General features: G+C 43.1%; 9 protein-coding genes across 21 annotated transcripts in view; 3 read left to right on the forward strand and 6 right to left on the reverse strand.

Moving 5' to 3' along the window:
- Window positions 1-13741: 13741 nt before the first annotated feature.
- On the reverse strand, window positions 13742-14688 carry LOC129187560 (ADP-ribosylation factor-like protein 4C). Its single transcript, XM_054787012.1, has one exon. It carries the CDS (start codon window positions 14494-14496, stop codon window positions 13924-13926), a length of 573 nt encoding a protein of 190 aa, XP_054642987.1. The 5' UTR covers window positions 14497-14688; the 3' UTR covers window positions 13742-13923.
- Window positions 14689-17302: 2614 nt separating this feature from the next.
- Window positions 17303-41865, reverse strand: LOC129187169 (SH3 domain-binding protein 4). Of its 2 annotated transcripts, XM_054786026.1 has the most exons (5): window positions 41235-41641; window positions 31655-31877; window positions 29013-31363; window positions 20471-20659; window positions 17303-18881 (listed from the first exon to the last, which is right to left on the reverse strand). In XM_054786026.1, exons 2-5 carry the CDS (start codon window positions 31776-31778, stop codon window positions 18657-18659), a joined length of 2889 nt encoding a protein of 962 aa, XP_054642001.1. In that variant the 5' UTR covers window positions 31779-31877; window positions 41235-41641; the 3' UTR covers window positions 17303-18656. The 2 variants fall into 2 exon arrangements, with proteins under 2 accessions (XP_054642001.1, XP_054642002.1); XM_054786027.1 differs by lacking the exon at window positions 20471-20659 and having other exon boundaries at window positions 41235-41865.
- Window positions 41866-44012: 2147 nt separating this feature from the next.
- Window positions 44013-63606, reverse strand: pde1a (phosphodiesterase 1A, calmodulin-dependent). Of its 3 annotated transcripts, XM_054786030.1 has the most exons (18): window positions 63419-63606; window positions 58351-58474; window positions 54669-54695; window positions 52626-52739; window positions 52366-52548; window positions 51835-51901; window positions 51142-51258; window positions 50898-51038; window positions 50680-50780; window positions 50467-50592; window positions 50286-50387; window positions 50058-50178; window positions 47795-47876; window positions 46839-46959; window positions 46336-46520; window positions 46157-46258; window positions 45322-46083; window positions 44013-45203 (listed from the first exon to the last, which is right to left on the reverse strand). In XM_054786030.1, the coding sequence occupies exons 1-17, from the start codon at window positions 63510-63512 to the stop codon at window positions 46031-46033; spliced, it is 1860 nt and encodes a 619-aa protein (XP_054642005.1). In that variant the 5' UTR covers window positions 63513-63606; the 3' UTR covers window positions 44013-45203; window positions 45322-46030. The 3 variants fall into 3 exon arrangements, with proteins under 3 accessions (XP_054642005.1, XP_054642003.1, XP_054642004.1); XM_054786028.1 differs by lacking the exons at window positions 58351-58474; window positions 63419-63606 and adding an exon at window positions 56541-58055 and having other exon boundaries at window positions 44015-45203; XM_054786029.1 differs by lacking the exons at window positions 44013-45203; window positions 45322-46083; window positions 46157-46258; ... (1 more) ...; window positions 58351-58474; window positions 63419-63606 and adding an exon at window positions 56541-58062 and having other exon boundaries at window positions 46377-46520.
- Window positions 63607-63653: 47 nt separating this feature from the next.
- On the reverse strand, window positions 63654-85185 carry dusp19a (dual specificity phosphatase 19a). Of its 4 annotated transcripts, XM_054786038.1 has the most exons (11): window positions 84957-85185; window positions 80393-83473; window positions 79058-79116; window positions 78778-78955; window positions 76074-76166; window positions 74561-74601; window positions 69202-69375; window positions 68525-68810; window positions 68354-68400; window positions 68116-68268; window positions 63654-64559 (listed from the first exon to the last, which is right to left on the reverse strand). In XM_054786038.1, exons 8-11 carry the CDS (start codon window positions 68745-68747, stop codon window positions 64353-64355), a joined length of 630 nt encoding a protein of 209 aa, XP_054642013.1. In that variant the 5' UTR covers window positions 68748-68810; window positions 69202-69375; window positions 74561-74601; window positions 76074-76166; window positions 78778-78955; window positions 79058-79116; window positions 80393-83473; window positions 84957-85185; the 3' UTR covers window positions 63654-64352. The 4 variants fall into 4 exon arrangements, with proteins under 4 accessions (XP_054642013.1, XP_054642016.1, XP_054642015.1 ...); XM_054786041.1 differs by lacking the exons at window positions 80393-83473; window positions 84957-85185 and having other exon boundaries at window positions 78778-78950; window positions 79058-80381; XM_054786040.1 differs by lacking the exons at window positions 80393-83473; window positions 84957-85185 and having other exon boundaries at window positions 79058-80381.
- frzb (frizzled related protein) lies at window positions 75440-83996 on the forward strand. Its single transcript, XM_054786035.1, has 8 exons — window positions 75440-75858; window positions 80409-80657; window positions 80865-80900; window positions 80996-81049; window positions 81174-81239; window positions 82240-82444; window positions 82524-82587; window positions 83082-83996. The coding sequence occupies exons 1-8, from the start codon at window positions 75651-75653 to the stop codon at window positions 83139-83141; spliced, it is 942 nt and encodes a 313-aa protein (XP_054642010.1). The 5' UTR covers window positions 75440-75650; the 3' UTR covers window positions 83142-83996.
- Window positions 85186-87415: 2230 nt separating the features above from the next.
- On the reverse strand, window positions 87416-113534 carry dnajc10 (DnaJ (Hsp40) homolog, subfamily C, member 10). Of its 4 annotated transcripts, XM_054786034.1 has the most exons (26): window positions 113328-113534; window positions 101354-112687; window positions 98302-98545; window positions 95893-96055; window positions 95765-95815; window positions 95562-95644; window positions 95257-95388; window positions 93724-93817; window positions 93561-93638; window positions 92819-92862; window positions 92069-92134; window positions 90807-90872; window positions 90629-90718; window positions 90451-90561; window positions 90278-90392; window positions 90036-90163; window positions 89832-89948; window positions 89626-89727; window positions 89322-89382; window positions 89123-89217; window positions 88914-89047; window positions 88512-88565; window positions 88281-88428; window positions 88075-88197; window positions 87814-87921; window positions 87417-87724 (listed from the first exon to the last, which is right to left on the reverse strand). In XM_054786034.1, the coding sequence occupies exons 3-26, from the start codon at window positions 98524-98526 to the stop codon at window positions 87713-87715; spliced, it is 2400 nt and encodes a 799-aa protein (XP_054642009.1). In that variant the 5' UTR covers window positions 98527-98545; window positions 101354-112687; window positions 113328-113534; the 3' UTR covers window positions 87417-87712. The 4 variants fall into 4 exon arrangements, with proteins under 4 accessions (XP_054642006.1, XP_054642009.1, XP_054642008.1 ...); XM_054786031.1 differs by lacking the exons at window positions 101354-112687; window positions 113328-113534 and adding an exon at window positions 99294-99627 and having other exon boundaries at window positions 87416-87724; XM_054786033.1 differs by having other exon boundaries at window positions 101354-113534.
- nup35 (nucleoporin 35) lies at window positions 99724-108020 on the forward strand. Its single transcript, XM_054786036.1, has 9 exons — window positions 99724-100159; window positions 101096-101263; window positions 101317-101480; window positions 101551-101602; window positions 101785-101893; window positions 101981-102050; window positions 105238-105366; window positions 105440-105562; window positions 105647-108020. Exons 1-9 carry the CDS (start codon window positions 100147-100149, stop codon window positions 105722-105724), a joined length of 906 nt encoding a protein of 301 aa, XP_054642011.1. The 5' UTR covers window positions 99724-100146; the 3' UTR covers window positions 105725-108020.
- A 4841-nt stretch (window positions 113535-118375) lies between the features above and the next one.
- itga4 (integrin alpha 4) lies at window positions 118376-134752 on the forward strand. Of its 2 annotated transcripts, none has more exons than XM_054786865.1 (29): window positions 118376-118612; window positions 119964-120146; window positions 120272-120393; window positions 121152-121261; window positions 121437-121569; window positions 121909-121976; window positions 122089-122221; window positions 124184-124269; window positions 124355-124417; window positions 124537-124677; window positions 124804-124912; window positions 125896-125990; window positions 126076-126166; window positions 126229-126274; window positions 126362-126516; window positions 126584-126738; window positions 126822-126974; window positions 127888-127913; window positions 128728-128869; window positions 128962-129063; window positions 129170-129246; window positions 129380-129469; window positions 131732-131819; window positions 131918-132025; window positions 132192-132317; window positions 132473-132598; window positions 132841-132939; window positions 133125-133244; window positions 133317-134752. In XM_054786865.1, exons 2-29 carry the CDS (start codon window positions 119977-119979, stop codon window positions 133422-133424), a joined length of 3042 nt encoding a protein of 1013 aa, XP_054642840.1. In that variant the 5' UTR covers window positions 118376-118612; window positions 119964-119976; the 3' UTR covers window positions 133425-134752. The 2 variants fall into 2 exon arrangements, with proteins under 2 accessions (XP_054642840.1, XP_054642839.1); XM_054786864.1 differs by having other exon boundaries at window positions 118377-118612; window positions 127837-127913.
- The window catches only part of cerkl (ceramide kinase-like), an 18744-nt gene continuing 10276 nt past the window's right edge, over window positions 134477-142944 (reverse strand). The window contains exons 4-14 of one of the 3 annotated variants that reach the window (XM_054786867.1): window positions 140904-141035; window positions 140434-140497; window positions 139686-139816; window positions 139526-139600; window positions 138810-138939; window positions 138632-138694; window positions 138481-138518; window positions 138280-138388; window positions 137864-137960; window positions 136979-137172; window positions 134477-136901 (exon numbers count right to left, since the gene is read on the reverse strand). In XM_054786867.1, the coding sequence (XP_054642842.1) occupies window positions 136823-136901; window positions 136979-137172; window positions 137864-137960; window positions 138280-138388; window positions 138481-138518; window positions 138632-138694; window positions 138810-138939; window positions 139526-139600; window positions 139686-139816; window positions 140434-140497; window positions 140904-141035 (1112 nt within the window). In that variant the 3' untranslated portion in view covers window positions 134477-136822. Of the gene's footprint in view, window positions 136902-136978; window positions 137173-137863; window positions 137961-138245; window positions 138389-138480; window positions 138519-138631; window positions 138695-138772; window positions 138951-139525; window positions 139601-139685; window positions 139817-140433; window positions 140498-140903; window positions 141036-142944 lie in introns of those variants that run through there. The other 2 variants (XM_054786866.1, XR_008572426.1) reach the window with 2 other exon arrangements.

The raw sequence follows: 142944 nt of genomic DNA on the forward strand, positions 1-142944 counted from the left end.
GTATGCTAAAATTTTGCCTTGGTGTGCGTTCACCCGCCTGGTTAGCGCGTAACAAACTGTTGTGTTTGTGCTTGGTTTGTTTACATAGCCATCCTGGATCACACGCCCAAGATGAAATCTCGCGATACTTCGCTCACACTCTTAACTACGGCAGCCTTTAAGGCCCATCAATGTAAGGCATCCGGAATCAAGTGCAAACAATGAACCCTCACCTTTGATGACACGAAATCTACGCTGCTATGAGTCCAAAGAAGGTTGCAAGTGACAACAACATTCCAAAGTGGACGAAGACCACTATTGAATTCAAGAAAGAAGTCATCGTAAAGTTCAAAGATGGCGTCTGTGTTGCCGAGCTCACCGTGTACTGGAACCCCTCATCAACAGTCAGTGCCATCCTGAAGAACAACGACGTAATCAAGTGAGCGAATGTTGCCAAAGGAGTAACAGTGTTAGCAAAACGGAGACCACAAACCACCAAGATGTAGGGAAGCGGTTGCTGGCGGCAGCTATGGGGAGCAAAGAAAGATCTAGCAAAGAAAACACCTGCAACGAGCGAGTCTGTTGACGAATTTAAGGTACGCAGACGCTGGTTTGAATATTGTAAAAAAAAGAACAGGCATACACAGCGTTGTTAGGCACGACGAGTTTGCAAATGCAGACAAACCTGCCTCCAAACTCCTCCATCCGTCCTTTTTCTGGTGGTTGAGTGCCAAGGGTGTCCACTACAGGTAAAATGGGCTATTCCAGATGGTTATTTATGTACAAATATATATTACTCAAGGTATGTGGGTTTTCTCCGGGTACTCCGGTTTCCTCCCACATTCCAAAAACATGCATGTTAGGTTAATTGGCGACTCTAAATTGTCCATAGGTATGAATGTGAGAGTGAATGCTTGTTTGTCTATATGTGCCCTGCAATTGGCTGGCAACCAGTCCAGGGTGTACCCCGCCTCTCGCCCAAAGTCAGCTGGGATAGGCTCCAGCATAACCCCGCGACCTTAGTAAGGACAAGCGGCGTAGAAAATGGATAGATGGATGGATATTGCTCAAAGCTGAGGTCAGAAAAAGACGTTCCGACACACGTGAAAGCGCTCAAATGGAACAAATGTCTTGCTAAGATGAAGAATGAAGATGGAGGGACATCTGAGGACTCTTGTCCAACCTCTCATTGATTCATTCATTGATTAAAATGGTGTTGCGTCCTTTAACTTTTCTCTGCATGTTAAAATAAAGTAAATATTCTCTCTGTGGGGGGGGGGTCCATCCAACATGTGTGTTGATCCCAGAGAAGCAGACCCTGATGCACTTAGCTTCACCAGTCAGTCATGCCTACTGGACCAAAGCGAAGACATTGATGTACAGTCCAAAGTCAAAGAGCCTCAGGGGGGAGGACGTGATGGCTGACCTTAAAAAGTAGAAGCTCTGCGTGGTTGTGTGACGCTACAAGGTCACCACTCCATGTGTGGAAGCATGAGGAGATGTCAGGTTATCATCATGACCAATCAGCTTGGACTTTGTTCTTGTTTGAAGAGGAGATGCGTCGTGCATTTCTCCAGATGGTACAGCAAATAATACATCTCGTTCATATTTTTAACATTTTTTGTAGAATATGCAGGGGACCAATAAAAAAAACAAGCTGTGGGTCGAAAACAGTCCCCCCTGCCTTCGTTCAATAGCGAGTTACCATTTAGCACAAGTGAAGGTAACATAAAAATGTAACATTTCTCTAATATTAGAACGGGGCGGCATGGCTCAGGTGTGGTCGTCTCCCAACCTGAAGCCTGTGGGTTCGATCCTCCGTCCTCCTGTGATGGTTTCGAAGTGTCCTTGGGCAAGATGCTGAACCCCCAGTTGCTCCTGATGCTGCGTCATCAGTAAGGTAAGGTAAATGTGCTAGCAGTGTCAAAGCGCTTCGAGTGCCTTGGAGGCGGAAAACCATGACCATAACGCAAGATGGTCACATGACTGGTGGTCACATGGTGCTTGAGCTTGTCGTGTGTGTCACGTTTAGAACAAAAAGTGCGTACATGTTTCAAGCGTGTTTCCAGGAGGTTGTGGAAGTAACGAACAACAAGTGACATCACTTCCACTTTCACTCGTCATTATCGATTCGCCAGGACCGCAGGGACTTGGTCCCGGAGCCTCCGCTTACAGGAAACGTCCTCTCGGAGTCAGTATCACTTCGGGCGCTGTAGATGCTCACCATGGACAAACAGAACCTTCTCGTCTGCGTCAGGTGACAAAATGAATAGCTTGTGATCTTTGTGGGGACAAAACAGATCTGCCAAAGACACGTGGATCAAGCGGTGTGGTCCAACCAGCAGATCCTCCTGATCCTTGAGACCGCTAAATATTTAATGACCTCTGCTTTTGGGAACACAGTGACGCCATGACATCATCGTTATTGACTTTGCTCCACTGTGAGCCGGTTCTTGTCACTGGCCACACTTCTCAACCCATCCTACAGGTTCTGGATGTCCCTCAAGGTCCAGTCCACACTGATGGACCACACAGGACGACTCAAAGCAACTGTGTCTCAAATGGAATCATTCGATCAGCACACTTCAGTAAGTATACTGTAGTAAGTATACTGTGTACACTGTGCACTTAGTTCCTGAGTTTGTAGGTTTTTACAGTCTATTGCTGTCCTAAATCCATTGCTGTCGTTTTTACCGGCACTGACCGCAAATGACAATCCCAATATTCACCCGCTTATTCTTCTCCTTTCCACAGCCACAGGTTACACTCCAGCCGCCATCATTCCACGTTAGTCCTTCCCCTTCCGCTACGCAGCCAAGATGGCGACTACTGACTGTGGCAAGTGTTCATCACTGCACACTCACCGTCTTGACCGTTGTGAGTGCAACATCCGGGTACTGACAGGGCACCGCATTTTGCCGCACCCCTCACTTTTGCACTCAAAAGGCAAAGTGCGCAAAAAGGGTCAAGAGGCACATGTGATGTATGTTCTTCCGAAAGCAGGACCAGCACGGACAAGACTTTGGACGTACAGTATAGTGGTACAAGAAGAAGAGAAACCCACACTGCTTGACGCTCGGCTGTCTTGTTTAGAGGTGCAAACATCTCCGTTCAACATTCCCACTCCTTCAAATAGACTGCACTGGGAATTCTGCCAGGACACAAAAAGAGACAAGCACATAAACACACACACACACACACACACACTGCTGAGAGATTAACGCTCATGTCTGCTCCCCCTCAAACGTGCACAAATGTGCATCTTGTGCAGGATTAGCGCAATGTTGAGGGACCAGACACGGTTGCCTGGCAACGCCGTCTGCACGTGAGCGAGCGAGCTAGACGCACAGAGAGAGAGAAAAGAGACGGGGAATCCTCAGTCCATTTTGGCTGCAGATCAGAGGACAGCTTGTCATGAAGACCACTGGAGGATTAGCAGTGTATCAACATGTCGCTGTGGCGACGTCTCACGGCTTCATCCTCATGTCTGCATGTGCGCGAACGCTCCGTGTTCATGTTTTATTCTCTATCGATTCATACTCACATCAAAACACACTGACAGGCTTTGAAGTGCACGCCGGAGAAGCAGGTTGCGCAATAGCGCCGAACTGTGAGAGCGTTTGAGCCAATCAGAAGCGCGTTCAGACTGAGATGTACGGCAAAGGGCAGTGTCAGGCACTGTCAGGTTGCTGCACAACCGTGAAAATGAATATTTGTTAATGAAATCAATAATTTTGTTCATGAAATAAGTACATAAAAATAATAATACAGAATTAAATAATGTTAAAATGATCAAAATGGTGAGTACGCGTTGACGGATCGCCTTCCATAGTCACCATCTTGGCTGTGCAGCGGAAGGGGCGGGACTACCAAACAAAATAACAACGTAATCTTCCTCATTTCAAGCACACAAGCAAGAAAACGTCACAAATTCATTTTTAATTGTTGTACAATCGAGAAGTGGGGAATGAAACTGAAAGATGTTTTATTGGGCAATCCAAATGTTGGCGACAAGTGGTTGCAATTCACCATTAAAAAGGAGAGAAGAAGAAAAAGCGGGTAAATATTACGATCATCCAAATTGGTGCAGTCAGGAAAATAAGTGCACAGCGTACGCAGTGTACTTATTGAAGTGTACTGATGGAAGTATTCCATTTGGGACACAGCCACATGAACAATAGAGGAAACGTGGTGTGAAAGCTCCATTTCACACTTGAAGTTAAGTGGTTCACAGATATTAGACTTAAAACACAACAAACTTTGACGTCCTCCCCAAAAAAATATTTTTTTTTCTTTCTAGTTTGTGGCCTGAATGTTAAAAACAGCCCTTTAATTTACAGTCAAAACAAACAATGGTGCAGTACAGTGTTGTAGTATTTGTGTGTGTACGTTTACTACTACACAGTCACGTGACTTCCATCCATCACATCATTATGCTAGTTGTAATCGCGTTTCTTCACAAAGCGAGGTTGGCAGTGTATGTACGATAAATGTCTAATTTTTCTGTAAAGTCTACCCTCAGTCATGTAAAACATCCGAGCATAGCAACAGAAAAAAAATGCAAAAACATTCACCGCTTCATTAAAAATGATGAGCCCTCAGAGAGAGGTGCACCTTTGTTTCGGCAGCGATGTTGGCCGCCATCAGCCGAGATGGCCTGGAATGACTTCCTGTGCATGGAACAGCTTCACACGTTAATGCCGCTAATACAAAGCAAACAAAAGGCGAGTTAATGGAAAGCCGGAGAAAAACAACAGCTATTGTTGTGCTAATGGGGGATGGCGGCTACGTTTAGTGAGCTTATAGCTGTGATAAAAAGAGGAACTCCTGCTGTGTTTGTTACCCCTAAGCCAGCAAACAAACACCAAACTCATCCTCCCCCTCCGCTGCCGCCACCACAGTTGACAACCCCCAGCTGGAAGGACTGAAAGGAGAAATCGAGGCCTGCAGACACTCGGAACCGCGTGGCTGTTATTTGCAGTCTGCTGGCGGAAGTGTTTTTCCTCGTGCTCAGCAAATTCAAATTATAACAAACACTCTCTGCTGCTTTGCCCCGAAGAATCCTGATTTCAAAACACACTGACTTGCTTTTTTTACTTACTTACAAAAACAGCCATACTTGAAATGATATTAAAATGAGACAACTTTTCTTATTTCAAGCAAGAACAAAAAAAACTGCCATTGGGGTAAGCGAAATTTGCTTGGCTAGAATTCTTGAACTTGATGTTGCTTTGTTACTTTGAAAGTAACGGTGCACACCTGTGCACTAATCATGGTGTCTCATCAGCACACCTGTGAGGTGGGACGGATTATCTCTCTAGCAAAGGAGAAGTGCTCGCTATCGCAGATTTAGACAGCTTTGGGAACAATATTTACTTACCTTCTTACTTATTTCTACTTTCTTACTTACGTTCTGTACTTACCTGAACAAGACAAAGATTTTTCAATGAGATTAGAGGTGTGTGTTCCAGGAGAAGCAACACTGTATGCAGCAAACAGGACAGTGATAGCAATAGCAGCACAGCACCACAGCAGGGATTAAATAGAATAATAAAGTAAGAATAAAAACAGCTATGGAAATGCAATTTAAATTTACCTGAGGCAAAAGCCAGATGATTGCACATTGACCAGTTTACAAATATTCACTCCAATCCACTTCATTCATTTAGCACGTTTTATAAACACGATTTCCAAAGTGCTGCACAAACTAGTAAAGCAATAAATAATAAGAAGTAAAAGTACACATTAATTACATCCGTTTTCTATGCCGCTTACCCTAATTAGGGTCGCCTATCCCAGCTGACTTCGGGCAACAGGCGGGGTACACCCTGGACTGGTTGCCAGCCAATGGCAGGGCACATATAGACAAACAACCATTCACACTCACATTCATACCTATGGACAATTTAGAGTCGCCAATTAATGTTTTAGGAATGTGGGAGGAAACCGGAGTACCCGGAGAAAACCCACGAACGCACGGGGAGAACATGCAAACTCCACACAGAAATGCCCAGCGGAGACTCAAACCCACGTCTTCCCGATCTCCAGATGGTGTTGCCTGTGTGCTAACCACTCATCCACCGTGCGGCCCCACATTAATACAGGAAAACTAATAAAACAAATAAGAACAAAAACATTTAAGACATTTAAAACAACAATAAAAAGAATACAATAAAAACAAAACAAATTAAAACCAGGATCAGTAAAACCAGTCAAAATAAAAAAAACAAAACAATAAAAGACACAGAGGACAAAGCATTTGTAAAATGAACAGGCAGCCAGTGCAGGCTAGAATTGGGGTGAAATGCTTTTTTTAAATCCTTTTTTTGGTTCCTTAACTGTAAGCGAGCAAAGTGCATTGCAGTAGTCCAGACGTGATGAAATAAAAGTAATAAATTTAAAAAATGAATAAAATGATTTCGTTTTAGATGAAAGCCGAAGATGATAAAAGCCGGATTTTACAATGATTTGTTTATGAAGCTTAAGATCACTGTCAAATATGACGCCAAGGCTGGTGGCTGTGGGGCGCACGTGTCACGTAATTAGTAATAAAAGCCAGCGACACGTTCAAACTGATAAAAAAACTTTAGAGCACTCTGTCAATGTGGCCAAATTGGGGGGGGGTGGGTATATTGGCTCGAATAGATGCTTCAAATAGGCTTGAATATTCAGTATCCTTTACCTTTGTTCACCTGGTCACACCAACGTGTTCTGACTCGCTCACGGCCACATTCTAAAAGCCAACGCCAGACGTGACACGTGCTCAAGCCGAAGAGCGCCTATTCCAGACAGCTGCTGCTGCTGCTGCTGCTGCTGGGCGTCCCCAAGAGACAGGATTTGATCCGACCCCCCCCCCCTCCGCCTGACCGTATGACCTCTGCTGTCCCTGCCCTTTACTGTAAACAAGCGATGGAATCAGGTTACCATGGCGATTACTTACTTTCGTGTTACTTTAAGACGTTTATGACTCACCGTCACTCTGTGAGGAGAAAACTGCTATTTCAAGAGGAGGCTTGGCTTTGCGGTGGTTTCTTCCCATAAAGCGCAAGCGTCAGACAGGAAGTGATGAGCTGGTGATAAATAAGGTGAATTTCTCAACACTTCAAGTCGCTCTTTCACTTCTTCTTTGCAACACTCTGCCCTGACGTCAAGCAGCCGTAAAAAGTCGCCAACAGAGCTCAGGCGGGTCCACGCTCGTGGACTCCTGTGCAGACGCCCCTGCAGAGTGCTGACGCGTCGCACGGCTGTGCAGCGTGCGCGAGCTTGTTGCAACATCGCAATACGCACGTCAACTTTTTAGACGTGTTGTAACTTCTCAGGGTTTTCTGGAATGTTCCGCGCGAAAGAACATTAATTCCTCCTCATGACGCTGGGAACAAGAATCCAAGACTTCATTTGGAACTTTTTATTGCTGGAATATCATTTATTTCTGTACTTCTCATCAAAATGATTGAAACAATAATAATCATAATTATGTTTTGATTGTAATGAGTATGATTATATGATATAGGCTCTAATAAAGATAAATATGGTTATCGTTGTTGTTATTGTTGTTATGATCCATCCATCTATTTTCTATGCTGGAGCCTATCCCAGCTGACTTCGGCCGACAGGCGGGGTACACCCTGGACTGGTCGCCAGCCAATGGCAGGGCACATATAGACAAACAAGCATTCACTCTCACATGCATACCTATGGAATATTTAGAGTTGTTCTGATTATTATTCATAATATTAATTACAATAATGAACACATTTTTTTGTTTCAGATAAAAGAACGCAACATACTCTAAGGTCATTTAATAATTGTAATACCTCCAAATCACTGAATAGTATACAGGAGTTTAACGTAAACAACAAAATAGAATATAAAAGAATCATTTTAAAAATTGTAATTCCTCTTTAAGACAACAGCCTACAAATCATGCTGATGCAACACTGACTGGATTAGTAATAATAAATAGGATTTATGTCTCCATGCAGCCATAATGATGTTTTGTATTATATAATAGTGTAAATGCCCTGCGATGGACTGGCCACCAGTCCAGGGTGGTGTACCCCACCTCTCGCCCAAAGTCAGCTGGGATGGGCTCCAGCATACCCTAATGAGGATTAAGCGGCACAGAAAATGATTGAGTGAATGAATAATTGATTGCACTACACTGCCGACGGGGGTGCCACACAACTTCCCAACTATCCCTTTAATGCTTTTAATGTTTGCATTTCATTCATTCACCCTTTCCTACGCTTTCACGTCCTCCAGCTGGAGACCCCGCCCCGCTTCCCCCTCCCGTCCCTCCCCCCAGTGCCCTGCTGACCCAGCACAAAAGGAGACGAGGGGGCCAGGGGCAGCGTGGTTGGGGGGTGGTCAGTATTAGCGCTGTGGTGGGAATGGTGGTCTTCAGTGGGAAAGGACAAGCAAAGCTTTATGTTGGACTTCTACCCCATCAGCCGCCCCCCCTCCCCTTCCCCCGCGCCCCCCCAGTATCATGTCAGGCCTCGTGGGACCACCACCCCTTTTCGCTTTCATTCTTTTCACTCCATCCTCCACCTGTAGGAACATCTACACAAGTCAACATCCACAAGTCACGTCATGTTACTTCTGCTACAAAGTCAGCTTGCCAGGGACCCACGAGCGCTGGTGCTGGTACTGACTGGTACTGACTGGTACTGACTGGTACTGGATGGTACTTGCTTTGTCACCGGTTTTAGCTCTAATGTAACTCCTGACCTTTGACTGACTGACCCATTTGGAGAGGGGGGCAGGGGTCCCAGCATTCCTACAGCCGCGGACAGCTGGACGGGAACCAGCTGACCCGTTGTCATGGGAACGCCTCTCTTGGCTTTCAAGACAAAACAATGGAAGGCGAGCGCTTTAATCCCCTTTGCTGACGGAGCTTTAAGTGTTCTCGCCAGAGGACCTGAAGAACCCTCTGGAAGCATTCAGTCTGGACCTGGACTCTCTGTTGGACAACTCATGTGTCACATGACCTGATGGTGACATCAGGGAGGTGTAGAGTTCACAGTCCAACGTTTTTCACACTCATTTTTGGTCTGTCGCCGCTCGTTACCACGGCAACAACCATCGGCACAGACAAGGCGAGACGTGAGACGTTTGCGTTTGCTTACATCATAACGGTTGCATGCTTTGCTGCGAGCATGTGATGGACGCGTCCTCACGTCCGGTCGCCGTCCTCGTGAACGTGTGTCCCTCTCGATGTTTGACATGTCCATTAAATGATCTTATTGCTAACACGGGGGTGTCCAAGTGCCACCCAGGGACCGTATTCGGGCCCACACCTCCTTTTTTTTATCAGCCCTCGGCAGATTCTAAAAATAAAACTAATTCATTATTAATGCAACCAAAATTTTAAGACCAGTTGAAAAATGTTAAGAATTTACATTTTGCACTAATAAGGTTCGAAGTAGAGCTTCAAAATGCAAAAAGAAGAAACGGAAATGGGACAAAAACAATTGGAGGAAGCAATTTATTGCAAAAAAAACACATTAAAGTGAAATATGCTCTTCATCAGCTGCACTTGGCACCAATGACAACAATCATTTGGCTCCGGGATGGTCCCGTGTCTTGACGGACAGCCAATCGGATCCTCCGGCTCAGTGCCGTGGCGATTTTTTGGGTCTGCCACTTGACTTTTTTTGTCCCATGACCCTGAGCATCCTAGAAAAAGTTGCAAATGACTGTCTCACTGCGTCCAACGTCGGCAGCAAAGGTGCGATGCGAGAGGCCTAGCGTAGGCAGCTCAACAATCCGACCGCGTTCAAAAATGTCTTTGCCATCAAGAGATCCCTGACAGAAAATGACAATGAATCCACGTTTTTGCCAAGATTTTGCCTTCCAAAGGCTGTGCTCTTAAACTTTTAATCAGCTGATGAAAAGCAAGTTGTTTGCAATAAATTGCTTACTCAGAAAATGTTCTGTCTCTCTCCCATTTCTTCTTTTTGCATTTTGGAGCGCTACATAGAACCTCCGTAAGATCCAACAGTGCAACATAGAAATTCTTCTCGGTCTTAAAATTGTGACCAGAACTGTATTATAGATATGACACCAATATCACCTAAAAGCTAAGATCATTTGGACAAATACGCCAGTAGTTAACTTCTTTTTGTACTTGTATGTCACCTAAGAATGTAAAAATGTGACTTAAAACATCGCCTGTACACTCATCAAAGCTTTCATCATGGCCACGGCTTGACGCTGGAACAGACTATTTATACATGCGGTACAAGACTGATGGCGCAGACTTCAGAGTTTCTAGCGTAATAACTTTTTGATTCTGTTTTTATGTTGTTGGAACTCTGTGAGGCCAGACTCTTTCATCCCTCACCGGGCTGTTTCCAACTTCACAGCTGTCTTTGAAGGCAACATGAGGTCAGATCACACAAACGCTGTGGAGAGTCATGAAGAGCTTGTGAAAATCTTCTTTCACGTCATGTGGTTGTGTGCGTGTGTGCGTGTGTGTGTGTGCTGACAACCCCCACCTGCCACACACACGCACACACTGCTCAAACGTTTCACAGCTAAACTGTTGAACGTCCTGAAAGCCATCTACTGGAGTGTACACTTGGCAGGCTAAGAGTGTGTTATTGTGCATCTATAGGAGTACTTTATTGTATAAGAGTGTGTTATTGTGTATCTATAGGAGTACTTTATTGTATAAGAGTGTGTTATTGTGTATCTATAGGAGTACTTTATTGTATAAGAGTGTGGTGTCTCAGTCTGGCCACTAAGGGCACTAGTATGCACAAGGACTATAACGAAGGAAAAATATGCGAAGAAGAAGAAAGTAGAGTTTGGCGGCTGTGAAAGAAAGAAACACGTCACTCGGTCATGGTTTTTCTATAAACTAATTAATAAATCACTGCTGGTTTTTGGTTGAATACGACCTAGTATTAGTCCAAAATATGCATATTTAAGCACATTTTACATGTTTTTTTTGCCTAAATTAAGAATTTTCAAGCCTAAAAATGGCCTAATTAACTAAAATAGACATATAAAGCATTCAGAAGATGCATTCAAGGACATTGTGAGGATATGTAATCTTCTACATTGGTTACTAGGTGTCAGTAATGTTACACTACACTGTTGAGACAACAGCCACCACATGAAGTACTGTACACAAACGGAAAGTTGAAAAAAAAGAACAAGAAGAAGGAATTTTCCCAATGCTAACATGTGTGAGTCTATATTATGTCTTATTTTGTCTTATGTGTACTATATTGGGCAATATGAGTGTAAAGGTGTTATTTTATGTCTAGAGGGCTATGATAATGTTAAAACCGGTATTTAGAAGGTCGTAAGCAGGTTTTCTGTACAAATATTTGATTTATAAATAAGGACACCTACTTCACGGAAATTCACTTATCACCGTCGGGGCTGGAACCAATTAACCGCGATAAACTGCATATGGTTTTTGAGGCACATGGTTGCCAACTGTACAATAATTATAATTTGATCTTCTGTACAAAGTAGGATCAATAATTCCAAAAATGTACTATAATTTGGCTCCGTCAATACATGGCAATTAGCAAACACAAACAGAACACATCCTGCACTGTGCCTGATGTTTCCTTAGCACTTTCTTTACGGCCAGAGGCGGCGCTGTTCTGCCAGAGGTAGCTTTTTTCCAACAGTGCTGTTAGTTTATTGAAAGGTAAAACTGAGTGCATTATAACTTATAATGTGTATATTATAAGCTATACTATGCACTGTCTGTGGTAATGTTTTACCGTAGCAGATGGTCTCGAAAATATGATAATTTTAAGCTTGTGTTCTCATAATTAGTCATTTGTCATCTCAAAACACTGAATCACAAGTAAAGCAGACACCACTGGAGCGGTCAGCGATTTTTGTCTACGTCTTTGAGAAGCACCATAACCACAAGAACCAAAGCAGATGTCATTTAAACTTGTTAAAATGTTAGCGACCCAACGTTAAGAGCTGTAGAAAGCTGTGTTGTCCATTTGACCGGCTAAGACGTCTAAAAGATGCCTCATAATGTCAACGTGCACACCTTGATGAATAATGTTGACGTTCTTAGGCCTCCTTCACCACACCGCCACATCAGCAGGTATACGTAAACATTGTCTTAATGCAGTCTGTTCTGGTTCAGAGGTTCTGCGTGGCAAAGGGAGGTCGTGTTTCATTTCCTGGAACCTTTCTAAAAGACGTTCAGGGAAGTCACGGAGGTCGATGATGACAAAGCAGCCAACAAAGCACGTCGTAAAGAACACGCCTGCACAGGTAAAGTGTTTGGAAGGACCGGACCAGGTGGACTATGTGTGTGTGTGTGTGTGTGTGCGCCAAAATAACATGAATTACTCACTCAGCAAGTACTACTTAGTTGCTGTGTCTCAAATGCAATACTTCCGTACACGTCAGTAAGTATACTGTGTACACTGTTTACTTAGTCGCTGACTTTTGACAGTGCAGTGCTGTTCCTAATCCATCACTGTTGTTGCACACTTACCGGAAATGACAATCACAATATTTACCTGCTTCTTGCACTGCACCACTGCCCTCGCAGATGACTATGGTGCATGTGCTGAAGCCATCACCATTGTGACCTGCAGTACCCGAGAGGATTTATTTTTTATATTAAAGTTAATGTACGGGAAATTCCTGGGAAACTACATTATTTAAACGGGAGGGAGATGGGGAAAGCAGGGCAAAATGATTCCGTAGTCTCTCCTTTCTAAAGGTGAATCGCAACCACTCGAGTTAGCGCCTCCACTTCTACGATGTAGCCAAGATGGCGACTATCGAGTGCGGTACTGCCAGTGCACTGCGTGCTGCTTCTCAGTGGGAAGGCACTTATACACTCAGAAGGTTCAGTCGAAGCATGGAAGCGCGCCAGTTGACACCCAGCCCTACTTCCTGTTCCCATCCTTTTTTTTATGAGTCAGTGGATGCTAAAAGTGTGGTCACATGACATGATGATGGCCACTTTATTAGGTACACCATCGAATGACATCCGATACAAAAAGTCAAACCTTAACAAAGATGAACATGATGGACTCTGTCATTTACGTGTTGAGAGCTGTTGCTAATATTTAGACCACCTTCTGTGGCTTCATAAAAGTCAAAACATTAGGAACCGTTGTTTCATTGTTAAGTGTGTGTGTGGTCTTGAGTCGTTGCCCATATTGAGACATGTTAGTTCTCCCAGACTAAACTGCAGCAGCAGGACGACACATTCATCAGTGCTCTGTTAAACACATCAAACGCACACACACACACACATGCTGACGTCTTCATCTGTGTGAAGGAACGTTAGCAGGTTAGCATATTTGCACTCATGCGCTCTAACCTCATATTAGCGATGGCTGAGCAATGTTTAAACACTGATTCCCATCGGAAATAACGGAATTAATGTGTTCCAGTGTCAAACTCTGGCCGTCATACAAGCTTTAAGTGTACAGGCCATGTTTGAAGTCACATTTCTTTAGTGTCATACAAGTGCAAGAAGCGGTGAAACACTATCCATGTTAAAGATTGTCATATCGTGTAAGACGAGTCCTGCCGTCCTCCCTTGTTGTGCTTCACTTTTTTTTTCTACACTTGCAAGACTTTGAAAATGTGACTTGAAACATTGCTTTGTACACTTAAGAAGCTTTTATAATGGGAGGTTTGACCCTGGAACAGACTATTTCCAACAAATCAGAGGCCAGCCAGCGTCCTCCATGTAGTCTTTGATGTCCCAGAGAATTTGTCATATTTATAAACAAACAAAGTCAGTGAGATGCTGCTTTGAAATATTTAATAGCCCCCCCCCAAAAAAAGAAAAGTTCAAAAGTCCACATAAAAAGTGCAAAGTTGGACATCACGTCCCTGCTGAGTGTCCAGAGCATCCACACTGTCTCTGCCAGGTGAGCGTCCAGCAGGTAAACAGGCCCGCCTGTTGGGTGTCCTCAAGGGTTGCTGACGTCACCGCTTCTTTTTCGCCTTGAGGCTCTTCCTCCTCTTGACGATCATCTCGTGCAGCTTGTCCATGCCCTCGTGCAGACCCTCGCCGATGATGGCGCAGGCGGGCTGCACGTGGTAGCAGGTGGCGGGGGCCAGTTCGTGCAGGGCCAGCTGCTTCTCGATGGCGTCCACCGGAAGTGACCTGGGCAGGTCCTGCTTGTTGGCGATGACCAGCAGCGGCGTCCCCTGGTTCTCCGCAAACTTGGTCACCTTGTGCAGCTCGGTCCGGGCCTCCTCGAGCCGGTCCACGTCCACAGAGTCCACCACGTACACGATGCCGTCCGTGCAGCGACTGTACGACTTCCAGAGAGGGCGCAGCTTCTCCTGCCCCCCCACGTCCCAGAAGTGGCAGCTGATGCCCTTGGCGCTGCTCAGCTTGATCTTCTCCGTGTTGAAGCCGATGGTTGGCACTGTGTTGACGAATTCGTTGAACTTGAGCCGGTAGAGGACGGTGGTCTTGCCGGCCGAGTCCAGACCCAGCATGACGATGTGAAGAGACTGGAAGGCAGACACGTTGGACAAACTGTTGCCCATCTCGGCGAGGCGGCGGGCTCGTCCACCTCCCTGGGGCTCAGATGGCGATCATCCAGTCGTCCCAGTCTAGACTGGATCTTGATCTGGATCTCAGTATTCCTCAGACGTCCATCGGTGCGTTTCCTACACATACGTCCTCCATGAACTCTTCTCCGCTACTAACAACAAAACCCGCATAGAGGAGGAGGCCCCGCCAAACTCCGCCCCTCGGAACGAGAGCCAATCAGAGGACGAGATGACCAGCAGCTCGGAACCGGAAGCCTGAAAGAAACGAAAAAAGACAAAGAAAAATGAACCATCATGATAAATGATACCTTAATAAATAATAAGAATAAATAACCTACATTTATCTTGTATAGTCATTACTGTAAATCCACTGTTATGTTACAGCGGCATAAAGTACACGAGACTTGCGACACCTTCTGGTCGACACTGGCAAGACAAAATGCAAGTAGTTAGGTCAAACTACAGTTACATTCTCTTATTATATTTCAAACTACATAGTTACTGCCGACTATTATAGCCACTATTAGTTTGAAACTATTTTATTCTTGATTATTTTTAAATCTAGCTCTCTCAATGTCAGCTATCCACGTATTAGTGGTCTCAAAAAACAAAAAACACAACTTTGGCGCCCCTTGCAGGCCATCAGGCAGCAGTAGAATTGTTTGTATGTCACATTTTTTAGAAATGGAACATAATCCGATGTTTCACCTCTGATTTGTTCTTTTTAGGAAACAACCCTTCCCACTGGACACAATTTAAATAGAAATAATCGGTTCCAGCGTCCAACAGTGGCCATCTTAGAAGTTTTATTAACTGCTCAAAAGTTCAAAGATGGCAATGACATTATCTAACTTCATGAACGAAAAGAATGAAGTGTTTATGTTGTATATGTTTCATAACTCAAGTCACGAAAGACAAGAAACAATATAATTTCTTCCTGCCACTAGAGGGAGACATCGTAGAACATTTGTTCTGTTGCACTGCTCTTGAAGTTGAGGTTTAGTCTTTGTAAGGTAAAAATAAAAATACTGGTAATTACACTGGTAATATCTCTACCCAAAAATATTCATGTGTTGTCGTAATAGTAAAAAAATGCTATTCTAAATGAAGTAATATATTACAACTTTTTGTTTTAAAAAATGACTTCATGTAATGGTAATTTTTTTGGGGAAGAATTCACGCAGTTTTTGGGGGAAAAGACATAGTCATCTCTCGTTTATCACGGTTAATTGATGAAGCGAATTTCGACGGAATAGGACTGAATATTAATAAATGGAATATTTCCATAGTTACAGCATAGAAAGCCTGTTTGACTTTGTAAATATGGTTTTATATTATTAGTGTCCTGCAGACATGAAACAACACCCCTATAGTCACCTTGAGGACTGCAGATGGAAATTAGCTCTGAGCTAAATCTGGTGCAGACATCTTTTTAATGAAACTGCACATTGTCCTTAATAAATTAAACTAAAGTAAACTAAACTAAACTTTACTCTCATATTATTCTTTGTTTGCGCAGGGTACGAGACCATTGCAGGGACATAAAAGACGGACGCCGCAAATAGCAAGCTACCAAGCTAACTAGTTAACCTCTCCAATTTATTTATTCTAAACTTTAAAAAGTGTTGGATGTGGTGAAGAAGGAGAGAGAGAAGCCAAAAACTTACCACTTCCACATGGAATGGGAGGAGAATTTTTTTTCACTCTATCATATCGGACATGCCATGGCTGACTCCATGCAGTGTTAAGGTAATGTAATCTAATGTCAGGTCTCATCAATGTAACATCACTGGTAATAGTTTTTGCTCACGACATTATGATTTTAATCTACTATTTTTCTTTTCAGCATGTCTTTTTAGCCTACGAAGGGTTAAATTGTCTCAAAAAGCCTTAGTGATACAGCCGAGGCCTCGCTGTGCAATCCCATTTAACATCTCCATGTCGTGCACGACTGAACACACTTAAATCAGTGTTCTTGCAGGGGAAAAAAACACGGGTGGGGTGGGTCTGTGATGTGATGGACGACAAGTATCCCCACCCTTGTGGCTGGTTGCGGTAGATGCAGGTCAACGGTCATCATGCACAATCATCGTTAACATACAAACTTAATCAGTTCCCACGAGGTCACGCTTTGTCACCTCCAGCATGCTCATCCTCTCTCTCGCTCGCTCTTTCTCATACACACACACACACAAAGGTTGCCACGGAGACGAGCATGCTGTGCTGTGGAGGTCGCCATGGCGCCAGTGTTTACTAGAAGCAGAGGTGGCTGTGTCTCCACCAATGACAGCACTCGCTGACAGCGGGGGGGGTGGCAACTGTGGGACTTCAAGTGGCTGACGGGCATTGATAGCACTCAGGACAAGATTGTCTCTCCAAGCTTCTCTCCTGCCTCGCACCCACACGCACACACACAGGCGGGGGAGGGGGCTGCCAGGTGAGCGCGTGCACACACACTGACATAATGGACCTCCCCACCAGGTTTCGGTGTCCCATCACCTTTGACCAGGAGGACAATAAGGCTTCTGTAGCAGCTTTCGTCTTCCTGAAGAACACACTTGATGACTTTCTATGCAAATGAGTCGCAGCTCAACATAAAATGCTTCATTCTTTCAGAAGTTGACGCTGTTAGCTGTAACTAGCACGCAGGGACAGCTTGAGGGACGGGTGATGTGATTACAAAGTGTTAGGCCTCCGGGGACGCCCATTAGGGATAAGTCTGGCGAACACCCCTAGGACTACTTGCTCTGTTTTGGCCTCGTTTAAGACACGGGTGAAAGTGTAAGCAGAGACGCAGGAAGATGGTGCAAATATTTACACTTTATTATCCGGGACGCAGTGCACAGACACAGCCAGGTCACATGGCGTTGCACACCTTTTTGGCAGGTGTGGGTCAAAGACACGAACAGTCCATGCGGTGAAAACAACTTCAAAGCTACTTATTTGTTTTGGAGCATTTGCCGTTTCCATGACGAGCAAACACGGATGCTCAACTCAGCCCCTAGGTGCCGCACTAAAGCAGGAAGTTGCTCCAAATTTCTTGAGTGGTTCCATCTGAGCCTCCAAAAACAAGCCAAGAAGTGAAAGTGAGCTTTTATGGTTCAGTCCTGGTTCTAAACGCACCCAAAACAGGAAGTACATGTGTCCCATACGAGACTGGTTCTGAATGTTTGGCAGCGGGTGATTCGACAGGGTGTCCTGAAAGTCTGGAGACATGGGCAAGAACTCACACACAGCGGAACAACAGCGGCCGTCGACATGACCGAAACCAAAACTAGCCATTGCCTGCACACTTGCTTGTGACTTTGATCAGAGACATAAGGAGAACGGGCAGTAATAAAAGATTTTTGAACCAATAGGAGTTGGTTGACATGGTTTTCTTCCATGTGTGCATATTTTTATTTACATTATTCTGTTTTCATATGATATTTAATTTTATTTTCTTACAGAGCTGCTGGCGTATGTCTTGACTGCAATGACAATTAAGTTTTCGTACATGCGCAAATCGTTCTTCCGGTGGCGAACAATGTAAAAACATACAATTGAATGGGTGCATTTTGTAAGTTGTGTGGTAGAATCAAGGTTAATACTGCAATGCTTTTATTTTGAAGCTTACTTTGTACTGAACAGGCAGGATCAACTTAAGCAGATACAATTATTTTTAAAAATCTTTATATGATTTCATATTTTTCTTTTTTAATGTATTAATTGTAAAATATTAGTATTGTATATTTTTATATGTTGTTTTTTAAAATAATTTAATTATTTTTTACATAAGTTGTTAATTTATTATTATTAATTAATCATCAATTAAATAAATTATTACATTTTTAGGTATCATGTATACTATGTCCAGACTTTCGGGACACCCTGTAGGTCAGTGGAAAGCTCCCGAAAAGAATAAATTACAAAGTACAGCAGACTTCTGGAAGGACCACAGGAGATAGAACATAAATAAATAGAAGACACAGCTGGAGCCACATGTCTCCATCCACAGTTTGTAACCAAGAAGTTCTTGTGCCACAATCAGATAGAAAAATACGCAACGCCGCGGGACGATGACTACAAAAAGTGTCTGAGGGAATACTGCCAGCAGTCCCGGGCACCAGGAGGCACAGGCTGGTGGTGTTGGTAGGGGGCGGAGTCAGGCCAGCTCAGATAGCGTAGTCGTCTTGAACGGCGGGGCTGAATGCGGAGCTCCGTAGGGCATCCAGACAGTTGACCAGGATCAGCGTCCCGGTCAGATGCTTCCAGCGTTTCGTGATGGGACTCTTCATCTTATCCAAGCCCAAGTGAAGGTCCTGGATCACGTCGCGGTAACTGTCGCCAATCTGCGCCGCCCACGTGACAAGGAAGTCGTACGCCGGTTTCCACATGGCCTGCAAAAAGGTCACATGATGTTTGTGCTTAGGACTGTCACAATAATCAAATAATAATAATTAATGGCACGATAAATAGAAACCATCTCGCTAATTTTGCCGGCCTCAATCTATATTGACATGTGCATCCGTGTTTGTTTTCCTACCCCTCTCTCTCTCTCTCTACCCACAGATGTGCCCCTGTCTCAACACCTGGGCGTGTTGGTTCTATAGCATGAAGCATGTAGCATGAAGAATGAAGGGAGTAAGTGAACTCCCCTGTCAGTCATTCAGTCTCGTTGACCCAGTGGGGGGAGTCGGGGCTGCGAGCGAGTGCTGCAGCCTGCAAGCGAGCAAACGCAAATATGAAATGAAGGCGCAAAAGCGATGATTTCTAAGGTGAATGCCACAGCCCCAGTGTGGGAATATTTCAGTTTTTAAACAGAATTAACAAGGTGAGCCCATGAATGGCAACGAGCCGATACGACGCATTTGTTGGAAAGTAGCGGCGACGAAGCAGGGGAATACGACCAACTTTCATGTGTACCTCACACAACCATCCAGTCCAGGTTCCTCAACTGGGGAAAAAAACTGCCGCTCGAGGTGCAGCGCAGCCTTCGTCTCGAAAGTCAACACTTACTGAGTCGTTAGGTCAGCGAAGTAAATTAAATACAGTATAAACAAAAGAGCGCAAAATGGTGCATGCTCACGGACAGTGTCGTCCGCTACATGTTAAGCATTTCAGTTAAGGAATAATACCCAATGTTCATGATTTATTAAAGTGTAATTTTGTTTATGGAGACTCGATACTCCATTTTATTTATTGTTTTTATTGTTGTGTGTGGTTTTTATTGGAGTGCTTTTTTTCTTAAGAGACAAGATCTATTTTTATTGTTTTTGTTTATGATTTCATGACATGCTGTTTTTGCTAAAAGAAACTTTTTGTCTTTTTGTTTTTAATGTATTATTTTGTTTGTTTATTTGTTTTATTTTAAACTCTTAACATTCCAATTGCAATGTTAAATACTCTTGAGAAATTAAATTTTATTGCTTTTGATACAGTGTATTCGCATTATTATGCCATAAATTCTCATTATATTAATTAAAAAATGGTCTCAAAATTATGTTGGCAATAATATCGTTTATCAGCGATAATTTGTAGGACAATTATAGTCCAACAAAACTTGTTATCATAACAGGCCTATTTGTGCTTTGACTATTTAACCGAACCTTGGAACACTGTGGTCGACCTTGGAAACAACACCATAGGAGATGATGGTGATGGTGTGTTCCAGGGTCAAGCTATCACCATGATAGTGCATGACGTCAGTTTGAAGTTTTATGCAACTTAAGGGCATTTTTACCAAAAATTATGGTTGAATTTTGAGTTTTGTGTTTGAATTTAGAGCTTCCACTGTCTAAAACATACACAAACGACATTATGTAGTGTAACATGTAATGTGTAACGTTAATGCGTGTGACCAAAGATTGTGAGAGAAGTGGCTTAATTGTCAGCAAAGTCAACAGAGTGAGATGCCTCTGTCTAACATATCACAGAAAAAGGCTGTGTTCACTGATAGTTGAATAAAATTAGTTAAAGACGGACGCACCTCGCTGTCCACCACGCCATTTCTGTCGCGATGTGGCGCCTCGTAAGCGTCCATCTGCTGGCGGGAGACTTTGGCGAGCCTCTCGGCAAGCTCCCGCCACCGTCCCGCCACCTCCACCGCCGTGGTCAGCAGGACAAAGTCCATGACTAGCCGGGCCACCAGACCCTGACAGTCCAGCTTCAAGAGCGCCTGTGGATACGAGACATATTAGTGGACGTGGTGTGGTGGCTGGGTTAGCTGAAGAGCATGACATCATAGCAGGATATCATAGCGGGATATCATAGTGTGACATCATAGTTTAAGGTGACCATTCTCTGCCCACCAATCCAAGCTCTAGCTCTGCACCTTTACATATGCCTACTGCTGTGCTTGAGTACCAAAACGTATTATGGTACAGATGAGCTATTTAGGTACACTGAACAACTTTTGACAATGGAACCAAAAGCAAAACCAACAAGAAGTTAAGTGTTTTAGTGACGTTATTTACCACATGGTCCCACAAGCGCAACAATCAATCCTCAAGTGTCAACTAAGATAACAACTCCAACAAAACAGGATTCATCTTTCATGTGAACCTCCCAGGAGGAAAACACCTACTGAGCAACAGGAAGCATCGGTTGTCATGGAGACACATCACCACACAGTTCATCAAGGCCGAGACATCATCCTTGTCATGCTAGTGAGACAAAACACCATCTTATACACTATACTATACTACTGTCTTAATCAATGAGTGAATCCATGAGAGTACTTACTTGTCCCAGATTTTGGACAATTGTATGCTTCCAACATTGTCGGAACACGTTGGGAAGACCCTTCTCTTTTCCCAATGCACAAAGCAAGGTCCATAAAAGGCACGCTCGGAGGAGCTTGGTGTGGAACAACTAGAATAGGCATGTAGAATGTCTTCCCTGTCTCAATACAGATGTCCATGTCCAACTGGATGAAGAGTGAAGGTAATGTGAAAGGTCAGATGTGTGCAGGACTGTGACAAGAAGTGAGGTGGGGGTGTGGAATGTCAGATAGCAAGTGTGAATGTCTAAGGAGTGGAGAGGCTCTAACATCCTCACTAAACAGGAAACAAGAGTGGGAGGACACTACAGACCTGATCAAAATCTTAAGACCAGTTGAAAAATTGCTAGAATTTGCATTTTGTACATTTGGATCTTAATGAGGTTTTAAGTAGAGCTACAATATGCACAAACAAGAAGGGGGAGTGAGACAAGCACTTTGAAAAAGTAATTTATTGAAATCTACAATTAAACTGAAATAGGCTGTTTATCAGCTGATCAAAAGTTTTAGACCATTGCTCAAAAAATAACAAAAAACTCTCCAAACCAGAACAAATATCAACAAAATAATCACTTCAAAAATTGCTTTGGGCATGCTTGATGCGAGTGTTTCCAGGAGGCTAGTGGGAACATTGCTCCAAGTGGTGAAGATGGCTTCACAAAAGTCATCAACTGTCTGGAACTGATGGCAATTTTTATAAACTTCCCTTGCCATCCATCCCCAAATGTTCTCTATGGGATTTAAATGAGGGGAACATGCAGGATGGTCCAAAAGAGTGATGCTATTCTCCTTGAAGAAGTCCTTGGTCAAGCATGCATTGTGTGCTTTGTCTTGTTGAAAAACCCAGCTGTTACCACATAGACGAGGGCCCTCAGTCATGAGGGATGCCCGCTGCAACATCATCCACCATTTGACGACCCTGCACCACATGACGCTCCGCTGTTCCACTGAATGAAAAAGCACCCCAGACCATGATGGACCCCCCTCCACTGTGCCGGGTAGAAAACATCTCAGGTGCTCCCTGGCAAAGTCTAAATGGGCAGTTTTGTTGCGTTGAAGGAGACGAGGTCTTTGAATTCCTTTATTGTTTTTTAAACCCTTTTCCCGCAGATGCCATCTGATGGTTATTGCGATACAGTCAGCACCAGTAAGGGCCTTAATTTGGGTGGAAGACCGCCCTGTGTCTTGATGGACAGCCAATCGGATCCTCCGGCTCAGCGAAGGTGTGATTTTTTTTCCGTCTACCACTTGACTTTTTTGTTCCACAATGCTCAGGATCTTTCAAAAAATGTAGAATGACTGATTTACTGCGCCCAACCTCAGCAGCAATGGCACGCTGCGAGAGGCCTTGCTTATGCAGCTCGATAATCCGACCACGTTCAAAAAGAGAAAGCTTCTTAGCTTAGCCATCAGGAGGGCATGACACTGTGAATGTTTGACAGAAAATGAACATTTTGAGCAGATTTTGGCTTTTATAGCCTGTGGTCTTAAACTTTTGCTCAGGTGATAAACAACCTATTTCAGTTTTTTTTGTGCGTGTTTAAATTACAAGTTCCAAATGTTTTTTGTCTCACTCTCCCTTCTTGCGTTTGCATATTGTAGCTCTACTTAAAACCTCTACTTAAATGTTCAAAATGCAAATTCTAGCTCATTTTTCAACTGGTCTTAAGATTTTGATCGGTTCTGTATATACCAACAATTTAGACATGTTCTACAAACAGAATACACCATATACCCACGTGCCATTCACCATGAAACGAGTGCCACAGTGCCATCTAGTGGTGTGGCGTGCACACTGTCGCCTCATCACTCAACAGGATGACTTTGGCGCTTAAAGGTGAACGCTGAGTCTGCAGTGACTGCAGCAGGAGGCTCTTTCATTCATGCTCAGACTGCATGCAGGCCGAAATGTGTGTGTGTGTGTGTGTGTGTGTGTGTGTGTGTGTGCATGTGTGTGTGCGTTTCATCAGCCACCATTGTCCTGGAGGTCCTCAGACACCCACTACATCAATCAGCTTGTCGAGATGAGTCCAGCCGACATTTGACAGCCAAAAGAGACATTCCAAGTCGCCTCCCATCACAAACACAAACCAAGAGTGACCCGCGGCAGCATCTAATAAACGACCACCGTCCCCTACAAGTCCTCCCTCTCCAACACTCAATCTCCACTCGATTACTTTTCTATCTCATCTTCATTTTCCATCCGACTTCAACCATTCACCGCCCCTCAGCTCCATCAACATCTGTCCAGCCACGTTCCTTATGTCTCGTTATGTCCACAAGAAGACTGGTGTGTGACCCCTGACCCTCTGTCTGATAAGCTGAAATAAGTGACAAATTCCAAAAAGTTTCACCCACCCCACCCAGAGAGAAGGGACAAGGGTCAGTGATGCTAAAAAAAAACGCAAATGCAGAACCAAAGATGGAAGAATGAGACTAAATTAGAACAAAAGGGGACTCTTGCCCCTTTTCCACCGGTTCTGGTTTGGAGCTGGTTCAGCGTAGGTTTTCTCAGCTTTGGCCTTCCATTATGATGGTTCCACAGCAGTGCTGAACTGCAGCCGTATGTTTTGGTTCAACTCTGGCCCTGTCCACACGGGAACGTTCCTGAGATTTTTTTTGGCAGGTTGAAAAAAAAGTTATTAGTAAATAGTTGCATCCAGACGGGAACGAATCACTGAGTGAAAACGATGTAATACATAAGGCACACCTACGTGTGGTGCTGTGAACAAACACGCGGACGGAAGCACGTGACACACCAAACCATAGAAGAACAAAGACATAAGTCAGTCGTCTTCCGCTTTCCAAGGGTTTTTAAGACTTACGAGAAGTGGAATTACTTCTGCGAGTCATTACGGAGTATAAGACAATAAAATATGAGGAGAATGTTGACTTGGGTGAGTTATGTCCGTCGAAATATTCAGATATTCTGTTGGCTTATCGTCACAGCTCACTTCTGATCACGTGACGGCGACGAGGCGGCGCTGGGTCGGTGACGTCATCGTTCTCATATTGCCTGTCTACAAGGCAACGAACAAGCCAGCACTTTCAGATTTTCCCACTCTGGCAGCCATTTTAAGAAAAATACCGTTTCAGGTCACCAAGAATGCCGTTTCCGTGTGGATGAGAGGCTGAAACGATAAAATACTTTGCCATTTTGACCTGAAAATGTCTGCGTGTGGATAGCCCCTCTGGCTCCAAAATCTGGCTGGGCTGAGTGCTGAATCATTCTGCATAATGAAGTGGGGGAGGTGTTAACTCAAGTAAATACCTGCCTGCTACCTCTGTTTCAACTTCATTGACTCATTTTTTGTAAATATAAGAGCCAGAGCAGACTTTAATCTAGTCCGCAAATGCTGCAATTTTAAATGATTGAAAATATTTTGTATCACCGATTTGTTCGCACATTTCTTAATATTAAATATTACATTTTGGTAACGGTAAATTTTCGTTTTATCGCCCAAACTCAATATTAAATCACTATTTGTTATGAAGGAGTGTGTTTCCACCGTATACACACTATAAATTTCAACATATAAATCACCATCTAGGTTTTTAGGTTCTTAATCCAGACTCATATTACATTTAGATTATGTTTTTTATAGTTATTCCTGGCATACAATCACGTATTGTATTTTATTTTGGAGAGCAGGAAGTGTTTCACCTCCGTGATGGAGCTGTGTTTGGCCGCTTCTTTGTGGTAACATTCAAGAACAAATACTGTAGTCGTACAGAACAGTTATTTGTTACTTGACTATTACACAAAATAATAGCTGATTGCAAGGTAGTTTGTCAAATTCTGACGGAAGATGAGTAATGTTCAAAATAAAATCTCCAGAGAAGTTATTACCTTTCATCCGGACGTCAAAATAAACATTTAAATTGCATGACTCACGCTGATCTGGTGTAAACCCTGTTCACGGCCAACACTGGTTCAGCTCCAGCTTTGAACTAAATCAGTACCAGCACGCTGCAGTGGAAAAGGGGTATTTTGGACTTCAAAGTCTTCATTTACAAATAAGACCTTATCTTACTGGGGATGCTTCCGGAAGGTCAAACACTCTGCTGCAGAGCCCACATGACATTCCCGCTCACAGCACAGTCTCAAGCTGACATCAAAATCCCCACCGGCGGCATCAATCAGCGACTTCTGTTGTGGCTGGCAGCAGACAGCGGCTCAAGCAACATGCAAAACTGCCGTTTTCATCTTTATTATCCAAATTCTGGATAAAATAACTCAACAATAAGATAGAAGATACTTACAATAGAGGTCGTCATTGCATATAAGAATGGTAATGATAAATGTTTTTTCACTTGTGTAGTGCTTTTCCACCTCCAAGGTACTCAAAGCGCTTTGACACTGCTAGCACATTTACCTACTGATGACTCGGCATCAGGAGCAACTGGGGGTTCAGTATAGTAGCATATGTAGCGGCTAGTTCTGTGCAAAACCTTAAAAAAAGTCAACTGCGCCGTGCGCGCCCTGAATTCCATACAGAAATGTGTTTTTCTACACTTACTTGTTCCACCCATTCATTTTCTATGCCGCTAATCCTTATTAGGGTCGCGGGGGGTATGCTGAAGCCTATCCCAGCTGACTTTGGGCGAGAGGCGGAGTACACCCTTGACTGGTTGCCAGCAAATCGCAGGGCACTTGTTACTGTTATTAATTATTATAAATAATAATAATAATAATAATAATTTCTATGCCACTTGTCCTCACCAGGGTCAAGGGGGTATGCTGGAGCCCATCCCAGTCCAATTACAATGTTAAATACGCTTGAGAAATTAAAGTTTATTGCTTTTGGTACGGTGTAGTCGCATTATTATGCCATATATTATCATTACATTAATGAAAAAATGGTCTCAAAATAACATTGACAATAATATTGTTTATCGGCAATAATTAGTAGGACAATTATCATGCAGCAAAATTTGTTATCGTGACAAGCCTGGTCAGACGCAATCCTCATTGCAACCTGTTAGCAGATTAACTTTGCATATGGAATCCAGTTTGCACATTTTTACACATGCACATTTTGCACATAAACAAACAGAACCAGATGTCCTAAGTCAGAATATTACTTGTACTAACACAAAGTTAAATATAAGTTTGAGTCAACACATGTGAAACCAAGTTCTAAGTTTGTGTGACAGAACCTCCCCTTGGGGGGCTAATGGGAGGGACCAGGATCGGGTATTGTGGGAGACGGCACCTACTGGTCTACAACTGCTTCTGTTTAGTTTAAGAACAATGAGGCAGGAAACATCTGCAACCCTGACATGCACCTGAGCCTTCATCCTTCACCATCAACAACTTTTAAGGTCTTCTTGGACCCCCTCTCAGGCAGTAGGACATGGGAACCTTTGAGAACATGTCAGCACTTTTCAGTCTCACGACCCAGGGGGAAGTTTGGACTGGAGCAGGGCTAGGCAGAGTCAGTCAGCCCTACAGTAAGTAGAAAGAAAATGAGAAGAGGACTGACTCTCCTGACCACAAACAATCAAAGCTGCTAAAAATAGACTTCCTCTCACAGCCAATCAGGGAATGTCTCCTCTGTCCCGGGGATGAGAGCATGATCTAACACCCACAAGTGGACCCACGATCAGGCTCCAAAACCAACACAAGCAGCACAGAGTGAGCTCCTACTACAAACATTCATGCACCGCAACGTCTCCACCTTCTCGTATGTTCTTTTCCATTCTACAATTTGTGTCTATAAATGTCTCTGACTTTAATTACAGTGTTTTTTCAACTGAATAACCTCTGACCTCTGTCCTACTGACAAAGGACACATGCAGTGTTGGCCTGGACGCGGGTCATCTTACTTCACACCTTTGTACTTTATTAAGGACGTTTGTCACGTTCTGAGCACATTAAGGTGGACTTTGAATAAAGTGCAAAACTGTACATTCTTCCCTGGCCTTTGTTTTGTTGCTTTCATGCTAACTCACAGAAGCTCTTAACTTCTACAGACATTGCATCAAAGCAAAGTGAACTAGCATGACTGGACATGACAGCATACCAGAGTAGTAAATGGCAGCGGAATAAAAAGTGATAAAAGAACATGGATAAACGTTTTTGTCGAAGTGCCAAACAAAACTTGGCTCAGTGCACCAATGACAGTGGAAGACCAGTGATGAACACACTGGTAGTGTTTCCCACCATATCTGTCAACATTTGCATTTGAAAATATGGAACATTTCCCAGGAAAATAAGGAATGTACAGTATGTACGCCGATGTTTATCAAGTGCTGCTTCAATAGGCTGCTGGCAATAAAGAGGTTTTTTTTTCATGGAGGTTCAAAATAAGGAAAAAATACAAGACCAGGAAGACGCCAGACAAGAAGGGCAATATACATGATTTCCTGGGAAAAACAGGATGGGGGAGATGATCCATCCATCCATTTTCTATGCCGCGTATGCGCACTAGCCAATCGCAGGGCACGTATCGACAAACAACCATTCACAGATGATGTAATCGTCAAATTTGTATAACTTTACAAACGCATTACAAAGGTGTATGGAATTTTTGCAGGTATGAGAAAAACGGACCCGTTTGCTTCTGTAAGCATCTGGGGTATAGTTTTATTTAGAGTTGTCCTGATCCGATCTTCAGGATCAGGATCGGCTGCCGATCCGCTGTATTTGTGAAGATCGAATAATATCGGCTTCTGCCACAAGATGGGGACGATCCGGTTGCCATATCAAGTTCGTAACTCTGGGCCACACTCCAACATGGTAGGTGGCCTCAAAGCTGATTGCCACTCGACTCCTGCCACCCGCAAGAAGAAGAAAACACAACACCACCATGCAGACATGTCCGCAGTGTACCGTGTTGAAGTTGGTTTCACGTTGTACATTGGATATGCGGCTCCGTAGCTACAGCGGTAGTTCCCTCTCACTGTGCCCGGACTGCTGCGTCGTGGTGTGGGGAGTTTGCACGAGAAGTGCCGCTGGTTCCTTATTACAGGGCCCGCACAAACACTACTAAACATGTCGAAACGGCGGCGAAACTCCTTGGAAACTCCTCTGTTACGAAGAGTGAATGGAAGCTAGCGGGGTTTGCTTAGTCTAGCTAGTGCAGCTGTGTGTGTGCGTGTGTGTGACTCAGGCTGGATGAGTATACAGTATTTTCACTGTGTTGCATTTTACTGCTTTAATGTAAGGACCATTTTACAATGCCCATTATAGATGAAGGCCGATGTAATCCAATACTTCTCTTTTTTTTTTCCCCTGACATCGGCCCGATACCCGATATCAGTATCATCCCCGAGTGCAGATGCTCGATATTGGCTTTCTTACCAATATACAATATTGTCCAGCATTTCCTTACCGATACCGAAATCAATCGATTGTAATTGATCGTGGCGGCCCGCCACTACAAAATAAAAGCCGCCATACCTTACAAATTCACTTGAAAACAATGTTAAGTAATATATTGTATGAATGTATACAGTATACTGCATATGCTATATAGATACATGTACAGATTATTATTTACGCACATATTGACCACAATTAGTTTGAAAACAATTTAATGGGGTAAACTTAAAAAAAAAAACTCAGCAGGCGATCAAATACGTATTTTCCCCCCTGTAGTAGACAAATGCCTTACAAGTAACATGTGAGAGCCCTTCAGTGACAAAGTCAATTACAAGCAAGTGAAAGTGTAGCAGTAAAACTGTAATGTAGTACGTGCAGGGAACACAACACAAAGCATCTTCACACTTCAGTGTAGGGACTTACCGTCAAAAGTTCCTTCTGGAAGGATTTGCGTTCCTTGCTGTCTGCGTTGTTGCAGTCTTCCTTCAGCTTCTCCAGTACGCACGCTACCCGCTCGGGTTCACTGTCCAGCTCTGCTCGGCAAAAATGTGTCAAGGGCAGGTTCTCATACCCAAGGGCGTCAGCAAACGCTCGCCAATTGCCAATGTTCTCCATCAGGATGGTCCTGACAGAGGCATAGATGTAGGTTAGGAACTTGCAGGGCCTTAGTACCTGCTCCAGCAACAAGGACGTAGTAAGCTCTGGCCCACTGAAATAAATGGGCTTGACTTTTCCGACCACCAGCACGTTCTTGGTGTGGACGAGGCCCATCCGGCCTTGGTAGTATCCAATGTACCATTCTTTGGTCCACAATTGACCCTTCAGCTTGATCTTCTCTTCACTCAGCAGAGTCACAAAGTCTCCTTTCTTGTACTCCAGCAGGTAGCTATTCTTGGTCTGTCTGATGACCGTCTTGATCAGCTTTCCAAACTTCAGGTTGTTTATTCTCCTGTCCTGGAAGACAGGATACTTGGTGGCCACGGCCAGTGGAGACAAGACGATCTTGCCCACCTCTTTTTTCTTGAGGAAGCGACGCTGCATGGACGTCTTGGGGCCAGTTTTGGGCGGCGGTGGCGGTGTCTGCACACAAAACTGTGCCAGGATGACACCCAAGTCGTCTTTGACCTGAATCCTCAAGGTGAAATCAGAAACATCTGTAGTGTTACGTGAGGTTATAAGATAGACTAGCCGGCTTACTTTGCCCAGTTTGATCTGGAAGCCACGCACCACCTTGGCCTGGTCGCTGGCTTTCACCTCGTAGTTGGCCATGTTGGAGTACACCCCAACACGCAGGTCCTGCGTCCTGGACAGGACAAATTGGTGCTTGCCCCACAGCTGCAGCACTACAGGTGGTGCCGCCTGGGCCTGCTTGCCCACCTCGTTCACCAACAGAGACTTTGGAGCACAATCGTGACCAAACATGGCGACCACTGTTTTGAAAGAGGGGTGAATGTGTTTGGGGCCGTATACACCTAAAGTAATCTTTTTGACAACGTGATCCCACACTGTGGAGTCTGGAGACATGGTCTGGGATTGTGCCACCACACACACATACATGCACGGCTCCAGGTTGTCCAGAGACACTTGGACTGTATCCCCATACAGGTAAGTGTGTGGAATGGAACTGTAAGGCCCCTCTTTACAGTCACTTCTGACACACAGGATGTCTGTCATTTCCTTGTTTTCTGCTTTGACCACAACAGACACTTTCATCTCCAGGGTGATGGTGGTTTTTGTCTCCATGTTGCTGAGCTTGAGTTCCACTATGGGGCTTGAGGTGCTGCAGCGGTCGTTGTTCAGCTCCAGAGGCGGGTCCAGCAGAGCTTTGATGGAGATCTGCTGGGTATCCCCCTCCGCTACGTGGCCCTCAGGGATGTGGACACTGATGTTGGTGTCCGGAAGCTGGACAGCACCTCCTGAGCTATCCAACCGGCAGACAATGTTGGTCTCTACTGGCTGCGTTTGACCCCAGCCTGGGTTCTGTCCTAGGGAGTCCAAGTCGTGGCAGGACCTGGCCAGCTTGCGGTGAGTAAGCCAAGCAGTCCGGAAATCCTCCCTACTCTGGAACTGCTCTGGCGCCGGCGCTTTCAGGTTGCTGAAAAAACTGCTGGACATTTGAGGATTGTCTGACTGCGCCTGCAGGATAGACATGTCAGACAGACTGTAGGACCGCTTGCTTCTGAAGAAGGGATTGTCTCTTCGCAGTGACTGTCCCATACCTCCCGTGGGACTTAGAGGGTTAAAAAGGCTGCCGCCAAATCCATTGAGGTCGGCGGTGCTGCTGACAGACTCTGGTGCTGATGGAGTGTCAAACAAAAGAAGATCAACTTCTTTCTCATTGCTGTTCTGGTCCAGGGAGCTCTGAGGACCCCCATGTAGGAAAGGGTTGGTCGAGGTATGTGTTGTTGTGAATGGATTTCCATTATGGAAAGTGGTTGGTTTCAAAATCACGCCGGCCCACTCCCCCAGGAGGTCCATTTCTGTGGCTGCTTCCTCCTTGCCGTCACCCACAGTGTCGATCATCCCGCTGTCGCTGAAGGACGAGTCTCTGAAGTTGATGGGCTCCACGTATGCAGCCGGGATGTAGCCCATCTCTGTGTTGTTGTGGGCGTACCACCACTCGCCTCCTGACGTGTCCAGAACGTAGAGGCGGTCCCCTTTGGAGAACTTCAGAGTGGTGAAGCTGGATGGACAGTAGTCCTTGATAGCAACCACCTCTCTGGCGGTTCCAAAGGAAGCGGTTGCATCCAGACGTAAGGCACTGGGAGAAGGCACTGGAGAGACAAGACCAAAGAAGGTGTCACTTTAATGGTAAAGAGGTTACCTATCACAGTGTGGACAATAATACTTCTCAGGACGTACTCACCTTTGACCAACAAAAATAATCAGAATAAAACTGGAAATAATCCACAGAGTCAGGGAAATTAAAGTAAAACAGAATATAAGTGATGGGACAAGAAAACCGTTGCCGTAACACAAATGCTCAGTGTGAACAGCCTAGTGTGCGTATGTCCTGACAGTATCCGTAAACCAGCTAGTAACTAGTTAGCGTTGCCGCAGCTGACCTTTGACATCAACGAGACTGGACTCGGACACGCCCTCACTGAGGTCAATGAGCGTCCCCTCAGACTTGCAGCGAGGGAGCGAAGCGTTGTTATTGGCCGAGGCTCTGATTCGATGGGCGGCCATGATTGGATCTTCTTCTCCTCCTCCTCCTCCTCCTCCTCCTCCTCCTCCTCCTCGTTCGAGTGGGTTCTCTGGTGGGATGTCAGCGGCCACCCCTCATCTCTGAAAAACACCACAGATATTTTATCACGTTAATGTTATTGCTCATCCATATTTAGGTTGTGCCGTTCATCCATTATTCATCATCAGCAGAGAACTTTTGATCAGCGCCTCCTAATTGGACATGTTTACCATCAAGCAGCTACATTTTCAATTGGCTGCTATCAAGCAGATTCACTTTCAAGCCCAGAAAACCAGCGCTACATCATATATGGAAACACAATAACACCTTTTAATATCAACGCCTGTTTTAATATTTATAAAGGAAGTTACCATTTTCAATCTTATTGGCATGCTTGTAAATGTTTTCCACAAGCACAAGTGGCAGCAAGTTGTTTATTAACATTAACATGACTGGTGTGAAAGTAAAAAAAATAAATGTTTCCTCCTTACTTCCTACTAGAATTTAGCACAGCTTAAGCTTGTTAATGATTTTTTAAGTTGATATTTAGCTCACTATTTGTGATGGGTTTTTTTCTTTTTCACTCGCAAATGATATTAAAGATATTATCGTTCTTACGGACAAATTATGTGAGGGCAATCCCATAAATTAATCACAAACATAATTTTGGTCGGTCAACACAAGACTTACTGGAGAACTAGTTACAGTGGACGTACAGTACACTGCTCTCCAGAATCGATTGTCACAACCATTAAGGACAAAGATCATATTGTAAAGTCTATCCGGACGTTGCAAGCATGATCAGGAGGTGGTCGATCAGCAATCTCTTTATTTTAAAAACAAAACAGGCTACTGTCAGCCAAAACAACATCAGCAAACGCAACTGTCCTCTCTGCACGCAGCCGTCCTCCTACTGCACCCACCCACACACACACACACACACACACACACACACACACACAGTCAAGACTCAGACTGCTACGTTCACAGACAGTCTGAAATCACAAAACTACTTAAAACTACACATAACTTATATAAGCTTTTATTCCCATTTCATTTGATTCTTGTATTTAGTGTGTTGGTATCCTTTGTGTGTGCTGTGTACAATGTGGGTGACCTAAGTGTTACATATGAGTCCTGACTTATTCTTCTTTCTTTTTAATGGTGAATTGCAGTCAGTCAACGGACCATCAGACCATCGTCAAAAATATCTGGCAGCTGTTTTTTATCCACTTCTCAATTGCGCAACAATTAAAAATGAATTTGGTGTGACTTTTTCTCACCTGTGGAGCCAAAACAAGGGTGGTAAGTGTCCAGCACTGCACATTCACCATTTTGACTGTTTTGAGTGCAAATTCCGAGTACTGAGTGCACTGCATTTTGCCGTATTTCTCAGTGTGAACACACTCATGCACTCAAATGACTAAGCGTAAGTACAGAAGTGTGGCAGTTGAGACACAGCCAAAGACAAATAAAGCCTAGGGTTTGGTCAGTGAAGGAGGACACTTTGATTTCACCTTTTCACTCAGCTACCTGTGTGCTGCGTGACAGGTATTTGCACACGTTTGCTTCAAACAAACATGGCGTTCACAGATAGATGTGAGAGGACATATGTGGGTCAGTGGAACACGGCAGGAGACGCCGTCGTTCATAATTCATAAGTCTGCGCTGAGAGTTGCATCACACACTGCACAAAAAGACAATCAAACTACACATTAAATTGGATCTATGATCAATGGATCTATGAAGTATAATGTGTGCATGTGTACCCTACATTGTAGCTTTTCTTTCTGATTTAATCATTTTTTGTCCTTTCAAGCAGACAAGCAGTAAGGCAGTCTGTCATGTGGAAAACAAGCAAGCAGGAGCTTTTTAATAGACGGTGTCTCCATGGTAACTGAACCTCTGGATCAGAAGAAAACATAAAAGCAGGATTCCTGCAGGATGCTCGAGTCCTTTAGCAGTTGGCATCCAAACAGGCCATAAAAAAGCAGGGTTTCCACTACATGTACTTGACCGTGGCGCAGCGCCACAACAAAATAAAAGGCTTTTTTAAACATGAAAACAATGTTTAATAATTGTAATATATGTAAGAATGGATATATACGCTATATAGACACATATATAGCTTGTTTATGCACATATTGACCACAATTAGTTTGAAAACAATTAAAATATCCAAAAAATATCACTGCGCTTTATTTTGAGAAACATGCACCGGAATTGCCTGCTGGCACTTGCACGTGTGTGACCAGATAGACCAGGGGTCGCCAACCCGTCAATCGTGAGCTACTAGTTGATCTTTGGGACTTTGCTGGTCAATCGCAAGAACATTTTGTTGTTTTAATTATCATATCAGTGCCCTCGCCTCCCAGAGAGCGACCAACAGGCACGCATTTTGTCCATTGAACACGCCCGTACGCCTCGCCGCTATCCAGGCAGCAACCCGCGAGCCCCAGCAAGGAGCCCAGTCATCAAAACCCGGTGATAGCGCCGCAGCCATGTGCTTGTGCACACAACAGTAATTATTGCATGTTAATAGGGCTCACATCTGCCTTTGCTACCTCAAAGTTAGGGTACAAATATAACTCCATAGACTTGCACATCCCAAAAAATCTTTGAGCCAAGACGCCGCCGCTCGTTAAGAGCTGACTGTTGTAGCGCATTGACCGGCCCCTCTCTCCTCAATCTGCATCGCTCGTCCACTACACTGAGCCAACAAGCCAAATAGTTGTGGTTTGCTCATGAAGCTGATGCCACAAGCCCAACCCGGAACAAGAGCCACAAAAGTAGGGGTGTAGGGGTGCCCAAAGTGCGGCTAAGGGGCCATCTGTGGCCCATGGCTCATTTGTCATTGCATCACCGCAGAAACAAAATAAAGTGAAAACAACAACCAATAATAACAAAGCATATATTGTGTATCTATATAACATTTCTCTGCAGATATGTATATATATGTATATATGTATATATGTATGTATATATATATATATATATGTATATATGTATATATATATGTGTATATATATATATATATATATACACAGTATATATACATATATATATATACATATATATGTATATATATATATATATATACACATATATACAGTATATATACATATATATATATACATATATATGTATGTATATATATATATATATATATATATATATACATATATATGTATATATATATATATATATACATATATATGTATATATATATATATATACATATATATATATATATACATATATATATATATGTATATGTATATATACTGTATATATATATGTATATGTATATATGTATATATATATATATATATATATATATACGTTGATTATCGCTAAGAGGGCTATCACAGTTCCTCTTAAAGCCATGGCTGTTCCTGTTCCTATGAAGTCAGAGACTAACCTAAAACACTTGGTTACATTAACAAGCACTAAAGCACAGCTCATACAGCCTGACTGGCAGACACACAGCCGCATTAGCATGCTTCGCTAAACAAAGCTAACCCACTTAGCTTGCACTGGGTACTGCTGTACGTGAGCTCAAGCTGACGCTCTGTGACAAGTAAGAGTTTCAAAGTTTTTTCGCTGACTTAGCCGGTTAATGATTGTGAGGAAATGCCGCTAGGAATGAGCAGTCAGCTGGGGAAACATTTCCCCACACTATCGTTCTTTCTAATGGTTACAACCTTTCATTCACACTGTCAATTTCTGCAAGATTCCGTATTTAAAAGTAGATTTCTTTTTTTATTGGCCAATTCCGCGATTCTCCTTTCTTTTTAACAAAAGGAGGCTAGACATTTAAACTGTCACTTTAAGTATTCTTTAACTTTAAATGAAATTAACAGTTTTGCAATGTTCTCGGTTCATGTTCTGCTGGTTGTTGAAAAATGTTAAATAAATTGTTAAATATGAAAATTGTTATGAGTCATAATAAAGAAAATTGCAGACGCAGCTGCGGCACGACACAGCGGCGGGAGTCCCCCCTCCCATGCAGCCCACCATCACAGCTTCAAAACATCCTAGGGGAAACCCTGAAAAAGGCTGACTATTGCAGTTCGTCTTGGTTTCAGTCCTAACATTTGCTTCTGGATATCAAAGAAGCGGGGTCACATGTTAAGAGTCTGGGTGGTCCAATGCAGCTATCAGCTGGACCACACAGACCACGACATACAGCGCAAGCAAATTAAAACGGAAGACTGAAGACACATCCAAAACAAATGTAAATGTCTACATGTTGATGCCTGATGAGGCCGTGATGTCCTCCTTGAGGACCTCGAGTACCCCTACATGGTAAATGACTTCTTAGAGCAGAGAGTCCAGATGGGCCTGTTTTGGGTTCTGATGTCTCAGCAACACAGATATCTGGCCTGGGCGCAGGGCTGACACTGAAAGTGTCTACTGATAGCGAGCTCGAGTGAAGAACTATCCAACATCTCTCCCTTCCTGTGGAGGCCCATACAATGAACTCACCCTTTGGCCCATCCCAGCACTGTAAGACCACCCCGGTGTGAAATAAAATCACACTGCATTTCCTCACCAGTCCTTAGTCCTTTCTCATATCCTGTGGAGGTGACGTCCCACAGGAAGGGTTGACCACCTTGCAAGGAAACACAAAAACTAGACAAATTGGGTGGGACTTATCCTTCAGAACTCAGAAACGCAATGTAAAAACTGAAGACATTGAGGTCTTTGACACGTTTGGAGCTTGGGAAGTCTACATTGCCAGAGCAACTTTGATGCTCACATCCAATAGGGGGCATATTTGCCTGGTAGCTGAAGATTGCTATGATATGCTGTGATGTATTAACATTTCCCAGGCTGTTTCTGACAGAACTGACAGCCCTGTGAGTAGTGGAAGACAACTGAAAGTGGTGGTCCACTTCATCCCTCGGGTCACAGAGGTCACGCAGACCCGACTTTCACCCCACTGCAATAAAAGCATCTGGCCCCACTGCAATAAAAGCATCCTGGTGGCCAGCGAAGCGGCTCCACTGCCGGGAAGACAAAGCAGGAAGTGAGGAGCTAAAGGGGAAATGCCTTTGTGATGATGTCTGCAAGGGAGGGCCCTCTTTCATTCTTGCAGTCCAGAAAGCAGGAGAGGTTGGTGGTGGAGGAGTGCTAGTTGACGTCCATGACGATAAAGGTTTTTAAAATCATCTGGAATCAGCTTACTTAGACAACACAGTGTAGGTCAGGCACATTGTGCTTGAGATATGTTAGCACTTGCTCACGAACATGAAACTTGTTTGACCTAGCTGTGCTAACAGTAGCAGCTAGCTAACAACGTGTACTACAGTACAGTACTTCACCATCATGGCTGCCTAAATGGAAGCAGACAAAGACAGTAAACACTTTGTTGGAACTTTTCATCACCGATCTCGAACGCTGTGTGTTCCAGAACCACGTAGGGACTCGCCTCAAAGCCGCAAGCATGCAGAGACATCTCAGCTGAGCCAGCACACAAAGTCACATGATGTCAAACAAACTTATCCAATTGAGTCAACACCGCCGTAGCCTGAGGCAACCAGTGTCCCAGCCCGAGATGCCCGTTTCATACCACCACCAGCCTGAAAGACTTTTTTATGCCCTAAGAAAACCTTCATGAACCCCCTGACATGTAGTCCATTTGCTGTTTGCTTTCATAGTAGATTCCACAATTTTTAACTTCAATCGGGATGTCGGGAGACAAGGGCAATTTCCGGAAGTTGGCAGCTCTGAGCACATCAGCAAATGATACAACATATCCAAAGAAGGTTCTGTGTGCTTCCAAAGCGAGCAGGAGCTCAGGGTTCAGGCCGGGAGGAATGTGAGGAATGTCGAGCTGCAGATGAGATCATGAATTATTCAACGGTGGAGAGCGGGGACAACATCAGCGTCATGGCGACCAAGAGGAGCCAACCCTTTTGTCATCGTGCTCTCATTGTTGTCCATCTTGTCCTGACACACCACCATGATGACATCAGACACAAACAAACACACACGCACACACACATTGTTCAGCAGGCTTGCAGGGAGGCGTGAGATAAATCCTACTCACTCGTAAGGCCGTTGACATCATTGTTTACATTTTTCTGTCAGACAGCTAAGTGTAACTTTGAATGTACTGCTGTGGCTCAGTCAGGTCAACTGTGACGTTTTGGCTGAAAACGCAAATAATCACACACAGATCTCGAAGTTTCGATGTTTGTTAACAATGACACAGGTCAACTTCAACAAACTAAACAACAATGTTGTGCTGTTGTAGTGTAGTCGCCATTAAAGTCCACATTTACTACACCACTGCTGTGTCACATGACTCATACAGAGGCCGAGGAGTTGTTTGACTCACGTGCAAGCAGGCAGCAGGTGAACAAACAAACATGTCTGCATCAGGACCGAGCAGCCCAAACAATACCAGCCTGCGACGTGACCAAGAGGTGTATGCTAACCCCCCGCTGGAGAAGGAGGAGGAGGAGAGCTGAGGCTTATCTAAGATCACATGTGTTCATTTCAACAATGAGCTCCATTCAAGAGCAGCACAACTTTCTCCAAACATCCACAGAACCGTCCCAGTGATGTTGTCAGCTGACATCCAACACATTCCATTTTCTAACACAGCGTACAAGTGTTATGGTTCTGGACATCGATGCTGCTACATGAGCAGTGACGTTAAAACAACAACCAACCGCTCGTTTGCTTGCTCGTGACAGCAACTCATTTGTGGAGGAGACTTCTTTGTTACGTTATTGTTGTCACTCCAAGATGCTGCATTAACATAGCAATGCTCTTTGACTACCCATCTGTCAATCAACGTTATTACTTTCTAACATAGTCTTAACTCGTTTAACTCCTCCTACTTCTATTTGAAACCTGTCAATCATGCTGCATTCCACAAAACTGGGAAGTCGACCATTCAACCATTCAGGGATGAGGAAGAGAGCAACGGAATAGCACTCAAAGTCAAGAGTTACCCTAACTTCAGTTCAACTAAAATCTACCGAAGGTGTGCCAATATAGACTAGATATCAATTATACAGTCAGGAGCACTCTTCTTTTTCTAAGGCCCTACTGCAAAAACACTCGACAAAGAGCCTCAAAATGACAAGAGTAGTCTGCTGTCTTTAAGAACCTACTGCAAAAACACAAGTCAAAGATCCTTGATATCAGTGGTTCCCGACTGGTGGGTCGCGTTTTCAGTGGGTCACCGGTCTTTGCCTGGTAGAGATGTGACTTTCACCAACAAATCTCTTGAACAATTCTTTTAAAATGAAGGATGAGAACCAATCTGCAGTTCCAAGACATTCATTTGCGAGCTGTTACCTAGTTGTTGATTTCAGAAGTTCCATTAAAACCACGAGACCAATTAAATCCTCTGGAAATTTTTTATTTTAATTTTTGATTTGAATGTGAACCAGGAGCTTACGATTTTTAACTTTTTGACAACTTTTCACATTTTTATGAGATACCAAATTTTTTTTATCATCAAAATTATTAAATACATTCTTGAAATTTGTCACTCTGAGTTGGGTAGCCGCTTGTCATTAAGGGGTGATAGTGGGTCCCGCAGTCAAACCAGTTGAGAACCTCTGCTCTGACAGCAGCATTCTCCTGCTTTCAAGAATCTACTGCCAAAAACGCTCGTCAAAGACCCTGTTTTTAAAGGCTCACTGACACCATTCATCAACTTTGCTTCAATATGTTCTATATTGTTTGTAATTATGTTCTACATTGTTCGTTTTTTGAAAGCCAACTGTAAATTGGCAAAAATTACATTTATAGTTCATGGCACCAGCCATGACGAACTCGTTGTCGCAGCAAAGCATCATTTCAGGAAGTGACATAAGCGGGGTAACACCTCTCAGCTAAAGCCGAATCAACAAACGCGTCTCGAGGTGCCTTGTCGACTTCGTTCGATATATTTTTCATCAAAATAGTGGTCATGCCAAAATGTTGCATTGCTGCTGGACGTTCACAGTATCTGAGTGATACTGTAAGTTTGTTTTCTTCTCAAAAAGATGAAGGTTTAAGACTACAATGGACAAAGCAAGTACATAGAACAAATGGACAAATGGACGCCCACCTCGAGCTCTGTTCTTTGCAGTGAACAATTCCCTGATGACTGCTATGAAGGAACAGCTTTACGAGATGCATTTGGCTTGGAAGTACGGTATAAAGACATTTAGAAAAAGAATGCTATTGCTGATGTGCTACGGAGGAAAAAAAGACAAGAAGAACGACGTCAAAGTTGCCACAGAACAGAGTAAGTCATGTCTTGCTGACATATTGTATTTTAAATACTATTCCAACATAGTGACAAGCCTGCTAAGCATTATACATGTTATATAAACATCTTTTCACAGCGATATGTTGACGGTGGGAGGGGGGCGGGGACGGCGACAAAATACACAATAATCACGTCAAATCTTCGCTATAATCACTGTAAACATCTCCTGTCTCGTACACCGTGTCTCGTTTGTGTAGCTGAAAGGCGTTACTCCGCTGATGTCACTTCGGGAAATGACGCTTTGCTGCGACGAGTTCTTCATGGCTGGCGCCGTGAACTATAAATGTAATTTTTGAGAATTTACCGTTCGCTTTCCAAAAACGAACAATGTAGAACAGAATTACAAACAATATATCACTTTTTTAAACAAAGTTGATCAATCATGTCAGTGACCCTTTAAGGACGTACTGCAAAAACACTGGTCAAAGATCCTTTATATAACAGGAGTAGTCTGCTGTGTTTAAGGACGTACAGTAAAAGTGCTAGTCAAAGAGCCTCTATATAACAGGAACAGCCTGCCTTTTTAAGAATCTATAGCAAAAACACCAGTCGAAGACGCTCTACATGAGAGCATCGCTCTGCTGTTTGTGATAGCCTACTGCAAAAACACAAGTCACATATCCTCTCTATATGACCGGAGCAGTCTTTCTTTTAGGACCGACTGCAAAAATTAGCGTGTGATATTTTGGTACTTTTATCGAACGCAGGTCGTCTTTTGGGGTCTACGTGTCACCCCCTGGTGGCCTCTTCTATAAGCACATCTCCACTCAAGCGTCTAGCAGCGTATAAAGATGTCCAAATGGACTTCGGTCATTCAGATAATCATCACTAATCAAGCTGTGATGAAGACGATGATGAAGTCCAAGCCGGTGTAGCATCGTTACATCTTATCTCCATGGCAACCACAAGCAATGGCCGCCTGCTGAGGACACTTCCATGTTGATGAGCTGCTTCAGTCTAGACTCTTTTTCTGTCCTGACCAGAGACAGCCAGGACTCCCACAGCCACAGTGAAAACAACTTGGACACAGCGTCCACGTCCACGTAGATGTTTTTAAAGAGGACGGTGTCCTCAGTGTGAGACAAAAACTTTCACTACATTCTCCACACTTTGACGTCTTTTCGACTCTCTCTACCTGCAATGACGACGACAACAAGAAGCAAAGATGGCAGCTCACCTCCGCTAACCACCAACCACCGCACGGCCCGTCTCCCACCGCCAGCCCTGAAGCCGAGCAGCCGCCGTCGAGAGAAGCCTGTCTGCCTGCCCGCCGAAGCCTGCTGGAGGCTGACTGGCCGCCTGAGCCCCGCCAGGCCAGCGGCCAGCCCGGCTGATGTCACGGGGCTGGGGAGGGGCTCAGGCTGGTACAGCCCTCCTCCCCGAAGAGGACGTCATCAACACGCACACATAAGGAGAGAATCATTGTTATATGCGACAAAATGTAATCATGCAAACAGCACCCCACAAATACATTACAGTCATAATACATTAATTAAACTACACTATTTATAACTTTATTTAAATGGTCAAACACTCAATATCATGGGAGAAACAATAATGTCTTAATATTGCCAGAAGATAATAGCACTTCCAGTAAGAAAAATGTAAGTAGCTTCTCTTAGTAAGTGACAATAAAGCATGTAAAATCAGTGTTATTTATGACAAAACGCCCTTTTTCACTTAACATTGCTCTATTTTTCCCAATTTTTGCGCTGTTTTTTTCATTAGTTTGTTTGCTAAAGTGTGCCAACACCAGGCCACACTTTGGAGATCGTAGCTTGTCTTACTGGGTCATATTGATAGTCAAATGATAAACTTCTCATTTATACAGGGTGTCCCTAAACTCTGGATATATTACATACATAATATATGGAAATGTTTAATTTAAAAATATACAATAAATACGTAATTGTTTTTTTTTAAATGCAATTAAATATTTTAAAAGTAAATTTAATAAATCAAATACATATAGCATTATAAATAAATAAAATAAATAAATACATTAAAATAAGATATTTTGTATATTTATTTAGATTATATTCATTAAATAAAATTTTCTTTAACATTTTTATAAAATTGTATACTACAGTACAGCATATGCATTTTTGTGTTGTCTCATTTTATTCTTACTTTCTTCCTACAATCAAACACCCTCCTGATAATGGTCACCCTGGTAATATGTGACCTTTCTCCATTTTGTCCATCTTTATTTTGAGCAGAGTTTAAATCAAATAAGCTAAAAGAGCAGATGTGAGAAAGCGTAAAGTGGACATTGTAACCACGGTAAAATACGTGCGGAACCGTGTGCCTCCAACAGACGCTAAAGTGGGCCAGCTCTCCTTCCAAAGTGGGACTCAGCGTCAGGACATGTCACTTCCAGCTGTTCCTGGTAAATAAAGGCAGGAAGCATCCAAACAAAGCTGTGAAGAGGCAACACTTCCTGCTTGGGAACGTCGTCTCTGTGAATGTTCCGAACTAAATGTGACCTACAACATGCTGGATGTGGAATTAAAGCCTACAGTCAACTTTGATGTCATTAAAGATTAAAAAAAAAACAAAGGTTACCCTCAGTGAGCATTTTCTAATGTGGTTGTTGGTCAAGAACACTGCTGTTTTTAAAAACATATACTTTTCTATGCATTTTGGCCTTTCATCTCACACACAAACACACGCACACACACACTGTGAAGTCAGTGAAAACATCTGGAGTCCTCTTCTTTGTACGGAGTCACACTGTGTTGTTGTTGTCTCCTTTGTCCACTTTCTGGTTTTGGTTTACATTTAAGTTTACTTTATACTTTAGTTAACTTTATATTTAATTCATATACGTTTGGGCTGAATCTCAATTATACCCCTTGCCCTTAATCTTATCCCTTACTCGTAGGTTTTGTCCGTTAACAAGAATAAAGCGGTGTCCCAATTCTCCTTAAATCGAGGGCTATGGGCTAAGTGCTAAGGGGTGTACAGCCCTCGAAACCAAGTGTGGTCGGGGACCAGACTTGAAATGAAGGGGTAGGCGGAGCTACAACACACGTTGACAAGACGGCAGAGCGGAGACCGAAAGAAGCATATAAATGTAAGCAAGGAAGCCTATAATTACTGATTTTCACAGTGACGTCGGTCATGTTTTATTAGATATTCAATCATTTGCTACTCCACGTACAGCAAATAGTCGCAGTAAACATTTGAATTGTTGGTTGTCGGTAGTTAGAACTAGTCAGCTAACTCCGATATCTAACTTCACCGCAATCTACTGCATTTCATGAATGATTAGATAGTGACCACATTAGCCTGTTAATTGTAAACTGTATTTTAAAATCGCTTGCTAGCGAGGGGAATATGCATTACTGAACTGTACTGTGACGTTTGCGTTTTATATTAGCTGTCTAATCACTCGTGAAACGCAACACATCGTAAGTCTGTTTGCTGTGAATCATAGCGACCCTAGTCCACCAACCATTCCCATGGTGAGATATGTTTATTATATTCAGCATACAGTATCGATTGTCAGGAAGTAAGCTGAATAAAACATGTAAACGACATGGCCATATGTGGACAGCACACCACATTATCAAACTTTCTTAAACTTTTGGAATCTAACACTGTCCTATCTATTTTTTAACCATTACTCTATATTTGTTTTCAGCACGCTATTACTATACTACTATTACTATTATGATTGTATTTACAATGAGTTAATACGGTAGTTGTACCCCATCAATCATGCATATGTGTCATTCCTGCAGGAGATGCTGAGCCAACTGAAGTCAGGCCTCTGCTACACCACACAGAACTACAGGACCGCTCAAAAGCTGCAATCCCACTATGGAAAAGTCAAATGCAACAAAACAGGGAGGTTTTTAAACCTTGAAATGATGCTTGATAAGGTTTATACATCTGTTTGTTATATTGTTATTTCTATTATGTATTATGTATTTTTGAAACATTTTCTATCTTTATCATTGTTGTTACAGTGCTGGTTGTCAGCTGTTATTTATTGGAGATTGTTTTTTTTTGCAATAAATGTCACAGTTTGCAAAAATGTGCGCCTTTTATTTTTAAAAAAAAGGTGTTGTGAGGTAGGCTATATAACAGTGAAATAATGTAGGTAGACATGTATGCACCTTACGTTATGATTGGAAACATTTATTATGGACAATTGAATTATCTCATCTCCCTATGTGACAGCCAACAATCGGTGAAGGGGGATGATGTAATGAGAATCAAGTGGTGTCCCAGTGGCTTCTTCCCCTCGGCCCTCGGTTTTAAGGGGTAGGGGAAGGGGGAAGGGCTAAGGGGTACAATTGTAATTCAGCCTTAATATCCACTATTGCTTCGGCATGCACTTGACAGTCATTTACAAGTGTGTGTGGGTGTGCGTGGGTGTGTGTGAATGTTGGAAATTATGTTTACAATCTAATGATGTGTATGCGAAGCATTTCAGATCAAGCTTTTTGACCTATATTTGACTGTTTTGTGAATGGAATTCTGCAAATTGAATGTAAGTATTGTTAAACTGTTCACAAATAGGTTTGTTAATCCTTTTTTGCCTAAAATCTTTGTCCTGCGTTTTATTTTGATTACAATTAAAGGCAAAATTACAAATTAATTCAATTAACTTGAAAGATTATTGGTATTGGTATAGGCAACACTGGCCCTATATTTGCAATTTTCCGTACCAAAATTTGCAGTATCGCCCATCCCTATTTTCCAAATCGACTTTTGACTTCCTTTGAGGCTTATGTCAGGATGGGTCATCTCTGATTGGTGGGGAATGAGTCAGGAGGAGAAGTCAAACAAGCTGTTAATTGGCTGCAATCAGTAACGACTGCTGTGTCTCCCAACAGAGTCATCAGTGCATATGTAAACACAAAGGGATACTTTGGAACTACAAAAAACTATCTTAAATCACGTCTATTCTCAATATTGTATTGAAGTACTGAACAGCAGTGGGGGAGCCAGAAATTTTTCATTGGGGTGGCCAAGGTGACACCATTACTAACACAGGGGTGGCAATAATTTGATACCTGAAATGTGTAGATGGCCAGTGGGGTGGCCGCAGAGTGACCAGGTGTGGCCCACGACGTGGCTCCGCCACTGCTGTACAGTATTTGATCGTGGTGGGCTCATGTACGTCTAGCGCTCTCTGGTGGTAGTACACAGTTGCACAAGCATAATAAGCATACTGTACCGTTAAATGAATGCAACTGTGAGACTGTCAATCAAAAGTCAACATTGTCTTTGTAAAGGCAGAGGTCGTGTACCTAATGACGTGGCCGGCTCAAGGGGGTGTTATATGCTCGTCGGAAGACTTCATCCTGTGCAACCTTTGACTGGAAGAGTGACCAGCAAGAGACGTGGCTGGGACAAGTGGAAAATGTTTAATACAAGTTTACATAAGCTAGCTGTACAGTGTACACGCTCACACACACACACACACACACACACACACACACACACACAAAGTGCACAATACCTACAGCACACGTCGCATGAACAGACAGTGCTCAGAAGAATGTCCGTGATGGAGGCCCTGCCCCTTCGTGAGCTGAACAATTTGAGGGTGATGCCATGGTGATGGTTGATCTTTATTGACAGCCAGAAGAAGCAACAATGATGAGCATAAAAACACCAAAGGCTGCGTGAGAAGAGCGGTGGTCCACAGCATTGATGCATGCCGGGACATGCAGGCTTGATAGCTTCTAGATTCAACTAAAGTGTTCTACATGTGGAGTCTCCCCGCCTCTAATGAGACAAACGACACGGGTACTTCCTATCAGCTCCATAGCTCCTCCCCACTATGTTTGGACAATGAAGCTGCAAGGAAGCGCATGATGCCTTCATGGTCACTAGCAAACAAAAGTTCTGGAGGCCTCCTGGAGGGCACTTGAGGCTCCCTGGGATCCGCTCAGTCACTGCGCTTCCCTCGCCATGACGACGGTTTCCCCCCAAACACTTCACAGTGGATGTCCATCAGGTGTTTTCAGGCACTTTGTCGTCTTCCTGCTCCTCTCCTGGCCCCGCCCCTGCAAGCGTCACCATAGCAAAAGGTCAGCGCACAGACAGCTCAGCGAGTGTGCACACGTGACCCGTTCTCACCATTCCAAGTGGAGTGGTCTGTGGGTTCGAGGTCAGCCAAGCTCTGTGGTTGGTTCTTAGATTCCGCCCTCTCCTGCTCCTCTTGCTCCTTATTGGCCAACTCTGGTCACACACACAAACACACTGAGCAGCCACGTTACATCACGATGTAGTACACATGTACGCACGTGCACGCCTACCGTCCACAGAGAGTTCTTTCCATCGCTCCTTGTTGCTGGTGATGACACCAGACAGGTGTGTCCTTAGGGCCGGCAGGTCGATAGCGGTCAAGGAGAAGTCCAGCTGTCCGTCATCACTGCTGCCATGGCGACCACTGTTATGTCGTTGGACAGACTCCACAGTGACAGAGCCACTTCCTGTTAGGCTGGAGGATGAGTGACATCACTGGAATGTGCTCGGCATCCAGCTAAAAGCCAGAGCTGTCAACTTGATGTCCACCGCTACACTTACGGCGTCAAGGAGTGAGGTTTACCAACGTGTTTTCGCACAGCTGCGCCAGCTGGCATCCGTTACACTAACTAACACGCTGTCACAGCTAATCAATATCTCTTCAGTACAACTTTGCATTTATTAAAGTGGATAACAGTCAGACTCCCTTGCACCTTGGAAGTATCTGTTCATCACACAAATGAATGACGACAGGATTTGATTGTTGGAATGTTAAGAGGACTGGTTCTGATACCTGGACCGCCTGTTTCCTGTCTCCCGGGCATTCCTTTCCTCGTCTATCAGAGGACCAATGACCTTCTCCGTCATGTCCACAAGAACACTGAATGTCGGCTCCACGATGAAGTCAATGAAACCTGACGAAGAAGCAGAGAGACAGGAAGTGACATTTTACGTATGTGGACAAAAGTATATGGACACACGAATGAGTGAATCAATGAATGTGAGGTTGGGCTAGAGTCCTGAGTTGCTCCTGAATCTTCATTCTTCATCTTAGCAAGGCATTGTGTCCTGCCAGCATCATAGTGATGTCATAAGAACTCATTAGACTTATTTTAATAGCTTGGCTCTTTTTTTGGGGTTGTCTTTTATAATATATATATACATTACATATACATATAGATATATATATATAATTATAATTATTTCTATAATGTTAATTTTTCGTATTTATTTATATTTTTCATATATTCATTATTGATATTTCTATATTGTATTTGATTTATTTATTTTTTTGTCATTTCATAAATTGTGCCATTTATATATTTTTACATTAATATATGTATTTTATATATTTTTTCTTTCTAATATTTTAAAATTAATATAATTATTTTGAATTTTTGTTATATTTTAATATTAGTATTTATTTATTGTAATTAAAAAAAAATTGAAATTTTTCACATGGATTTATTTATTTACTTTAGTTTATTAATTAATGTAACCTTTTTTATTCATTCTATTTGTAATGTTATTTATTTTATTCATTTATTTTTGTAATTTATAATTTTTTATAAGTGCAATATGTATTCATTTTTAAATTTTTTTGTAAATCTTTTATTTATTATTTTTTATTGAAATTATTTTAAATTAATTGAATGAATAATGCTGAATTAATTACTTCTTATATTAATAATTATTTATTTAATTATTACTATTTTAATAGTTTTTAAAATTACTATTATTGGTTCTTACCAATCTGCGATTGTGCTATCATGGTGGCCTTGCGATCACAGAGAGGTGAAAAAGGAAGTCCGAGTTCACCTTCTTTGTCTCCCTAAAAAACACACCACGCAACATGTCAGTCAACATGTCATATATATAAAGTAGTTTTAATGAGTATAAAATAAGAACATGGAAGTTATCAATCAAAATAATAATCAGCAAATGAATGTATTTTAAACTAAAAATGAATCAAATCTTTCCAAAAAATAACATAAATCAAGGCACAAGAACTTACTTTCGAACAATTTTATTCAAGAAAAAGAAATGTGATGTGACACATATCGGAATCAGAAATTGAGAGCTGGACAATATCACCTTATCGGTTATCTGCAAAAAAGCCGATATCGGCTGGGCTAGCCGGCCAGTTGGCTGGCACTAGCTAGCTAGTAGCGTTTCTACGGCGAAGTTTGGAACGTCTTTGGATTAATCTCAAGAAGGGTGCAGAACTTGACCAGCCAGACCAACAGAGGCAGGTATGGTAACTTTTCTGCTTTGTAACTTGATTACTTTGAAATGTTGCTCCTGGAGTGTGCTCATTATGGTCAGTCTGAATGATTACCATTGTTTTGACATTTTGAGTATGGGATTGTTTACTTTTCAAGCTAAAACAGCATTGTCACATGTACTCATGTGACAAATACTTATATTTACTTATCTCTGCTTGGAAGAGATGTTTCATTATTTAAGGGGCTTTGCACCATGTAGATATTTTGTATTATTAATTGGACTGAAGGTTAAGACTTGTGTTTTTTCATTGGTATATTTTATATAGATAGATAGATAAATTGATGTTTGTTGTCATTGCACACAGTATACCAAACTTAGTTTGGTGGCTCCACTTCCATTTCTAGAAACATTAAGACATGTTTTAACTTAAAAGTTCCAAATCCAAATGTAAGCGGTATAACTAGAAAATCACTTGGAGAGCGCAGATCTGCGCCAAGCGCCATAGTTCCCCCCATATAGTGATTTACACCATAATTATTAGTCCTACATTTATTATATCTATGTATTTAGATTGCTAATGTTAGCATGCTAGCAGTGCTAACATGCTAACACCTGGCATAATAGTGGTAAGTGTTTATATAAGTGTCTAGCTAAGAAAATGGATAGAAATGCTACTGGGCTAATGTTAGCATTCTATCAATGATAACATGCTTACGTTAGCATAATAGTGCTAAGTGTTTATATAAGTGTCTAGCTATGAAAATGGCTAAAAATGCTAGTATGCTAACGTTAGCATGCTAGCAATGCTAATATGCTAACGTTAACATGCTAACACCTAGCATGATAGCGCAATGTACCGGGAAGGCAAAATGTCCCGAATGAGTTGAGAATTTTAACTTTGAAACGGTCTGAATCGGTTGAGAAATGTGGAAGTAGTTACAACTCTTTAGATCAAAGGCATTTTGCATTTCAAAAAATGGGAATGTCAAGAAAAGTGGGCATTCTTGGAATGTGGAAAATGGCATGAATGTCCATAATTAGTTGAATGCGTTGATGTTGGAACGGTCTGAATCGTTTGAGAAATGTCGAATTAGCTAGAACTGTTTAGATCAAAGGCATTTTGCGTTCTAGAAGAAAAAATGTGGGATTTTTTGTGCTGTGGCTAATAGCATGAATGTCCTGACTTTGTTGAATACGTTGATGTTGGAATGAGGTCAAATTGATTGAGAAATGTGGAAGGAGTAGTAGGTAATAGCATTTCTACGGAAAAGTAGCTTCTCCTCATTAGGGTCGCGGGGGCATGCTGGAACCAATCCCAGCCGACAGGCGGGGTACACCCTGCCAGCCAATGGCAGGGCACATATAGACAAACAACCATTCACACTCACATTCACACCTATGGACAATTTAGAGTCGCCAATTAACCTAACATGCATGTTTTTGAAATGTGGGAGGAAACCGGAGTACACGGAGAAAACTCACGCACGTACAGGGAGAACATGCAAACTCCACACAGAAATGCCCAATGGAGAATCGAACCCAGGTCTTCCCAATCACAGACTGTGACTGTGTGGCCAACATGCTAACCACTAGACCACCGTGCGGCCCACATCATCAAACATTAACCGTAGAATTGAATCGAATCGTATCGAATCGTTCTGTTTTTAAAATATATCATTTTGAATCGTGTATCTAGATTCAAATCTAATCGTCTTTGACAATGAGATTTACATCCCTAGTGTGCATGTGCATGTGTGTGTGTGTGTGTGGAAGTGTGTGTGTGCACCTGTCTGAAGAATTCCTCCATCAGGCTGTGTGTCCAGCGGAAGTGCAGCGGCCACGCTTTGGCGGGATGACTGATGTCGGCGGCGTGAAGCATCAGAGATAAAACCTTCACTTTGTCCATACTGCAGAGACATCACATGGTCACCAGAACATCTGAGTCTTACACTGAAGGCGTCACTGACGCTGTAAGCTAGGGAAAGCTTGGCACGAGGGTTCAAGGTTCACTGACCCATGTGACTGTGTCAGGGTGTTCCTCATGGTCTTAATCTGCTGGAAGTGACACGACATGTCAGTGGACATCACCATCTCAATGACAAGCGCCCTCAGCTCCCTGTGGGACCACAACAACATGACAGCCTATTAACGCCGTCTGTGTGTGTGAGCATGCACGTGCAGGTGCGTGAGTGCACCTCCAGTCGTCCTTGTTCAGGTTGACCAGGATGTTGGTGTCCTCCTCCGCCATCAGCCTGTAGGCGGCGCTCACGTGGTGGTTCTCCAGCACCGACCTGTCATTGTAAAAGATGGCCACCTCCGACCTGGCACGTGCACAGCGCACAAGGTCAAAGTGCGCGACACTGCGCACGTGACAGGGTACAAACTTTGGAGGATTTTTGGGGGTCTACCTCGTGTGGATGTGGAAGTTGTTGGTTGTTCCCGTGTGTTCAAAGTCATGAATGGCCGCCGCAAACACCATCGCTAGAATCTCCAACTCACTCAGCCAGTGCTGCGCTCACACACACACACACACACACACACACACACACGTTCACACTGTAGGTTAGCGCTGCTAGTGGAGTCACCCCCTCAGAGTTCATGTAGGAGCATCCTTCTGTAAAGGTACCATGAGTCCAGTGTGTAGCATCAGGAAGTGTGCTGTCTGGGTGACGTCGGCGGCGTGGACCAGGTTGTGGTAAGGGTTTTTGTGTTTACTGTAGCCATTCTCCAAAGCCTCCACGAACTGCACCAGAGCCGGGACCGGGATCTGGACACAGGACAGACTTTGGCTAGAACTGGTCCTGACTACTGTTACGACACACACACACACACAATGTGTGGATGCTCCAACAACATGAAGATGTGTGTACCCTGAACCTGGTGATGAGGTCATAGCGGGTCAGCAGCTCGTAGACCAGGAACTTGAGGGCGTGGTCCCCAGTGGCCTCATGTAGGGAAAACACATCAAAGGACCACTGATCCACGTCCTGAAAGAATTACAATAAGAAGACTCACTGTTGCTCCTCCTGGAGGACGGCAGGGGCATCATTCACATTAAACAGCAGCATTAAATGTAAGACTCATTTGATTTACACAAACAATGCACATTTCCATAATTGTGTAATCAAATCATCCGAAAATTGAATGAGAAATGGGAAAAATACAATTATGAAACAAGGTTTATCCTAACGGTATGTAGCAACATATGTCTTATAAAAACAAAAAACAGCATTTAAGATGTGGTATTTAATTATATTTCAGTATTTCAGAATGGTACTTTTTTTTTTATTTTACACTTCTAATTACTTTCAGGGAATTTCCCAGTCAAAATAGTCAAATGAGGACATTTAAAATTAATATCATGTGTTTTGCATGGCACAAAAGGACATTAAAAGTTGTTTATATAAATATATATATATATATATATATATATATATACGGTATATATTTGGGATTCCCAAAATGATGCCGTTTTTAATGAAGGTTCAGCGGGAGAGACACATGATGATGTCACTCCCTCTTGATTCAGCTGCAGCAATAAAACTTTTTTTTTTTTTATATACCTTCAGAGCTGTCAGAGCCGTGGGTGGGTACGTGAGTCCAGCCATGTTGGAAGTCCGTCTGTACATCCTGTCTCACACACACACACACACAGACAGATAAAAATATCGTGAGCACACAGCCTCCCTTCCCTTCCGCCTCCACACTTTGCGAGCGGGATGGATTGTCAGTCCCCATGGTAACGGCCATCCAAACACAGTGCGGCTGATCATTTTTGATTTCACGCGTCGTTAAGCCGCTGCAGATGAAGCGATACCTCGCTGTCAACGGCGACTAATTTGAGCTCTAATGACAGCGGACCTCACCATGACCATCATGCTCCACAGTGTGTCTAGAGAATGTCATCATTATGCTGCGCCTTCGTCCTCACTATCAGGTCCGGCGGATGACATCAATTGGTTTTGTTTTTCGTCGCCTCACACATTCTAATTGGGCTTTTATGTGTATTGGAGAGAAAGTTGTCCAATGGGATACATTGTGGTGGTCTATTAACACAATAAACCGCTTGAAGCATGACCCTTGAAGAACCCCACCTCTCCACAAATATTCCTGCTTGCACGGCGTGGACGATGCTCCGGAATCTGGGCTTCTCCTCAGGGCGACGCTTGGCCACGCCCATCTTTCTGCTGAAGGTGCACGCCAGCCAATCACGCACCTCGCTGGGCACCGACTCGGCCTGCAGGTCGCTGAGCTCATCTTCAGGATCCAGAAGACGTCTGCACAGAACCGCAGCACAGTTAGTCTTTTTTTTTTTTTTTATCCACACGTCCCAACCACCCGTGTCCCGTCTTACTTGGTCTCATCCGTGTAGACTGCGTCCAACATTGAGACCGCCAGCTGCAAGTTGCAACGCAGCTCCTGAAGGTCCACTACACCGTGGTCCATTTGGTCCAGAACCGCTTTGAGCCTGACCACACAGACAGTCAATAAAGAACCGTAAGTGCTTTGTTACCTCCACCAAGGACACATTAATATTGTTGGGCCTTGGTGGAGGTCAGCCTACAGGGTGTCTACAGGGTGTCCCTAAAGACACAGGCAAAAATGCATATATTACACAATTTTTAAACATTCAAAATGTTAAATTAATATGACATTAATACATAATATGACATAAATAAATATGTTCTTATTTTTTTATAATTTACTATATTTTAATTTATATATTTTTGTTTTTATCCATTTATTTTCTAAATGATTTCATTGCAGTTACTTTTGTAACAAATTATTTTAATTTCTAATGCATTTATTCTTGTTTTTTGTGTGTCTTTTATTTTAGATTTTCTGTCCAGACTTTAGGGACACACTGTAGCTTGGGAAATAGCGACACGTCAATGCAAGCTTTTGTCAAATCAGGTGCAACCAGGAAGTGATAGTGGGGGTTGGTGACCCCCACACCATAATGGGGGTTGGCTAGAAGATTCCAGGGGATGTGTCCTAAAAAGGACTACTGCAGGGATGGCCTTGAGACTTTAGCACAGGGGTCGGGAACCTTTTTGGCTCAGAGAGTCATGAAAGCCACATTTCCATGAGAGCCATATCATATTTTTAACAGTGAATACAAATAAAAGAGTACATTTTTAAGCAAGACCAACAATTTTAGAATATAAAACGTCTCTGAATTGGATGGATTAAAATGCAAAAGAAAGTTAGAAAGAAAGTTGACTATATTTTGAACGTTATTTTGAACACTGTGACTTTTGTGATGTTTTACTTTAAATATCAATGAAAAAAAATTGCTATTTCTTTTTATAATATTATGATTTTATTCCCACAATATTTAAAATTTATTCCCATAACATAACTTTTTCCCCCAACTTAATATTCTACAAATTACAACTTTATTTATTTATTTTTTTTTGTTTCTCATAATATTCCGACTTAAAAAAACAAAAAACAAAACACTATGCTACTAAAATGACATTATTTTTACTTATAATACTACAAGTTTACGTAAAATTGTGGCTTTTTTGTCTTAATATTTTGACTTTCTACTTGTAAAATTATAGCATTTTTTTTCCAATCTGCTGTTGTTTTTTTCCCCCCAAAATTTCAACTTTCTTGTAAAGTCTCTTCTCGTAATTATGACTTCATTCCCGTAATATTTTGACTTTATTCTCGTAACATCATAACCTTTTCCGCAACTTAATTTTCCAAAAATGACAACTTCATGTATTGTTTTGTTTGTTTCTCATAATATTACCACTAAAGAAATGTTATCATGTCAGGTCATGATATGATGCGGTCATTAAAAGACCCACATCTGGCTCACGAGCCACAGGTTCCCTACGTCTGCGTCAGCATGATGATGTGGCAAAGTGGTGGTCATGCTTAGGCTCGCCCCGCCTCCACAGCGCCACCTGCAGGTCATCAGGCTACATTTTGTTTTTCTCTCTTTAGAGGCGCTCATCAGTCTGCTGTCAGACTGTCTAATAGCCATCGGGAGGTCACATTTTGCACCCTCACAGCTCTGACGTGACACGCCAGACATGTTTGTCCAGATGGTGGCACTGCCAGTCAGCAGAAACCTGAACGTGAAGCTCTAACAATGTTCTCATGGCACCTTCGTCAATCACAACCGGTTGAGTTAATATAAATATTTAAAATATAACAATAAGAATTATTTGAAATTAAAAACAAATAAATAAATAATGTGAAGTTAAAGGTCCTTAAATTGCCTTTTTTTCAAAGAAAAAAAGATTTTCATGAATTGTTTCGGTCTTAGGATAGAGTATGTTTTAGTTTCCACGGTAACAGCAGGAAGCACAGAGAGACATTTTTTAAGTTATAGAAATTGTGACTCGTAGACTGTGTGTGTGCGTGTGCGTGCGTGTCTTACCTCTGTGATGTGGTTTTATATTTCTGCCTGTAAAAAAAACACACACATTTATGAACATGTGCCCAATATGCTTTGGTATTGTGTTGTGTACAAGTACACGCAAATGTTCACAATTGCAGGGCCTGCACACCCACACGTGCACTCTTGTGAGGGCTATACACTTCCACATACATGTTTGTAGGAGGGTTACAAGCATGTTTGTAAGACCTGCATGCCTACACATGCACAGTGAAAGGAGCTACACACCCACACATGTGTCTTTAGAGCCTACATGACCTTCACACTCATGCATGGAGGAGAAAGACATGCTGGAGACGCAAGTTTTCTCTCACTTTGTCTTTCAAATCACATGAGAGCACAAAGAGGACAGAGTGACACGTCGTCTTGTCGGCGCAAACGAAAAAAGACTTTGATGAGAAATAAAAAGCGTCTCCATCTTTGTTTGCTGCATTGAAGGCGCTTGTGTGTGGTTGCCATGGAAACTGGCCAGAGATGTACACAAATATGTGCTCCTCCACACAGGATGAACCTGTTGGTTTCGTCATGTAATCTCATTCACAGCCAGGAGCTACACACACACACACACACACACACACACACACACAATTCCAGGAACGCAAGGCCCAGCTGAGCAGAAAACAAATACAAGCTGCTTCTTCTTTGTGCTCCTGTCAGTCACATGACTATATCACCTGTCATGTTGTCATTTAGCCCCACCCGAATGTTACCACAACAACAAATCAGCTTCCCCCCCTCTCCTCTGTCCTTTCAGCCTGAAATAATGACTCAATTCTTTCCTGTTCAGTACTCCATGCTTCATGCATTGTGACATCCTGATCTGCTGCTCCTGATCACCATGCACACATTGACGGCCATCTTGGACTCTCCTGATTGCCTTTTAGCATCCCTTGTGTCTTTTTGGAGGTTGTCTGACTGTCTGGTTTCCCTCCTGGGATGAAATCATCTGTCCATTGATAGATAGAACAAATCCAGCAGGCACGATGATTCTATTTTAGAAAGCAGCGTTGTTGTCGTACGAGGACTTCTGCTGCAGATAGCAGAAGTGAGAGACGTTTGGAGTGAATGTGTCTCCCTCACTGTTTGTTTGTCACACATTTAACTTGCCAATGTGTGTGTGTGTGTGTGAAGATTTGGCAACATGATGCACTTTTATTTTAGCAAACTCATCTCGGGGAGCTGCTGCTGAATCCTGGTTTGTTTAATGTCTACGTAGTCGTCCTGTCCTCACGGAGATGACTTCCACCAAGGCCCAGCGGTGCCAACGCTTCCTTGTTTGAGAACATGCATGCACAGTGGCGGACTAGAAAATACAGACCTCTACTTCTACTACTCTGACAAGTGAATGCAGTTGTGTCATGCAATGATTGTCCAGAACTTCAGCAGAACCCCGTACGGTATCTGTGCACATGATGGAGTCGCCAATGAGGTCACTTCTTCAAACAATGAACTTGACACTAAATGGAAGAAAAAAGTTGACTTGAACAACTTTCAAGTCCAAAAAGTTGTGCCGGTCACTAAAGTGGACCAACAGGACTCTCGTCCTGTAGGCCACCTCTGGCAGTCTTCACTGACTGACCGCTGCTTGGCAACGCTGTGATGTTGCCGCGGCAACCATGCAGCACCAACGGGTGTTGTTGTTGTTTCACATGCATGGATAATGTTGTTAGTGCACATGACAGACAGCCGCTAAATAACACACACATAAACATAAAAAAGCACTTTTTTTTTGTCCTACATCGCCACGGCGACCGGCGTGCTCATTATCAGTGGAGTCATGACATCATTATCAGCGCAACATGACATCATCAATATGACATCATCATCCAGCTTCACTACTTCCTGTTTACTTACATTCCTCTCAGGCGATTCAGCACCTGACTGTTGTGGTTCTGATCCAAAACATCCACAAAGTCCTGCATCTCCTCCTGCTCCTCATCCCACCCCTGATGCATCTCCTTTGCTTTCGCCTCCTCCTGCTGCGCCTGGAATTGCACCGCCTCCATTTGTTGCTCCTCTTCAAGCTGCACCTTCTCCTTATCATTCGCCTGCTCCTCCTGCTGCATCTGATTCACCTCCTCTTTTTCCTGTTGTTGCAACTCCTCGTCTTGCAGCACCTCCTCCAATTCTTGCTCTTCCTCTTGCTGAACCTCCTTCTCCGCATCCAGCTGCTGTACGTCTTCATTCTCCTCTTGAACTACCGCTTTAATTTGTTGTGCTTTTTCCTGCTTCACCTCCTCCTCCTCCTCTTCCCCTTGCTGCTGGTCATTTAGCTGCACCTCCTCAGTGGGATTTTCCCGCTCAAACTTGCCAATATGCTGCACTTCCTCTTCCTCCTCCTCCCACCCTTGCTGCACTTCCCTTTCCTCCACCTCTTCCTCCTGCTGCACCTTGTCTTCCCCCGCTAAAAGTACCTCATCATATCTTTGTGCCTCCTCCATTTCTTGCTCTTCCTCCAGATGCACCTCCTTCTCCACCTCCTCCATTTCTTGCTCTTCCTCCTGCTGCTGCACCTCCTCCTCCTTTTGGAGCACCTCCTTCATATGTTGCTCTTCTTCCTGCTGCACCTCCTCCTCCTCTTGCACCTCTTCAGTTGGATCCTCTTTCTCCATCTCGACAATCTGCTGCACCTCCTCCTGTTGCACCACCTCACCTTCTTGCTCCATTTGTTGCGTCTCCTTCTGTTCTTCCAGCTGTTGCACCTCCTGCTGCTCCCCCTCCTCAGTTTGATCCTCCTCCTGTTGCAAGTCCTCCCCCTCCTCTTGCACCTCCTGCCTTTCTGATTCCTCAGTTTCCTGCTCCTCCCGCTCCACCTCCTCCGTCCACTGCATCTCGTCCTCCTGCATATCCTCCTCAAGTTTCACCTCATCTTCCAAGTGTGTCTCCCGTTCCTCCTCCTCCTCCTGCAGCGCCTCCTCCGGGGACAGCGGTAACTCCTGCACCTCCACGTTCATGTCAGTGTAGAGGAGGAGGAGAAGGAGGTGAGTTGTTGTCGGCCAGCTGTCAGACTGCCAACATGGATGCCAATCGGTGTTGGGAAAAGACGGAAGTTCATCCAACTTGCCGTGACGTCAGCGAGCAGCCGACCAGGAACGCCACGGATCTCTGATCTGCTTTGATGGCGGAAGCGAGGGGTCAAAGTTGACAGGTCCAAGCGGGGGAAAGGACAGCGCCTAGCAGAGGATGAAGGATTGTCTACGGACGTCCTGCTCGGCTCAGCGCTCCGACACTGCCGCTGAACGATGCGGCTCCTCATCCCAGAGAATCGCCGTGGCAACGCAGGAAGGAAGTGAAGACGAGAGAGAGACGAGAGAGAGAGAGGACGAGGCGAGAGCAGAGAACATTACACAGCGTTGCCATGGTAACGACAAAGCTGTTGCTAAGTGTGATGGAATCCTGCACACAGACCTCCTCCACCCCCTCCTCCTTTAGTCCCACCCTTGCCCTCCTTCATGTCTCCACCTTATTCCATTACCCCATCATCTTCATCAACATCAAGCAGGAGGAGGTGGAGGTCCCGCAAGTGGAGGAGACAAAAGAGGCTGCTGTCCTCCCTCTCGCCACCCGCCCCCATCACCGTGACAACATGAACGTTATGATGCAATCCAGTCACATTAAAGTTGAGCAAAGAGTCTTTTTGCTTCTTTAAAAAAAGATTCCCCACCTTGTCTTGAGGTTCTTCCCTGCAATCTGATTGGTCGACTCACAGACACGCCTCCTCATGCTGCATTTGCTCCTGATGGGGCGCTGCATTGTGCCCTCTGCTGTGATTGGTTGTAGCAGGACACCTGAGCAGCACAAAATCAGATTGCAAACTTGTGAGAAGCAACTTCAAGGTTCGGTTTAGTTTAGTCTATACAGTAGATCCCCGCTATCGGGGGCTACGGGGGGGGGGGGTCCTACATTATAGCGGTCTAATTTATCTTATTTATTATTTATAAGACATGAATAACATCAAATTAAAAGCACAAAAATGAATGCCGACCCACTTGGAGTTTTTCCAGAGAGATTTTTACATCGCTGTTTGACTTGTGTGGTAAAAGGCAGTGTGCTAGCATGAATTAACTTAAGACAAATGTGCACATTAGCACTCAATAAGTCATCAAAACTTACCTTTATGCATTCCCACATAGTATCAGCATTTGAGACCACATATGAGGTGAAAGAAAAAAGGTAAAAATACAGTAGAAAGTACAGAGGGAAAGTTAGCACAGGCACAACGGACATGCGCCAAGACAGACGGATGTAACAAAGAGAATCCGGCCACTTTTCAAAATAAAACATCAAAAAAATTGGTTGGGGATGACTGCTCTAAACCCTATAGTACACCCCTCACAGTTGTGAAACACATTTTCTATTTTACACATGAAGAAACAGTTACAGGCATATTACAAATCACGCAGTTACACAACATCGCATCTTGTCAAAGTATCTTCCTGCTGGAAAATGACAGTGCCCTCTGCTGGATTCATAGTTGCAGCACTCTTTTTCCTGTGCACATACTGTAGCACCATCAAACCACTCTATTTAGGCTACCATCAAAAAGAAACTAATCACAGCAATCCCTCGCCACTTCATACTTTGAAATTCGCGGCTTCAGTTTTTCAAAAATATAGTATATTAATGACCGCTGTTTCGTGGTTGAAGACAGCCAACTATTAATGATTAGTACTATTAGTTAAATATGCATATTTAAGGGCTCATGACACCAAAACACGTGTTAATCTTGTTCGTGAAAAATAACATTAAAAAGAATAATTCCTATGTTGGATGTGTGTTGAATGTTGAAATATTTATTCTTTTTTTTAAATTATTTTTGTCACTTCTACCGAGTCTAGAGGAGGCGGAGCAAGTGACGGAAAGCCCCACTCAGAACTTCTCCTTCACTACAACGCATTCCCTGATATTAGGTTCCAGTTCTCAGTGAATTTCTGTTGTTTGTTATATGTTTTTCTATATTACGCCCGCTCCTTGTGTTGAAGGCTTTTGCTGAAACACAGCAGAAAAGACGGAGTAAGCTTGGCCACATTTCTAAAAGACACCATTCGCCTCGTCATCCGCAAACTTTGTGGGACAAATCTTTCAATATTGCCCCGCAGATGGGAATAAAAAGTCAAAAACATGACGTTCGGCCGTGGAAAAGCGTCTACATTTCTTCAATCTACATTTCTCCTGCTAATATGCTCCATGGTAGGCAGCCTAGTGCTGGCGGCTAATGCGGTGCTAATTCCTATCTGGCTTATTCTGACACGCTAGCTAGGCAGCTAATCTGTTGTAGCGTGCAACAATAAATCCAAAGGGTCGTCTTTGACTGCACGTCACTACAAATATTAGAATAATAATATGGGTTTTCATGCCAATCGTCTTCAGCGCTATGCAGTGTGCAAAGAGCACGCTGATAGCTGTAGCTATCACTGCCAGTAAAACACATCATACTCCTCACAACACAATATTAGTGAACATTAATACTGTTGTGAATATGTCACTTTCTTCACGTTCTTTCATGTCACCCGCAGGTGATGTTGTCGACATAAATTGTTAGCAAAACATGGCTTACTGTCACTCTTTCCAGCCTCTTGTCGTCAATCTGTCAGTTTCAGTCAGTAAATCCATATTTTTTCACGAGATCTATTCTAGGAATCTTAGAATAATAGCATGGGGGTTCATTCCATGGCGAAATAAGGAGCGATCACTGCTCACTGGTCTTTATTTTGCAGTGTGCATATAGCTGTCAGTGTCACTTACTGACAGTCCAAAAACATTCTTGTGGCCGTTTATTTGTGTGTGTTCCATCACACTCATCACAACACAATATCATCCATTCATTCGTTCATTTTCTATGCCGCTTGTCCTCACTAGGATCGCGGGGGTATGTTGGAGCCTATCCCAGCTGACTGGTCGCCAGCCAATCAACACAATACCAGTGAATGTTATCATTGTGTTATTATTGTGAACATGTCACTTTCTTGGCTTTCCTGTGAGTTCATGGCAGCATGTGTTTGAATTTGGTTCCCAGAACGTGTTGTGTTGTGTTGTGTTGTATCCATGACAGCAGTATTAAAACAGTAAATGATTTATTAATTGAGTACTTTCATTTTGTTATTGTTTTTTCAAACTTTTTTTGGTGTCATGAGCACTTTAAGCAAGTAGTCTGAGTGTAAAGGAGACTATGAGGTGTTATTTCATGTCCAAATGGCTCTAATAAAAAAAACTTATTTAGAAGGTCGCAAACAGGTTTGTTACACTCTAACTGCTAAAATATTTGATTTATAAATAAAGAACACTTCACGGAGTTTCTCCCACATTCCAAAAAATATAGGTTAATGTAATATTCTAAATTGTCCATAGGTGTGTGAGCGAGTGTGAATGGTTGTTTGTCTATATGCGCCCTGTGATTGGCTGGCGACCAGGCCAGGGTGTATATTAATATCACAGTCAATAATAACAGTAATAATAAGTTATAATAACAGAAGTATGCTACGGTATATCCGACACATCTTTTTGACTAAAAGCTTTATCATTTTGCTGTGGTTTATTTTACAACCAACACGCTTTGCACGGGTGATAATCAGGATATAGTTTTTTTGTTTTTTTTTTAATCATTTTTTACAAATAATTTTCCATCGATATCAAATCCAAAGTTCCATTTTCATTTATACTAACCCAAGATCATAAATATGATCATAAATATTTACACTTTTACATACAATAACCACCAAAGCCTCCTCTTTACGTGACATTATGGAGAAACATGGCTGTGAGGTAACATCAGTGCAACAAACACAATGCATGACGGGAGAGGCCGCAAAGCAAAGATCATACATAATAATGCATTAAAGCTGCAGAAATTAAAGCTGCATTAAAGCTGCAGAAATGCATAAAACTTCATAACCTAAAAAGCCAACGGATTTGAATGAAATCCGATACTAGTTTTTGTTTTTGTTCACTTATTTTGCACCACTGACTTTATTTTTCTCAAAAAAATTGTGTGTAATAAAAGGGAATCATTGTAGTGCTGTATGATGTTGATATTGATATATACTTTTAAAGTGTTCACAATTAAGTTTGTGGATAAAACATTTCTTGTTTGTCCACAATGCATGTCCTGTGTTTTATTCAGATTATAATCATGATCAACAAATGAAAGGGAAAATCATTCAATGATCAAGAAAATGTTTCATGCAGTTAAGGTATCAGTATCGTCGATACCTTCCCTGTATTGACTTGGTATTGGATTGATACCAACATTTTCAGAATCACCCACCGGTACTTCAGAAGCATGCAAGCAAACTAAAGAAGACACCAAAAAAATTAACAATACTGTAGACCCCCGCTATTTTTGGGAGTTGCTTTCCGGCACCACTCGTGGATGGATGGTGAAAACCCACCTGTAATTAAAACACCCATGAAAATGTATATTTTTGACACACAGCTTGCTCTCCCCCAAACCCCCCGCTAGCTTGGCCTTGACGTTCTCCCCATCTCACTGCCATGTTCATGTCTCGTCTTTTGCCATTTGTTCATTCGCAGCAAAGGAAGCTAACAGGCTAAATGCATGGAGGCACAATCCAGGTTGAAGCCCTATATATTCCTCGCACACTCCATAAAACACATTTGAAAAAAGAATTGAATGTGTAGGTACTCCCTGCTAATGAATGGGAATGAAAGATGCTCAAATGGAATCTGAGTCACAGTCCAGCAGGTCGTCAGGCTAAGGCCAGATTTTTTAACAAGTTGACTGTAGAAGCTAATGCTCCAGTAGCAACACACGCAGGGCACCATCGTCTTGCGTTGACGTCACAGTTAGATACGTATTACATTTTAAGCTTTATTATCAAATATTTATGAATTATTACCAACTGTCCCCCTTCACCTGAGACAGGACCCCTCACTATAGATTTTTAAGACCAATCTTAACATCTACTTGAATTCTTTTATTCTTCTTTTAACCCAGCATGAGACTCATTTTCGTTTTGTTCTATTTTATATATTTTATCTACAGTATATGCAATGCCATGTGCTTTTATTTCTGAACTACTGTATATTTTAATGTTAGTTTTGATGTTTTCTTCACGTTTTTCCTGTATTCAGCCCTTCATTCTTAACTGTGGTTATGGCTCGATAATTAAAGTTGGTATGTTATGGTGGAGTGAATGAGATGTTTTCTGCAGGTCTATTTTGGAAGATGATAATAAAAATCTTTTAAAAAGTCATTTTTTTTAAATACCAAACATAATTGAACTTGCAAATGCTGAATCACGACTACGCGGGGATCCACTGTCTGGCATAAAGCAGGCAGGCTGTGTGCGTTAAATGTGACTGTGTCGCTCCTGGTCAAACTGGAACACTGATACAATAATCATCATTTCATTGAGTGCGATGTTTGCAAAGAAATGTCATGGCAACGCTGTGATTGGCCATCCAGCCAATGGAGCGTTAATTGTCTCAGACTAATCAACACTCAAGAGACAATTACACTCTTGCATGTGGGCGGGCCCAGCTGTGTGTGTGTGTGTGTGTGTGCGTGCGTGCGTGTCTAATGTATGCAGAGGAGACAACAACATGAACACAGCCGAGGGACACTTTGTGTCTTTCCCTCGGACTTCAACTCATTCAATTTACAGAAAAGTTCTACAAAGTTCCACTGAGGTCACATGATCTAAGCCAGGAATGGAACGGCGACATTATACATGCACCGCTGGAGCTTTTAGGGAGTAAAAATGACATCTGACCTGTCCTTGCTGGCAGAGGTGGCGACCCCTGGCGTGGCATCGCTGTCATCACGACAGCCATCTTAGTGTCCAGGCTGGAGCAGAAGGACCCCATGGTCAAGCGGAGGTTCAGGTCACCTCCAGCGTGGCGATGCGCTACACAAGCACGGACATCCTGCACTCATGGCGCCCTCGGCGGTCTGAGTGCATCACAGCCTCTCAAGAGGGGGAGGAGGAGGAGGACCTGTGCTCCGGGTCATATTATGGGATGGAATTAGCAGCAGAAGTATTTGGACAGTGAGGTTTTCTAGAGCTGCACAATAGATGCCCTCATGTGACTCAAGTGTGGCTTTAACACTAAAATGACTTTGAGCATTTAGGAATGACAAGACGTGTCATAGAAAATAGCTATTTCTTTGCCACTTTTGTCTTCAGTCAAAATGTGTTTGCCTTCAAAAAGTCCTGAGCTCCTCTCACACATTTACAACATTTGAACATGTGGCCATTTCAAAACAAAAACTTCAAAACGTAGTTGTCAGAAGACGTCATTTTTGGGCTTGACGTGTGTACAAGCATGAGCTTGTATTTATTTCATTTCACATGTTTAGTCTGCCAATGAAAATACACACAAGATCAAAGAGATGAACAACATGACAGCAACAAAACATAAGAAGACGTCATCGACAGCGACGAGCTAAAAAAAAACAAAAAACACTTTAATCAAATTGTAACACGCATCTGCGTTGTTTGCTTCTACGTGCGCACATCCAGGGAACGGTTTCCGCAATTCAATGAATGTTCTCAATGATCTTTTGACCTCTTGTGGTAAAGTTTGCTAATGATTCAGCTCGCGACTCCTTCCACTAGAGGGTGCTGTGTGCTAAACAAATGTAACCAGGATGCCAACAGACGAAAAAGAGCAAATATTTTCTTCTTTTCATGTTTTCGACTACTTTCAGTGTTTCCTGGCAGGCATCTTCTCCATCTTGTACTTCCTCAGCTGCTCCAGGAAGCCAGGGTTTGGGCAGGCGGTGGGCCGGGCTGCCTTGACACAGGAGAGGGCGTCGTCAAAGGACTGGTCGTCACGTGACATCAGGTAGCCAATGATCGCCGCTGGAGCTCGAGAGATGCCAGTGTTACAGTGGACCAGGACCACGCCTTTCTAGAATCATTCAATAGGAGTATTTAGATACAGTACTTCTACTTGGAAGTGCAGTGCTGCCCCGTGGACACTAGAAGGCGTGAGAAACCAGCAGACAGCAGATAAAAAGCGCCTATCGGATGTTGGTTGGTGTTTAGTTAATAGTTATCCACATTGTTTGCTTGTGTCTTTGGTTCCCCATTAACGTCTCCATTACAACTTCAGCTCATCGCTCACATCGAGGCCTTCACGCCTCGACGCCCTCACACTTTTCCACACAGTCACACAAGAGAGTTTATTAACATTTTAAACAACCAACGTTTAAAAAGAATGTCGAAAAAACGAGTGTCAGAAAGTTCTAAAACATTTTTAAATAGTAATAGTAAAGGTGCAATGGTTCAATGTGCTATATGTATATGAATATACAATATTTTCTATTTTATTATAATATTATTACATTTTAATTCATATTAGTACTATAAAGTAATCGTATTTCATTCTGTTTTATTATTCATTTAATGGTTAGAAATTTGTCAAGTGTAATGATCCAGTGTGTTGTTATTGGTAATGTAAAGTATATATTATTATTATTATTATTATATACTGCTACAGTAGTATGCAGAGTGTCCCGAAAGTCACATCGACAAAAAAGTATGTATTATACAATTATTTTAAAAGATTACCATCCATCCATCCATTTTCTATACCGCTTCATCCTCATTAGGGTCGCGGGGGCATGCTGGAGCCTATCCCAGCTGACTTCGGGCGACAGGCGGGGTACACCCTGGACTGGTCGCCAGCCAATGGCAGGGCACATATTGGCAAACAACCATTCACACTCACATTCATACCTATGGACAATATATCACCAATTAACCTAACATGTCCCTAAATGTGGGAGGAAATCGGAGTATCCCGAGTAAACCCGTGGCCGCACGGGGAGAACATGCAAACAGATATGCCCAACGGAGATTCGAACCCAGGTCTTCCAGATCTCCTGAGTGTGTGGCCAACATGCTAACCACTCGGCCTAATGTATACCTAATATATATAATATGAATAAATTACTGTACATAATAAATATCGATTGTCTTATTTTTAATTTACTAAGTTGAATATTCATTCAGTGACTTTCTATATGCTTGTCCACACTGGGGTCGCGGGGGTATGCTGGAGCCTATTCCAGATGATTTTGGCAAGAGACGGGGTACACCCTGGGCACATATAGACAAAGAAACTTTCACACTCACATTCATTACAATTTACTGAATTTTCTCGTGCCTATTTTTGAAATGTGGGAGAAAACATGCAAACTTCAGGTTCAGAGATGCCCAAATGGAGTAGCAACCCTGGATCTTCTGCATCTCCTGACTATGTGGTCAACATGCTAACCACATGGCCACGGTGCGGCCTTTTTAAAAAAATTCTTATTGATTATTATTTATGTCCAGACTTACACACCTTGTATATTAATATGTTATTTTCTACTTTATTACATTATTATTCAATTTTTATTAATGTTAGTAGTACTGCTATATATCATAGAATATATGCTTTAGTTTATGTAGTTTACAGGGTGTCTGGACACAAGCATAAATTATACAATTATAAATATATATATGGTTTAAAAATCTAATTTAATATATATACAAGACAAATAAATAATAATATAAATAAATATTGTATTTTTAATTCATATATTTAATGTATTTGAATGCATTATTATTATATATAATATGTTTACATTTTGTATGTTAGACTTTTTTTTTACAATTATTTTATTTTACTTGCGTATCTTGCTTGATGCTGTAACAAGTGAATTTCCCTGCTGTGGGATTAATAAAGTTCTACTATACTATACTATACTATACTATTAATATTTTTCAAATTGTTTATTTTGTGTTTATTAATTATTCATTAAATTAATGATTTTGCATAGTTGATGTATATTGTATGTGTATATTATATGTCCAGACTTTAGGGACACCCTGTATATGAATATACACGTACATTGTTTATTGTTTACATATTAAAATTGTTGATATATTAACACATTTGTATTCGTAGTACAATTGCAGTATTCCATTCTGTTCTATGATTCATTATTATTGTAATAATGTAATGTAATGTAATTAATGTATCAATGTATACCGTGTACGGGGCTGCACGGTGGCCGAGTGGTTAGCATGTTGGCCACACAGTCAGGAGATCAGTAAGACCTCGAATCCCCCCTTAGGCATCTCTGTGTGCATGTTCTCCCCATGTGTGCGTGGGTTTTCTCCGGGTACTCCGGTTTCCTCCCACATTCCAAAAACATTAATTGGTTAATTGGTTACTCTACATTGTCCATAGGTATGAATGAGAGTGCGGTAAAGTGATAGGTATAGATTCAAGAGCAATGTCAACTAATTTCAGCGCCTTTAAATAGGCAAGATGTCAACTGGACTATTTTGGGATAATAATAATAATAATAATAACAGACACAAAAGCACACTGGATGCGGTGACACCATCGCCATGACGACAGTGATAAGGACGGTCATTAGCAGCCAGATGGCCTGCTGGGTAACGCGAGACACTTTTCAAAGCAACAGCATCAGTTTGATGACGGCTGGAGTTACTACAAAGTGTGCGCACATTTCATCATCAACACACGTCCTGTAATCAAAGCCGGCCGATAGCGGCGTAATGGGCGTGCGCGCGCGTGGTGTCGTGTTCAGGTGCGCTGAAATAGCCTGGGTGACCCTGAGATGTGATCTGCAGGCTGATGAACGAAACATGATGCAAACTTTCATGCATTATTGAGCAGCACAAGAGGAGATGCTGGGACATGTTGTCACATCTCAAGCTAAGATCTTTACATGCTCTCCCATAATCCTTTGCAAGTGGACCATTAGCTCCAGAGATGACCTCCTTCATCCATTCGTTGGGGAAACACACAAGTAGTTCATCAGTTCACGGTTTGTGTATGACTGGTAATATTTATGCACAGGTTATTGATTGGAATAAAGGGGTGTGCATAGATGGAGCTGTCATGCTGTGACTGAATCGACAGCCCCCCTGCTGGTTGCAGCCACGTAGTGCACTCCATTTTGCCTCAATTGCTCGGAACATACAGTACTAATAAAAATCAAAGAGTGCCGGGGCCCACTTTGACCTATTTATATTTTTTGTAAAAAGGATTTAAAAAAAGGTTCTATACAGTATGTTTAAAGACAAAAGCTTTGTGTTATTATTATTATTATTATTATTAGCGTCATCATTTCAACCTTCTCTGATGACATTGTGCCTTGTTGCTCTATTTTGGCTCCCTGTGAGTTTTGGAATTATGTGTCTTGGCTTTTACTGCTCTTCATGGTTTTATTTATCAGATATGCTTTTGCCATAATACACAAATCTTCTCGGACGCTCAGATCCTCTGTCACTAATGTTTTAACAGTTCCAAAAGTCCACACAAACACTCGAGGAGAGGCCGCTTTTCAATACTACGGCCCCCGTTTGTTGAACAGTCTGAGGTCGGCAACAAATGTTCATGTTTTTAAGAGTCATGTGATGTGTAATGTAACAACGCAAAGTACCTCAGCTTGAGCTTGCTGGATGAAGTCACAACATTCCTGAAGGTGTGGCACCAGGTCCGTGTCGGGATGGTCCAGAATGCTAACTGTCTTGTAGATGAACAGGTCGGGGAAGACGTTCTCCACTCCAAAAGCCACGTTGAGGATGTGGGACACCTGAAGAGCGGTAGAATCAGACGCGAGTGGGCGGTGGGGTCTACTTAGGCCAAAATGACAGAAGGAAGACACCGAGAAGACTTACCTTGTGCTTCCTTAAGGTGCTGAAGTCGTGTGCGGCATCCTGAGAACCTGCACACACACAGTCAATGATCAGAACTACAGACACAAAGAGTGACCCAGTTCAGTTTAAGCAGCTTCTAAAGGTCACAGGTTCAGGTTTCTGACTTTTACAAATGGGTCAGAACAGACTCACCCAGCAGCAGGTAGGGCTTGACCACGCCCACCTGAAGGTCCCATGAGGTGTCTGGGACATATCCCAACAGCTTCTCCGGGGGGACCGGGTCGTCCACTACCGTCATCATTGACCCCTTCCAGGTCTCAATGATGCGGCGGCCACTCAGTGAAGTCACGCGGGTGCACTGCCTCTTCAGACGTGTCCGAGAGAAACTCTGGATCTCCTCAGCCAGGGACTGCATGACCAGGCCGGGCTAGGATGGACCAGACAGAAGCAGGACCCAAGACGTAGTCCTGGAAGGGAACTGATGTAGGGTGACAATTTTACTGAGCGCTCCACTTGGCTGTAAAATGTGCAAGTGGGCGGGGCTCAAGTTTCCACCAATGCTAATGCAAGCTCAGTTTAAGGTGTACCCCAAGGTTTTGTACAAAGTCCACAAAACGTCAAACTGGCTTTCACATTTTGTGTTTGTGCTCGTCCTCTCAGAGTTAAAGAGCTGAGAGACTATGTCACATGACAGGTTTGATTTAAAGCCACCAGCAGGTCAGACCTTGTAATGTTAACTCAGAACACCATCAATTTTTTGGGGATCCCTGTGAACCAACAGAACCACAACTTGTACAAAACAAAACACAAACCTGATAGAGCACACAGTGTCATTCAGAACCAAGTCATTCATAGCCTGATATACGTACCTGACGCTGAGTGGGATGAAAGCCTGTTCCGGCGCAGGATGACACTTGGCAAACCGTCCACTTAAAAGTCCAGAAACCAAGGTGGTGGTTTAGTTCAGAATCCACAAAAAGAGACCAATTTCTCCATGCACGTCTGTGTTTAACCCGGTCCAGGTTCTCTGCCTCTGATGACACCTGGCACACATTGAAGACCAGGACCAGCACACACTCAAGACTGCGTCACTGTAGGCTTCAACTGTGAAGTGGAGCCGTGGTGCTGGAAGTTATGGCTGAAGTGTAAGTGGTGTTACGTGATATGACACCTGGCGCCACCTTCCCACTGACACAAGAGGGTGCGCTCAACTTAACATGTTTGTTGTGTGCAACTGTAACACGTCATACTGACGGATGGTTACGAAACTTGAGACGGCAAACTATTACACAGCTCTTAGTATGACAGCACAGTTGCACAAGCAACAATAACAATGTTATAGTAGTGCCTCTGTCGATCACAAGTGAACATTATCATCTTAGTAAAGACAGGATTTTGGGTATTGCATCGCTTTAGATGCTATACTTAATGAAGAGCCAGCGTATGTACATGTACTGTATGTACTCATGTACACAGACAAATAAATGTCCATCAAGTGTACATTAGGGTCATTCCTGCAATTTGGTGACATTCCAGCATTGTAACTTCCAAAATAAAATGTTTTTTGCAAGAATTGTTCATATGATCGGAATGACGGCGAAAACAAGAAAAACATATCTGTCGAGGTCAGGCTATTGACTTGTAATCATTTTGACCAAATCCTAGGCATGCAACGTAGTCCAAATGTCCACCCTATTATGGGACATTTCATCTTTATTCAAAAGTGATCTTAATGCATAGAGTCATTGTGCTTTTTTACATTTTTAAAGTGTCCCTTATTCGGTAAGTAAAAGTATTTTGTAAATATCTATAAATATCCATTATCTTGGGAAAAAAAAGCATGTTTTATTTTGAAACAAAATGTAGATTGAAAACTTTTAATTTGCAAGAAAAAGTTCAATGGACATGTGCCCTGTTTTTAACTCAATTCATTCACCGTATTAATAACCACAAAGACAACAAAAATATTATCACATTTTATGTCATTAATGTAAAAAAAAATAGGGCTGTCAAATGATTAAAAATGTTGATGAAATTAATCACAGTTTTCAAATTATTTCATCATGATTAATCACCATTTGTAACTGTGTGAAATATGCCAATTTTTACTGTTTTTTATGTACAGAAAGATAAATGACAGGACACAATTGTATATATTTGTGTGTATTAACAGCTCCAAATGAACTGAAAACTTAAAGGAACAGTTTGGATTTTTTGACATGAAATTGTATAACATCCCCATCAGCAGTGTAGTGCATCAACGATGACTTACTCCCTACTTGGTCCCGTGAGCCCAGTTCTGCTCGGGTTTTGGGGATGAGGGACAAGGTTAGTTACTGGGGCCAGTTAAGTAAAGGGTTTGGCTTCTCAAAACACTATGCGTCCAAAAGAGTAATACATTTGCATCACAAAAATGCCTCCTCAAAAAAAACAGACCTCACCATTGCTCAGCCTTACTTTCTCTCTTTCGTCATATGACTGCGCGCTGTCGCTTGTCCATTGTTGTGTATGTGATGAAGATGGCTGCGACGCTCACATCTTCATTTGCTGTAGAACACATGCGTAAACAAGAACATCGCAGTCATCTTCATGGACAGGCAATAGCACGCAGTGATAAAGTGACGCCGAACGATTGTTAGGTCTGATTTTTCTTTTTTCTCTCTTTTTAACGCATATTGTTTTGAGAAGTCAAACTATTATTTAAGTGGTCCTAGCAACTAACCTACCAAAATCCAACCAAAACTAGGCTCACTGGACCAAGTGGGTGGTAAGTCACCATTGATACACTACACTGCTGATGGGGATGTCAAACAACATAATATCAAATCTGAACAATCCCTTAAAAAGATACCACACACGTCCTAAAAAGTATCTGCCTGTCTCTTTAATAGTAGCAGAACATTTGAATCACACTTTTACCGTGTTATTACGAGCCACGATGCGTTGCGGTCAAAAGCACCACGTAATTTAAGTTGAATTCACGTTTTGAGAGTACATGTATTTTCTAGGATTGCAGAGCATACATGAATGCTGCAAATTGTACTTCCGCAGTAAAAGTTATGTTAGTGAGTGATAAAAATATCCGCTTACTGCTTTTATTTGTCTTTCTGTTTATTTAGACCACACATGCCCATATAATAAAAATGTTGTTGTGATGTTCAGTGTCCATGATTGCACCTCACTGTTGTCTAGAGACGATGACGACGTGTCACGAGCGGATGAGAGACGTGTTTGTGAGCTGGAGATGCATATACAGTACAGTATGGTGTTGGACTTAAACAGCTGTTGATGTGTTCAGGTCAGAATAAAGTTATAAAAGAGCATCAGACTCTGTGCGGGGACGCTATTGTGTCTCCGTCTGCCATTATAACGGAGAGGTGCGGCACGACATGATGCGCGTGTGTTATTTACACTAAAAAATTTAACGTAATTAACTAAATAACTTAGTTACTGCCGTTGACAGCACTAAAGCAACAAAAGGGTAACAGTGTGAGCTCCTGAGTGAGTGAGTGAGCTCCTCACCCTCTCTCTTTGGGTGAGTCCAGGAAACTCATTTCAGCCGCTTGTATCTGCGATCTTGTTCTTTCAGTCACGACCCAAAGCTGATGACCATAGGTGAGGGTGGGAACATACTGTACATGGACCGGTAAATTGACCACAACGGTACCGCGACCGCATTACTGCAGACGCTGCGCCGATCCACCTGTCGACCTCACGCTCCAACCTTCCCTAAGTCATGAACAAGACCCCGAGATACTTGAACTCCTCCACCTGGGGTAGGAACTCATTCCCAACCCAGATGGTGCAATTCACCCTTTTCCGACTGAGACCCTTGGCCTTGGATTTGGAGGTGCAGAGTTTCATCCCAGAAGCTTCACACTCAGCTGCAAACCGTCCCACTAAACGCTGAAGGTCACAGCCCGATGAGGCCATCAGGACCACATCGCCTGCAAATAGCACAGATGAGATCCTAAGGCCCCCGAACTGGACTCACTTGACACCTTGGCTGAGCCTAGAAATTCTGTCCATGAAAATAAGGAACAGAATCGGTGACAAAGGGCAGCCTTGGCGGAGGCCAACGTTCACCGAGAACAGGCTCGACTTACTGCTGGCAATGCGAACCAGGATCCTGCTCCGGTTGTGCAGGGACCGAATGGCATTAGATTAGATTATCATCTAATTTTACTAACGGCCCTGGCTGGACAACTCCTGTACGACTGAGAGTCTACACAGACGCATCTAATTTTACTATAAAAATAATGCACACCCAACATACACATCAGGGACAGTTTCTAGTTCTATATTTTTTATGTCGTTAACCCATTTGCTTTTCTATTAACTTCCACACCCTTTTGTCTAACTGGACGGATCTTTTGTTTGCAGTTTGTGGTGCTCTAATGACGTACACAACCTGGTCATCCCTGTGTCAGCCAATGTCCTCTGTTGGACTTGGCCAGTAAAACGTCTTCAATACACTCATGACTAATATCATCTTCAACATTCAACATGACTAATGGTTAAGGTTCAGAAAGTTAACAATGCAGCATTGCCCAATATTTTCTCACTTTACATCCCTTCTCCAACTCTTTTTCTCCTTATTTAGTCCTCCTGTAGGCTCAATTAGTCTAATTACTTCATCATTTTTACATTGTTATGTTTTAAGTTTGAAGTGGACTTACAATTTGAAATGTGATTGTTCAAATTCAAATGTTTTTTTAAGCAAAATATGGCTTGTAATACCATGGTAACACAAATGGCATCAAATTGTAGTATGTCCACTAGAGGGTGCCACGTTCCCTCCGCTAACATTTCCTCCATCCATTTTTGACTGTCCTCACTAGGTTCATGGGTATGGTGGGCCCATCCCGGAGTACAATGAACTGGTACGCCAGCCAATCGCAGGGCTGACCACATATAACATGTTTTTGGAATGAATACCCGGAGAGAACCCACGCACGGGGAGAACATGCGAACTCCACACAGGGATGTTCCAACCTAGATACGAACCCAGGAGCTCCTGACTGCAAGACCAACATGCCTATCACTAGGCCAATGTGTGGCCCTCTGACGTTTCAGTTGATGCTAGAAGCAAGCATTCTTGAGACATTAATGACAACAATGTCATCATTAACGGTGGCTTTAAAAAGCAACTTTCAATTCACCTTCCTTCTTACTGCACATACTTTAAATATTATTTACTTGAAAGTAAAGACATTTGGTGGAGGAGGAGGATGCCTGATGAAGCTTCCTGCGCGCTTGTGTTACATTGTGTTTGCCTGTTATAGTTGTTTTCAAGTCGGCCATCTTTGAAGGACAAAGCCTCTCCTGGATGTTGCACTAATCTTGCATGTGCAGCTGTGGTTTTGTTTATATTGGAGAAGACTGTGGTAGTTTCCCAGAATAGAGCAGCCAGTGCAACGAGAGAGAAACTATTTGGCTTAAATTGGATCTTTTTAATGCCCTACAGTGCACACACACACGCGCGCACACCTTGACCGGTCCTACAAATACATTTAATCAGACAGGACGCAGGGAGAACATAAATGTGTCATGATAAGACCCTCCTGACAAACATGAGGAGCTCCTCCACACAAGCACCACACACAAACAACTGAGAGGCAGAAGGAGGAGAAAGGATGGAGGAAAAGTGCTGACAGGCTCTTCTGTGTGTTGACACATGAGTCAGAAAATCCAGAGACCCTTGGTGTGTGTGTGTTGGCTTGAAGTCAATTTAAACACGAGAAGCTCCTGCCACATCTGACAACCATTACTGCTATCACACACACACACTTTGCAGCGTCATCCCACTTCAGAGGAGCAATAACCAAGCAGAGCAGTTAATGCACTGGGGGGTTCAAAGGTCAAGCACTCAGTCAGTAAAGTGGTGACATCACCCCTGGCCACTCAGCTCCTTCACTTATATGGATAAGAGCTGCACCGCATATTGGGAGGTGTAGTCCACTTCATATGTGCTGTATATGGAGGCTGCTATCATTATTACATTTATACAAGCGTGATGAGATGGATAGTTTTCAGTTCTGTACTATGTTTACTGGACACATACCAGTTTTTCTGTATTAACTTGGTATCGGATCGATACAAATTTTGCATTATCCCCTCTCCAATTGGAATGTGCTCAAACTCAGAGTTTGTGCTTGGAGGTCAAAGCCCATGGAATATGTCCTTCTTTTCTATTATCAGCAAGCCATAAAGAGAAGCGGACCTTACCTGAGCCTGGACAGGCTGGTACGAGAGCAGTGCCGTCACACCTTTCACATGCGGACCGGATCCAAGAACATGAAGAAGCACATGTTAAACGTTAGCTACGTGCTCACTGTATCAATCTATAGTAATTATTATAAGTAATTATTAAAATGAAAAAAAGTAAACATACAGTATATTAAAATGTATATATGTTTTAAAAAGTTGCCAATGTTTCTTCAGTTTATATTATATATTTATCATGACTTTTATATTATTACTATATAATTATATAAGAAAATACGCATTTTTGCCTATGTGTCCAACCTGACAGTTTGTGGACATACTAATGGACCAGAACCTTCTGTGGTCGTGTTAAACGTGGGGGGCCAAAACCGCTGGCAGGGAAAAAGAGTTAACAGTCAGAACCAACATGACCTCTCAGGTTTCTGATGACTGGAAGCCACCCATTTGATACTTGGATCAATACTTTTGTAACACATCCGCATCTACTCATTGACTTTGTCTGTTAACGATCCTTTGATTTTTCAGTATGCAGCCCACGGTGAAAAAAATATGTACACAATACAATATATGTTGTAAGTATGTATGTACTGTATGTATATGTTGTAATATTTATAGGTTTGTATTAAGTATGTATTCATTATTTCTTTTTATTTTAAAATGATGTATTTTCTTAAATAGTCAATTATTTGTTATTAATTAAATAAAACTTTTTTGTAGAATGTATGTATATGTGTATCTTTTATGTTCAGATTTGAGGGACACCCATAGAGACACGATGAGGTCACATGACGACTCCAGAGGGAGGAAGGAGGCAAGAGGAGGGGTAAAGAAAGGAGGTCAGGAAGAGAGTGATTAGAAGAGATGTACGGGTGAAAGAAAGGAGGAAGGGGGTGAGGATGAGTGAGGAAGGGAGTAGTCCAGGAGGGAGGGGGAAGAGGAGGTGAAAGTGTGAACAACTCGGCCCCTCCCGTTTCCTCTAGCCGCCCGCCGACCGGACCTCTGAGTCAGAACGGCACCAAGCAGCGGGACGATCGCTTGATCTCTGCCCGTCCGGACTCAAAACTCGGCTTCAACTTGCTTTTGGACCGACATGCTCTCCGCGGGACTGTGCGTGCCTCTGCTGGCCGCGGCGTGCTGTGCGCTGTGGCCGGCCGCGGTCCGGGCAGCGTCCTGCGAGCCGGTTCGGATCCCACTGTGCCGGTCCATGCCCTGGAACATGACCAAGATGCCGAACCACCTCCACCACAGCACGCAGGACAACGCCGTGCTGGCCATCGAGCAGTTTGAAGGGCTGCTGGGTGAGTGCCTTTATTAGATTCTCAGTTAACATGACAGCTACCTGCTGCTTCAAAGTTTATTTACACCTCTAATTTAAGTGTACTTGCCACGGCTCCGTTTTGTGGCCAGCAGAAGGTTCTGGAGATGAACACAATCATTATAGGAGACTAGGTAGGACTGTCACATTGAGCATTGCCTCTACCACATGACACTGCATGGTTTATGCATCAATCACCTGTGAGTATCTTTACTCTGGGAAGCTCCTCCCACTGTTGCTCGAGGACGACATGGTGGTCGCAGTGACGACATCAGCATTGACGTGGTGAATCTGTGACATCACAATAAAGGATTTTAAATGCCAAGCCCTGCCAAATAAACATATGGCATCATGGATGCTAATTAATTTCCTTCTGTTCTGAAGTCCACACACCGGACTGGACTGGACCTTTGACCTACTTGACCTAGTTCACCCAGCTGAGCCGAACCTATTTATAAATCCTGAACGTGGTTCTCATACAGCACCAGGTGATGTGTTTGGACCGCATTAAACGGCTGTGGTCCTGTGGTTCTGGCCCATCTTCCTTTTTTATAATGAAAAGATGTCCTGCTGGCCCGGTTCTGTCCTGTTTCGGCCTGAACAGGTATGAAATGAAAAGGATGTAGCGATGCAGGTCACAGATCATAAACTACATCATAATCCATGGCTGGGTTCTTGCTTTACTACCGTGTCACGAAGCACATCTGGTCCTGTTCTGGCCCGGATTCTCACGCTCCTTTTTTTCTTTTTTTGTGTGATGAGCTCATGCGACCTTAAATTAAAGGCCTTGGTTCTTCTTGTTCCCATTGAGACATGCATAACTGATTTGGTCTGATGGAAACCATAAACCAGCAGTTAGATGTCAAAGAAAATGTTTTAAAAACATTAGTGTTGATCTATTGATCCTAAATGGATGACGTTAGAGCAGGGGTAGGGAACCCATGGCTCGGGAGCCAGATGTGGCTGTTTTGATGACCGCATCTGGCTCTCAGACGTTTCTTAACACGATAACATTTATTTTGAGGCTGTTTTTTTTGGTTGCTTTTTTACTTTTTCACATTCTAAAAATACAATTTATGAAAAAAAGTAAAAAAAAAAAAAAAAAAAACTGCAAAAATCAGCAGTAATTTGTAATCTAACAGAAAAAAAGTTGTAATTTTACAAGAATAACTTGGTAATATTACGGGGGAAAAAAAATTTCATTTTGAGTTGAAATATGAAAGAAAACATGTTTTTTTAAAAGGGGTGATATTATGACCAAAAATAATATCATTTTAGTAGCATAGAGTTGAAAAAATGTGTTTAAAAAAAGTCGTAAAATGACAAGCAAACAAAACAAAATACATTTTGGGAACATTAAATTGGGCAAAAGTTATAATTTTATGGGAATAAAGTTAAAATATTGTGGGAATAAAATCATATTACAACAAAACAAAACAGCAATTTTTTTGACTGACATTTTAAAGTAAAATATTACAAAAATCACAGTTGAAAATAACTAAATAAATAAATAAAACATGGAACTGTCTCACGCATTTTAATCCATCCAATTCAGAGACTTAATTTATTCTAAAATTGTTGCTTAAAAATGCACTCTTTTACTTGTATTCTCTGTTAAAAATATGATATGGCTCTCGCAGAAATACATTTTAAAATATGTGGCTTTCATGGCTCTCTTAGCCAAAAAGGTTCCCGACCCCTGCATTAGAGCATCCAAGACCAATGTGTGATGTCTGTTTGGACCGTTACAAACAGTGGTTCCTTTTTAGATGCGTTGTCACGTCAACAAGCTGGTTTTGAGGATGGAGGTTAGGGCTGTTATGATTAGGGTTTAAGAGCTGGGGATTTAGGTGTTGGTTTGTACGGTTTGGGGTTTAGGGATTGCCATTAGGACTTCAGGGTTAGGGTTTTTGCAGTTTGGGGTTTTAGGTTTAATTAGGAGTTAATTAGTTTGTGGTTTAGGCATTTGGTTTAGGGGTTAAGGGATTTACTGTTTAGGGTCTAAGGGGTTAGGTAATTAAGCATTGGGTTTAGCAGTAAGGGGTTTCACGGTTTGGGGTTTAGGGGATGATCTTAGGAATTGGGATTAGGGTTTAGGGGCTCTGCGTCCATTACACTTGAAGTCTTGTGGTCCACAGTATGTGGTCCACAATCCAGATTTCATCCAAACTTTGTCACCTGGTGACCTGGCATGGACTACAGTTTCATTTTGGATTAATTTTGTCTTTTCAAGCACGGCGCTGCTGATAGTCACTATCAAGCTCCTTTTGTGTTCCTGATTAGCTGAACTGGTAACATGCACGTTCACCGCATTCCTTAACCTTATTTTTAACTTTCTCTTCATTGTATTCCATGTTCAACTACACCTCAATAGGCGAGCATGGTACGCTGGTCACTGTTTCCCGTAGGAAAACCCTTGCAGGGTCAAATTGTGGTCTTCGTAAAAGCTTTAATACATGTACATGCAATGTGTTGAGAATGTTAAAAAGTGACTCAAGTGTCATGCAAGTATAAAAAAAAAAAGTGAAGCAGTGTTTACAGTACAAAATGTTAACTTTGCTAACAGGTGAGTCTTACTTCTTTGAATGTGAGTCCTCTAACTTGACATAAATTCCTGTCTATGTTCTTCTCTTCTCACTGAGTAGAAGAAGAATGGTGAGAAGTTCTCACCTTCCACTTGGAACAACTCCCGTTGAGGCTCATCCTTCCAAAAATTTTGGGCCAAACCACATTTTATGACACCAGCATTAGACTTTAGAGGTTCCACTGTGTTGGTTGGTACTTGCACAGTTGCACACTGGCATTCCCAAGAAATGTCCAGATTGTGTTTGTGTGCGTTTGGACAGGTTCCAGATAAACAAGCGCTAGGCTCTACTTGCTTTGGACTGAAAGGTACCCTTACCTTGCCGATTGGTCCTTTGACATCATGAGGTCACCTCCGAGGAGGTTCAAAGACGGCGGTCGGAAACCCACATGGCAAAGCAAACCGCAGACAGCAGGGGAAGTGGACAAGCCCGGTCTGAGGAAACAATGCGTGGAACTCGGCCGCCCATGCCAGACCGGACTGACCTCGCTCTGAGCTTTAACCAGAAAAATGCTAATGAGAGGCTGTGAGTCCAACAAGCAGGAAGGCGTTCCAGGTCACAAGTTCAGAGAGTTCTGGTGTGTGTTGGCAGCCAAACCTCAGTCTGCAGGAGTGTCAATTTGAACCAGGACGACCCTGCTAATCCTGTTCCGAGTCCTGTGTCAGGTCAGACATTAAATAAAGAAAACAATGTGGAGGTTAGCTGCTGAATATGAGCACTTATATAATATTTCCTCATCCCGTGACAAGGATTTGAGAGCAACATGTGCCATACAGTAAAAGTGACTGATGTTCACTCCCACTACAAAGGAAGCTAAATAGCCAGTCAATAAAAGTTGAGGAAACCACTGCCCATAGTTTTTGGCAGAGAATTACCAGCTCAGCTCCAGCTGAAGAGCTGGAGCCAATGTGGATGAAGGAAACAACAGCAGTGACTGGGATGGAGCAAGCGGGATTCGAACCGGAAACTGGACGACCCACTCTGTCCTTAGCCACACCACATCCCAGATAACAAGATGAAGATGCAGGCAGAACAGCTGGCATGACTACAGTGTAGCATAATGAAGCTTTTACATGTCTGTACCAAACTCTTGGGTCTGTGGGTTTTTTTTCAGGTGTTCAGTAAATGCAACTGACATGGATAAATAAGTCATGGCTTTGAAAGGCCTACAGGCCTGACTCTTCCCCTTGGATGCCCTTGATATTTACTGATGTTATAGCCATCAAGGAGTGGATAAGAACTTTTGTTGTGTATAGTTAGTAAATTGTCAGAGCCTGAAACCCCACCTGTCTATGAAGGTAAATAATTGTATTTTTTCGCTGTTGTTTGCTAAATGGGCCGCACGGTGGGTGAGTGGTTAGCATGTTGGCTACACAGTCAGAAGATTGGGAAGACATCGGTCGACTCTGCGCTTGGGCATCTCTGTGTGGAGTCTCCCTGTACATGTGTAGGAGAACTCCGCATACTCTGTTTTCCTCCCACATTCCAAAAACATGCATGTTAGGTTAATTGGAGACTCTAAATTGTCCATAGGCATGAATGATCGTTTGTCTATATGTGACCAGTCTTGGGTGTACCCCGCCTCTCGCCCGAAGTCGGCTGGGATAGGCTGCAGCCTACCCCCGAGACTCTAATTAGGATAAGTGGCATAGAAAATGGATAGATGTTTGCTAAATTTGTACATTTTTTAATTCTATATTTTATATTTGCATTCTAACTAAGAAGTTCAAGAGATTTACACAGTGAAAAAAACATTTTTAAAGTTTAAAATGTGTTAAGAATGTCAATAACTGTAGTCACAAATGAAGTTGCACTGAAAAAAAGAAAGCAACCAAAACCAAAGTAAATGGTAAACACTTTTTAAGGTGAATTATATAAATATGAAAATTGGAGCATCACAATGTGCATGTGTTCTTTCTGGGATCAACCCACCTGTGTCTCCCCTTAGGTACCGGCTGCAGTCCGGACTTGCTCTTCTTCCTGTGCGCCATGTACGCTCCCATCTGCACCATCGACTTCCAGCACGAGCCCATCAAGCCGTGCAAGGCAGTGTGTGAGCGCGCAAAGCAGGGCTGCGAGCCCGTCATGAAGCGCTACAACCACAGCTGGCCCGACAGCCTGGCCTGCAGTGAGCTGCCACTCTACGACCGCGGTGTCTGCATCTCGCCCGAGGCCATCGTCAAGGCCGAGGGACCAGGTAACCTTTGCCTCCTCAGCAGCTTCTTACCAGTGTCAGTGAAGCACCCAGACAGCGCCACTGCGTTGACAAGGGAGGGATGAACTCCCCACATTACACCAAATGACCAATCATGGTCATCCCTAGTGTTGACGTTCAAATAACAAACCAGGATTGTATTTTTTTTAAATAATTCCCAAACTGACCGGTGTTCTTGTGTTTCCGTAGATCCATACTACCAGGACCCGGCCAGGTGTAACCCAGGTGAGGTTAACCTTTGAACTTTTCTCTGTTCAGAAATAATGCCATGAATTCCTGAAAAACATGTTGACCTGCTCCTGCTTTGATGCTTTTGACAGAATCCAGTCCAGACTTTCCAATGGACTCCAACAACCTTCACTGCAGAGGACCTGGTAAACTGATGAGGGGGGTTTAAAGGGGGGAAGGAGGGGTCTCCCATGGGATGGAATCACGTACTGATCCTGTATCCTGTGTGTGTGTGTGTGTGTGTGTGTGTGTGTGTGTGTGTGTGTGTAGATCGCTGCAGATGTAAGACAGTCAAAATGGGTTTGAAAACCTACCTGAAGAACAACTACAACTATGGTGAGTTTTGCATATGTCATATGGACAAATGTATTGAGACACGCAATGAATGAATGAGAGGTTGGACTAGAGTCCTTAGATGTCCCTGAATCTTTGTTCTTCATCTTAGTAAGGCATTTTGGCCAATTGTGGGAAGACACTTTTCTGTTGCCAGTGCACAAAGCAAGGGCCATAAAGGCATATTTGGAGGAGTTTGGTGTAGAAGGTCCAGCTTTAGTGAATTCTGACCTCACAAATGTAGACACTTCCGAATCTTGTCGAAGGTCTTCCGACAGGACTGGAAGCTGTTCTGGCTGCAAAGGCTCCACATTTTCTTCACTTCCTGTAGCCATCCCAGTACGTTTGACCAAAATCGTATAGTATATGTACAGTACATGATATACCGTCATGGGTGCCCTTATTTTTCACGTGACGCGATACTTTTTTGTGCAACAACGCTCCATCACCCATCCATAGTAACAAACACTAAGACGCAATTTTGAGTGGAGTTCCTCAGGGTAATGTTTGAAATCCATTGATGTCCTATAAGACTCAAGTAAAGAAACACACGGGTCATACTCCAAAATCCTGTAGAAAAATCTTCCCAGACGAGTGGAAGCTGTTGTGTTTGCAAAGGTTCTTCACTCTTCACGTCCTGTTGCTGTCCCAATACTTTTGCCTGGAAGTTTAAGTCACGTGACCCGTGAAAAGGCGTCTACATGGCGTCTGCGGTGGCGTGCTACTTCATTTCCAACCCAAAGCGTTAAAGTGAGAGAGCGCCGAGGCTTATCCGGATGACTCCCGAGCCCAGGAGGATTTGGAAAGTGGACGTCTGCACGTCATTAAAGTCTTTGACCACACATTATGTTGGAGGAAGATTCCACATTTGTTTTTCCAGCCATTTTCATCCGTTGGGAGTCAACAGTGGAAGGTTACAGGCGAATTCATGTACTTTTCCAGTCCAATACATTTGGCAGTGGGGGTCTGGATGATTCCCAGTCAAGTTGTGTGTGCTCCTTAGTGATCCGAGCCAGGGTGAGGGAGGTGAGGAATCGCGGCATGGAGCCCACAGCGGTGGTGGAGGTGAAGGAGGTGCTCAAGTCTTCCCTGGTCAACATTCCCAGGGAGACGCTGACTCTGTACTACTCGTCTTCCTGCCTGTGCCCCCCTGTGACGGCCGGGGAGGAGTACCTAATCATGGGCTACGAAAACGAAGAGACGTCCAGGTAAACGGTGGTTGAGGCGTGTCTGCTACTAGCTTAGCACTGTGACTGGAAGCTGATGTGGGGGGGTGTTGCATTGCAGGTTGCTCCTGATTGACGGCTCCATCGCTCAGAAATGGAAGGACAAGATGGGCAGGAAGGTCAAGGTAAGACATGCTGACACCTTACTTTAATGCCACAAAACAAAATGATGCTGAGTTTTGCTACCAGTGTAAACACACGTGCCAAGACGTGCTGTTTGACAAAACAAGAAGAAAAAAAACAAGCCACACTTTGGACACCCATGGCCTAACTACAGTAGTTTGCTGCTTTAACGGGCTGCAGAAGATGTTATTGCTAAGTGCAGAGCAGGGCAGGATGATTAAAAATTTTTGGATGTTGGATATACTGTATGTGGATGGAGCAAAGTTACCCAGGCTAGTCAAATAGGCGTGTTTAGTTTTTTTCACATGTTTACTTATTGCTCTCCAAGAAGACTTTCTTATACGTGACACGTCTATTTGAATGTGAAGATGGTTGGCTCTGAGTTGGGGGGGGGGGCACACTAGCTTTAGTATCTTCTGCCATTGTCTCTCTATACAAACAATAGTGATACATCACTAATTAACTCCGTGCTAATCCTCCTGATTTGTGTGTGCAGAGGTGGGATCAGATTCTGCAAGGAAAAGCCAGAGCAGCTCATCGCCGAAGTCGCCACTGAGATGGGATTGCGTGTGTGTGTGTGTGTGTGTGTGTGTGGGTGTGCGCGCGTGTGTGTGTGTGGGGGTGTGTAGATATTGCACTATGACAAGCTGTTGTAGCTGAATGTAGTTCATCTCTTCATGTCAAACATTTATCTTTGCACAAACATCATTTAGTGTGCGCTGAGCGTGTCTGTTGTCAGTAAATGTGCATGCGTGTGTGTGTGTGTCTCAGTGAGAGTGGACGGAGCTTCTGACCTGAGTGCGTCATCCATGCTGACTTTGCAGTTCTCCCACCATAAAGGGAGGTTTTGTCACTTTTCACAGCATAAGCAGTCATCAGTGAGCTGCCCTGATCCAAAATACACAAACAGTCTGATTAAACACTTTCAACAGCATCAGCCCACATGATCTCAAGTGTAAATAGCATTAATCCTTTTGTCTTCAGGATACAGTTAACATGTTTTCATTGGTTAAACCAGGGGTCTACAAACTTTCTCCAGCAAGGGCTGCATCCAGAAAAACTAAATGATGCGTATTCCACTTGGATACATTTTGTACACCAATCCAATGTAGGTCAATATTTGTAAAGCTACAGCAGCTGAACAAAGCATCCATGTCTTAGCTTTGAGTTATAGGTGACAAAGCAGATTTGTTTAAGATATGTCATTAATAAGGAATTCGTTTTATATTTACAATATGACAAGGGCCGTAAAAATGGCCCACAGTTTTGGACACCCCTGGGTTAAACAAACAAAAACTGCTGATGCTGCTCATGACTTGGACAACACAGTAATTCTCTTTAGCAGATGATGACATAATTTAAATGTAGAGCTGGGGGGGAGATACATAATAAAAAAGCTTTTTATAATGAATTGGTCTTCCTCTTGTTTTTTTAAACTTCCGTTTATGTCATCTGTAAAAAAGGATGGTGTATTTTGAAAAGTCGTACTTTATATACAATGGAACCTCAGCTTTTGTGTGCTTCGGTTTTAGACAAGAAATTCAAATATATCTTGAGTTTTCGCATTGCAGTGCCCAAAGAAAGCATCCATGCATTGGTGACTCAGTTTCTGTGAAGAATGGATAGTGGTTTTGTAGGAGATGGGACAATAAAGACCAGTGGTTCACAACATTTTTACTGGCGTACCCCTTCAGACATTTGACCTGAAGCCATGTACCCCCTACTGCTGCACACTTAAAAACACACATCCTTTGATATTAATTAACTTGAAATACATAACACAATTAATTGGTGTTAATTTTATAGTCATTTCAGGTCAAAAGTGTGTATTTTGCATGGTCACGTTTTGGATAACATTTCACATGAGCACTAATAAATAGATAAGTAATCATCCAACATATCTTTTACAAATATTGAAGCTCATGGTTAATTAATAGTAGTTAGTGCATTGGTTAATTACTTATTTTACTTATTTTTATTTTAGGTATTCTGGGTCAAAATGTGTATTGTTACATGTTGATAACGTTTCGCATGAGCACTGATAAGTAGATAAGCAATCATCCCACATCTTTTATTCCAATCTGATGCTGGCATTCTTCCGTTTGGATGGCTTGAATTTGAGCGTCACGTTTTTTGTCCAATGACGACGGCTGTGGTTTAAACCTGCATAATAATTTAGTACCAAATGGAAGGGGAAAGTTTACCAATCACGATAAAGCAGTATCTGAAACACAAAAATACAACCAGTGATGAAGCCCCATTCACTGTGACAGGTTTTCACCGCTGTGCCGTGCGGGAGAATGGAACACCAATATAAATAAAATCTTAGAGATTAAACACTATTAATGCATAAACTAATCATCAAACTTACTTATTTGTTCATATGATGCACACAGAACAATGGACAACATCGTGTGCTGTCTCCTTCCTGATTTCTGCTCTGTTCGCCATTGCGCCGTGAGGCATTCAGGTACACTCGTAAATGAGAGCGTTAGCCGCTAATTGTTTTTGATTTTTTTTCTCATTTTTATTCACGTTCCCCCATTACAATTGGCGTACCCCTGTAGGTACGCGTACCCCACTTTGGGAACATATGCTACCATGGGTCCTCAATTACATTTGTCCAAGGGCCAACAGTTTTATACGTAACAAAGTGAGCCAGGCCAGTGCATGTAACGATGATAGCAGTGGGGCGCTGTCAGGGCCAGCAAGGCCTTCTCTGCTGGCCTAACCACTATCAGAAGCACCGACCTACATTTATAACTTCAATTCTGATATTTGTTCCATTAAATTGTATTAATTCCCCAACAATCTATTATCTTCATTTAGTAGAGTGTTTTTGGTTGCACTGCTTCCAGGTGAGGGAGGAGTATCTCCAAACTCTGCCAGGGTCAGGGTCATCTCTGGTCAGGGATTGGGTTGCATTGTGGAGGTTTCAGACTGTATGTGTATGACAGATATCAGGTATGACAGGTATGTCAGATACCAGCTTCTACAGTATGTGTTGCCATATGAATGTAATCCAGGGTCTTCAGAATCAGGAGTGTTGGCCCATGTCACACACACACACACACACACAATTTGTAATGGGGTCTGTTTTTTTAGCCATTCAGACTTCAGATTCGGCTCTCAGGGCCAGCTAGCCAGTCCACAGTGACATCGGCACATTTTTGTCCCCAATTGGTTGACCAAAACTGTTCAACAAGCCAAGTTCCGCTTGTTACATTTGGCTGAGCACCAGCCAAATTTTCAAGCACAAGTGGAAGTTAGTTACTAATGCTCAAAAGGTCTAAAACCTCCACAGTGCAACCCAATCCCTGACCAGAGATGACCCTGACCCTGGCAGAGTTTGTGGTCCAACCCTGCTCTGTACGTCTCACTCACACAGCCATCCCTGTCGATATCCGTTGTATTTTTTAAGTTACATCAGTCACTTTTTTCACACTATCATGGTATGTTTACATTGGTCTGTTGTTTTTTTATGTATTTTATGTGGAATGCTACAAACCAAGCCTTTAACCTAGCAGGTTGTTGGTCTAAAACATAAATTAGTGTCAATATAGTTGTATATATATTTATATTTGTACAAGCTTTAGTGAGTTCACTTAGGACTTTATTTTTTAGGCATCTACTTCATTCTGGTAACCAGGAAGCGATGATGCATAAACCTGCCATATTCCTTAACAAGATGAGCTGAGGGAAAGTTAACCAAACACTGTGTGTGTGTGTGTGTGTGTGTGTGTGTGTGTGTGTGTGTGTGCGTGTGTGTGTGTACAGGCGCACATCCAGCGGTTCCTACCGACTTATTTCCAGCCGTGTTTTCTCAGCTGCACTTTCCATGCAAGGGAAGAGAAAATGTTTTCTGGGATTTAGGGCCATTTATGCCTCCTCATCCTGCTCCTACTCGTCTTCGCCTGCATGTTTATTCCAGCTGAACATACACCTGGCGCGGGGAATAAGGTGGAGACTGTTCCCGCTGCCTGAGAGCTTCTATTCATGTACACACACAACGGGATATTGACAGAGCTTATTAATAGTATCATGATGGACGTCAGGGGTTGAAAAGGTGGTGAAAACATTCCTCAATGTTGTGCATCTACTCACTACTACTTAACGTTTTTGGCTTGCTTGTTGGCGTCACCCTCCAAGTCATACAGGCCCACTGGGTTAGTTTAGTGTGACATCATCAACACGCTCCTTCCAGCCGAGCAACGCAGAGGACACGGAAGCATCTGGAGGTGGAAAGTTGCAGTTGAAATGTTAGTGGTGTAGAAAGAGGTAGCATGGTGGCGCACTGCCAGAGAGAAGATGACATGCAATCAACGTAATACATTTGGGGGTCACGTTGTTATTCAGTCTTAGCACTGCTAACAGTGACACCTGCTGGTCAGAGTGAGTGCTAAGGGTTAACATTCAGAACGTTTACATGTGCTGAAATAGTCGGGACTCCCAAAATAGTTGGGTTTCTTAATTTTTCATACCCTCAGCACCATGATCTTCCAGGGAGACTGCCGCATGCGTAGAAAGATGGCTTCGATCAGAGTGTATACAGTACATGCAAGAGGGAACTGGTTTCCAATCGCATAATCTAGGTATGTTAATCTGATCAATCTAAGAACGCCCTGTGCTAATAAAAAGTGAAGTTTCTTCTTTGCAGCAACAAGAGCTTCCACTCTTTCTGGGAAAAAAAATGTGCCCACAGTTGGACACATACTGTATACAGCTCATTAAATGTGACGTCAAAAGATATTTGTCGCCCTCTGGTGGCTGGCACCACATTACACAAGCTCTTAACGGCATTGTTTTGTTTGCAAGCCACATGACCAAATCAAGAATACATAAAGTGCATTTTGAGTATTTTGATTTTATTTTTGTACATTCAAGAATATAAATTGTATGGTGTGTGTGTGTGTATTTGTCAGTAACAGTAGTGTCTCACAGTTTTACCTCACAGAGTAAATACAAACCACAGAGACCCATTAAAAGACATCTAAAGAAAGCAAGGCAGAAGTAGCCGATAACAAGTGTCCAGTGGGTCATCATTGCTGCGTCTGTCTTGGAGTGTTGGCAGGTCCAAACCTGTCTCCTTTCTGCGGCACTATCCCTGCCCGAGTTGGCCATGCCTCCTCAAAGTTCATCCTGTACAGACAGCAGATTTCACACTCTTCATTCCCACCATGATGTTTGTGTTATTGTTTGTTTGTAGTTTGAGGCCAGTTGTCCCTCACCTTCATTTTGTTGTGTAACCGTAATGACAACTGCTGCAGCCGCTGCCTGATGGTGTCTGCGATCATGTTAGCGTCCCGACTATTGATGCCCTCTCCACTTTGTGCATTCTGTCAACACACGCGTCTCACAGTTAGAGGAGTGCTCACACTTGTTTGTTTGTGTGTGTGTGTGTGTGTGTGTGTGTGTGTGTGTGTGTGTGTGTGTGTGTGTGTGTGTGTGTGTGTGCGTGCGCGCGTGCGCACGCGCGCTTGCATCCTCACCCTTTTGGCGTGCTGGTATGGGTAGAAGCGGACCGTGGGGTAGGCGCTGATTCCAGCTGATTGACAGGTCTGATAGTGAGCCTGACAGTCAATCTTGCCAGCTCGGACCTCCCCTTTCAGGACCTGTCAATCACACAGGGATGTGCCCTTTTAGAGCACAACTACTCATCTTTCTTCTGGATCAAAAACAGGAAAAGGCGTCTCACCCGAGCCAGAACCTCAAACTCGGGGGCGAAGTGCTGGCAGGGTCCACACCACGGGGCGTAAAAATCCAAAACCCAGTGGTCCTGACCTGCCAAAACCAGAGACCTGAAGGAGTCTGGAGTCAGATCCACAGATCCTCTGGGTAGCGCACTGAATGTGAACACACCACCAAGTGTTAATCAAAGACGTTCATGTTTTAACATGTACCCAGGTGAAGAAAGATGACAACCCACCTGAGGGCCCACGATCTCAATGAATGTGCGTCTCTGTGCCAGCCGTTGTAACTGCTACACAACATTACAACAGTTATTTAATTATTCTCTGTATTGTTACTGCTGCACTTACAACTTCTATTTAATAAATTCATATTGGTACTGCTACACAATATTACAACTATTATTTAGTCTACAGTAGATGCATATCATAACCGCTACACTTTATAACTACTATATAGTCAATATTGTAACCGCTACAATATATTAGAAGACTATTTAATTAGTCTGTACTGCTACACAGCATTACAACTACCATTTAACTGCCATACAACATCAACACACAACGTTACAACTACAACATTACATTACAACTACTATTTAATTACTCCTTGTGAAGCTGTGGCATGTTTAAGTACATACGTGTGGAGACCCGGTTTCTTGGTGCTTCCTGAGTACAAACGAATTTCAGGATACGCTCGCACGTGATGACTCTGGCAGAACGACTGATAGCGCTGACAGTCCACAGAGCCGACCAGAACCTGACCCATCAACATCTGTGAGGTGAGACGCATGTTAGACACTCTTTAATACTGGTAACAGTCTCCGCCTAGTGCGTGTGGTGGCTCTACCCGCGCCATGCGCCTCCACTCTGGCAGCAGAGCCTGACAGGGACCACACCATGGAGCATAGAAATCCACTGCCCAGATCTGCCCTTCTTTTCGACCTGAGAAGGACAAAGAACGCCAAGAGAAACGTGAAGTATATGAAGACATAAGAAACACATCCATTTGAGAAAGGTTAAAACCACACGTGGAGCATGAGGTTCACCTTGCACTTTGTCAGAGAAGCTCGAGGGATCTAGAACCACCACAGATGGGTTGACCAGGTCCTGCAGGCACAGAAACATACATGTGTGTGGTATCCTTACAGTATCTCACAAAAGTGAGTACACTCCTCACATTTCTGCAAATATTTTATGATACATTTCACTGGGACAACATTGAAGAAACAACACTTTGATACAATGTGAAGTACTGTCCCCTCAAAATACCTCAACACACAACCATTGGCAACAAAGGTGAGTACACCTTTTGTGTTGTACTATATATGTCTTACATTAGAGTGTACGTACCTGTATGAATTCCAGGATGCCATCAGCAGAGTGTTGTCCTTCATATTCATGAACAAAAGATCCATTGAAAATGACAGTGGTGGGATAAGCCTGTATGTTATACTGACAACATGGACACAACACGGTTAGTGTGTGTGTGTGTGTGTGTGTGTGTGTGTGTGTGTGTGTGTGTGTAGTGTATAGAAGCAATGGAACAGCCCACACACCATGGAGCAGAGGTCCCGGTGGATGGTACAGTCCAAAGTACCAAACTTCATCTGTCCGGCCAGGTGAATAGAGGCTTTCCTCAACTCTGGAAGCAGAGCTCGACACGGAGGACACCACTGTCACACAACACAACACAATAGCTATACACATTACAACTTGCATTTAAGCTTGCTGACCAATTTAAAAAAAAAAAAAAAACTGACAGGAGCAAAGAAGTCAACCAGCCAGGGCTCTTTCTGGTCCGAGGGGAAGTTGTCTGGCCTCAGAGTGGTCACATGAGCGCGGACGCTGTCCCGGGCAAAAGCTACAATGTTGTAGAGCACATCCTTGCCTGCAGTGGGGGAACCAGATGATGACACCCACACCACAACAACGAGCTAATAGCCAAAGGACAAGGAAGGTAGGATGGCAGCATTGACAGCAGAAGCCTGGGTAACAAACTGACCGTGGTGGATCTCAAAGTCATGGATTCCCAGGCCTTTGAAGACAGCCACGCAGGCTTTATAGATGTAGAGAGACTGACACAGCTGTGAGTCAGCAATGCAGTCCACTCTGCCCACCTGGATGGACACACAGGTCACACATAGGAGACAACAGTAAAAAACAGAGCAGAAATACCTGTATGTGGTCATTGCGGAGGAAGGCCTGGAGCTTCTTGTACTCATTGGAGGCAAGGCTTCTGTCTCCAAATGTGAAACTGACCAACCAGCGATGACGGGCCAGCTTTCTCTGAGACAGGAAGTAAAAACCGTCAAGAGTGGGGATGCATTCTAAGAGTTTGATGAGGCTTCTTTACATGGAAGGTGTCAGCGGTGAGCAGTTCCAGGTCAGGAAGATGATTAATGACCTGAACGTAAATCTCTCTGCTGTCCAGACTGCTGAGCCACTGGGAGAATACGTGCAACAAGTCAGTACAGTACTGCATTGTATGTCCTGATGTGCATGTGTGAACAGGAACATGCACGCCAGCTCACCAGGATGCTTCCTTGCTGATTCAGAGCACTTCCTGGTGGGAATAAAGCAGTGGCTCCACTGGTTACCTAGCAACAGAAAAGAAAAACAATAGGAGAGATGGCATTATGTAACAATAACTCCAACTGCTGTCTTTTTTTGTTACTAGTAAATCATTGTTGAAGTTAGATGAAAGTTAAAAATAATAAAAAAAATAATTATTGTAGTATATATGTAGATACACGACTCACAAAAAGTTAGGGACATGCACAGCTGTTGTGTTAGAGAACAGCAAGTTATGCGTTAAGTATTGAACATGTTGGACTTAAATAAATTAAGTTTAAATTAAATTCGCCTGTAAAGTTTATACAGTTGGCTCATCTTGAAATGTATCTGAAATATCCCTAACTTCTTGTGAGAAGTATATATAGAATCTGAAGGTCCTAAGTAGAGCTTCAAAATTAAAAAAAGAAATGGGAGGGAGACCAAAAAGTTTTTGAGTAAGTAATTTATTCCAAACAACCATTAAACAACAACATTCCCATTTAGCCTCCTGGAAACACTGGCATCAAGCATGCCTAAACCAATTTTTGAGGTGATTAACAAGAATGGTTTAACTACTCATTACTGAGTCCTTTTTTGAATATTTTGTTTCTATTTTATTATTATTTATTATTTATTATTATTTTATTTTTTTCTATTTTGATTACCACCCTATTTTAGTTGTTTGAAGCTCTACTTAGAACCACCTTAAGATCCAACAGCGCAAAATGTAAATTCTTTAAAAATATATATATATATACTATATATATATATATATCAGGAGTGTGTGTGTGTGTGTGTGTATATATATATCCATCCATCCATACATTTTCTATACCGCTTCTCCTCATTAGGGTCGCGGGGGGCATGCAGGAGCCTATCTCAGCTGACTTCGGGCGAGAGGCGGGGTACACCCTGGACTGGTCGCCAGCCAATGGCAGGGCACATACAGACAAACAACCATTAACACTCACATTCATACCTATGGACAATTTAGAGTCGCCAATTAACCTAACATGCATGTTTTTGGAATGTGGGAGGAAACCGGAGTACCTGGAGAAAACCCACGCATGCACGGGGAGAACACGCAAACTCCACACAGAAATGGCCATGGGAGAATCGAACCCAGGTCTTCCCAATATATATATATATATATATATATATATATATATATATATATATTTATATTTATCTGTGTGTGTGTTTAACACTGCTGACAAAATGGATAGTAATGTATTTTTACCTGGAAACTCTCACAGAGTTGTTCTTGTGTGCTGCAGTCCATCCATCCCACCTTCACCAGACCTTCCTACACAAACAACCAGCATGACTACCTGTCTGAAATTACTTGTATATACAGTAGTACTACACAGCTAATTTCCATCCTTGGCCCCTTTACATGTAAACAAACACAATTAAAACAAATACAGAGTAATACAAAATAAAACTCACATACGTATATGTACTGTTTCTGAACACTACACTTGAAGAATTGTCTTTATTTAAAAAGGTAGCCACGCCGAATACTTTTATTTACATAATTCACAGTATCCGTTCCTTTATTAATTGGACACCAGTTTTTCCTGTTTTCTGTATCCTGGTTGTAAAATGACACCCAAGAGTCAAGGACTAAAACCACTTGGTTGTAGTGCCTTATGGAATGGTTTGCACTAAAGAGGAAAAAAAACAATACCGTACTTGGAATTTTTTCTTTTGAAATCTCTGGAGCTAGTACTTAAAAGTTCTTTTTAAATGTATATGCAATATTATGTTGTATATTTAGTTTCAGACAATAAATGTGCTCAAAAATGCATAATACATTTATTTATATAGAAATACATTTTAACAGCTTGGCTTTCCTTAGGGCCTATGTAACCTGTTCTGAAATAGTTCTATTACTGCCATTGGCCATGGTAATATGGATTTTAGGCCAAAACGCCGCTCCCCACTACTCGTCTGTGGGTGTAATAAATGCAGTACAGTGTTTTCTCACCAACATAGAGGCCAGTTTCTGTCTGGTTCTTGGTTCCAGGCAATCTGTCAAAAGAGCAGAGGTGCTTTGTTAGTGTAACCTGCTTAAGTCGATCCTGCTTATGTTGATAACCCATCAAGTCCTGGTCCACCCTGTCCACTGTTATTACTAAAAATTACCCGCTTAGGCCAGTGCTTTTGTCAATATGCAATTCGAGGCCAAAAAGGGTCATTTCTATGAGAAGAGGGTCAGTTTATGTGGACATATGTTGTAGTATTGTTAACTTCATCTCTATCGCTAAACAGTGTGAAATGACAACGGCAATACTGTACAACTACTGTCCAGTTGCCAAACATTAAAATGTGCATATTGTGACTTCTTGCTCAGCGCAAAGTAAGCTTCAAAATAAAAGCATGACCGTATTAACCTTGATTCTATAGGCGCAACTAACAAAATGCACCCATTAATTTTTTTTTTTCAGCTGTTAGCCACCGGAAGAAAGACATGCGCATGTACGCATGTGCTTTATTGTCATTGTAGTCAAGACATACACTGTATTGCAACAGCAGCTCTGTTTGATAAGAATATGAAATATCAGAAATAAATGTCCAAGCAATGGATAGTTTTCGGTATTGATTTTGGTTGTGTTGACAACCGTTTATGTTGACGTGAGTCAGCCTGTCCAAGGGACGCTGAAATAAACAAGTTCCACTGTAGATGCTAATCCAACCTCAGTTAGCTCATACTGTTGTGTGCGTGTTACCTCCTGTGTCCGAGCAGAAGGTGATGAGCCAGCCCAGCCCTGCTGCAAAGGAGCTCTCGATCTCGCTGAACACGTTACCTGGCAATAACACAGCCACCTTGTCAGGTCAGGACGATCAATTGCAGGCCTGTCAATCACGCACGTGTTGTGATTAGCGCCTAACCTTGCCACAGCTGAGTGACGCTGGTCTTGATGAACTGCATGCAGAAGCTCACCAGGTTGTCTCTCGCACGCTCGCCACTGAACTTCTCAGGTTTCTACACAGGCAAAACCAGTTTTGAAATCCATTTTCACCATTAATCTTTGGTAATTACATCTTTGATTGGGACGGATTAAAACATATGGCGCTGAAACTATTTTTGATTAACTATTTTGATTGACAGTGGCTTTCAATGTACAGTGGTACCTCGGTTTTCCTTATTAAATATTTCCCAAGGGTCCATCCAAAACCGAATCATCCAGACACACACGAATGTTAACACAAACACTTAAAATAGAACAATTATCATTTTACATGCAGAAAATAATGTAAAATGCATATAGATGACAAATTAAAGGGATAAATGAACATTTTACATCACTTATACATTGACTGAAGAATCTTGTGGGAAGGACTGGCTAGGGCTGAGGGGGGAGGACGGGAGGAGACAGCCACACGCACGGCAACTCTGTACTTTGCTACGACTTCTTTCTTTTCATTCAATAGTGTTTCTCACCTTCCTTATCAAAGTGCTGGCACTTGCAACTTTCTTTGGCCCCATGCTGGTTTATTTTGTAGCCGTACTCTATGAAAAAAGCAAAAGCTTGTGGTGTAACTGTGTTAGTTAGCAAAGAACTACAGAGTCAGCCGGTGATTACATCGTAGGAGGGGGACTGAGCTGGGGGACAATAACTTCTGGGTGGGAGTTGAGAGCACGCTAACAGGTACGTTTCGTAATAAAGACACATTCTGAACACAGCTGGACTCATGTAGTGTATTAATAACACGGCAAAAGTGAGTCACCAACGCGTGGAACTCTTTGTTTGGGTACCTGATTCCGCGAAATGATACGCGGGCAAGCAGCTTTGGTCCCGCACAGACCTCTGTGTGAATGTGATGCAAGAGTGATGTTTCTCTGTTGTCTTGTGTAACTCTCTTGTTGTGATTGTCATCTTTCTTTTTTATGCTGCAGTCTAAAGCAGTTTTTTTAAGTGAGTCAGGCCCCAGTCATTGTAACACAGCCGTTGCTTTTAATTCTTCCTGTTTAATGAGTTACATAAAATGAATGACTAGTTTGTTAGGTGCAATGTTTGGCTGTACTATAGCAGAGACAGTGTACAAAACCTGAGACATATACTTGGCAATTTTCTTCGAAAACGGAGGTGTATAAAAACCGAAGTACCATTGTATTTTGAAGTACCATGTGAGGGTTTACATTGATTCCAGACCAATATTGTGTTTGTCTCATCACTTCCAATTATTAGTCGTCTGAGTTCGTAACTGCGTTCATACTGAGACGTCAGTTGCACTCAAAATGGTGACAGTGCATCGATGGACACTTGCCAGCTTGTCATACAGCGTCAACACACGTATGCACTCAAAATGCTAAGTGTAAGTAGTATGGAAGTGTGTGTGTTGAGACACAGCCTATGAAATCTATCTTTGACCGTTCTTGCAGTGATTTTTCTGTTCATTAGTCATAAAAAGTTCTGGTACCTGTCCTGCTCTGAATATATAGAGACTGGGGTAGCTGCTGATGCCTTTCCTTCTACACAGGTGGTTGTTGTCACCACAGTTCACCGCCCCTATCCTGATCACGCCATCCATCTCCTTGGCAAACTCTCTCCACTGAAACATACACATACAGACAATTCTCAGAATATCACACTGTCATACAAAAAAAACTTGGCAGACAGGTGACAATGAAACTACAGTATAACAATTAAACAATTAAAAATAACACACAGCTGGTAAGAATACAGTTACCAAAGTGGTTCATAAGCTAAAGATGCTTGTGTTACCGTTGGAGCAAGCTGGTGACAATGTGAACACCGCGGGAAATAAAAGTTGATGAACCAGATCTCTCCTGAGTTCACAGCAGCCTCTGAAACAAACACACAGCACACATATTTCACTTTTAACACTAAAGCAGAAATTGCCATGTTGTTTCTGTGTAGCAGGAAAACACTCTTCATAATCTAAAATGCAAGATTTCTATTCTTACCAAAGTCTCCGCTGTCCAGGGTGATGATCTCCAAGTCATCATCATAGATTCCTGAATACAACAGCATGGAAGTAATAACCTAAACAAAAATAGTGGACTGATGATCCAATGGTGCCACCAAAAGTTACCAAAGTCATAGCGGTAGTAGTTCCAGCTCTCGTAGCGTCCTCCCTGCTGCTCGTCCAATCCCTTCTCTCCGTATTTATCATATTTCTTTCGTAGGTCCTCATCCTTCAGAACCTCGTAAGCTCGGTTCACCTGCAGAAACTTCTCGTGGGCCGACGTGTCCCCCTGTAGACATTTTTATTCAATGTTAAGACTAGACTATACGGTTTTAATCAGAACCATGTCCAAATGAATGGTGAGTGTGAGTTTAAACATCTATGAGGGTTTTGTTTTGGTTTTTATAGGGCGTCACTCACTTACAGAGAGCAAACGCACAGCAACGTCCTGTTGTGACCTGCCCTTTTAGCAGGGACAAGTACACCCAGATTCTTTTTTTCTACCAGCTGTGAAATAATGCTAAGAGTCTCAATTCAAGTATACAATTATTAAAAAGGTGTAGATACAAATAACTGCATTGCCAGCGCTGGAGAGAACGATCAGCCCACCAATCAAGGTCTAGCGAGGTCCAAGCGATCGCTGAAGTGAAACTGAGTTCCTCTTCCTCATCTACCTGCTGTGGAGGTGGTCCCAATGGTCAGAAAACTTCCTGTTATTGGTTTGTCGGTGCATTGGTCTGACCTGGGGCTCGTTACACAAAACTAGTATAAGGGATTAAGCCGGGATATCTTGTTTATCCTGGCTCAATTCATCCATGATCCGGTTGCACTAAAGTGGGATAGTGGAAAGTGGGATATACTATGACATAAGTTAGCATAGAAATTTATTCTGTGGAGTTGGCCTGCTCCAGAGCAGGCTAATATCCAGAATCTATTTAATCGCATCCATTGTCTCAGTTAGCAGTCACCATAAACGGAATCTAGGCATTATTCCACTGCCCACTACATTATCACATTCAACAAGCTGGAGTGAGCTTAACCAGCTGCAACTCAACACCAGCAAGACAAAGGAGATGATCATTAACTTCCAGAGGAAAACATCTCACTTTACACCGGTGAACATCCAGGGAGCGGACATAGAGTTGGTAGACAGCTACAAATTCCTGGGTGTTCACCTTAACAACAAGCTGGACTGGTCCGTCAACACCCACGCCCTCTACAAGAAGGGCCAGAGTCGCCTTCACCTGCTGAGGAGACTGAGGTCCTTTGGTGTGTGCAGGACTCTTTTACGGACCTTTTATGACTCTGTGGTGGCCTCAGCCATCTTCTATGCTGTGGGCTGCTCGAGAGGGGGCAGCACGGACAGGGACAGGAGCAGGATCAATAGGCTGATCAGGAGAGCGAGCTCTGTCCTGGACGGTCCTCTGGACTCCGTGGAGGAAGTGGGGGAGAGAAGGATGTTGGCTAAGCTGACATCCATCATGGACAACACCTCTCACCCGCTAGATGACACTGTTGTTTCCCTGAGCAGCTCCTTCAGCAGCAGACTGTTGCACCCACAGTGTAAGGAGGAGAGGTTCCGCAGGTCCTTCATACCGACCGCTGTCAGGCTCTACAACACCTGCACCACCTGAACCATGTTATAGTGCTTTACTTTACTGTTCTCTTTACTTGTCTTGCTTGCTTGCTGCTGTAACAAGTAAATTTCCCCGCTGTGGGATAAATAAAGTACATACATATATACATACATACAACTAGACCAGTGTTTCGCAATTATTTTCTGTCATGCCGACCCAGGGGACAGAAATGTTTTCACGTCCCCGATTTTAAATATTATTGACAAACTGATCATATCTATTTATTTATCTGTACTGTACAGGTTGAACTCAAAACTGAAACCATGAAAATGCAACAAAATGGAGAGTTGTGAAGCATACAAGCGTGTTCAAGAGTCAAATTGCTTGCTGAGTACAATAAATTTGTACATGTTGGTAGGTCTGCAGTAACACTGAAAGTACTCCCTGCCTCTCACATCCCCCAACCTCCCACCTCCACCCGTCAGTCCAATGCGCCCCGGCAGAGGGGCCCGTCCCACAATATGAGAGCACTGAAATAGACCCACAGTTATTTAAACGTGATCATTAATTTCAACCATTGACAATAAATTAGTTGAGATGTTTCAATTAATCAGATAATTCTCCCATATACTATATATAAAATACACATCCCATATAAATACAAATACACATCTACACAACAAAAGAGTTACCGCTCATGTCTTTAAAGAGGTACATCCCTCAGGTCTGGCTCCCCTGGTAGCCCAGCTAACTTTCATTTTGAGGGGTTTTGTGTGTGTTTTGACATTTGTAGCATTTTGATTTTGCATTTGTTTTTGGTCCTACAGCATTTATGTGATTGTAGCGTTTTTAATTTGCAAGATTTCTCCATTGCATCTGTTCTATGGAGCTGGTGTGGTTTTTTTTCAGACCATTGCAGTGTTGCAGTGCACGTGCCCCTGTCGGCCACCGTACTCACTGGGTTCTTGTCAGGGTGCATGGTGAGTGCTAGTTTCTTAAAGGCCTGTCGGATCTCCCTGGTGGTGGCTTCCCTGCTGACCCCCAACAGGTCGTAGTAATCTTGACTGGATGCACAAACGACCCCCAGCAGGGTGACAAGGAGTAGCAGCAACAGAATGATCCGGATGGGACGAGGACTCTGAAACTGGGACACATGCCTGCGCCACATCACTGGTCCTTCCATTGCATCCACTAGAACCAAACTGGGACAGGAAGACACAAACCTCTGGCAAGTTAAACATAGTTGATGGAGAGGTTCCAATTCACTTACGGTAACCTTCCTTAGTTTAAAACAAGTGTACAAGTTACAATGTTCCTTCAAGCCGCTGTTTTTCCACTGTTTTCTGTTGTTGTCAAGTTTCTTTTGTACTACAGACTGAATGGACTTCAAAAGGCTGAGAAACAGTGGCCTTTCCAGTCTTCTAGTTACAATAATTTCAGTAATGTATTTCATTGTCTACTAAATGTACCATCACTCTCTGCATAATTACCTTTCTTCATATCATGCATGTAACATAAACATCAAACATATCATCATCATCATATTAGTATCAGTTTCATTTTCAGCTTGGATTACTATTAATGTTATGTGAATGAGTTTTTAATGAAAGGAAAACATGCATTACGTACGAATGCACGTTTCCTAGGATATTAACAATGGTGACCATCGCACACAAATCGAACATTAGAACGTGCAAATGAAAAAACAAAGCCTATGTTCCAGCAACAAAAGAACACGTGAATTCAGGAAGACTTTTACTAGCTAGCAGAAAGGTTACATTGTTGATTTATATGCAAGCTAGCTAAGCTAGTAAGAGTAGTTTCCATACGGTTAATCAATATTGAATAATTATCTTTCTGGATTCGTAGTGATGGTGTGCTTTCTGTAATTAGTGTGGTTTAAGTTAGAAGTCACTAAACGCGCCAAAGTTTACCTTGAGTTTAGCTAACCTCTGAGGTGTCTTAAAACTTCCAGAAGTCTCAGATAATAACATCCGCATCCACATCCACATCCGGATCTCGCCGGTATCAAGTTTGTCTTAATACCGGCTTCACTTGACTTCACTTCTGTTTCACCTGCATTTCAGAATAAAAGCCATATAGTCTGCCAGCCTGAAGTACATGGAGGATAGTTTCTGTAAAACGTTATTTCGGCGAGGTAAATATCAATGTTTACCCAATTTCTTTTGTGCCTCCACCCATATTTCTATACAGAACAGTTAATTTTTTTGAGTTTTATTTTATTTTGATACTTTGACCATTCGCTATGGGCGACGTCATTCTGCTGACGTTACACAGACGTTTGGTACATTCACGTGCGTAAACGATGACAGCACATTTTGCTGTCAGTATGATGTAAATGATTAATCGAGAGTTCATTCCTCTGCTATATTAAATATTAAAAATATCCAGAATTTTCATTGGAAAAACTAAGAATATTTGCTTCATATTTAGATGTAATGAATAACGATTGGTTAAGCACGAAAACCTTTAGATCCCTGAACGCATCTTTTCAGATGGCTTTCACTTCCGGTGTGATGATAGACACAGACCCTTCACGCCGCAACCGGCAGGAGCTCCAAAAAAAGAAACAGTTTAGACCGCGTTACTTTAGATCTGGAAGTCGTTCATAAAATCTAACATTTACATGACATCAGTACACTTCTTCTCCGCCCCTGAAGACTTGTCACTTCCGGCACCTTGACACGTTTGCTAGTGCTGCTCCTCTCGTTTGCTAGCATTAGCCTGGCGTCACTTCCTACATTTGAAATCCGCGGCCACGAACATAAGTTACCAAACGGTGATGGAGCTACAAGGTAAATCAACATTTAAGTGTAGCTACACATGGTACAGCCTGCTCTCTATAAATGCATGTTATTTTTTTATTGTTAGCTATCTTCTGTAGTTGCTAGCGATCAAGGAATGTTATTTCACTTTTACGGACTTTTTCTGGCCATTTCTGTGTGGAGTTTACATGTTCTCCGGGTACTCTGGTTTCCTCCCACATTCCAAAAACATGCATGTTAGGTTAATTGGCTACTCTAAATTGTCCATAGGTATGCATGTGAGAGTGAATGCTTGTTTGTCTATATGTGCCCTGCCATTGGCTGGCGACCAGTCCAGGGTGTACCCCGCCTCTTTTCCAAAGTCAGCTGGGATGGGCTCCAGCATACCCGCGACCCTAGTGAGGAAAAGCGGCATAGAAGATGGATGGATGGACTTTTTCTGGGTCATTAGATATTTTGGTACATATAACAACTCATATAATTAATCATATAACATACAACCGTTTTCTATGCCGCTTCTACTCATTAGGGTCGCGGGGGTATGCTGTAGCCTATCCCAGCTGACATCGGGCGACAGGCGGGGTACACCTTGGACTGGTCGCCAGCCAATCGCAGGGCACTTGTAGACAAAAAACCATTCACACTCACATTCATACCTAGATTAACCTAACATGCATGTTTTTGGAATGTGGGAGGAAACCGGAGCACCCGGAGAAAACCCACACACGTGGTGGACATGCAAACTCCACACAGAAATGCCCAATGGAGATTCAAACCCAGGTCTTCCCGATCTCCAGACTGTGACTGTGTGGCCAACATGCTAACCACTAGACCACTGTGCAAACTCCAGAAAAATTTCTACAATGTGTTAAAATGTCTACAAACCTCGATGTCTTTGAATGACCATTATTGTCCCCTAGTCGCCAATTAGAGTGGAGTTTGCTTAAATTTGTCTTTGTCCCACAGTGGTCTCAGAACCCATGACACTGGGTTCCCCCACCTCTCCGAAGCCCACCCCGGGCGCTCAGTTCCTTCCAGGCTTCCTGATGGGTGACCCGCCTGCACCTGCAAGCCCGCAGCCCCGCCCCTTCAGCCTGTCCACGCCCATTTTGGAGAGCACAAGTGCCCTTAAAGGTGGGGTGAATACCTGTTGTGTGTGTTCTCTTGTGTTAACGTGTGCTCAACAGGTGCAGGAAGCTCCGCACCTCAGCCTGTGGTACCCACCCCAAAGGACAAGAGTGGAGCCCCGCCTGTTCGCAGCATCCACGATGAGCTGGTTACCCTGGGGACGCCTCTGAGCGCACACAGGCACGTTGGTAGTGTGGGGACACCTCTGAGCACACACAGGCAGGTTGGTAATGAAGCGACATCTCATTAACTACTGAGGTTGACTAATATTTACTAACTGTACGGGTGTGCAGTCTTTTTCCATCATGCAGTCTCCGGCGTCAGCACGGCAGGCGTCCACACCAGGTACACGCACACTAGCACTGTGTCTCAATTGGCCCACTTCCGTACTTAGCATTTTGAGTGCATAAGTGCTTTGAGTATACTTATTCAAGTGTACAGACAGAAGTATTCCATTTGAGACTTCGACTACCCACCGCCATGAGTCTAGATTGTTGTCATGCCACATGACCATGTCACGTGTCCAGGTGTGCAGCCGGTGTGCATGTCTCCAGCACAGGTGGACCCTTTCTACAGTCAGGGAGAGTCTCTGTCTTCTGAAGACCAGCTGGACCAGACCTGGGTCACTGTCTTTGGGTATGTTTGTTTAGTTTTTTCTACTTTACTTTACTGCTAATTCTGCTCTTCAGTGGAGTTTACTCATGTTTGTTTTTGTCCATTCAGATTTCCTCCAGCCTCCGCCTCCTACATTCTCTTGCAGTTTGCTCAGTATGGAAACATCCTCAAACACACGGTGAGACACACGCAGAGCTAGATCAACAGTGGACATGGCCTCTGGCTGCAAAAAAAAAACAAGTATGAAAAAGAAACAGTTTAAAGGGGGTCACGTTTATGGTCAGAGTCATGTTTAAAGAGTGTTCCTAAATTCTATACATGCAGTATAATACTGTGTATACATAATATACATAAAAGGTTTAATCATTCATTGATGAGGTACATAAGAAGAAATTCAAATTAAATCTAATAAAATAAAAGTAAAAAAGGAAATATATATTACAGTCGTCCCTCGCTACAGCGCTCCCTCACACTCTCGCTTTTTAAAAAAAATGAATTAATAAATGATCGCTGTTTCATGGTTACTATGGCCTATTAGTAAAAAATATATATATATATTGAAAGGCATTTCATATGTAGTATTCTGGTCACTAGGTGTCAGTAATGTTACATTGATGAGACATTGCTTTCCATTATATTACCTTAACTTGCAGCCATGGATGGAGTCCAATATGACATAGTGGGGGGGAAAAAAAGTTCTTCTCCCATTGCGTGTGGAAGTGAACGTTTTTGGCTTCTTACGATGCCCTTCTTTCCCACTCTGTTTCAAACCCATTCTTAAGTTTAGAATAAATTGGAGGCTAAGTGATTAGCTTGGTAGATTCTTATGTTTAAAGCGGCGGCCGTCTCGTGTCACTCCAGAGAACTCGTGGCCTGCGCATAGGAGTTGCACAACGTGGTGTAAACAAAATCTAGCACTGTTCAATGTATACCAGATTCATGTCAGACTGGCTCCCCCGGATATCAAGTGACAAATGTTATAGTGAGGATGGGTGATGACTGATGTCGATTGTTTTTTTAATACCATGCGATCGACTCACATTACGTTCGAGATACTACAACAACAGGGAACTTTCCCAATGCTAACGGCGAGTTATTATGTCTTCTTATTGCTTATCATTAGGGATGCTCTGAATCGGCCGATTTCTGGGAAAAAGCACGTAATCGGCATATGCCGATAAATCCCTTTCAGCGCCAATCACAAAAGCCGATCACCTCTGGCTCGTACTATTGAAGCATGCAGCCTGTAGCGAGCGTCTCCTGCCCACTTTCCTTCCCTTCACACTGCGCAGGCGTGCCAAACCCATAACAATCATGTCTGCCGATTGGGACTGACCTGTCGTTTGTGAGAGTGATATCAATTTGCACCCTGCAAAACATGCCACGAAAAATACTTTGCTGTGGTAGAACATTAAAAAGCTTTAATTTAATATGGCATTTGAAGAACAAACATTTACGGAGTATGGTGAGTTTTCGAGGCTCACGACACTCTCACTTGGAGCCCGCTGCATGAAAGTCTTGCTAGAGTCCTGCTAGAACAACATCACATTATGTACTCTCACATCCAAAGTCTTGACGTTTCACCACAGATGTGCAGTGGTGTGTATTTCATTAACACATGTAGAATACGTGATTGGTAACCAGATCCTCCTTGCATGCATACATGTACTGTATATAGTGGTGTGAAAGTGTTTGCCCCCTTCCTGATTTGTCTTTTTTTTTTTTTTGTCACACTTAAATGTTTCAGATCATCAAACTAATTTAAACATTAGTCTGTGATAAAACAACTGAACACAAAATGCAGTTTTTAAATGAAACATTTTATTATTAGGGAGAAAAAAAAAAATCCAAACCTACATTGTCCTGTGAGGAAAAAGTGATTTTCCCTCCCTTTAAAATATAATTCAACTGAGATTAATTGAGATCTTTCAGTCAAGAAAAGGTTATAAAGCCACTTCTGAAGCTTTGGGACTCCAGCGAGCCACAGTGAGAGCTTGAGAGCTATTATCCACAAATGGTGAAAACATGAAACAGTGGTGAACCTTCCCAGGAGTGGCCGGCCAACCAAAATTACCACAAGAGCGCAGGGACGACTCATCCAAGAGGTCACAAAAGACCCCACAACAACATCCAAAGAACACTGTGTGCCTTGAAGTGCAGTAGACACAGATTTCTGTTGGCATTGGCTTGGCAAGCTCCACATTTACACCACCAAGTCACACCGGTTGTGACTCTCTCGGGCTTCTAAAACCTGTCGCACATCCTCCCTATAGTCAGACTAAAATAAGATTAAGGTTCTGGATCCTCATTTGTCCAAAAGTAGTCAGCCATGGCTCTCACAAAGTCTGCCATGGTTATTTACTGATGTTGTCGCTGGCTCTGTGAAATCAATACACACAAGTCACATGCTGTGACCATGCAGCAAGTCGATAAAGCGTTGGAGATTTTTTAGAGGGCTTTATAGTCGAAATAGGTGTGTCCCATTACACTAAGTCCCCAACTAACGAACACAGTTGGTTCCAGACGAACGTTCTTAAGTCGAAACAAAATTAATATTACCAATAATATAGGTACTACATGTACGTGTATACATATACAGTATATGCGTATGTACTGTATGTAATTATGAGTTTGGATGCAGTAGTGATATTAAACGAGGATAATTAATGAAAAAAACAATAATAAAAATGATATAATACGTAATGATGAATGTTATTTACCTTTGAAGAGGAGTCGTCGAGCATACATCGTTGTGGTGGAGTTGGAGGAGGAGATATTGGGGAAAAAAAGGACAAATCGTCGTCTTCATTAGACTCTTCTAAAAGAGGTAGTGTTCTGTGGGTGGTGTAGAATTAAGCAGGCCTATTAACTCTTCATAAACTTTAATCACATGCTCTGTCCCGGTTGTATCATAAAGCTGAAACTTAGCTTTACATTTACCGGAAGCTCGCCAGCGTCTGTTGGTCCCATTAGCAGTGTCACAGTGCCCTCTACTGGTCAAGCATGTACAGTAGCAGTTTAAATACACTGTACTGATTGAGCAGCCTAAGCACTACAAGGCAAATAAAATAAAATATAAACCAGTCGACTTGTGTTCGTATCGGCGAGTGTTCGCTCGTCGGGTGTTCGTAAGTTGGGGACCTAGTGTACGTGCATTGTTAGCTCCCTCATGCTGGCTGTTTTTCTCTCTTTAGAATGTACAGAAAAGGGAATGATGCGTGTTCATGTTTCACATAAGGGTGATGGGCAAAATTCAGTCTTCCTTTAAAACATTGCCTGTACACTTAAAAAAGGTTTTACGATGGCCACAATATGACCTTGGCACAGATTACATCTGCTTGTTCGTGGCACATCATTTTGTGCAGATGGCGTCTCCTGGCAACTGGATGCATCTTCAGTATCAGTCCAGACTGCAGGCCAGGAAAGCTCTGTCCAAGGATGGCAAAGTGTTTGGAGATGCAATCATGGTGGGAGTCAAACCCTGCATCGACAAGGTGTGTGTGACCCCACTAGCTAACCAACTGTGGCCTTTGACCTCAGTCTTAAAAGAAATGTTTCTGTTGTTAGAGTGTGATGGACAACAGCGAGTTCGCCGCCTCTCCTCTCCCCAGCTCCGCCCTCCCGTCTACCCCCCGCTCCGCCATCAGGCCGCTCAGCGCCACCTACAGGAACTCGGGCAGTGACTACCAGGTGACCTCTGACCCCTTGATATGACATATCGGACATGCCCTGTTAGAAGATCATTTGGATTTGAACGTCAGTGCGTGTGTTTAGGTGGTGGCGGACAGACAGACCCCCAGGAAGGATGACAGCTTTGTTTCCAAGGCTATGGAGTACATGTTTGGTTGGTGACATCACTGGATACCTGATGCTGATTGGATGGATGAATGCTGTGTGTGTGTGAGGAGGATTCTCTTCTTTTATAATGTGATTTTTAATGTGTCTTGTTTCAATAAAGTTTCTACACGACGAAGTGGGAGTGTTCTCTGAGTAGCCACCAGAGGGCACTGTAGGTCTATTAGTATGCAACATAGGAAGCCTGGACAGGAACAACATACTCCTCATCCACGTGGGATTGTTGCTTGGTTGAAAGGTAAATATTGGTGACACCTTCAGAGATTGCCCTCTAGTGGCCTCAGGAGTTACAGTAGAGGATGTGACCTTTGACCTGCATGAGTGGGAAAGTGCAGGCAGCTGCAGATGAGACAACGGTTTCATTCTGCTGCGTCCACCTCTGTGCATGAGTAAAGCAGTGTGTTGTGTTGGAAATATGATTCAGCAGTTTAGCTGAAACTAATTTGAAAAAGTTCTCCTTTGTAAAAAAACAAAAAAACATTGCTTATGCGTCAGAAAGTTGCTACAACACAAATATTTAGAGGAAAGTTCAGTTTCACATCTCAAAGTTTGTTGTGACAATCAAAGTCTTGTTCCCACAGTTGTCATGGGAAACGTAGACAGGAAGGACATTTTTCAACATTCATTGGACGCTATTTATACACACAGCACGCTGACCTTTCACCTCGGTGAATCAGCACATTGACTTTTTCCAAGAACAGCGTGAATGCATGGTGAATCCAAACGTTAAGATATTTGACTCAACATTCCAAAGGCTACATCCCATAATAGTAAGACTCTTCAACTGGCGAAGAACAAGAAGATGTTTAAGGAGGGAGATGTGCGGCCCATTAGCCTGTGGACACAACAGATGCTTTGCTCCGCAGGCGTGCTGCGTCTGTGTTGCCGTGGCAACGCCCGCAGTCATGCCAGCTGTTCTACTTCCTGGGGTCAACATCAACTGGATTGGATGTCAGCATTCTCCTTAGGTCCTTGCTGTGTCTCAAATGGAATACTTCTGTCAGTACACTTCTGTAAGTACGCTGTGTACTTGAGTGTATTCCTGAGTGCGCCAATTTTGACAAAGTCGTTGGACACTTACAGGACATGACATAGAAATATTTATCCGCTTCTTTGTCTTCTCTCTTTTTCAATGGTGAATTCCACTCAAGTTATTTTTTTTCCCCCTTCCACTGCATAGACATGGTGGTGACCATTGAGGGTGGTAAGTGTCCATCACTGTGAACTGACAATTTTGGCCTTTTTTAGTCTAACATCCTGGTACCGACACAGTCCACTGCATTTTGCTGTACTTCCCAGCGTGAACCCACGTATTCACTCAAAAGACTAAGTGTAAGTACAAATAACAGGAAGTGCAGGCCCCTCACATCCTGTCTCACTTCCTGTGTTCTTGACTCGTTGATTGTCATGGAAACTTGTTATCTCCGGAACTAGAAAGCGTTTAGAGGATTGCTTAGAGGATTGCTTTTGACGCCGGTCATCTTCGATGCCCTAAACTCGACGGTCATCATCCAATGAGAAGGCAGAGTGGCCCCCAGTGTGACATTCGCTCATTAGGAGGGACGACATGTGACCAGGCGTCAAGTGACTCCCTGTCAGCCCCTCCTCATACAATGTGTCATGGGTTCAAGGTCACTGAGGACTACACCGTACCTCCCTCACAAATCCCTCCATAAGCTTCAAATCGTCCAGAATTCAGCCGCCGCATCATCACCCGAACCCCTTCTTTCCATCACATCATCCCCATCCCGCGGCGCCTCCGTTGGCTCCCTGTCACATCCATCCATCCATCCTCTGTGCCGTTTATCCTCACTGGGGTCTGTCCACCTCACCGTCCCACCTGCTCTCCTCAGCACCATGGGTTGCAGAGCTTCCAGCCTCTCTGCTCCCAAACTTTGGAACTCTCTCCCACCGGACATTTGTTGTTATGTGTGCGCTGCTTTTAAGTGGATCTATGTGCCGCTTCCTTGGGTTCCTTGCATTATTATTATTAGCATTATTAAAAGACACAATGACTGTGTACTACCACACCCCCCAAGCAGTGATGTCACAGAGCGGCACGGGTGGCGAGTTTCACACACACACACACAATTTAGCAAACTTTCAAAGTAATCAAGTTGTTTCTATCATTTATCATATTGATTTTTTTTTTACATCAAATTGGGTAAAATACACAAGTACATTGTTTTTTTGTTGATTTTTTTGTGTGTTTTCTTTCACTGCATTGTTTAATAAAGCACTTTTTACTGACAACCACATCTTTTCCTCTCTGCCAATGTGTATGTGTGTGTGAAGTCAGAGATAAGCAGGTCACCACAGCCGCAGAGAGATAAAATTCAGGATGAACCCCCAATTCTCCTCCCTCACACACACACACACACACACACACACATACACTGGTTGTAACGGTCATTTCAAGCATCAGTTTCCTGCCGGGGGAGATTTCCACTGCAGCACGTTGACATCAATAACTGCTGCTCCTTAGCTTAAGGTGCTAATGTGTCATGTCCACAAAAACTTGAAGCCGTTTTATTTGGTCGCTTTGGTTTGGTTAGCGCCACCTGCTGCTCATCTTGCCAAGTGTGTTCTTGTCACACTGGAGGGTTGATGCAATTAGGGCCTGTGGGCCACACGTGCTGTTTTGAGTGAGGCCGTGAGGGAACCGGATTGGGAAGTATGAGGGACTTCACCAGAGGAAGAACATGAAAGAGCTTAAAAGGAGCGGTATTAGCACATATATGAATGTAACACGGCACTGTGTGCGCGTGTGTGCGTCAGTGTGACATTAGGAAAATAAAACAGGGCGTCGCAGTCCACACGCTGCATTGATGAGCGACCTCGCGGGGGGGGTAGCGCAAGGCCAAGTCGGGAAACGGACTTCCTGTGGAGCACAATGGCTGTTGTCTCAGACAGGAAGTGACATCTTCGTCATCATCAAGGACTCGTGCAGGAAGACGCTAGTGTGGGTCAAAGCTGGCGTCGAGGACAGAGTGACGTCTTTGTCCTCTGATCAAACTCACCCTGCCAATTATCTTATAGTTCGGACTGTTTGACATGAAGTTGTATGACATCCCCTTCAGCATTGAAGTCCAAAAACAGCGACTTACCCCCCCCCCACTTGGTCTCCTAAGTCCAGTTCTGGTCAGATTTCTGTAATGAAGAACGTAGTTCCACTTACTTGCCGGGGACAATTAAGTAAAGAGTTTGGCTTCTCTAAACAATATGCCTTCAAAAGATGACAACATTTGTAAATAAATATCGTATCTAATAACATCTCATTAATTAATAATGATTTCAGTTTATTTTTACTATATGCCGAGGTCGAATAAAAATTAAACAGTGGGCCTAAAATGACTGCGGGGCCTCATTTTAGACACCCCTGGTGTAAACACTGCCGGCCAAGCATGCGTCGTCCCCTCACCGCTGCCCTGGTACGTGACTATAAATCATCCTGTGTTTACTGAGCATGTGAAGACCCCGCCGCCCCTCCAACATGGACCAGACCCAGCAGACTCTGCACAGCGTGTATGTTCAAGGGTCCAAAGAATGAAGATGAAGACCAGCACGCCGATCCGAGTTCCTTCAGGTGAACGTCAGCTCAGATAAGACACGTCCAAACACCGGTTAGCTTGACAGAAAACAGAGCAACGAGACCCCGCTTACATATTTCACATGCATTCTCTTTATTACAACACACTCCACACCAACAGGGGGCAGCGTGTTCGCTGACCGAGTCAACTTTATGAGAGACGTCAGCGTGCCCTCCTAGTGTCATTCGCTTTTTCTTTGGCTTTATGCAAGAAGCCTCGGCAGGGGGAAGAAGGTGTGAAGCGAAGAAGAATACAGACAGGAAGTTACGTGAAGTAAGACCGGCGTCACCGCACGCTAACTCACTTGTTAGCAACATTAACATTTGGCACTATGAACACTGCTTCACTTGTTTGTACACGTGCATGACACTTATGAATGTGTGACTTAAAACGTTGACTGTGCACTTAATAACGCTTTTATGACGGCCACGGCTTGACCCTGGAATTGACTGTTTAAGACAGGGGTGTCCAAACTATTTCCACTAAGGGCCGAATACGAAAAAATCCAAAAATGTGGGAGCGCTATTCCTTTTTTTTTTTTAAACAAATAATATATATATACATATATATATATATATATATATACATATACACACACACATATAAAATATATTTATTCATTTTAGCAGTGACAAAGCATATTATTATTATTATTATTATTATTATTATTGTTATTATTATTATTATTATGATTATTATGGTGTGTTTCTCCTTACATTACTTTTTGGCTGTTTTTTGTTGGTTTTTTTTTTTTTTTTTTACAAATACTAATGTTCTACTTGTACATTTTCTTCTCATACTAACATGACTTATTCTCATAATATTTTGACTTGTCCTTACCGCCTCCATCACTGTTTGGTACGGTAACTGTACAACACGTGATAGGAAGGCACTCCAGCGGGTGATCAAGACCTCACAGAACATTGTTGGGGCAGCCCTCCCCTCACTGCAAGACATTTATAAATCTAGAGTCCTACGCAGAACACACAACCTCATCAAGGACAGCACACATCCACAACACTCATTATTCACACTCCTACCGTCAGGCAGACGCTACAGGAGTTTGAAGTCCAGGACCACAAGGCTGGCAAACAGCTTTTACCCACAGGCCATCAGGCTTCTCAACGAAGCACTCGCACACGCCGCACGCAACACACGCACACACTCATAGCACTTTATTTATTCATTTATTTATTTGTATTATTTATTTGTATTAATGTCTCTTCTGTTTTTGTTGCTTAATTTATTGGTATTTATGTTTCTTATGTTCTTATTCTTTCTTGTGTTTTCTTTCTTTTCGTGGGAGAATGAACAGAATAAGATTTTCATTGCATGGTATAACTGCTGTTTTACCATGCACATGACAATAAAACTCTCTTGAATCTTGAATCTTGAATAACATTATAGCATTTACCCAACCTGACTTTCCTCAAATTTCTCATTTAATCCTTTGTTTTTTTTTCTTCTTATATTACTTAACTTATATTACAACATTTTTTCCCCCCATTTTTGTTGTTGTTTTTTAAATTTTATTGTTTCCTCGTATTTTTAGAATGTGCCGAGGGCCCCAAAAAAAAAGGAGCCGCGGGCCGTAAATGGCCCCCGGGCCGCACTTTGGACACCCCGGGTTTAAGAAGTAAATGTACTTACGCTGTGTTTGTGTACTGTGTATGTACAAACACAAACTTCCCTTGTTATTTGTACACAGTAACAGCTTGTGTTGCCTGTGGGACAACACACACACACACACACACTCAATGTTACTGCTTCAGGCTTTTAACTCATTACTGACTCAACATATGGACACACAATCAAACACACACACACAAACAGGGAGTGTTATCTTACAGTTAATTAGCCTTGTGATGATGATGTGATACAGTAGACCGGAGTTTATTTACTTTGACATTCTGACTTCAGTCCGCAGCAGCACACAGGAAGTGCAACAACACAACAGACGAGAAGCGCCAAGATGTCATGTTCTGTTCAACGTTTGGTTTTTTTCTAAGTCGATTTTTGGCATTGATGCTGTCCTTGTCTTGCTAATGACCGTCGAACAGCTAGCAAACACACACACACACGCACACACACACATGCACGTGCAAGATCATGTACAAGAATGTGAATAAATGTTCCAAAAAAACATATTTCTATTTTTTAGATGTATTTTTTTGGTCAAAAAACCAGGGGAAAATGTTTTTTTTTTCAAACTGGCATCTATAGACAAAAAAACTAGCATCTATAGACTAAGAACTAGCATGCCAAAAGTTGAAAACTGGGATGTAAAGACTTAAAAACTAGCATCTATAGCCTAAAAACCAGCATCTATTGACGCATAACTTGCATCTGTCCGGTAAAAACTAGCTGCTATAGACAAAAGGTTAGCATATAGCCTAAAAACCAGCATATATAAGCTACTGTAAGTATTAGCATGCCAAAAGTATCTATAGCCTAAAAACCAGCATCTATTGACGCATAACTTGCATTTGTCCGGTAAAAACTAGCTGCTACAGACAAAAGGTTAGCATATAGCCTAAAAAACGGAATATATAAGCTAAGTATTAGCATGCCAAAAGTATCTATAGCCTAAAAACCAGCATCTATTGACGCATAACTTGCATCTGTCCGGTAAAAACTAGCTGCTATAGAAAAAAGGTTAGCATATAGCCTAAAAAACGGAATATACAAGCTAAGTATTAGCATGCCAAAAGTATCTATAGACTAAAAACCAGAATCTATTGACGCATAACTTGCATTTGTTCGGAAAAAACTAGCTGCTATACACTAAAGGTTAGCATATAGCCTAAAAACCAGCATATATAAGCCAAGTATTAGCATGCCAAAAGTATCTATAGACTAAAAACTAACATCTTTAGTCTAAATATTTGCACTTAGGCTAAAAACTAACATCGTCAAACTAAAAACGGCAACTTTAGACTTAAAAAGTAACATCTTTAGACTAAACTACCATGCAAACTAACATGCCGAAAGTTGAAAACAAGTGTCCATACACTAAAAACTATTCAACAGCCAGGGGGAAGAAACTGTTTTTGTGTCTGGTTGTTTTGGCAAACAGTGCTCGGAGAGGAGAATTGGTACAGTTTCTGGGCGGGGTGCAAGTGGTCCCGCAGAGATGTTGCCTCTCTTTGGAGGGCAGGCTAGTCCCGCTGGTTTTCTCTGCTCTGCGTACCTGATTGTCCGTTGCAGTCTGCTCTTGTCCAGCTTGGTAGTGGAGCCAAACCAGGATGGGCCCGAAAAGTCCACTGTCATCTCCACAGTCTTAAGGGGATTCAGTTCCAGATTGTTGTGTTCTCACGTCTGCGAGCAGATTCGTCACCGTCACCGATTAGGCCAATGACAGTGGTGTCATCTGCAAATTTCAGCAGTTTCTCAGCTGACAGTGTTTAAATCGTACTTTATTTACAAAGCAGATCTCCAATCGCACAGTGCGGCCATTGTCTTCATGCTAGATACTTCGTGGTCTGACTCGAACACGAAGAGTCAAAGCCAATATTCGTTGACACTTCGGTGAGCTGCTCAAAATCAGCTGGTGAACCACTTATGGCTCACGGCCTGCCTAACCTACAGGCTAAGAAATCTGAAAACTAGCATGCTCAAGTGAATTAGCAGTAAATACTTGCTTATCGGCGTGGTCAGCCATGATTTTGGTTTACATTTGACTGGAATGCTTTGAAGCCTGACCTTTAAACTCCAAGCGGGATATTTTCCAAATACAGCAAAATTCCTATAATTCCTTGTGTGGTCACTAGAATCCTTAAGATAACCACTGACTAGCATCATCCTAAGACTTATACCAAGCTAGCATCCTCAGGCTAACAACTAGCATCACTATCGCTACCATTAGTAGCTAGCGTCGCACGAGGATGGGAGTGAACCAGCAGAGATGGTTCTGACCCACTTTGAAGACTCATTGCAGATGAGTGAGATGTCGCACGTGATGGCGTCACAACACAACACGCACAGGAAATAAAGTGTGTGTCTTTACGCACGTTAGTCACCAGAAAATCATCGGCGAGCACCGCGGGAGGTCACTGCTTCAAAGTGGGAGATGTTTTCCTTCTCGGATCCTCATGCAGTTCTGCCCTCTGAAAGATGACAGAGCAGCACGCACACACACACACACACACACACACACACACACACACATGCACTGATGGTACCAATTAGCAGACGTTATCATGGCCTGGAGACGTCACAACTGCTCAGACGACCCCCCCCCCGCCCAAATCCCACAACCTCCTCCTTCCTCCCCCATGGGGTGTGTGTGTGTGTGTGTGTGTACATCACTGCTAAAATATTTACACTCACAGTTTAGATTACTGACCTACATTCATATGTGTGTGTGTGTGTGTATGTTGGTGACCACAGGATCATGTCCATATATGGATGTCTCTCTCTCTCTCTCTCTCTCTCTGTCACACACACACACACACACACACACTTCCTTGTGTTAAGAATGTGATGCTCTTGGGATCATCGTGTCCCCTTGTTGCTATGGCAACTATGTCACAAGACACTGAGGTGCTAACGTTAGCTTTAAAAGTTAACAAGTAACGGGTGACATTTACAAACATGTGGTGCGCACACACACCCACACACACACACACACACACACACACACACACACACACACACATATCAAAGTGTTGGGTCTGGATGTGATCAGCCTGAAGTGTCGTTAATAGAAGTGAAAACAGCACGGATGGGCCACCTATTAGCATTCCACTGATAACACACACAAATAGAGAAACGCCAGAGCGGGAGGGGCTACACAAACACCGCTGAGGTCACATGATCACGCACGTCAATCATGACAAGAGTGTGACAACAGCATCAATTACTGCAACTACTGTAGTTTATGATGCCGCCCCCTTCAACGCCATCTTGCTCCCGAGGCCACGTGTTGGCCACGCCCCTCGGAGTGCCAGCAAGGAAGTGAAAGACACGACAGGAAAACACATGACGGCCACATGACTGACGCACAACGCAGGGTGGCCATGGCGCCACAACACGGACCCTGCTCGGGACATGCCACGCCCTGCTGTGACACCATCTCTGGCTGGCCTGTCACATGACCTGATGACCATGACACGACAACAACACAACAATGACATGCCAGTGACACAACAATGACAATGGAACGACAGGACCACCGTACAATGACAGTGACACAGCGGTGGCACAATCGCACCACAACAAAGACACGACTGCGGCGTCACAACGACGCAAATGTTGCAAAAAGAAAGACGACGTCATGAAATAAGTAATGACACAACGACAGCAGCACAAATGCTGATAAAAGACAAAAGAACACAATAATGACACAAATTAGACAACAACACAAACGTTGCAAAAAAGAAAAACAACACGACGACAAAATAATGACGCAGTGACAACATCACGAACGTTGCTACAAGAACAACACAATGACAAGACAAAGGAAGAAAACAAAAACAACACAACAACGACACAACAATACAGTAGCGCAGCAATGAGACAGCAATAACACAACGACACGAGAGTGACATACAACAGCACAGCGCAACACAACAATCAAACGTTTGTCTTTGATGTTTAGCGTTCGGGCTAACAGGTAGCTTGGCCACCGGGACCAGGAAGTAAACAGGAAGTGATGACTAGTAAGCAGGAAGTGAGCCACCATTTTTCCTTTGTTCTTTTGTTCACACGTGCTGTAAGAAGGCGCGCAGGCTGCAAACCGCGGCCGTGTTGGTGGGCGGGACGAGACGCGGGACGTCCTCCCCGCGAGCGGGAGTGCCACCATATTCCCGCGTCTGGTGTCGGAAATGTCAACACACTTTGTGTCCAAGTTCCTGTCCGACACACGCTGACCCAAACATACGGGACTATTTTAGGAAGCGGCGAGGACGTGATAGCGTGTCCAGGTTCTGCTACACTTGGAGGACAAGTGACCCTTGTCACACCCACGTTTAAACAACCTCACTTCCTCTACTTCCTCTTGTAATCGTCCCGCTCTTTCATCGTCCACAGACGGAACAGACAAGAACCACAGCTGGAACTTCATCAGCTCATCTCACTGCTGCAGTTATTCATTATTTTTGAAACAAAGAGTACTTGTACCTCACGTGTACTTTGACACAGAACCGCTTAAGTGGTGTTAGCTTAGCCTGAAGGAGTAATGTACACTGAATCATATTTATGGAACTGTAATGACTTTTTAGGTATATTTAAGTGGTATATTTAAGTGGTGTTAGCTTAGCCTGAAGGAGTAATGTACACTGAATAGTATTTATGGAACTGTAATGACTTTTTAGGTATATTTAAGTGGTATATTTAAGTGGTGTTAGCGTAGCCTGAAGGAGTAATGTACACTGAATCATATTTATGGAACTGTAATGACTTTTTAGGTATATTTAAGTGGTATATTTAAGTGGTGTTAGCTTAGCCTGAAGGAGTAATGTACACTAAATAGTATTTATGGAACTGTAATGACTTTTTAGGTATATTTAAGTGGTATATTTAAGTGGTATATTTAAGTGGTGTTAGCTTAGCCTGAAGGAGTAATGTACACTAAATAGTATTTATGGAACTGTAACGACTTTTTAGGTATATTTAAGTGGTATATTTAAGTGGTGTTAGCTTAGCCTGAAGGAGTAATGTACACTGAATAGTATTTATGGAACTGTAATGACTTTTTAGGTATATTTAAGTGGTATATTTAAGTGGTGTTAGCGTAGCCTGAAGGAGTAATGTACACTGAATCATATTTATGGAACTGTAATGACTTTTTAGGTATATTTAAGTGGTATATTTAAGTGGTGTTAGCTTAGCCTGAAGGAGTAATGTACACTAAATAGTATTTATGGAACTGTAATGACTTTTTAGGTATATTTAAGTGGTATATTTAAGTGGTATATTTAAGTGGTGTTAGCTTAGCCTGAAGGAGTAATGTACACTAAATAGTATTTATGGAACTGTAACGACTTTTTAGGTATATTTAAGTGGTATATTTAAGTGGTGTTAGCTTAGCCTGAAGGAGTAATGTACACTAAATAGTATTTATGGAACTGTAATGACTTTTTAGGTATATTTAAGTGGTATATTTAAGTGGTGTTAGCTTAGCCTGAAGGAGTAATGTACACTAAATAGTATTTATGGAACTGTAATGACTTTTTAGGTATATTTAAGTGGTATATTTAAGTGGTGTTAGCTTAGCCTGAAGGAGTAATGTACACTAAATAGTATTTATGGAACTGTAATGACTTTTTAGGTATATTTAAGTGGTATATTTAAGTGGTGTTAGCTTAGCCTGAAGGAGTAATGTACACTAAATAGTATTTATGGAACTGTAATGACTTTTTAGGTATATTTAAGTGGTATATTTAAGTGGTGTTAGCTTAGCCTGAAGGAGTAATGTACACTAAATAGTATTTATGGAACTGTAATGACTTTTTAGGTATATTTAGGCAGAGCCAAGGCACCCCCTCCATTGCCAATTTACATCCGCTGCCAAAAGAAATTGAATGGCATTGTTTTTACAGTTGTCTTTACTTTATAAGACAACGTGTCACCCAGTTTACACGGTTACCATATTACAAATAAATAAAAAACGTGAAATACAACATAAATACCCTGACCACAAAATAAATAAAAGTAATAGTAAGAAATAGTAATACATTATAAATACAACATTCAACATCAAACAATTTAAATTACACAGTTTTCACACAATAATGGACTTTCACTTGTCTAGCTATACATTTATACTATGCAATAACCACTATATACAAAAACCAAATAAAATAACCATACACACAAGCTATATAAAATACCCGAATACATCAATATGCAAAACTATGGACAAAAATGATAATTTTAATGAAGATTCATTTTTTCCCCCGATTTTTTTGTCGCCTCGGCACCCTCAGCGTTTGTCTATATTGCCTAATGGGCCAGCCGGCTCTATTGTCAAGAATGTATTCATCAGTGTGAGAGTGTTTACATAACTGCAGGGAGCACATCTGTTGGTAAATACTTAGGTAACCTCGTGTAGTACCTTTGCAACATGTCTTTTACTTTTTTGTAGATTATTTTAGCAGAAATCCAGGCAGCTATTCAGTAGATTGAATGGTTATCTTACAGCGGCTGGCAGGGGCAGGCGTGCAGGAACGTCCAAACACTCTAAATCCGTAAATGATCCAAAAGCGAAAACACAGAAACACCATAAAAGAAACGCAAGGCAAAAAATGCTGTAATCACATAAACGCAGCATAAAACACGTGCACGACAGATACACGAAACGCAAGCTAGCTCGATTACCATGGGGGGCCAGACCAGAGGGGAATCCGTATTCGAAGGCATGAGCGGGATGCCCGGAACAAATTTGGCGGAATTACAAAGGTCCGTTTTTCGTCATGTCTTTGTTTAACACTAACGCTTTAAAACTCTGTTGCGGTATAATACTGCAACATATTACGTCTTTACTACTTTCAACAGATTTAGGAGCATTGAGATCCGTTTAAGAAGTATTAGTTTAGATTTTGCAGTATTTGGGTACCTTTTAGTGTTTATTTCAGCAAGTTCGGTGATCGTTTTGGTAAATGTCGCAGCCTCGTAACCGCTTTTGGCGTAACTACAAAGTTTGGGGGGGATTTTTTGTAGATTTAAGGAGTATTTAGGTAACTTTTATGTAGGGAATATTTCAGTAGGATAAATAAAAGTTTTGGAAACTCCAGGCAGTGTTTCAGTAGATTTAGACGTAATTAGAAAGGTTAAGGGGTATTTTAGTGTTTGGGTATACTTATAGGAAGCATTTCAACATGTTCACTTGTAGCTTTGGTAATTATAAGCATCTTTTCAGGAGATTTTGGATTATTTGAGGAGATGAAAGTAGTACTTAAGTGCATGGCAGTAAGAGTTAGTATCCAGGGTGTAATCAGATTACAGTCATTGACACAGTAGTGATAATAAGTCAAGAGGAAACACCCCTCTCAGACGCGCGCGCGCACAGTCCCGCGGGGGAGGAGAGGAAACACCGTTACACGCGCACGCGCGCACGGAGGGAGGGTCTTTTCATTGACTTCAACTTTTTACACTTTTCTCCTCACTAATACACACACACACTGCCTGGACTCTCTCACTAATACACACACACACACACACACACACACACAACCTCGGCATCGACTCACGCGGACACGGAATACTTGGACCGTGAAGACCATCAGAAGCTTCTCTTCGGGACGTGGTCCTACATCTGGCAGGACCGACACGAGCTGGAACATCTGCTCTCGCGGTGAGGCGCGCGCACGCACACGCAGGTCGGGCGTGAGGATGAGCACACAAGTCGAGGGGTGGGGGGGAATAAATAAAAATGACTAGTATGATATTAGTAAGGCACACTAGAGGGAACTTTTTCATAACTTCTTCTAACCTCGTCATTCACGACCACTTTAACTGGCGTCCTTTCTTGCCGGAATTCTTCATGCTTCAATTGTGGTTCATGTTGTTCACTGTGACAAAGAGTAGCCGGATAGCTTACAAGCATAAGTAGAATTCTTTTAGTGATCAGTTCAACTCAAGACGGACAAGCGGGAAGCCCTGGCACGCCTTTATTTTGAAAAGCAGTCTTGCACTTCCTGTTGAGGGTTCTTAAGGTGAAACATGGCCTGTGTCTGCGATCGAGCACTTCTATATGCACTGTATACTATGCACACTGAGGCTGTGCTGCTACTAGCACACTTACACTGCGCGTTCTGAGTGTGTAAGTGCGTTCACGAGCATCGTGTACGTAATAATATAAATAAAACGATATTTAAGTGATACATTCACTGATATGAAATAAAACCCACAACATATTTATCACAGCAAAACCAGCAGCAATACAGAACACAGAGAACGTGCAAAAAATAGCTCGCGTTGTAATGCTGATGTTCAGAATTCCGCTGTCCGTGAATGCACCTCGTTCGCTGCGAGTGTCGCCGGTTGCTGTTGTGGAGAGCGACGGCGCGACGTGTGTACGGTGTTGTAACTGAGCACTGCCATTGGCGTGTTAAGGTTGGCGATACATTTTAAAAGAGCGTACTTACTTTTTCGGTTTACGTCAGCTTATGATACCGAGTTTTGATACGCATCCCTAACTGTCAGTGCCCGAAGTCTGCCCACCACACGCCCCCAAATGGTGGGTGTGCAGTGATGGATCCTTACACCCTCGATTGCTGCCATCTTCGAGTGGTTGCAATTGACAAGTAAAAAGGAGAGTAGAGGAAGTGGGTATAAACTGCGATCGTCATTTCCATGCGTATTACAGTAAGTGCGTACTAAGGATTACACTGTCAAAATTGGGGTAAGTACAACGGAGGCGACAATTGAGGGTGGTAAGTGTCCATCACTGCGCACTCACCATTTTGACTGTTTTGAGCGCAACATCCACGTACTGCATTTTGCCGTGCTTCTCAGTGTGAACGCACTTACGCACTCAAAAGGCTAAGTGTGAGTACGCAAGTGTGAGTCGCACGTGCTCGTTGCGAGCACATGTTGTGTCAGAACTTTACACAAGCATGCACTGAACTTTGACCCTAGTGCGACCTCATTAAAAATCAACAGGGTTCCCGACCGTGTTGATTGTGTCTGTGCTCGTCCTGCAGTTGGTCCACCGACATGTGTCCCTCAACAACCAGGCCGGTCCTGGTTCTGGCTCAGATCCTGGCCTTGCTGGGTCCTGCTGCAGGCTACAGTTTGGATCTGGAGAACGTTCTGGAGTTCCACGGCATCAAGTCCTCCATGTTTGGATACTCAGTCCTGCTGCATCGTCACAGAACTCACAGCTGGTCTGCATCACAACTTTTTTACTTTTCACTTTTTATGGTAGACCATCGAGGTGTACTTTGTTTGGTGTGTAATGAGTATGCTGGTGACCTCCGTGACAGACAGCCTCACTCTGTGTGTGTGTCAGGTTGGTGGTGGGCGCCCCAGTGGACAACTCATCATCTTCTTCTTCTTCAAGTCGCTCTCCTGGAGCGGTTTACCGCTGTAGCATCAGCACGGACGAGCGTCACTGTCAGCCCATGCATGCTGGTACTGTTGTTATTAGCTCTTTTGACCTTCTTCGTTAGTTAGCAGCATGACACAAAGCTAACACAACTATGTGCCTGTATTACATTTGAGCGAGGAGCGAGACAAATGCATTTCCTTTCCTTTTTGGCCAATTTGAGTCCTCCAAACCCCGCAGTGGAAGGTAACGGTAGAGTCCAAGAATGAGGATGAAAGTAGCTTGCTAGCTAGCTAACAAACAAGCTGTCAATATGGTGTGCTGTCCGCATACGGCCATGTTGTTGCCGCCAACATCACAGTACAGTTTAGTCATGTTGATTCAATGTGGTTGCCATCTAATCATTGTCTAATCATTTATGAAGAAATATCTATCAATTGTACAGATATCAGTGTTGGCCGGCTAGTTAAAACTAGCGAAAACCAACAATTCAAAACATGCTAACAATTACTTACATTTATATGCTTCCTTTGGTCTCGGCTCTGCCAGCGGCTCTGCCACCTACCCCTTCATTTCAAGAGTGGTCGCCTGCCACACTAGTTTTTGGGGGCTGTACACCCCTTACCCCTCGGTTTAAGTAGAATCGGGACACCGCTTGATTCTCGTGAATGTGGGTAGAAGGGGTAGAATTGCGATTCAGCCCACAGTAAGTATCAGTAAGAAAGTGCGGTAAGTTAGACACAGGCAGTTTTTAGCCACTTCTTACTGTTTGGCAGGAAGTTAGCCCTGACCTTCCACGATATCCTCCAATGGTGTGTTAAAAGTGCTGCTTGTGTGTGTACAGACGTGTTGCACTGCGGGAAAACGTGTGAGGCGGAGAGCGACCACCAGTGGTTCGGTGTCAGTCTGTCCCGACAGCCTGCGAACGCCGCAGCAGGAGGAGGACATGTCCTGGTTTGTAGTGCATGTTTAACACCATGTCTACGACCCTGACAGGAGACAGCGTGCATGTGAATGTCCGTGTGTGTGTGTGTGTGTGACTCATGAGGTGAACTAGTGAGAATTTGTGATGGCCAGTGACTAGTAACAATCCTGTCATGTGTGTGTGTGTGTGTGTGTGTGTGTGTAGGCGTGTGCACATCGCTGGAAGAACGTGTACTATTCCAAAAAAGACAGTCAGAACAACAAGCTGCCCAATGGCGTCTGCTATCGCTATGACAACAACCTGAGACACGCCCAGGCTATCATTCCGTGCTACAGAGGTACACACTCCAATTACTGTCTGGTCACCTGAGGGCATCTTCAGGCTAGCTTCACCTTCACCACACGTCCACATGTGTCCCTCCTGTCCACATACTGTACATTGCCCATACATGTTGTATATATGTTGTCCACACGTGTTGTCCACAGTAGCCATACATTTTGTCCAATTTGTCTACAGTGTCCGTCCACGTTGTCCTATCACGTTAGCCATATCATATGTAGTCCATATAATGTCCAGGTTGGCTGCAAAATGTCCACAAATTCCTTTGTGTCGTCGACACACCATGAATGCATGCATGCCACACGAGACACACATTGTCTCCGTGCGTGTCTTTCAGACCACCAGAGGAAGTTTGGGGAGGAATATGGTTCATGTCAGGCCGGCATTTCCAACTTCCTGACTGAGGTCAGTGTTTGAAGTCTGTCCGACCTTGTGTCCGCTTGTCCTCCCCGCTGTACAACACATCTTTTCTAAAGCAGAGACAGACTTTATTTATTGAGTCGCCGACTGTCCTCAGGACCTGATCATCATGGGCGCTCCAGGGACGTCTTATTGGACGGGTTCAGTCCTGGTCTTCAACACGTCCAGCAGCGTCATGTCAGTTTACTTCGACGACGACTCGGCAGCCGTCGGCTTTGGAAGCTATTTGGGTGAGTGTGTGCACGTCCCGCCTTCAGGGACAGGACACATGTCTTCGACACAGTAAGGTCAGGAGGTTTTCCAAGATGGAGACAGTCAGATGATGTTTGCCACAAGCGTGTTCACATTATTATGGGACGGAAGCAGCCTGAAGGGTCGTCATTAATCATAGCCGTCGTTAACGAGGCTGCACTAATGCTAGCACAACAACGCTAACACTGGCCTTGTGTGCCACATGATCTTTTACAGTCGCTGCTAGCTTCAGTCGCTATTATTGTGGACATCAACAGTCCACTAACAGACTCTTTGTAGCGCTAACAGATGTAGCCAAGGACATTTGCACGGCATTGCTGTCTCCAATGTTGACATGAAGTTAAAAATTAGCTCCGCTGCTTCTAGTCTTGTGGGGGAGGGATGCTAACTCTTAATGCTCCTTTGTGGCTTTAACACCAACATGCTATACTACAATGTAGTAAACAATGTAGCACAGACGTTACTGCTACTGCTAACAAACACCACACCAGCAACTGATGCTAATGCTACAGCTACCGTTAGCTCATAATGCTTGTTCTATGAAACTATATAAGCAACAGATGCTAGAGCTACTACAACAGCTAATACTAACATTGCTAACTTGGGGGGACAAAACATCCTGTTTTCCCAGGACATGTCCTGCTTTCACATCTTCCTTGTTTTTTTTATATAAAGTGATGAAAATAGCCTGGTTTTCATTGTTTTTCACAAATAATATGTTTATTATTTGCATCAGCGAAAACACACTGAAAGGTTTGTGAGAGGTATTTTTTCTTAAAGATGGATTTGATAATATAGCTAATATTATTTTATATTTTTAGGTATTTATTTTTCCAGTAAGCCATTATTTTCTTACAAGGTGATTTTTGTAATACAGAAGAGCCATTATATCTATCATTACTACATTCTGGAGATTTTAAAGGCTTTTCTATACAAATGAAACTTATCAAACATTGTTTTGTGTGTGTGTTCATCAGACCTATGTCTGAAATATTCCCATTTTTACTGTATTTAATTAACAGAAGGATAAATGACAGGACAGGATTACATATATTTGTATTTGTATTGTTGTAAATGAACTGAATATGTCAATCAAGCTAAAAGGTAGCACACAAGTCTAAAAGTGTATTTGTCTAACACCAATCTCCTTAATACTAGCAGAACATTTGAATCACACTTTCAATCTTGTTATTATGAATAATGAGGGGTTGCGTTCAAAGACATCACGTAATTTAAGGTCTATTTACTTGTTTTCAGTGTATTTTCCAGCATACTTAAATATAGCAAATTGTACATCCAAATTCAGAGTTAAGAAGTGAGTGAAAAGAATATCCACTTTGTGTTTTTCTTCATCTTCCTGTTTATTTACATAAACACACATTTGCATTATCGCAATGTGATGTTCGGAGTGTCCCTGAATGCACCTCGCCTTGTTGTAATGACAATGAGGAAGTGTCGTTCCCAAGGTGAACGGATTGGAGATCTAAGTTGGAGATACACTCCTGATCAAAATCTTAAGACCAGTTGAAAAATTGCTAGAATTAGCATTTTGCACATTTGGATCTTAATGAGGTTTTAGGTAGAGCTACAATATGCAAAAGCATTGTTATATTTGTCAGGCATTAACATGAACATTAAATTGAAGTGAAGAAACAAGGATGCCTTAATCATCTTTTTCCACGACTGTATGTATTCAAGGCTAGAAAACAACCTAGTCAGTAGATGCTAGTGGCAGTGAGCCTTTATCAGCAAAGTAAACATGTCTCACCTTGAGCACTAGCATTGGCGTTAAAGACAGCTGCTGACTTTCCCTCCGCTCTTCATCCTCAACAAACAGTAAAGATGACTTAAGAACAATTAGTTGCCTCAATCTTTGGAATATGTGTGCCTGTCAATGTGATTTGACTTGTAAAATGTTCCACATTGATGTCGTGTTCTAGGTTATTCGGTGGGAGCAGGTCACTTCGTGAATGCTGCTAGCTTGGAGGTGGTGGGCGGAGCCCCACAGTGCAACCAGAGGGGCAAGGTATCAGCTGTCCCCCCACGAATACGTTCACCCTGAAAGAGTGTCAAATGAAGTACACTGACCCAGTTTTTGTGTTTATCGGCAGGTGTTCATATTCTACTTGGACGGCAACATGCTCCGTGTGCTCACTCACGTGGCGGGAACAGAGGTGAGATGGCCTCCAGGCCTCCAGGCAGGACCAAAGCAAGATGGCTGCCCTTTGACTTCCCATGGAGGCATTGCCCAAGTCTTCATCAATAATACCTTCATGTTAATGTGTGTACCTAGCTGGGATCATACTTTGGCGCTAGCGTGTGCGTGGTGGATCTGAACGCTGACGGCCTGTCAGACCTGTTGGTGGGGGCCCCCATGGTGACAGGCCGTGGCAGAGAGGAGGGGCGTGTCCACGTCTACATCAACCAGGGACAGGTGAGCACATAAACACCTACAGTACATACACACACACACGATACCTGCCATTTTTGTTCATTTAGCATTATCAGAACAACAAGAAGACGCTAATGGTGGCTAATTTGCATACTTCCTGTGTCAAAGGCCAAGCTTCTGGAGGCGGAGTTTCAACTGAGCGGCAGCGACGCCTACGCCGCCCGCTTCGGAGAGACCATCGCTGACCTGGGAGACCTGGATGATGACGGTTACCCCGGTAACAATGACACACCGCCACCTTGCTATACAGCACTACCAGCTGATGCTAAAGCTAATTGTAACAGTGATAAAATAAGAGCTAAGGCCACCGTAGTTCACTCTACCAATTTATGCATGTGCTAGCCAAACATATTAGCGCTACTACAGCGGATGCTTCATAGGGGAACGCTGGTTGACTTCTAAATTGTTCTCATTTCAAAACAAATCAAAATGTTCTCCTAGGAAATCATGTAAATAGACATGGTCTGTTCCCGTGTCAAGCTGCAGCCATCATAAAAGCTTTGCTAACTGTTTCAAGTCACTTTTGTACATTTTAACTGTCATACACGCATAAAAAGAAGTGAAGCAGTGAACTGAAACCAAATCGCAGGGTGGCAGAGTGGTTAGCATGATGGCCACACAGTCAGGAGATCGGGAAGACGTGGGTTCGAATCTCTGTGTGGAGTTTGCATGTTCTCCCCGTGCGTGGGTTTTCTCCCACATTCCAAAATTCTAGGTTAATTGGCGACTCTAAATTGTCCATAGGTATGAATGTGAGTGTGAATGGTTGTTTGCCAGTCCAGGGTGTACCCCGCCTCTTGCCCAGGGTCAGCTGGGATAGGCTCTGGCGACCCTAGTGAGGATAAGCAGCATAGAAAATGGATGGATGCTATGGATGCTAACAGTCTACTGCCTTCTGCTTCACTATACAGTTTATAAATTGAGATTATCAGGATAACACCCCTCCCTGGCACCGAGTGCTACTTCCTGATAACAACGCCCAGCCTCACACGTGTCATTAAAAGTGTAATGACAAGGTGTAAAGACCAACTGCCCTCTAATCTACTTCAACTAGATCTACATGGGTCTACACGTCTCAAGGTTAAACATTAGCGTTAGCAACACGTCAAGACAAGTTCCGATGTTCTTTCTCCTCCCCGCTGTGAACTGTGTCCTCACAGTGAGAGGAAGACAAATCTGTGTGTATGTGTGTGTGCATAGACGTGGCTGTGGGCGCCCCCCAGGAGGAGGAGCTTAAAGGTGCCGTCTACATCTACAATGGCAGGAAGGATGGCATCTCTCAAACTCCGTCACAGGTACACACAGCACTACGCACTTTGACACGTAGCATCAATGCGAATAGCTAATAGCTCACGCATGTTCCTGGCTTTGTGTCTGCAGAGGATCAGCGGCTCCTCGCTGGGTCGCGACCTCAGGATGTTCGGACAGTCACTGAGCTCGGGTGTGGACATCGATGACAACGGTTATCAAGGTAACATGGCTTGTTGTTGTTGTTGTCTCACACGTGCTAACTGTCTAGCTTGTGTGTTACAGACGTGGCGGTGGGGGCATTCCTCTCGGACACGGCCGTGGTCCTCAGGTAGACTTCTTTAGACAGACAGGAAGTCTTGACATAGCAAGAGGAAGAAGTCAGACAAAGACTGTGTCGTGTGCGCTGCGTTTCCAGGACACGTCCTGTTTTGCGGGTGGCGGCATCGCTCGTGTTGCCCGAGCACATTGACCAGCGGGTGGCGCTGTGCAGGGAACACATGACGCCAATAGTGTGCATCAACGTCACCGTCTGCTTCAGAGTCACGTCCAGGCAGTACAGAGGAGCTATCGGTGACCGACATTTGCTTAGCATGACGCTAAGACACGGCAGATGGCTAACCAGTCTTTTCCGCTCCAGAGCTTCAGTACAACCTGACCTCTGACCTCCTCCACAAGCCATCCTTCCCTCACCGCTTCTATTTTCACGGCAACGGCTCGTCCAATAGCACGAAGGGGCGCGTCCGGGCGCGACTCGGCCAGCTCACGTGCACGACTCACGTGGCCTACCAGAGGGTAACAGGGACACCATTAAGGGACACCATTAAGATTGTCATGATGTTTGGTGGATGCTAACAGGGTTGTCTTTGTCCTTACAGAAAGACGTGAGGGACATTTTCACAGCGCTCCAATTTGAGGTTTCTTACAGCCTCGGAGAAACAAACACAAACAAGCCAACATCCAAACTCTTCCCTCCATTGAAACCCATCCTGAAGAGAGGGGCAGGGCATCACAACACCGTAACCAACCAGGTAGGTTAGGGTTACTGCTAATATTAAACATCTCAAGCAACTGCTACCTTCAAACAGGTACCTGTTCGTGCTAACCTCAAGCAGTTACCAGCTAGTGCCAATTCAAACTGCCAACATCAAATGGTTAACTGCTAGTGCTAACACATTACAAGCTACTGCTAACTTCAAGCAGTTATCAGCTCTTGCTAACATTAAATTGTTACTAACTAGTGTGAACTCCAAGTACTAACTTCAAACAATTACCAGCGTGTACTAACATTAAACATTACAAGCTACTGCTAATGTCAACAAGTTGCCTGCTAGTGTTAACATCAAACATTACAAGCTAAGGTGAACATCAATCAGTTACCAGCTAATGCTAAAATTAAACATTAAAATCTATTGCTAACATCAAGCAGTCCCCAGCTCATGCTAATGTGTAATAGTTACAAGCTAAAAATCAACCAGTTACATAACATAGTTACTAGCGAGTGCTAACATCAACCAGTAACCCCATAATAGTCACATTAAATAGTTACTACCTAGTGCTAACTCAAAATAACATCGACCAGTTACCTGCTACTAACATTAAACTTTACAAGTTACTGCTAACATCAAGCAGCTACCTGCTTGTGCTAACATTAAACATTACAAGTTACGGCTAACGTCAAGGAGTTACCAGCGAATGCTAACATTAGTTAGCCTTCAACCATGTCGGAAACAACTTCCTGTTAGCCCACAAGTGCTGTCACACGTTGTCAGGGCCAAACAGGAAGTATGATTGCGTTGTTGGTCACTTGTCAGTGACAAAGGTCACATGTGACCTCTAGGTCATCCCTGTGCTTTGTGTGTGTGTGTGTGTGTGTGTGTGTGTGTGTGGCAGACACGCTTCGCTCGTTCCTGCTTCCTGCTCAACTGCTCTACGGACCTCAAGCTGTCAGCAAGACTCGTGCTGCCGCAGTAAGAAAGAACACTGCACTCACTACAACGTATTTTATGTCACAAAAATGGATTTCCTCAAATAATTGCCTCTAACAGACGCCGCACCTCAGTTAAACAAATAACCAGCAAAACAACAGCAGACAATCAGTGTTCTCACATAGGTCTGCTACTCTCTGCAGTTGAATCAATAACAGCGATACAGTCGTCTCTCGCTATGTCGCGGTTTGAACATCGCGCCCTCACTCTATCACGTTTTTTAAAAAAATGTATGAATTCATAAATGATTGCTGTTTCGTGATTGAATATGGTCTATTATTAGTAAAAAAAAAAAAAAAAAAAAGCATATTTGAGCAACAAAATTAAGCATTTTCAAGCATAAAATTGGCTAAAGGAACACATATATGGCATTCAAAAGACGTGATATGGAGTGTAGTACATTATCTGTGACTTTTGTGCACCCTTAAGGAGCGGGGCCTGGGAAAAGACGTGCGTGACGTCAGCTAGCTAGAGTTGACTGTTAGCTGAGTGCTCGCGGCAAGTCGGCAGTGGAGAGAGTGGCCGACAGCAGCTCCTGTGTGAATGTTAAGGTGTTCTCTGCTTGTTAGTTATGCGATTGAAGTGCATCTCCTTAACCACAAAAGGTGACTATGGGGTATTTTTTCATGTCTAACAATGTTAAAAACTGTATTTAGAAAGAATTTGTTAATATTGAATCCTATTTTGTGGAAATTCGCTTATCGCAGACAGGTCTGCAACCAATTAACCGCAAGGGATTAGGGATGACTGTACAGCCGTTGAGAGTCAGTGGTTGTGTGTGTGTGTGTGTGTCCAGACAGCATCGGTACTTTGCGTTGGGTTCTGGACGCCCCTTCATGTTGAACACGTCGCTGGTTGTCGCGGGAGACGACGCCTTTCTGCCTCGCCTCACGCTGCGTTTCCCCGACGACGTTCACTACATCAAGGTGCTACATAACGTAAGTGAACCGTCACATCGCTGCTGACTGGTTTGAATGTAACACGCCCCATACTACAGCTGTCAATCATGTGTGCGCGCGTATGTGTGCAGGAAGACAAGGTGGTGAGGTGTGACGTCACACAGGAAGTGAACAGTACAACAGTGGAAGTGGACTGCGGCGTCTCCAGCCTCATCCTCACGTCTCACTCCCGAGTAAGACGACACACACTGACAGAGCGTCATATTTCCTTTTTTACTGACTATATTGTCAAATTGAAAAAAAAAAACAAACAAAAATCCATCCAATTTGACCTTGTAGGTGAACATTAGCTTCCTCTTGGATGTCAACCAGAACGCCACACCTGCCGACATCATCATTCACGCCAACGCCAGCAGGTGCCGACACCTTTTTTAATGTTAATGTGCCACAGTATGAATGGCGTGCAGAATCAGATTAGTTCATATGTTTTATTTCCAACTGTCATTTCATTATCAAGAAGATTGAAAGTGCTGTTGTGTTGATTCCCAGTGACAACGTGGAGAGTGGAGAGTATCTCCATGACAACGCCGTGAGCCTGGTACTTCCTCTCAAATATGGCGTCGACGTCAACATTCACGGGTGACATGTTGCTCATCAACAACACTTTCAAAAAAAACAAAACCGTACTTGCATATTATCAATCCTTTGGCGTCCAGGGTCGGACTTTTTCATACTTTGGTCTTTGCATTGATATTTCCTCATCAGAACGATTTATCTTGCCTCGGTGGGTTTCATCTTTTTCAGTACAACCTCACACGTGTGACTTTACCGTTAGTTTTACATTAGAAATGAACACATTGACCCTAAAACCACCCAAAACGGAAAATCCAAGCAGTGAAAATGTTGATGTTGTTATTGTAAAAATACATAATAAACGTGTAATGAACCCTTCTTAGAAATTAGAATGCAAATATAAATGGCACTAATGGCCACTAATCATGGCAGACTTCATGAGAAACGCCACCGCTGACTACTTTTTACTTTTACTCCCCCCAGGCAGGGAATAACATTGCTGGGTGCGAGGCAGATCCATTTATGGTGAAACACTGAGCCACTCCCACAGCGTTAGCATGTACTAAACCAGTGCTGGACGTGTCATTGACAAAATAAGAGGTTACTGAAACAGCACCTACAATGTCCGCTCTCACCCGGATGCTGACTGATGGGATGGCTGTACCTTTCAGCACAAGACTTGTGCTCCCCTTTGCGCTGGTAAATTCAGCATAATCCTCACTTAAAAAAAGGCATCTAGCTGAGCCTTCCTAGCGATGTCGTCAGGTCTAAGTTGAGAGCTAGTAGATTTTTCGTTGGTAGCATGTGAAATCTCAGAGTTGACCAACTTTTCCGGTTATTGCAACAACGTTCTACGAAACATGCGTGAGGCGTGATTAATAACCTAGCAGTAACTTTTCCAAACTCACACGCGATGCAGCAGCTCCAGTAGCTTCCGTTACCTCTCGGTAGTGGGCTGAGGCGCTGTGAGCGAGGTGCTGTCTCACAACGCCTACGGCAGGGTAGTCCAAAGTGGGGCCCGGGGGCCATTTGCGGCCTGCGGCTGTGATTTTATCGGCCTGCAGCAAAGTCTAAAAATGGAATTTCACAAGAAAACTTAAAAAAAAAAAACTACAGCAGCAACAATGGAAAAATCTATCAAAAATCAAAATATTGTCGTAATCTAGCAAAAAAAGCCATAATTTGTCAAGAATAATGTAATAGTACGAGGAGAAATGTTATCCTGGTAGCATGACGTTGGAAAAAAAAGTCAAAAACAATGAATAAAGTTGTAATTTTTGGAAACTTAGGTTGGGGGGAAAATTTATAACATGGGAATAAAGTCAAAATATTAGGAGAAGAAAAGATACAAGAAAAAAGTTTAAATATTTGGAAAAAAAACAGCAGAACTTTTACCAGAGTAAAGTCAAAATATGAAGAGAAAACAACAGTTTTCTAATGAGAAAAAAAGTTAATATTTTATGAGAATAAACTTGTAAAATGAGGAAAAATATAATTTTAGTAACAATGTTGGAATAAAGAAAAATACATTGTTTTAAAAGATGTGAAGTTAGAATTACAAGGAGAAAATGTACAAGAGGGAATGAACTAGTTGGAAAATAAATAAATAAAAATAAAGCTGAAATGGAAAAAATACCTAGAATTTTTACGGGAATAAAGTCAAAATATCAAGAAAAAAAAGTCATAATCGAATGAAGAACAAAAGTCGCAATTTTACAAGAATAAACTCATATTGTTATGGCAAAAACATCATTTTTAGTAGCATTTCACGTGTATTGCAAAGGTGAAATGCAGTTTTTTCTTGAGCTACATATAGCTTCTTAGCATATATGCATGTGTTGCTTTACAAAATATCAAAGTGGCCCTTGCATTCTTTCACTTCTCACTATGTGGACCTCGCTGGAAAAAGTTTGGACACCCCAGGCCTATAGTAACAATGTCACTGTAGCTTAGTTAATATGCAGGTCACGTTATGTCAATGGATTTTTTTTTTTAGAGAGCTTTATAGGCGGAATAGGTGCTTCCCATTACGTGCCGTTAGCTCCCCCGTGCTAGCTGGTTTTCTCTCTTTGGAACACACAGAAACGGCAAAGACGTGTGTTCATGTCTCACATAAGGATTGTGGATGATGTGCCTGCATCACCTTACCGCACCTGCGTAGGCCGCAAATACGAGGTTGTGGACTCCAATTTAATGTATGCAGCGTGCATGTTATTAAAACCGTAGTGCGTTAGATCGGGTACAAATCTGCACGGTAGCGAGTGACCATTACAAAGCAGACATAAAAACATAACGGTGATTTAATTTTTAACGTGTTTGTTTTTGTAGTTTTGTGACTCCCACCTCCTTCGTGTTTGGGGATGAAGACGCGACACATGTTGACTGTTACAACCAAATATTTAACTACACTTACAAGGTAACACACACACATTCACTCATTCATCCATACGCCGCGTCCACTGTCTTGTCTGCACATCAGTCTCTCCATACGTGTTCTACTGTGTGTGTGTGAAGGTGTTGAACTCAGGTGTCAGCAGATCAGTGGACACGGTGGTGGACATCTCTCTGCCAAAGCTGTTGACTCCCTATCCTCACAGACTACTACAGGTGGTGGACTGGCAGGTACGTGCACCACTGCGCTCCTTCACTTAGCGAAACACCTCAGCTTAGACCAGCAGGAAGTAGCTTGTGTGGCAACATAAGCTTGCTAGCCCATCGAATTGATTTAACACAAGCAGTCTCAGCCATGTTACTTCTATATAAATAGTTCTATTGGTTGTCTCTACAGACGTCACAGGGTGTTTGCACCGTCAGTGACGACACTGTCTCGGTCCTCGATGACTGCGACGTCCCTCAAGCGTCCCTCATCAAACAACTTGTCTTCTTCTTCTCTTCCACCTCCACGCGCACCATGGTACGCACACATACATGCATACTGCACCTGTGTCTACTCACTAAACATGCCTGTTCGTACGTTTTGATATGACAATGTTGGCCGCACAATAAGACATATATTAGCTGCTAGCACGGCTAATAATATGCTAAAGTCAAACACGGATGTGTGTGTAGTTCTGTGGCCGTGGTGACCATCTGTGCGAGCGTCTGGTGTGTCGCCTTGGCAACGTGGAGGCCGGCCGAGACGCCACCATCCACCTGGAGGTCAGACTGAACCCCGATGTTCTTCTCCAAGCCCCCGTAAGTCAACACGATGACATCCTGACACCTTTGTTCAGATAAGAAACCATGCTAGTATGCTTGTGCTGTTCTCATTAAAGCATAACAATAAAAATGAAGCCTGACACAGGAGGTCCCACATCAAGCGGATGTGTGGGTGGGACAGGTGTCACAGGTTGTAGCCAATGTGCTTATGGAGGAACAACACTGATACTGAGTCAAGACAACGACACCTATTGAACAGGTTTGGGTGTGTCTGTCAGGGTCGCCACAGCATCGTGAAGTTGGAGAGTACGGCCGTGATGTCATCACCCAAGAACGACCTTCACACCGTTCTCAAGCAGAATCGACCTGCAGCGCACGTAAGCACACGCCACCGATCACATACGCATACACGTACGTTTTTATCCGCTTGATTGATTGCAACCTGTAACGCATCACGGAGTTGCCTCATGGGAAATGTAGTCTTTATGCCAAAACTGGTTAGCACACCCTGCTGGAAGAACTCTGTAATGACACCAAATGTCAATGGGCTTCACTGCTGCAGGCTCTGGTGGAGGCCCACTTCACGCAGAAACCTTCCACACCTGTCAAAATCTTCATCATCGTGGTCAGTTTAGTTCTGGGTCTAATGATCTTGGCCGCGCTCATCTGGTGCTTGTGGAAGGTAATCGGTACTCTAACGTTAGAAATGTGTCCTAACACAACAATAGTAATAATATTATCCTCCATCCTGCAGGCTGGTTTCTTCAAGAGGGACTTGCAGAAGAAGAAGGAGGAAGAGGAATTCAAGAGGGACAGCTGGGACTATGTTCCCAAACGGAACCACAGGGAGAGCACATCCTAACGCACACCGCCTGAAGATGGCATTGTTGGTTTGACTGACATTTGTTTAAAGGCCAGACGGACTGACGCTGCCAGCTGATTCGTCCAAAAGTGCAGGAAGTGCCGACGTCAGCGGCCAATGAAACGCATCCTCACTGGGTCAGGTGGTTTCAACCCTGAACAACCTGTGACCTTCATCGCTGTGCTACTTGAACAGCGCTGAGAAGCAGAAAGAAAAGGATGGACCAATCAGAAGGCCTCAGCTTTCACCAGACTCTGAATTTCAGGGGACCTTTTTGACCTCAGAGGATGGCAGCCAAGTTTTCAATCACCTGCTGAGACACTCCCTGCTTGGAGTATACCACTTCCTGTATACGACCTCTGACACACTGACCTACAGAGGAAGTAACACGACCACTGGAATATGGTGTACAGTGTTGTTGTCTATCAACACAACATTTACGGCCACATTTTTAAGCTTTTCACACACTTCCTGTTAGCTTTCACGCTAAAACAATTAGCTGCCTTCCTGTCCTTTCCTTATTTAAATGTTTCACCAAGTGACTACAAGAAGCCTGGCGCACCAATGTCACTTCTTGTCACATTTCACACTAAAAGTTTAAGCCTGAAAAACGCTGTTAAGGACAAGCAACTCTCACATGTTCTTTTAATAAGTGTGTTTTTTCACGTCAACTTGTTCTGCACTGGAGAGTCTTATCAACATGTTTCTAATAAAGTGATGTCTTTTCTATTTAATCTTGTTGGCAGCATCTTTAAAGTGCAAACTGCCTCATTATGTTTGAATATCGAACACAGGTTTGTACATTTTGTACATTAAAGATGCTAAAACAGTCTAGCATTGTAGTTCAATGTAGGCTAAGCTATCTGAATAAAACATCAACACTAAAATGCCTGATTTCGCTGGAGCTTTTTGCCGAAGTTGGGATGGAATTTGCAGTGTTGGTTGCCATGAATTTCTGGGAAAAGTTCAAGTTTCGATAAATCGTTGTAATCTTCCCTAAGTATATAAGAGACATTGGTAATTCATGAAAAATTATAAAAAAAAACAAAGGCTGACAAAAAGCATTTTACTGACATGGCACACAAAATGTGCAAAAATAGGCGTTATTCAACCAGCAGAGTACACCTGTATTCCTGTAAGGAAAAGACTAAAAATGTGATCCCAGCCTTCACATGAAAAAAAATAACTTTCACAGTAAAAAATCACTTATGTTGAAGATGACAAACAATGCAAATACAGAAATTACTATAGAAATTAGCTGTACGCTGACTATTAAAGCCGTGGTTCTCCAGTGGCTTGGCTGTGGGACACATCACCCCTTATTGACAAGTAGCGACTTAAAATTTTCAACTCAAATATCATATATTTCATGAAAAGACAGTGCAGTGCAATTTGAGGTTGTGAGAAATAATATGCCGACACAAAATATGTTTAGTGAACATTTAAACAAATGCGCGAGCTTGATGCAAATTTAAATTGAAAATCCCACATTCGCACTAGCAACTAGCATTAGCAATTTTACATGGGGATTTCGAACAGCTCTAAATATGACAAATAGATAACTAAGATGCATATTGCACGTCAACAGCTTATATACGGTATAATAAGCATAAAATACTTACAGACAAACACTTTCTATTGCTCAACAAGATACAGAACTTACACATTCAGCATCTTAGTGGCAGTAGACTACAGTTCAGTACAGTACTAACGAACGTCTTCGAACGGGTTTCAAATAGTATTACAGTACAGAACGTTGTCGCCACCTATAGGCCTATTAATAGACGATACCCTGCTGAATAAAAAATCCCCTTTGGAAGAAAAGCACAAGATTAATACCCACAACACACTGATTACGGGTACGTCATGTGGGACCCGTACGCGACCCATCAGTTGAGAATCACTGCTCTAAAGTATATCCAAGCTTCATTTTTACTATTCTCCCTTGAAAAGATACACTGCAATAAAAGTGGTTGAGAGGTGTACTCAGTTTGTGAGAAACTGTGTATGCACATATGCCTATTAAGGTCATTTCAATCTTAAATCTTTATTCATAAAGTCTATCTTTAGCAGGGATGAGCGAGTACACCACTATCTGTATCTGTATCTGTTCACCCATCGAAATGATCTGTATCCGTATCTGTATTCGGAGTAGGGCGGGGCATACATCGGAAGTGGGTGTGGTTTAACGGTAAAGGGGTGGGGCTTAAATCGGTACATTATTTTAAGTCTGAAATTAACATGGATTGTTCAGAAATTGCTATATTTATTGTGTATTATTCAGCTAGCTATACGGTGTATGTGTGTAAGTGATTTGTAAGACTTTATTATTTAATTATTTTTTAATGATCTGTTTGAAGTTGTTGATTCATGCAAACATTCGGTGATGGCAAAGAGAGAAATCATCTGTCAGCCTTGTTCACTGTAGTTTTCTCAAAAGCACCGCGTTCAGTGCTACAGGCAAAGTTGTCCATCTGACTTTATATCAACAGCCAAATTAGAAGCAAGCAGATGAAAAAAAAAATGAAAGAAGTTTACCAAGTAACTTTAGATAGCTGAGCTGAGGAAAACCTAAAAAAAACATCTGGAGTGGAGGCAGTGAGCAACACGACACGAGCCGTTTTCAACTCTGTCTTGTCAAATGCACCGCGTAAATACTCCTCCTCTCTTGAGTGAGCCTTGAAGACGGACCATACTCTGTCAAGTGTTTGTTCTTCAAATGCTGTATTAAATTAAAGCTTTTTAACGTGCTACCCCAGCGAGATATTTTTTGCGGCATGTTTTGCACGGTGCGAAATTTACGCCACTCTCACAAGCTGCAGGTAAATTCCACGTTTGTTTTGGGCTTGGCACACCTGCAGTGTGAAGGAAAGTGGGTGGAGGGCGCTCGCTCGAGGTTGCATGCTGCAATGGTACGAGCCAGAGGTTAATACATTATTAATGAGCTCTTATACTAATTGATGCACCGATCAACCAGCCACCGATCAATATCAGCCGATTTCCGTGAAAAAGTATGTGATCGGCTTATGTCGATAAATGCCTTTCAACGCCGATCACATACCTTTTTCACGGAAATCCACTGATATTGATCGGTGGCGGATTGATCGGTGCATCAATTAGTGTAAGAGCTCATTAATAATGTATTAACTTAATCTTCAGAATATGCTGAGGACAAAAAAAAACAGTTATGGGCTGATATGGCCTCCGGGTCTCACTACTGACAACCCTGATATAGAAGATGCTGTGAAAATTGTGATAGAAACAACAATAAGTCACCTCCCTTTACTCATGAGTACAGTAAATGCGCTTGCTAAAGTTACGCAAACATACAAAATGTACAAAAAGGAGGTCAAAGCTTCTTTGAAATTATGTTGTCACTATGGAAACAGAGGTCTGCCTCAGATGCAGCTGCAGGACACGTTGGACTCTGCCTCGTGCACCTCCTCTCCATACAAGGTGATGAGTCCAGGGTGCACCCTGAATGTACCACCAGCCAAATAGACGTGATGTCATTAAAAGCGACACAATGTGAAATTATTTTGAATGTTTTCTACCTGATGAGTACTTCATTGGGGATCTCCACCAGCTCTCCATCGATGTTCCAGGGGAAGACGCTGGCGGCTTCTGGTTGGATGATGGCCGTCATCTTGGAGTCATCCTCACTCTCTTCTTCGGAGCAGCCAATCATTTTCCGGGGGCAAAGCCTAACGGCTGACACGGCGTGCGTCTCCACGAACGAGGAGTTGAACTGCAGACACACAATACTAGTGATGTGTCAAGGTGTGTGGCCTTGTGTGTCTATAGTTGAGACACTCTAGTGCTCGGAAGCATCAAATGCGGACATCTTGTTTCTGTGTGTGTCATTGCAGTTGAAAGGTCAGCTGTAGAAGCTGGTTAAACAGCTTGTTCATGAGGACTACCTACTTCCTGTTTACTTTCCCTACTGTGACTATACGAAGCGCCCACAGGGGGCAGCAGAGACCATCCCACGTTTTACACTTCCCTCCTCAAATTGTGCAGCCAAACTACACAACAATCTTGTTGTATTCTTTTTAGCGAAACATGCTAGAGTAATTAATATGCAGTTTTTAACCAATGACGTTATGTATTGTCCTGTGCATGAAATTCTGGATGCGGGTTTTGGTTTTGGTGTCCAGTCCAGGTGACTTCCAGACAGACTGGACTCTAATGAGTGGCGTGTCAGCGTGGCCAGGAAGGAGGATGTGGGTCAACGAGTAAACAGTTTACGCCACATAGACTGTATATTTAGAAAGTGGGTTAGTGTGTGGCCTCCTGGGCCATGCCAACCAGAACAAGGCTAATCTAGTCCCCAGCGGATTCTATAGCTGCTTAAAGAAGACCAGGTTAAGAGTGACATGTCTCAGTCCAGCATGACCTGACATCACAGTAACACTGTGTCCGGATGGGGGCATTCTCACCTGTCCACTAGAGGTGCTGTAACGCTTCAGGTGCTTAATGAACTCTGACCTGGACGTGTCTCCCACTGCGATCAATTCTGCACTTCCATTAGCCAGTCTGAAGTAAACAGTAAGTAGAAGAACACAAGTGTTACACAAGTGTAACTCTAAAGCAGTACACTACCTGTATAACCAAAGTATACCTTGTACCTGTAAATGTACCTTTAATTGTAACTGTATACCAGTATACCACCTGTATACATCGTACATGTAAATGTACATTTAATTGTAACTGTATACCAACACACTACCTGTATACCTGTAAACAACATGCCACCTGTATACCTCATACCTGTGAATGCACCTTTAATTGTTACTGTACACCGGTATACCAAATGCATACCTTGTACCTGTGCCATTGCACCTCCGCCTCATACCTGGTGTTGGGGGCAAGTCCTCGGGGGGCGTGAGGACTGAGACAGGGGATAGCCATGATGCTGATGCTGAGGTACAAGCCCTGAACGGTGGTCCAGGACTCCGCCCCCTCTGCACCCACCAATCACGCACACATACAAAGTCAACACACCTACAAACCTATTTGATTGACACACAAATAACACACACTCAGCTCAACTCACCTAAGTCCCCATTCTGGTCCTGATCCTGTTCTTCATCTCTGACATGGAGATATTCATCAGACTTTATCAGTATCACATTGAACGGAAAAGCGCTGTGTGTGTGTGTGTGTGTGTGTGTGTGTGTGTGTGTGTGTGTGTGTGTGTGTCTCACAGTTGTTCAGAGGGGGTGTTGTTTGTGTCGCTTGCTCGAAAAGACAGCTGACAGTCGTCTGCTCTGCAGGGGACATACACATCACACTAAGACAAACATGGACATCTCGTATAATGTTACTGTTGTATATGTGTGTGTTACCTGAGCCTGGCCAGGGTCTTGACTAGAGCGTACTCACGTCGCCGTGACGACGGCATCCACCTCTTCTTCTCTGCCCGCGCCAGGCTCCGCCCCCCAAAGCCAAACATGGCGGAGAAGCCGAAGCGCAGCAGCTGTCCCAGCGAGAAGAAGCTGCACATGTCCACCTGCTGCAGGTGACCTGAGGTCACATGACCATCATCACTGGCTCCCCTCCTACACTTTATAGATATTGCCCTATTAAATGCTCCCAAAACATTATCTACGGTTTACGATGAACAGCAATGCAGTAACCATGGCAACAGCAGCGGCACACCATCACCATCCAGGTATGTGAAACTTCCCATTTCCTTTTGTCTACTAATTAGTATCATTACATTACCATCTGTCTCACACACAGTCACATCCCGCCAGTCAAACACAGCAGCCTGTCCTGATTGGCTGCCAGGAAGGAAGGGGGCAGGCCACACGATAGTGAAGCTGTGATTTGAGGTGAAATCGATCCTGTTGTGAGACATCTGTCCTTCCCCTGAGAGACCCCCCCCCCCCCCCCCACACACACACACACACACCTTGTCTGCATGACTCTGACTGGGAAGCTGATCACATGACAACAAAAAATGAACCTGATTGGCTGCCTTTCAAAAGTCAGCTTTTAATATACTCTATACGGTATTTCACTGTGGTTCTGAAGACAAAGTGCCTCGAGTACATCCCACAACACCAAGAACCAACAGAACCAGCAGTTGAACCTACCCAGGATGATGTGCATGGCTGCAGTGACAGGATCCCTCACTCCATGAACAGAACATGACACCACGTCTGTAGAACCTGTGCAGACCAACAGAAAAAACAACAATAACGCAGTCACCTTGGTAGTCTAGAATAATGTGGATCTGAGTGGGTCCTCGCCTACCTGCAGGGATGATTCCCAGAGGCAGGGGAGCTCTCACTGGACTCTCAGGAGACCCAGCGTCCAGTTGGGCTCGCAGGACCAGAGCGTGGCATAGCTCTGCCACGGAGCCGTCCCCCCCGACGCACACCACCCTGACCCACACGTTAATAGGCATAACTTAATATTTATTTCGTTTGCTTGGTGTAAATGCTAAACACAATAAATATGCATACTTGTGCAACTGTTATGAGCATATTGTGTTTGTTAGGCAATGTGTGTCACAACTGTAACACACACAGACAACAGTTCAGGCAAACGCACAAACAAGCGCACACACACACCTCCCCCCTCCTGTCTACGTTCTTTCCTGAAGTTGCAGTCTAATTGCTAAATGTAGCTCGACACTAAATCCTCACTTCAACACACACACAGAGACACACACACATACACGCTAAGCAGCTATCTTAGCAATGCTAAGCTAATCTTCTCTAGGCAAAGTAAGCCCTTGAAGACGGAGTACAAAAGCTGATTTTACACACACACACACACACACACACACACACACACACACACACACACACACACACACACACACACACACACAGTCCTTCTGACCACATTTTAATTCTAAACGTTTTAATCTTAAATGTGTTTACATGTACTAACGCTTCACTTATTCACGCTTGTCTGTGGCTAGCTAACTTGTTTCTGATGGACGTCCAAAAGTGAAGTGATGTCATAGTGAGTGATCTTTAAGATGAACACTAACCCATCAAATTCATCCAGCTTGAGCTCCTTCATCACTGAGAGGGCATGACCCCGCATCTCTGTCACTGCACATGGAGGTGGAGGGACATGTAGAAGGACAGACAGGTGGACAGATGGAGAGACAGAAAGTGATCAACCGTGTTCATGTGTGTACAAAAAAATGTGACAACAGAGATGACACCATCTGCTCAAGAGGAAGGGAGGAAAGACACGAGGGAGGGGAAGGATGCAGGAACAGCAACGAGGACAAGGGGAGTACAGATGACAAGAGAGGAGGCAAGGAAAGGATGGAGGAGGAGAGGGAAGGAGAAGATGCAGGAGAAGACTTTATGGCAACAGATGGACAATGCTCCGCCTCCTGTATCAGGTTACCTAGCAACCAGAGACTACTATTAATGCTGACCTTTGGACCCGCACACACACACACACACACACACACGCGCACACACGCACGCACGCACACAGACTGACCAGTGATGTCTGTGCGTACGTCGGCCATCTTGAAGAGCGGCGCCACATGTTCTCTGTAGATGTAGACCGCTTCCTTCTTGTGACTGCTGGGGTTGATGAACACCTTCACACACCTGGGACGACTGCTGAAGCCTGCACACACACTCGATTTAAAAGTCCATACAAATACCGCATCTTCTGGTTCAGTGCTACACATGCAAACGTCATGTTGTCATCAAATATCCTAAACATGTTGCTATCATTGAATCCTCTCTACTGCAGAAGTGTGTGAAAGTGTGTGAGTGGCAGCCATGTTGGTGGAGTAGAGTCCATGCATAGGACATAGGTCAAATTCTCATGATTCAAATAATCAGTACTAATAATGACAATTACCATTTTCAAACAAAAACTGACAGCACCCACAAACAAATCTTATTGGTGTTAGTATAAAATGTATTTTTCATTGAAATTATACCAAAAAAAAAATCTTTATAAAAATGTTAATTCCGACAATTTTTTATTTAACTTAAGTAATGAATAAGAAGTCCAGTTAACCCGTAGTTGAACGCTAAGTATGAACCTTCTTCTCAAACTTGATTTGCATCATTTAAATACATTTTTGGTACAAGGTTGTGCTAATAAGGGTTAAGGTTTGCATGTGTGTGTGCGTGCGTGTGTGCTCATCATGAGGTAGATTTAGAGGCCGCATTATGGATCCCAGTAGACTAGCATCGATCAATGCACACACGCACGCACACACACACACACACACACACACACACACACACACACACACACACACACACAGGCACAAGGCAGCTCGATTATCCAGCTCATTGCAATAATCTGCTCCCAAAAGGCCGTGACCTCGCCCTGTTAATGACCTCCCGCACACACAGCTCCTCCCGGCTACCCCCCCCCCAGCCCACATCCTCACATCCAAAACATCACACTGTTGAATGACGCTGAGACTGACAGGTACCCCTGTGACAAATGACCTTCACTTAACATACTTAACATACAAAAATCAAATGTTTTGTTAGTCACATGACAGGAAATGTTTGGGACTTGAATGGCGACCAAGTACTTGTATAAAAGCTGGTTTATGCTTCTGTGTTGTCACATACGTCGTCCCTTGCATGGTTCTGCGTCACGGTTGAGTGCTTGGCGCGCAGGTCTCCGCAGTGTGTCAACTCTGAACAGCCATGACAATTGTCAACTATTTAGCTTGTTAGCTTCCTTTTTAAATTAATTAAAGACAATTGGCCAGTGTTATTGGCGCATGAGTGCAACGTGCGGGTAGTGACAGTGCACTGCATTTTGCCGCACTTCTCAGTGTTTATGCACTCATGCGCTCAAAAGACTGAGCAAAAATACAGAAATGAGCAAATTTAGTAACTTCTTTTGTGCAAATATTGATCCGAAATCAGAAGGCATTTGCAAAGGAGGGCGGTACATCCTCTGAACAGGAAATAATGGACTAAAATCCATCCAATCACAGCCTTTACAGAGGTTAGATTTTTGGGAGGAGGCTATGCAAAACGGGGAGGAGCTACCTTGCGCAGCATACGCAAGCGCCTCGATGCAGAAGCATAAGCCAAGGTTTAGGGGCCAATCAATTCAACACAATAAACAAACGACAACATCTTTCTTCTGATAGCGACCATACTCTGTCCACCAATCAGCACACTGGACTGTTTCTAGCGCTGCCATTTAGGTACCCCAGCGGAAGTCGACTAAAAAGTGGTACAGATGAGTCATCCTGGTACCAGCAAACATTTAGTTTCCGCCGTCTTTAACCATGTGATCAAGGAGAGCATTCTAGCTGCTGGGATGCTGCTGCTGCTGCTGCTGATGACGACAATGATGATTAAATTTCCTCCCACTGGCCTTGACGAGCGGCAGGTTGCTATGGCGATGCAGTGTCGTCATGGTAAACAATCCCTACAACTTTGATTTCATGCATGTGAAGTGGAGTCAAGATGGCAGCGAGTGTCGCACTGACCTCAGAGGTATCAACTTCCTGTTCGGAAATATTCAAATCGGCTCAAAGACAGTAATC

Source organism: Dunckerocampus dactyliophorus, chromosome 9 (assembly GCF_027744805.1).
Source record: "Dunckerocampus dactyliophorus isolate RoL2022-P2 chromosome 9, RoL_Ddac_1.1, whole genome shotgun sequence".
Classification (NCBI taxonomy): domain Eukaryota; kingdom Metazoa; phylum Chordata; class Actinopteri; order Syngnathiformes; family Syngnathidae; genus Dunckerocampus; species Dunckerocampus dactyliophorus.

Excerpts from the sequence above, each read along its gene's own strand:
- frzb (XM_054786035.1), top strand. The coding sequence starts at position 75,651 with ATGCTCTCCGCGGGACTGTGCGTGCCTCTGCTGGCCGCGGCGTGCTGT. Across the intron at positions 81,240-82,239 it reads GAAGAACAACTACAACTATG|TGATCCGAGCCAGGGTGAGG; the intron begins GTGAGTTTTGCA and ends TGTGCTCCTTAG. Across the intron at positions 82,588-83,081 it reads AGATGGGCAGGAAGGTCAAG|AGGTGGGATCAGATTCTGCA; the intron begins GTAAGACATGCT and ends TTGTGTGTGCAG.
- dnajc10 (XM_054786031.1), bottom strand. The coding sequence starts at position 99,355 with ATGTGGATGTGGATGCGGATGTTATTATCTGAGACTTCTGGAAGTTTT. Across the intron at positions 90,873-92,068 it reads AACTCTGTGAGAGTTTCCAG|GTAACCAGTGGAGCCACTGC; the intron begins GTAAAAATACAT and ends TTCTGTTGCTAG. Across the intron at positions 90,164-90,277 it reads TGACTTTGAGATCCACCACG|GCAAGGATGTGCTCTACAAC; the intron begins GTCAGTTTGTTA and ends CCCCCACTGCAG.
- nup35 (XM_054786036.1), top strand. Across the intron at positions 101,264-101,316 it reads GAGCACAAGTGCCCTTAAAG|GTGCAGGAAGCTCCGCACCT; the intron begins GTGGGGTGAATA and ends TGTGCTCAACAG. Across the intron at positions 105,367-105,439 it reads TCAAACCCTGCATCGACAAG|AGTGTGATGGACAACAGCGA; the intron begins GTGTGTGTGACC and ends TTCTGTTGTTAG.
- pde1a (XM_054786028.1), bottom strand. The coding sequence starts at position 57,640 with ATGAACGTGGAGGTGCAGGAGTTACCGCTGTCCCCGGAGGAGGCGCTG. Across the intron at positions 50,179-50,285 it reads ACCCTGACACAGTCACATGG|TATGGACAAAGTGAAGGTTT; the intron begins GTCAGTGAACCT and ends ATGTCTCTGCAG. Across the intron at positions 46,084-46,156 it reads AGACCACTCCACTTGGAATG|GGGCGGGGCCAGGAGAGGAG; the intron begins GTGAGAACGGGT and ends TGACGCTTGCAG.
- LOC129187169 (XM_054786026.1), bottom strand. The coding sequence starts at position 31,778 with ATGGCCGCCCATCGAATCAGAGCCTCGGCCAATAACAACGCTTCGCTC. Across the intron at positions 20,660-29,012 it reads TCCAGAAGGAACTTTTGACG|GCGCTCTTGAAGCTGGACTG; the intron begins GTAAGTCCCTAC and ends TCGTATCCACAG. Across the intron at positions 18,882-20,470 it reads ATGGCGTGGTGGACAGCGAG|GCCATGTGGAAACCGGCGTA; the intron begins GTGCGTCCGTCT and ends ACCTTTTTGCAG.
- dusp19a (XM_054786038.1), bottom strand. The coding sequence starts at position 68,747 with ATGCAGTCCCTGGCTGAGGAGATCCAGAGTTTCTCTCGGACACGTCTG. Across the intron at positions 68,401-68,524 it reads CAAGCCCTACCTGCTGCTGG|GTTCTCAGGATGCCGCACAC; the intron begins GTGAGTCTGTTC and ends GTGTGTGTGCAG. Across the intron at positions 68,269-68,353 it reads GCACCTTAAGGAAGCACAAG|GTGTCCCACATCCTCAACGT; the intron begins GTAAGTCTTCTC and ends ACCGCTCTTCAG.
- LOC129187560 (XM_054787012.1), bottom strand. The coding sequence starts at position 14,496 with ATGGGCAACAGTTTGTCCAACGTGTCTGCCTTCCAGTCTCTTCACATC.
- itga4 (XM_054786864.1), top strand. The coding sequence starts at position 119,977 with ATGTGTCCCTCAACAACCAGGCCGGTCCTGGTTCTGGCTCAGATCCTG. Across the intron at positions 120,147-120,271 it reads CGTCACAGAACTCACAGCTG|GTTGGTGGTGGGCGCCCCAG; the intron begins GTCTGCATCACA and ends TGTGTGTGTCAG. Across the intron at positions 127,914-128,727 it reads GCAAGACTCGTGCTGCCGCA|ACAGCATCGGTACTTTGCGT; the intron begins GTAAGAAAGAAC and ends GTGTGTGTCCAG.